This window comes from Lagenorhynchus albirostris, chromosome 1 (assembly GCF_949774975.1).
Source record: "Lagenorhynchus albirostris chromosome 1, mLagAlb1.1, whole genome shotgun sequence".
NCBI lineage: Eukaryota > Metazoa > Chordata > Mammalia > Artiodactyla > Delphinidae > Lagenorhynchus > Lagenorhynchus albirostris.
In genome coordinates, this window is record NC_083095.1 from 362,009 (window position 1) to 502,292 (window position 140,284).

Sequence of the window (140,284 nt, forward strand, 5' to 3'; positions counted from 1 at the left end):
CTTTCTGCTTGTCCCCGAAAGCCCCAGCCCACTGCTGGGGAGAGAGCTTCTGGGATCCCTTGGGGCCATATTATGAGTAGGAGACCCTGAGCAACCCCTTATTTTGACCCTAACTGAGGCTAATGAGAAGAGGGAGCTAGATCCTATCCCTAAGCACATCTCTGCAGATACAGTGACCCCTGAGAAGGCCATCAACGTGCTAGCTGCTGCCCAAGGGGGAATGTGCGCCATGTTAAGGAACAACGCTGGTTTTGGGTAAACCAAACAGGTCAAGTCCAAAAAGGTACTCAGGGCTTCTTATCTGAGGCCTCTCACTCAGGGAGCAGGCAGCCCAGGGGTGGCTCTCACCTGGCCCTTGTTCTCTCGGTTCCTTCCACTCATAGGACCTTGAACCTCTATCTTTCCTCTTCTCCTCTTTGGCCCATGTCTGTTTATCCTCTTAGAAAGATTTGTCTCCTCTAGATTATGGCAATTCCATGTGAAGATGATGGGATGCAGGGATTCCAGCTGCTCCCTGAAACAGATCCTGTCAGGGTGGCAGCGGGACTCAGCCTGGGCCCCGTAACAAGGCAGGCGAGAGTCCTGTGGGCCCAGTAGGCGGGGCCCATGAGCCCAACACCAGCCCCAAGAAGCTACGGAAGAGGGGCCATCGCCCTGCATCCTGCCAATAAAGGCTTCTTGGGCCCACACATCTCAGGGGCGATGTGAGGCAGGAGACAGACGGGCCCAGCACAGGCATCAGTTCAACCTCTGTCTCCTAACTTTTCCTAGTAAAATTCATTAAAGAATCCCTTGCCACCTGAGCACACCTTGGGGAGGTGCCTGTGGTCCCTGGGGAGCAGGAGGTTCCCCACCCCGAGGACGTGGACAAGGGGCCAGAGGGAAGGGGGCAGAGGGCAGCTCTGGGCCCCGAGGACCCAAGTGTCCAGCCAGGCTCCGCCTCAAGAGTCCTTCAATGCCCACTGAGACCCCGGTTCAGGCTCCACCACGCCTGCGCCACTGGCCTCCAGCCCAGACTCACCGCCCCTCCCCACATGAAGGTAAAGGCAACAGTCCCACTCCCCGTGGGCAAACCCTGAGGGGCTCATTCAGTGGTCAGTGCAGGAGGCCGCAGGAACACAGCTGCACAAGCACCAGGGTGGAGGCCGGCATCAGCCTCCTGGGGCCCCAGTCACCACCCAGCCGTCCACCCACTGAGCTCACGCAGACAGGCCAGTCCTCAGGCCCCATCCCGCCAGCCTGCCCAGACGTCCTGATGAACAAGTGATAGCTGTCTGGGGCTGGCCGCCACCGTCCTCGAGAAGAAAGCTGGGAGCCGCGCAGGCAGGAGCCACGGGCACCAGGGAGAGGGCCGGCTGGCCAAGCACAGTGGTGGGCATGGGCTGAGCCTCCTCCTGAGGGTAAAGAGCTGGAGAAGCCCACCCACAAGGGGCTCTGAAGTCCCATGGAAATGGGGCAGAGCACATGAGCACATGTGACACAGGGCAGGACTCCTTCATATACAAAGAGCACTCAGCAACCAATGACAAGAAAGAAATGTGAGCAGTGGGTCCTGCACTGTAAGGAAAAACCGGGTGGCCAGTAACAGGAAGAAAAGGTTTCAATTATTAGGAAAGGTAAAATAAGGAGGAAACTAGGGGCAGTGAGTGACCCTCTTGGCCTCTTTGAGGACCTGTGAGCAGTTAAGACCATTCTTCAGGGCCCGGTGGCCTCCTTCCCAGCATACGAGTGCCCAGACTCTGTTGACAGGAGAGTCCACTTGTGGCAAAGGCCCTTCTGAGAGCCGCCATCTGCGCTGGGAGACCAGGCGTCCCAAAGACTCCGACACGGACCATGCAGCCTGCTGGGGTCGGGCATAGAAAACCCAGGATTGGGCAACTCTGAGGCTTGTCCAGAGAGCCTGAGTGTTTGGTTCCAATAGAACATGACAGGGGCAGTAGAGCACTTCACACAAGGTCAAGGGCGCAGCCCTGCTCTGCTCTGCCCCCTCACACCGACACTCCCTGGGGATCTGCTCCGGAGGCGGGCAGGATGTCCTGGGGATCTGTGCTGGGGGAGGTGGCTGTGGTGCCCATCAGAGTTCAGAGGCCCAGAGGGCTCAGGCGAGGGGCCTATTACCCAGGGTGCTGTGGGCCGAGCAGACATATTCCCTCAGGAGGGTGGAGCCGTGATGGCCGGGGTTCCCACTCTGTCCCCTGGGTCCCTGGGCCCCACTCACCACACCACAAACACCAAAATAATGCATCTCTGCGGCATCTGGACTTCCCCAGGCCCTCTGAGACAGAAAACACCCAAAAGAAAAGGGAACTTCAGGAAGCAAGCCATGCCGCTGGGTTTCAGTCCTGTTCTTAGTGTTTGCAGGGTTGTGGGCAAGGAGTTCACACTTCCAGGAACTGGTTACCAGCCCTAGGAAGCAGGGCTGCAGACACAGAGCACAGCCCTGAAGAGCCACATGTGCCTGGGGCCAGAGCAGGGAGGGGGCGTGGAGCCCTGGGCTGCAGGGGAGCGCGGCCAGCAACCCAAGCCTTGGTGAGTGGGGTCTGAGAGGACCAGGGCAGGCAGTGGAATGGAGCCACGGAGGGAAGACTGGCCTCGGGGACCCACAGAGCGGCGGGAGCAGCCCAGCGGGCACGGGGAAGGCGGGCTGCCCAGGGCTCACGTGCTGCCCAGGGCAGGGACTAGGGAGCCCAGGCAGGGGCGTGTCCACACCAACAGGGCTGGAAACACAGGGGCGGCAGAGCTCGGTGGGGCTGCTTGGCCTTCGAGGACCGTGATGGGCTGGGGGCCGGGAGCCTCAGGGCTTCGCTCGGCCAGACGCGCTGCAGGCATAGGGCTGGGCTGGGGCTGAGGACGAGGCCAGGATGGACAGGTGGGTCTGAGCGAGGACAGAGGGAGGACGCTGGCTAGCACAGGGGCAGGAGAGCCCCCCATGGGGGGCTGAGGGCTGGGGCCGGGACCCAGGACAGCGGGAGCGCCGGAGCACAGCAGGCAGGGCTGGCCTGGGCTCCTGTGTGCCCCGAGCTGGCCGCACAGGGGAGGGGCTGAGCACGCAGCTGCACAGGCTACACAGGGGGCGGGGGGAGCCAGGGCCTGAGGGCCGGGAGCAGGGGCTGGGGGCCGGGAGCGGGGAGGCAGAGGGCAGGTGACCCGGCAACTGGAGGGAGAAACGACCAGAGCAGGATGCCGGGGTGGTGGGAGAAAGAGGGTGAAGCTCGGAAGGCCAGGAGCTCCTCTGGGAGGGGCCCACGGTGCGACAGGGGCTCTGCCAGGGGAGAGGGGTCGGACACAGGGTGGGCACCTAGCGTCTCCAGGGAACAGAGCTCAGCCCTGGGAACGAAAGGAGGCAGGAGGGAAGCTGCACTAGGGTGAGGGCTCGGGGATGGGCCAGAGGGGCAGGGGTGCTGAGCCAGAGCTCCAGGGACAAGTGGCAGGGAGGCAGCAGGTGAGCAGGGGGCTGGGGGGGCAGGGGGCTGCCCGGGAGCTTTGGGGCAGCAGGTAGAGCTTGTGCTGGTGAGCAGGGGGCAGGGAGGGCAGGGGGCTGCCCGGGAGCTTTGGGGGAGCAGGTAGAGCTAGTGTAGGTGACCTGGGGCTGGGAGGGCAGGGGGCTGCCTGGGAGCTTTGGGGGAGCAGGTAGAGCTTGTGTAAGTGACCTGGGACTGGGAGGGCAGGGGGCTGCCCGGGAGCTTTGGGGGAGCAGGTAGAGCTAGTGTAGGTGAGCCTGGGGCTGGAGGGCAGGGCGCCAGGGGCTGCCTCAGGGGTTCTGGGAAGCAGGTAGAGCTAGTGTAGGTGACCTGGGGCTGGGAGGGCAGGGGGCTGCCCGGGAGCTTTGGGGCAGCAGGTAGAGCTTGTGCTGGTGAGCAGGGGGCAGGGAGGGCAGGGGGCTGCCCGGGAGCTTTGGGGGAGCAGGTAGAGCTAGTGTAGGTGACCTGGGGCAGGGAGGACAGGGGGCTGCCCGGGAGTTTTGGGGGAGCAGGTAGAGCTTGTGCAGGTGAGCCTGGGGCTGGGAGGGCAGGGGGCTGCCTGGGAGCTTTGGGGGAGCAGGTAGAGCTTGTGTAAGTGACCTGGGACTGGGAGGGCAGGGGGCTGCCCGGGAGCTTTGGGGGAGCAGGTAGAGCTAGTGTAGGTGAGCCTGGGGCTGGAGGGCAGGGCGCCAGGGGCTGCCTCAGGGGTTCTGGGAAGCAGGTAGAGCTAGTGTAGGTGACCTGGGGCTGGGAGGGCAGGGGGCTGCCCGGGAGCTTTGGGGGAGCAGGTAGAGCTAGTGTAGGTGACCTGGGGCTGGGAGGGCAGGGGGCTGCCTGGGAGCTTTGGGGGAGCAGGTAGAGCTTGTGCTGGTGAGCAGGGGGCAGGGAGGGCAGGGGGCTGCCCGGGAGCTTTGGGGGAGCAGGTAGAGCTACTGTAGGTGACCTGGGGCTGGGAGGGCAGGGGGCTGCCTGGGAGCTTTGGGGGAGCAGGTAGAGCTTGTGCTGGTGAGCAGGGGGCAGGGAGGGCAGGGGGCTGCCCGGGAGCTTTGGGGGAGCAGGTAGAGCTAGTGTAGGTGACCTGGGGCTGGGAGGGCAGGGGGCTGCCCGGGAGCTTTGGGGGAGCAGGTAGAGCTAGTGTAGGTGAGCCTGGGGCTGGAGGGCAGGGCGCCACGGGCTGCCTCCGGGGTTCTGGGGAGCAGGTAGAGCTAGTGTAGGTGACCTGGGGCTGGGAGGGCAGGGGGCTGCCCGGGAGCTTTGGGGGAGCAAGTAGAGCTAGTGTAGGTGAACCGGGGGCAGGGAGGGCAGGGGGCTGCCCGGGAGCTTTGGGGGAGCAGGTAGAGCTAGTGTAGGTGAGCCTGGGGCTGGAGGGCAGGGTGCCAGGGGCTGCCTCAGGGCTTCTGGGGAGCAGGTAGAACTAGTGTAGCTGAGCCTTGGGCTGGGAGCGCAGGGGGCTGCCCTGGAGTCCTGGCGGAACAGGTAAAGCTTCTGCAGGTGAGTACGGGGCTGAGAGGGCAGGGGGCTGCCCGGGAGCTTTGGGGGAGCAGGTAGAGCTAGTGTAGGTGAGCCTGGGGCTAGAGGGCAGGGCGCCAGGGGCTGCCTCAGGGGTTCTGGGGAGCAGGTAGAGCTAGTGTAGGTGACCTGGGGCTGGGAGGGCAGGGGGCTGCCCGGGAGCTTTGGGGGAGCAGGTAGAGCTAGTGTAGGTGACCTGGGGCTGGGAGGGCAGGGGGCTGCCTGGGAGCTTTGGGGGAGCAGGTAGAGCTTGTGCTGGTGAGCAGGGGGCAGGGAGGGCAGGGGGCTGCCCGGGAGCTTTGGGGGAGCAGGTAGAGCTACTGTAGGTGACCTGGGGCTGGGAGGGCAGGGGGCTGCCTGGGAGCTTTGGGGGAGCAGGTAGAGCTTGTGCTGGTGAGCAGGGGGCAGGGAGGGCAGGGGGCTGCCCGGGAGCTTTGGGGGAGCAGGTAGAGCTAGTGTAGGTGAGCCTGGGGCTGGAGGGCAGGGTGCCAGGGGCTGCCTCAGGGCTTCTGGGGAGCAGGTAGAACTAGTGTAGCTGAGCCTTGGGCTGGGAGCGCAGGGGGCTGCCCTGGAGCCCTGGCGGAACAGGTAAAGCTTCTGCAGGTGAGTACGGGGCTGAGAGGGCAGGGGGCTGCCCGGGAGCTTTGGGGGAGCAGGTAGAGCTAGTGTAGGTGAGCCTGGGGCTAGAGGGCAGGGCGCCAGGGGCTGCCTCAGGGGTTCTGGGGAGCAGGTAGAGCTAGTGTAGGTGACCTGGGGCTGGGAGGGCAGGGGGCTGCCCGGGAGCTTTGGGGGAGCAGGTAGAGCTAGTGTAGGTGAACCTGGGGCAGGGAGGGGAGGGGGCTGCCCGGGAGCTTTGGGGGAGCAGGTAGAGCTAGTGTAGGTGACCTGGGGCTGGGAGGGCAGGGGGTTGCCTGGGAGCTTTGGGGGAGCAGGTAGAGCTAGTGTAGGTGAGCCTGGGGCTGGAGTGCAGGGCGCCAGGGGCTGCTTCAGGGCTTCTGGGGAGCATGTAGAGCTAGTGTAGCTGAGCCTTGGGCTGGGAGTGCAGGGGCCTTCCTGGGAGCTTTTGGGGAGCAGGCAGAGCTTCTGCAGGTGAGTACGGGGCTGGGAAGGTAGGGGGCTGCCCGGGAGCTTTGGGGGAGCAAGTAGAGCTAGTGTAGGTGAACCGGGGGCAGGGAGGGCAGGGGGCTGCCCTGGAGCTTTGGCGGAACAGGTAGAGCTAGTGTAGGTGAGCCTGGGGCTGGAGGGCAGGGTGCCAGGGGCTGCCTCAGGGCTTCTGGGGAGCAGGTAGAACTAGTGTAGCTGAGCCTTGGGCTGGGAGCGCAGGGGGCTGCCCTGGAGTCCTGGCGGAACAGGTAAAGCTTCTGCAGGTGAGTACGGGGCTGAGAGGGCAGGGGGCTGCCCGGGAGCTTTGGGGGAGCAGGTAGAGCTAGTGTAGGTGAGCCTGGGGCTAGAGGGCAGGGCGCCAGGGGCTGCCTCAGGGGTTCTGGGGAGCAGGTAGAGCTAGTGTAGGTGACCTGGGGCTGGGAGGGCAGGGGGCTGCCCGGGAGCTTTGGGGGAGCAGGTAGAGCTAGTGTAGGTGACCTGGGGCTGGGAGGGCAGGGGGCTGCCTGGGAGCTTTGGGGGAGCAGGTAGAGCTTGTGCTGGTGAGCAGGGGGCAGGGAGGGCAGGGGGCTGCCCGGGAGCTTTGGGGGAGCAGGTAGAGCTACTGTAGGTGACCTGGGGCTGGGAGGGCAGGGGGCTGCCTGGGAGCTTTGGGGGAGCAGGTAGAGCTTGTGCTGGTGAGCAGGGGGCAGGGAGGGCAGGGGGCTGCCCGGGAGCTTTGGGGGAGCAGGTAGAGCTAGTGTAGGTGAGCCTGGGGCTGGAGGGCAGGGTGCCAGGGGCTGCCTCAGGGCTTCTGGGGAGCAGGTAGAACTAGTGTAGCTGAGCCTTGGGCTGGGAGCGCAGGGGGCTGCCCTGGAGCCCTGGCGGAACAGGTAAAGCTTCTGCAGGTGAGTACGGGGCTGAGAGGGCAGGGGGCTGCCCGGGAGCTTTGGGGGAGCAGGTAGAGCTAGTGTAGGTGAGCCTGGGGCTAGAGGGCAGGGCGCCAGGGGCTGCCTCAGGGGTTCTGGGGAGCAGGTAGAGCTAGTGTAGGTGACCTGGGGCTGGGAGGGCAGGGGGCTGCCCGGGAGCTTTGGGGGAGCAGGTAGAGCTAGTGTAGGTGAACCTGGGGCAGGGAGGGGAGGGGGCTGCCCGGGAGCTTTGGGGGAGCAGGTAGAGCTAGTGTAGGTGACCTGGGGCTGGGAGGGCAGGGGGTTGCCTGGGAGCTTTGGGGGAGCAGGTAGAGCTAGTGTAGGTGAGCCTGGGGCTGGAGTGCAGGGCGCCAGGGGCTGCTTCAGGGCTTCTGGGGAGCATGTAGAGCTAGTGTAGCTGAGCCTTGGGCTGGGAGTGCAGGGGCCTTCCTGGGAGCTTTTGGGGAGCAGGCAGAGCTTCTGCAGGTGAGTACGGGGCTGGGAAGGTAGGGGGCTTCCTAGTAGCATTGGGGGAGCAGGTAGAGCTAGTGTAGGTGAGCCTGGGGCTGGGAGGGCAGGGGGCTGCCCTGGAGCTTTGGCGGAACAGGTAGAGCTTCTGCAGGTGAGCACGGGGCTGGGAGAGCAGGGGGTTGCCTGGGAGCTTTGGGGGAGCAGGTAGAGCTAGTGTAGGTGAACCTGGGGCTGGGAGGGCAGGGGGCTGCCCGGGAGCTTTGGGGGAGCAGGTAGAGCTAGTGTAGGTGACCTGGGGCTGGGAGGGCAGGGGGCTGCCCGGGAGCTTTGGGGGAGCAGGTAGAGCTAGTGTAGGTGACCTGGGGCTGGGGGGGCAGGGGGCTGCCCGGGAGCTTTGGGGGAGCAGGTAGAGCTAGTGTAGGTGACCTGGGGCTGGGGGGGCAGGGGGCTGCCCGGGAGCTTTGGGGAAGCAGGTAGAGCTAGTGTAGGTGAGCCTGGGGCTGGGAGCGCAGGGGCCTTCCTGGGAGCTTTGAGGGAGCACGTAGAGCTAGTGTAGGTGAGCCTGGGGCTGGGAGGGAAGGGACTTCCCTGGAACTTTTGGGGAGCAGGTAGAGCTTCTGCAGGTGAGTATGGGGCTGGGAAGGTAGGGGGCTTCCTAGTAGCACTGGGGGAGCAGTTAGAGCTAATGCACGTGATCCTGGGGCTGGGAGGGCAGGGGGCTGCCCGGGAGATTTGGCGGAACAGGTAAAGCTTCTGCAGGTGAGCACGGGGCTGGGAGAACAGGGGACTGCCTGGGAGCTTTGGGGAGCAGGTAGAGCTAGTGTAGGTGAGCCCGGGGCTGGGAGGGCAGGGCGCTGCCTGGGAGCTTTGGGGGAGCAGGTAGAGCTAGTGTAGGTGAGCCCGGGGCTGGGAGGGCAGGGCGCTGCCTGGGAGCTTTGGGGGAGCAGGTAGAGCTATTGCGGGGGAGTCTGGGGCTGGGAGTGCAGGGGGCTGCCCTGGAGCTTTTGGGGGAGCAGGTAGAGCTTCTGCAGATGAACACGGGGCTGGGAGTGTAGGGGGTTTCCCAGGAGCCTTGGTGGAGCAGGTAGAGCTAATGCAGGTGAGCCAGGGTCTGGGAGGGCAGGGGGTTGCCTGGGAGCTTTGGGGGAGCAGGTCGAGGTAGTGTAGGTGAGCCTGGGGCTGGAGGGCAGGGGGTTGCCTGGGAGCTTTGGGGGAGCAGGTAGAGCTAGTGTAGGTGACCTGGGGCTGGAGGGCAGGGGGCTGCCCGGGAGCTTTGGGGGAGCAGGTAGAGTTTGTGCAGGGGAGCCTGGGTCTGGGAGGGCAGTGGGCTGCCCGGGAGCATGAGGGAGCAGGTAGAGTTTCTGCAGCTAAGCATGGTAGGTGGAAGGGTAAGGGGCTGCCCCAGGAGCTTTGGGGTAGCAGGTACGCCTTGTGCAGGTGAACAGGAGCCTGGGAGGGGATGGGACTGCCCTGGGAGCTTTGGGGAGCAGGGAGAGCTTGTGCAGGTGAGCAGGGGTTTGGGAGGACAGGGACCTGCCCAAGTCCTCAGCAGACCAGGTACTGGGGTGAGCAGGTGAGTAGGCAAGTGTCATAGGGTGCAGGGACCGTTGGTGCTGTGGGCCCAGCGCTCCAGGGACAGTAGGCAGTCCGACGCCAGCTGAGCAGATGACATGAGGGTACAGCATCCCTGAGCTGAGCCCAGAGACCTGAGCCTAGGGCACTGGCAGGGCAGGACGCAGGGCAGCTGGCAGTGGGGGCAGAGCAGGGAGTCCTACAGGAGAGCGGGCTGGGGGCCCCCCTGGGGTGTGCGGAGGGCCCAGGGCAGGAGAGAAGGGACACAAGGGCAGGGACGACTCAGGCCTGAGACGGTGAACCGGAGCTCAGATGGGCAGAGGCTAGACACTCGATGGACAGGAAGCCCGGGCTCAGCTGAGGGGCCAGGATGAGGGGTGGAGGCAGGTGAGGGAGCATCTAGATGAGGGGAACCTGAGTGCCCTGAGAAAGGAGAGCAGCCTTTCCGCTGGAGCTCAGGGGGCTGGTAAGGCCGGGCGCAGGGGGCTACCCCAAGAACTCAGGGGAGCAGGCGGGGTTGTGCAGGGCAGCAGGGGGCTGCGAGGGCAGGGGCTGCCCCAGGTGCCCCAGAGTCAGAGGAAGAAGGGCGGAGGAAAAGGGAGCCCTGATCTGCTGGGAGGGGCTTTGTGGATGGCAAGGCCGGGTGGAGAGGGAACCTGGGAGTGCAGGTCTCTGGGGCTGAAGGGGCACGGGCGACCCTGAGGGGACCCAATGGGCCGCAGTTCTTGTACCCAGGGTCCCAACCCTGTTCCAGGAGACTGTAGGAGCTGGGACAGGAGGGGTGAATGTGCAGAAGCGAGGTGGGGTTGACAGGGCAGTGGACCTGGCAGAGGGGAAACGAGGGGCTCTTTTGGGGCTCAGACGGGTCTGCATACCTGGGCTGCGCAGAGCAGGGTCAGAGGGGACAGGTCCAGCCGGGGAATGGGGCTTGGGATGCTAGCACCCTGCAGGAGGAGAAGGCCAGGGGCAGTGCAAGGCTCCCAGGGATGCCAATGGGCAGAGTGATCCAGAACACACAGGCCCTGGGTGGCAGAGAGCAGGCCAGGACAAGGGGACAGGAGCAGAGCAGGGCAGTGGGCTCAGGGAGCAGTAGCCACTGGTCAGGGCTCAGAGCGAGGGCCTGATCAGGCCAGACACCCACAGGAGGGTAGGGGCCCCGGGGATCTGTTAGACCCTGGGCTGGCCCAGCACTGGCCCCCAGCTGTGTCTGGAGCCCACAGCTGCAGACGCAGGGACCTGGGGTGGGAGACAGCCATGCTGGGCCGCTGGTCTTCAGACACGCTGGAAGCACAAGGTCGCTGGGCTCAGCAATGGCCCAGGCCTGCACGCCTGATGCCCTGCCTGGACCCTCGCAGGGGTGAGGCCCTGGCAGTCACACGGCCTCCTCCCTCACAGTCTCCGTCAAGGCCCCGGCAGTCTACACTCTGGATTCCAGATGTGGGAGCACAACCGGCTCCACAGTGGTCGTGGGCTGCCTGGTCTCGAGCTACATCCCTGAGCCAGTGACCGTGACCTGGAACTCGGGCATCCTACCCAGCAGCGTGCACACCTTCCCATCCGTCCGAGGGTCCTCGGGGCTGTACTCTCTCAGCAGCACTGTGACCGTGCCTGCCAGCACCTCGTCCGGCAAGACCTTCACCTGCAACGTAGCCCACCCGGCCAGCAGCACCAAGGTGGACAAGCACATCGGTGAGAGGACGGGCCGCAGGGAGGGTGTCCACTACGAGACAGGCCCGGGGTCAGCCCTCCCACCTGAACGGACCGCACACCAGGGATGGTGAATCCCACCCAGGGTGTCACGGGAGGCCTGTCTCTCTCCCTCACCTGAAGGCCTCCCAGGCTCAGGGAGGGGGTCCTCTGGGCGTTTCCACCAGGTCCAGGGTGGGCACAGGCTGGACGCCTCCCCCAGCCCCTGGGGCCACAGAGTGGGCACAGGTCTCACCTGCCAAAACCTGCCCCTGCCCTAAGCCCAGCCCCAGGCCGTCCCCAACCCCGGTAACCTCCAGTCTGTTCTCTGCAGAAATCAAGGACTCCACACCTCTCCCAGGCCCCAAGTGTCCTGAATGCCCCAAGTGTCCCAAATGTCCACGTAAGTCAGCCGGCCTCATCCTACGCACCTCGGGGGTGGACCTCACCCAGGCGTGGCCTTGGGGCTTGGGGGAGGGGGATGGATGGGTGCCCAAGAGGAGGTCTACCCAGGGGCTGACTCCCTACCGTGTCTCCCCAACCAGCCCCTGAGCTCCCAGGAGGACCGTCCGTCTTCATCTTCCCCCCGAAACCCAGGGACACCCTCACAATCACCCAAACTCCCGAGGTCACCTGCGTTGTGGTTGACGTGGGCCACGAGGACCCCGATGTCCAGTTCACCTGGTATGTGGACGATGTAGAGGTGCGCACGGCCAAGACGAAGCCAAGGGAGGAGCAATTCAACAGCACCTACCGTGTGGTCAGCGCCCTGCCCATCCAGCACCAGGACTGGCTGAAGGGAAAGGAGTTCAAGTGCAAGGTCAACAACAAAGGCCTCCCGGCCCCCATCGTGAGGACCATCTCCAAGGCCAAAGGTGGGTCAGGTGGACGGGCGCAGGAGGGTCCCTGGGGGCCAAGAGCAGTGACCATCGTGCTAACAGCCATACCTCTCCCCACAGGGCAGCCCCGGGAGCCGCAGGTGTACATACTGGCCCCAGCGCGGGAAGAGCTGGCCAAGAGCTCGGTCAGCGTCAGCATAACCTGCATGGTCACCGACTTCTACCCGAGCGACATCGACGTGGAGTGGCAGAGAAACGGGCAGCCGGAGCAAGAGGAAAACTATGGCACGACCCCACCCCAGCTGGAGGCCGACGGGTCCTTCTTCCTGTACAGCAAGCTCAGGGTGGACAAGAAGAGCTGGCAGCGGGGAGACACCTACACGTGTGTAGTGTTGCACGAGGCTCTACACAATCACAACACGCAGAAGTCCATCACCCAGTCTTCGGGTAAATGAGCCCCACGGCGTTGTTGCCCCAGCGAGCCCTCCCTCCCCTTGGGCTCTCAGGGTCCAGCGAGGACGCCTGAGCCCCAGCCCTGTGTACATGCCTCCCGGGCGCCATGAAATAAAGCGCCCAGCGCCGCCCTGGGACCCGCAACGCTGTCATGGTTCTTTCCGAGCAGAGCCCTGGGGCACGCCGGGCCTGCATGGGGCAGGGGCGGGCCCGGCTCTGGGTCACAGTTTGTCACCACCAGTGCGGGAGAGCTGACCCCCTCAGGGCCGGACCCAAGTGTGCGGGCCTGCGCAGGCCACTTGGGGGCTGCCCGAGGCCGGGGAGGGCCCCTCCAGGAGGGGACAGCTGCTCCGGCCGCCCTCCACCCTGCAGCTGCTGGGGCTGGAGTGTGTGCCCGGAATGGGAGAAGCCCACCAGGGACCCTCAGGAGAATGAGTGCCCACTTCTTCCCACCCCTGTTCCAGCCCAAGCTGTGGGACACTGGCCGTCCTCGTCCCCACATTCCTGTCCCCGGCTCCAGAGTCCGCGTGCCGGCTCTCTGCCCTCACGGGGGCCACACACAGCCCGGGGTCGGGGGACGGCCCTGCTGCACTGTCAGGCACGGGAGATCAGGACCCCCGCCCCTCAGGCCAGGTGGCTCTGCCCTGCTTGTCCCTGCCAGGGCCAGGCCTGTGCACTCGTGGGGACACTCATCCCTGTGCCCACAAGGGGCAGAGGCAAGCAGCCCTGAGTGCCCAGGGAGGGACCCTCCATACGCACCCGTGGACACTGAGCCCAGAGCCATTGAAAACAAGCCCCCACTGAGCCACACCAGCCGGCACACCACCGCCTTCATCCACATGCACTCACCTGCCCGCGTACACACGTGTGCAGTGCACCCACCACAACACCCACATGCGTGCACACACGCGGGCCTTGCACACGGGCCCTCCCACAGGGCAGCCGCACAGACGCACACCCGACCACAGAGCTGGGTCTCATGAGCCCTCACCGTAGACCCCAGGCTGGTCCCCACCCTCCAACGCCCACGGGACAGAGACCAGCACTGTGCTGCCCCTTCCCTGGGCCAGGGCCCACAGCCCACGCGCTCTGCTGACACTCCCGCCCTCCGGGTCTGGCCCCCAGCGGGAGAGGCGGCCGGGGCCTGAGCCACTGTCCTGCGGGGGGTCCGGGCACCCTCCCCGCAAGCGCCCCAGCTCAGCGCACAGCACAGGGGAGGGAGCAGGACCCACTGGCCAGGCCGAGACGGGGGCCCAGGCTGGAGGAATGGGGGGCTGGGGCCGGTGCTCAGCGGCTGTCCTCAGGTGCCTCTGGCCCGGCCCACCGGGGCATCCCGCCACCACCGCGCCACACTGGGAGCCGCGCTGCGAGGCCCCATGAGCCCAGCCCTGCCCCCGGGGGCAGGCACAGCACTGACCCCACCCTCCCTGTGCAGAGCTGCTGCTAGAGGAGGAGACCTGTGCTGATGCCCAAGACGGGGAGCTGGACGGGCTGTGGACGACCATCTCCATCTTCATCACCCTCTTCCTGCTCAGCGTGTGCTACAGCGCCACCGTGACGCTCTTCAAGGTGGGCGGGCCGGCCCCGCGGCGCCCTCGCTGTCCCCACTGTGTCTCCTCCTGGCCCCCGGCCCCTCACTGTCCCTCAAGTCCCCTCACTGTCCCCTCACAGTCCCTCACTGTCCCTCACTGTCCCTCACGGGCCCTCACTGTCCGTCATGGGCCCTCACTGCCTCTCACTGTCCCTCACTGTCCCTCAAGGGCCCTCACTGTCCCTCACTGTCCGTCACGGGCCCTCACTGTCCCTCACTGTCCCTCACGGGCCCTCACTGTCACTCACTGTCCCTCACTGTCCCTCACTGTCCCCTCACCGTCCCTCACGGTGCCTCACTGCCCCTCACGGGCCCTCATTGTCCCTCACTGTCCCTCACTGTCCCCTCACTGTCCCTCACTGTCCCTCACTGTCCCCTCACAGTCCCTCACTGTCCCTCACTGTCCCCTCACAGTCCCTCAATGTCCTTCACTGCCCCTCATGGGCCCTCACTGTCCTTCACGGTCCTTCATGGTCCCTCACTGTCCTGCACTGTCTCTCACTGTCCCTCACTGTCCCCTCACAGTCCCTCACTGTCCCTCACTGTCCCTAATGGACCCTCACTGTCCCCTCACTGTCCCTCACTGTCCCTCACGGGCCCACACTGTCCTTCACGGTCCCTCACTGTCCCGCACTGTCCCGCACTGTCCCTCTTGTCCCTCACTGTCCCCTCACTGTCCCTCACTGTCCCTTACTGTCCCCTCACTGTCCCTCACTGTTCCTCACTGTCCCCTCACTGTCCCTCACTGTCCCTAACGGGCCCTCACTCTCCCTCACTCTCCCTCACGGGCCCTCACTCTCCCTCACTGTCCCCCACTGTCCCCTCACTGTCCCTCACTGTTCTTCACTGTCCCCTCACTGTCCCTCACTATCCCTAACGGGCCCTCACTCTCCCTCACTCTCCCTCACGGGCCCTCACTCTCCCTCACTGTCCCTCACTGTCCCCTCACTGTCCCTCACTGTCCCCTCACAGTCCCTCACTGTCCCTCACTGTCCCTAATGGGCCCTCACTGTCCCCTCACTGTCCCGCACTGTCCCTCACTGTCCCCTCACTGCCCCTCACTGTTCTTCACTGTCCCCTCACTGTCCCTCACTGTCCCCTCACTGTCCCTCACTGTCCATCACTGTCCCCTACTGTCCCTCACTGTCCCTCCCTGTCCCTCACTCTCCCACACTGTCCCCATCATGGCCTCCCGTCCCCCCGGAACTCCTCGCTGTCCGTCGGCCCGGGGAATGGGGACAGGCCCTGGGGGGCGGCCCGGGTGGTGTCCAGCCTGCGCTCACTCCTGCTGCCCCTCAGGTGAAGTGGATCTTCTCGTCGGTGGTGGAGCTGAAGCGGACGATTGTCCCCGACTACAGGAACATGATCGGACAGGGTGCCTAGCGCTTGCTACGGGCTGCGTCCTGGGCTGCCCCTGACCTATAGGACCACGTCTATCCCCCTGTGCCGCTCAGCCTGCGCCAGGCCTCTCCTCCGCCCGCTGACCTCGCCAGCCTCTGAGCTCACGAGCACCCTCACCTGCATCCCCGGCCTCTGGCCTCGTGGCCACCACAACCTGCCCCCCACCCCACTCACAGACCCGAGGGGACCGCAGGTGATGCCCAACCTGAGCTGATGTCCCCGCAGGACACCTCCGGGACCCCAGGGACCACCGGGAACACCCGGGTCGGCGTGGGGGTCCCCCTCGAGCAGGAGGAGGAGGCCGGCATCTGGGCCTGGCCCCTGCATCTTGTCCCGGCCGAGCTCCAGTCGCAGGGTCCCCGGGAGGAGGGCCTGTGCCAGATGCTGGAGGGGGGCCGCCCGCCTCTCCCAGCAGGAGAGCTTCTGCAGGTGCCGCTAACGGTCCCTCAGGTCACCTCCACCGAGGACGCTGCTCAGAGCAAGGCCCGGGCCCGAGGCCGCTGCAGGAGCCCCAGCGCGGGAGGCGGTGAGGTCCAGCCAGACCGGCCTCCCGGGGAGCACGCTGTTGACCTGGTGCCCCGCGGGCTGAGCTGGAGGGGCTCCCGGAAAAGAGGGCAGAAGGCGCGGCCAGCCCATCCTGCAGCCAAAGGCCTGAGGCACGTACAGCAGGAGCTCCGCCTGCACCGGGGTGGGGGTGAGAGACGCGACCCGCGTAGGGCCAGCCTCGGACCCCGGGCCCCCGCCTCAGGGCCCGGTACCAGCTCTCCGGTCTCTGCGGAAAAGCGCAGTCAGCATGCGCGTGTGGTGGAGCTGCTCCCAGACTGGAGAGAAGGGCCCCGTGATCGCAGCTCGGGAGGCCTTTCTCCTTCTGAACGTGGGGCCCGTCGATGCTCTTCGCTGTGTCTTCATTTTGTTACGACAATAAAGCGTTCTTTACAGTCGCCTAGCTCGCTGAGAAGTCTCCCTAGGTTGACACGCCGCCTACCCTCGGGAAATCCACAGCCAGTCTCCCCCATGCCACCACCCAAGCCTGGGGTTCCCACCTGGCCTGTGGGTGCAGGGGCGAGCCAGGGGCCTGGGGGAGCCATGGGGAAGCCGCACGTGTTGGGTGTGTCTGCACAGGCGGCTGTAACAGACACCACAGGGGGCCTTTGACCACAGACGTCACTGTCTGACACCCTGGAGGCTGGAATCCCAGATCCTGGAGGTGCAGGGCTGGCTTCTCCCGAGGCCTGGCTCCGTGCCACGTAGACGCCGTCTTCTCCGTGTCCTCACGTGGTCGTCCCTCTGTGCGTGTCTCTGTCCTAATGTCCTCCTCTTTTAAGGACGCCAGGCAGACTGGATTAGGACCCACCCTAGAGACCCCAGTTTACATCACCACATCTTTACAGACCCCATCTCCAAATACAGTTACATTCTGAGGTCCTGGGAGTCCGGGCTTCAAAGCTGGAATTTGGGGACACAATTCAGCCCAAAACAGCCGAGCTGGGTGCGAGAAAGGAGGACCGGGGGGACGCCAGGATCCCAGGCCAGGAGGGGCAGCGGTGGGGACGGGCTGCCAAAGGGGAGCAGAGCCAGACCCGGCTCACCGCTCAGGACAGACGGCAGTGAGAAGGACCGCAGGAGGGGAGGGGGTCGGGTGGCACTGAGCTCAGCTGGCTGCACAGAGGTGACCAGTGTGTCACAGGAGAAGCAGGAGTGGGGCTCCAGGGGCTCTGGTGAGGGACCAGGAAGGGTGGCCGTGCAGAGGCGATGAGGCCGCTGTGCCCGCCGGCCGGCAAGGATGCAGGGATGGGTCAGGACTCCGCCCTCACGGAGACCAGGGACCCATCCCTCCTGGTGATTCCACCTCAGAGGAGACACACCCCTCCCCAGAGGGCAGAGTCGGGATCCACAGCTGTCAGCCCTTCTCAGTAAAACCTCCAAAAAAGTGGGCCGGGGTCTGGGTCGGGTGCTGGCCGTGCTGGGCTCCCTCAGGCCGGCGTTTCAGGGGGGCTGGCTCATCCCGGGGACGCGGCCTTGGGCTGCCGGAAGCCATGCTTGTGTTTGTTGCAGCCTTTCAGGGCGAGGGGACTAGCAGGACAGCCCCCCAGACCGGCAGCCGGAGTCTGCTCAGCAGGGACGCTGCACCCCAAGGCCGTCCGATGTGCCGGTGCAGCTTCCTGTGGGGGGACAGAGACAGACAGAGGCAGAGACAGAGAGAATGGTATGCAGGGAAGGGACTGCATCGCTCAGCGGTCCCTGCACCAAACGGGGAGGCCGGGAGGGGCGGCAAGCAGGATGGCCGAGGGGTGCACGGCAGTGTCCGGGAGAACACCTGGCCCTCGGGGACCCTGCCAGCACGCTGGGCACGCCGGCACAGGACCCCCTCTGCCTGCTGGGCTCCATGGGGGCTCCCGGTGACGGACCTGGGGGTCAGCCCACACCCTGCGTTTCCCTCCCCCGAAACATGTGACCGAGAAGCTGAAGTTGCCTGAGGGCAGCACCGCCTGCCCAGCCCTGGGCCCTGCCCCTCGCTTCCATCCCCCAGACCAACGAGCAGCCGCTAGCCGGCCCGCCCCGCACGAATGCCAGGGTGGTCACACGAGGGCCGGCCCCACGGCCTCCTAGCTGAACCCCGTCCCTGGCATGGCTGCCTCTGGGCCCCTGGAGAACTGCCCCACACTGGGCCCAGGGCTCCCACCCTCCCCACCAGCAGTGCCACACCACACGGCATCCCTCACCTCTCCACGCCCCCCAAGCACTCCGAAGACAGTGGCCGACGCCTGCCCTTGAGCCCCTCGGGCTGCCCCTGTGTGCGTCTGAGATCAGCCTCCCGCTGCGTCCTGACCCCTAGCGCCCCCCAGACCATGAGCTCCGCACACACCTGTCAGTGCCTCACCTCACCACCACACACCTCCATCTGTGTCTTACACACACACACGGGTGCCGAGAGGCCCCAGCTCAGCCCCAAGGTCGAAGGCAACAGGGGGCCCGCCTATCACAGCCCCACACCACCCCACTTTGGGGCAAGTCCCAGAAGAGCATCTGTTCCCTCCACAGAGAGACCTGGGCTGGGCGTGGGTGCTGACCACCCCAGGCTTCTCCCAGGCCCCTGGGCTCGGGCCCACACCGGTTCTGACTGAACAACCCCTGAAACACAGCGACGGCCTTGAGCCCGTGGCCCAGCCCACGCTGGAGCCCAGAGCCAGATCTAGGACTCAGAGTCCCCACCAGCCCGATCCAGCGTCTGAGTCCAGCCCAGCCGAGCCAAGGGCTCACTCCCCAGGCTCAGTCCCGCCCTCAGTGCCCCCAGGGCCAAGTGCGCTGCCGCCCATGCCCTGCTCCTGTCCCCTGCCCACCCTCCCTGCTGTCCACCCCCAGGCCCCGTTCGTGCAGAATGAGGATGCAGAGAAGACCTTCCGGGGAAGGTCCGGGGGAGTTTCCAGGGCTGCAGGCAGGGCCCTAGGCTGTGAGGCAGGGTCCCACAGCAGAAGGCGCTTCCCGAGGGGTCCGCAGTGTGGCCACATCAGCCCTGCAGCACCCACCCACACCCCCGTGCCCTCGTCCTGACGTAGGAGATAGACGGGCTCCAGGCTGAGCAGAGACCACCTGGAACACCGTCCGCATGTAAGCAACCTAAGCCACCCCTACGGCACATGACTCACTGCAAGGTCCCCGTGTGCTCTTCCCCTCTGACCTTCCTTCTAGTAAACACTGTCTCTATTTCACAATCTTGGTCTCTTTCCTAAATTCTTTCTTCAAAGAAGCAAGACAGAAGTCCATCTTCCAGCTGATCCACTGCCAGAATCAGGTCGACCCCTCCTCTTTACTTTTCCTTTTAAAGTTCCTTAAAGTAAAGAATCCCTTGCCACCTGAGCACACCTTGGGGAGGTGCCTGTGGTCCCTGGGGAGCAGGAGGTTCCCCCACTCCAGAGGATGTGGACAAGGGGCCAGAAGGAAGGGGGCAGAGGGCAGCTCTGGGCCTCGAGGACCCAAGTGTCCAGCCAGGCTCCGCCTCAAGAGTCCTTCAATGCCCACTGAGACCCCGGTTCAGGCTCCACCACGCCTGCACCACTGGCCTCCAGCCCAGACTCACCGCCCCTCCCCACACGAAGGTAAAGGCAACAGTCCCACTCCCCGTGGGCAAACCCTGAGGGGCTCATTCAGTGGTCAGTGCAGGAGGCCGCAGGAACACAGCTGCACAAGCACCAGGGTGGAGGCCGGCATCAGCCTCCTGGGGCCCCAGTCACCACCCAGCCGTCCACCCACTGAGCTCACGCAGACAGGCCAGTCCTCAGGCCCCATCCCGCCAGCCTGCCCGGACGTCCCGATGAACAAGCGATAGCTGTCTGGGGCTGGCCGCCACCGTCCTCGAGAAGAAAGCTGGGAGCCGCGCAGGCAGGAGCCACGGGCACCAGGGAGAGGGCCGGCTGGCCAAGCACAGTGGTGGGCATGGGCTGAGCCTCCTCCTGAGGGTAAAGAGCTGGAGAAGCCCACCCACAAGGGGCTCTGAAGTCCCATGGAAACGGGGCAGAGCACATGAGCACATGTGACACAGGGCAGGACTCCTTCATATACAAAGAGCACTCGGCAACCAATGACAAGAAAGAAATGTGAGCAGTGGGTCCTGCACTGTAAGGAAAAACCGGGTGGCCAGTAACAGGAAGAAAAGGTTTCAATTATTAGGAAAGGTAAAATAAGGAGGAAACTAGGGGCAGTGAGTGACCTTCTTGGCCTCTGAGGGCCTGTGAGCAGTTAAGACCATTCTTCAGGGCCCGGTGGCCTCCTTCCCAGCATACGAGTGCCCAGACTCTGTTGACAGGAGAGTCCACTTGCGGCAAAGGCCCTTCTGAGAGCCGCCATCTGCGCTGGGAGACCAGGCGTCCCATGAACTCCGACACGGACCATGCAGCCTGCTGGGGTCGGGCATAGAAAACCCAGGATTGGGCAACTCTGAGGCTTGTCCAGAGAGCCCGAGTGTTTGGTTCCAATAGAACATGAGAGGGGCAATAGAGCACTTCACACAAGGTCAAGGGCGCAGCCCTGCTCTGCTCTGCCCCCTCACACCGACACTCCCTGGGGATCTGCTCCGGAGGCGGGCAGGATGCCCTGGCGATCTGGGCTGGGAGGGAGGGGAGATGCACTGTAATGTAAGCTGGATGCAGAGAGGTGCACTGGGGATCTGTGCTGGGGCGGGGGAGGGGTGATGCACAGGATAAATCCCAAGGGGGCCTCATGAACTTTCTCATTCACAAGACACTAAGGCCAGGGCTGTGGTGGGATACTCAATTTACACCTGTACCCGGCCAACCATATATAAAGATGGAACTCTGACCCAAGAATGAAGCCAACAGCCCAGGACACCCAGCCACCATCACAGGATCCAGCCCAGGAAGCAGTCTGCTCCCTCCATGCTACCCTAAACCCAACCCTCCACGCTAGACCTGCAGGAAGTCAGACCTCCATCTCTAGTGACAGCCCAGGAAGCCCTACAACCGCCCTGTGACATCCCCCACAATGGCCTGGCTTGATCAATAACCCACAGCGTCCATGGTCTTTGTTCTCGCTTCTGACTGAGGACTAACTGGACAAAACCAGACGTGTCCCAGCCATCGCAGGGGTGCCTGCGTCTTGTTGGCCGTCCAGCTTCCCCAGCCACGCAGCCCCCATCAGGACACCAGAGGCACTCTTTTTCCTATAAAGAAGCCTTCTATAGACAGAAAATATTTTAACATGCTAACACACACATGATATAATAAGTATGTTTTAGGCCCTTACATGGGCATAGTGTTATATGTATATAGCAACAATTAAGCCACATACGCATAAGAAAGCCTCAAAGCCACCCACTCTCCTGCTGCCCGAGTTGTGGCCCAGCCAGCTGGGCACGGCTCCCTGGCTGCAACAGCTCAGATAAACAGCCTCTGCTTTTCCCGTTAAAACGTTTCCAGTGTTTTAGGAGACACAAGGTCTCGTGACAATAGCTCAGGGTCACAGTGACAGCCCCAAATGCATCCCGAGACCTGGACACAACAGGGACAAAGGTGAAGCTGGCGTTCGGGCCTGGGCAGGGAGGTGATCGCCCATGGAAATGAGCAGAGAAGGGGTTGGCAGGACAGCCACGAGGCCAGAGCAGCACCATGGCAGGTAGCGCCGTGCTTGACAGCTGTGCTCGACCACAGTGCTCTACCACGCAGACATGGATGCTGACAGAGGGTCTCGCCCTCCTCTTCCTCACAGGACCGGTCACACAGCCAGGCCTGCCGGCACCCTGAAGGGCACCCAAACCACAACACGAGGAGTGTCGGGGCATTTCTTTTTTTTTTTTTTTTTGAAATATAGCTGATTTACAATGCTGTGTTCGTTTCAGTTGTACAGCAAAGTGATTCAATTATACATATACATGTATCTATTCCAGATTCTTTTCCCTTATAGGTTATTATCTATTCTATATAGAGTAGTGTGTATATGTGAATCCCAAACTCCTAATTTATCCCTCCCCTCCCCTCTCCCCTTTGGTATCCATACGTTTGTTTTCTATGTCTGTGAAGTCTATAACTGTTTTGTATGTAAGTTCATTTGTATCATTTCTTTTAGATTCCACATATGAGTGATACCATATGATATTTGTCTTTCTCTGTCTGACTAACTTCACTTAGTATGGTAACCTGTAGGTCCATCCATGTTGCTGCAAATGGCATTATTTCATTCTTTATTATAGCTGAGTAATATTCCTTTGTATATATGTACCACATCTTCTTTATCCATTCATCTGTCGATCGGCATTTAGGTTGCTTCCGTGTCCTGGCTATTGTAAACAGTGTTGCAATGAAAACTGTGGTGCCTGTATCTTTTTGAATTATGGTTTTCCTGGACATATCCCCAGGAGTGGGATTGCTGGATCATATGGTAGCTCTATTTTTAGGTTTTTCCATACTGTTCTCCATAGTGGCTGTATCAATTTTCATTCCCACCAACAGTGTAGGAGGGTTCCCTTTTCTCCACACCCTCTCTAGCATTATTGTTTGTATAGTTTTTGATGATGGCCATTCTGACCGGTGAGAGGTGGTACCTCATTGTGCTTTGATTTTGCATTTTTCTAATAATTAGGGATGTTGAGCATCTTTTCATGTGCCTTCTGGTCATCTGTATGTCTTCTTTGGATAAATGTCTATTTAGATACTCTGCTCATTTTTCTATTGGGTTGTTTCTTTGTTCTTTATATTGAGCCATATGAGCTGTATATACATCTTGGAGATTAATTTCTTATTGGTTGCATGGTTTGCAAATATTTGCTCCCCATCTGTAGGTTATCTTTTTGTTTTGTTTATGGTTTTCCATTGCTGTGCAAAAGCTTTTCAGTTTAATTAGGTCCCATTTGTTTATTTTTGTTTTTATTTCCATTACTCTAGGAGGTGGGTCAAAAAAATCTTGCTGTGATTTATGTCAAAGAGTGTTCTGCCTATGTTTTCCCCTAGGAGTTTTCTAGTACCCAGCTTCACACTTACGTCTTTAATCCATTTTGAGTTTATTTTTGTCCGTGGTGTTAGAGAATTTTCTAATTTCATTTTTTTACATGTAGCTGTCCAGTTTCCCAGTACCACTTATTGAAGAGACTGTCTTTTCTCCACTGTATATTCTTGCCTCCTTTGTCATAGATTAATTGACCATAGGTGTGTGGGTTTATTTCTGGGCTGTCTATCCTTTTCCATTGAGCTATATTTCTGGTTTTGTGCCAGTACCATACTGTTTTGATGACTGTAGCTTTGTAGTATAGTCTGAAGTCAGAGAGCCCGATTGCTCCAGCTCCATTTTTCTTTCTTAAGATTGCTTTGGCAATTCAGGGTCTTTTCTGTCTCCATACAATTTTTTAAATTTTTGGTTCTAGTTCTATGAAAGATGCCATTGGTAATTTGATAGGGATTGCATTGAATCTGTAGATTACCTTGGGTAGAACAGTCATTTTTACAATGTTGATTTTTCCAATCCAAGAACATGGTATATCTCTCCATCTGTTTGTGTCATCTTTGATTTCTTTCATCAGTGTCTTATAGTTTTCGGAGTACAGGTCTTTTGTCTCCTTAGGTAGGTTTATTCCTAGGTATTTTATTCTTTTTGGTATGATAGTAAATGGGAGTGTTTCTTTAATTTCTCTTTCTGATCTTTCATTGTTAGTGTATAGAAATGCAACAGATTTCTGTGTATTAATTTTGTATCCAGCAACATTACCGAATTCATTGATGAGCTCTAGTAGCTTTCTGGTACTGTCTTGAGGATTTTCTATGCATAGTATCATGTCATCCGCAAATAGTGACAGTTTTACTTCTTCTTTTCCAATTTGGATTCCTTTTATTTCTTTTTCTTCTCTGATTGCTGTGGCTATGACTTCCAAAACTATGTTGAATAAAAGTGGTGAGAGTGGACATCCATGTCTTGTTCCTGATCTTAGAGGAAATGCTTTCAGCTTTTCACCATTGAGAATGATGTTAGCTGTGGGTTTGTCACATGTGGACTTTATCATGTTGAGGGACATTTCTTTGAAACTCTGAGTGAGTGTTCCCGTCCAAGGTCTGAGCAACCTCTTGGGGCAGAAGATCATGAGCTTCCTTGGGCCCCCTGAGCCTCAGCGACCATCTCACCTGATAGCACTTTGCCTGCTCTTGTTACAATTTTATACACGTTTGGTTTCCTGGGTGACATCAATTCCTGCCTGAAAGGCCTCCAGGGGCTTGTGTTTTCTGGATTCAACCTGGACTTGCCCAGCAATAAGTAAAAAGTCCTTCTGGAAGCAGAACTTCAACGGTGGAACGGGAACCGTGTCTCTGCCCTGCAAGTAGCAACCATCACGATCCCGGGACAGTGGGCGTGAGATCCGGGCACATGGAGGCCACACCAGCACCTGGAGAGAAAAGGTGTGGGTGTGTCCTCCGCAACAACAGAAGGAAGTGCCAAATAGAGAGGTGAGCAGGGGTGGGCCCAGGAGACTCAGTTGCAACAGGTCGGGTCAAGTCAGGATTGAGCCAGGTCATGGGCAGGTTTTTTCCAGACTCTTCATTAATGCAGAGTTAAGCAGAGCTTACATAGATCCATGTGTTTTGTGGGCAACACCAGGGAGTTGTGAGTGCAGCTTGCAGAGCCAGTGACTGACTGTCCAGATGGTGACACCGATCCTGTTCCACATCTAATGGCTTCTCCTACAATGTTCACTCCCTCTGGTGTTGTCAGACTTCCTGTTTTAGCCTTTGGGCTGAAATCCATCTCAGCAAGAAGATGCACATGCTTATCAGAGAGGGTCCTAGGACTGGTCAGATGTGGGAAAATAAGCGAGATAATTGGCCAGAGGAGAACAAAGACCTGAAAGGACTGTCCAGTGTAAGTGATTTAAATCACTTTTTACGGCTCTCCTCCTCATTAGGGAGGACGCCCACACCCTTCCTCTCCAGGTGTGTATTTCTGCCTTGCTTCTGTCTTAAATAAATAAACTACTTCTCTATGAGCTCTCCCTCATGTTGTGCTGTGTCTCTGACAATAAACTTTGTACCTCTTTTCATAGCTTTTCCTCCTTGAAACACTCTTGCTTTCAGAGGGTGCAAGAACCAGGGCGACTTTGTTTCTAGCCTCTAGCCCTGCTGGACTAGCAGCTAGGATTCCTGGTTTTCATCCAGGATACCCAGGTACAATTCCTGGGCAGGGAACTAAGATCCTGCCTCAGGACCACTCACTGGTATCTCTCCAAAACCCGGAAGTTCAAGGTAAACTGCGGGTCTCGTCCAAACTGCTGGCTGGAGACTCCTGACTTTCACTGTCTCTCCCATGCTTCTCTGATTTTCTTTCCCACCTTACTTGCACAGCAAGGTTTCTTTTTTACCTAATACTTTAACACCCGCTTCAGGAAGGACTCACTGCACCCTCGCCGCAGGCAAGCCCACTGTTGTCAGTGTCAGATAAAATCCTCAAGTCCTGACCCCCACGGCACTTTCCAGAGTGGCCACCTGCAGTTCCTCCAGGAGTTCCCCCTTCACTCCAGGCCTTGGAAGCCCATACACAGCGATGCTCAGCCTATTAGTCTGGCCACGTTCAAGCAGGCCGCAGTGCTCAGTCTCAAGGATAGACAACAGATCCCCACCCACCACCACCAGAAACATCATGGCAACTGCTCTACACTGGTCCAAATGTCCTCTCCAGGTAATAAAGGAGGACACCTTGTGCAAGGTACCAGGGATGACCAGAGACATCTTGTTAGAAATCAGTGGGGGAAGGAGCAGAGTCAAGATGGAGGTGGGGGAATACGCAGAGTTAGCATCTCCCCACAACAAGGGCTCCTGCCAACAGCTTCTGGGGGACTGTGACCCCCAAGGAGACGGGAGGAACCCCAGAGTGAACCGGTAGGATGGACGTAGGGGGACCGAGGCAGGAGGAGAAGTGGAGGCCAGACAGGCTCTGTGCCCCTGAGGTGGGGGAGATCAGGAGAGGTAGGCAGTAGGTGCTCTCCGGGAAGAGGAAGACGGGAGAGGAGCGGAGGGCGATCGCCTGGCCCACTTGGCCAGGGAGCCTGCTGAGCTCCCAGGTGAGCTCCCCTGCCCTCCACAGCCCCTTCCAGGCCACGTGGGTCCTGGGGGCACAGGAGGGAGGCCGGGGGATCAGGAGAGGCAGGCGGGCGGGGCCATCCAGGAGGAGCAGGACAGGAGAGGAGGGCGATTGCCCTGCCCACTCGGGCCCAGGAAGCCTGCTGGGCTCCCAGGCGAGGCCCCTGCCCTCTGAGACCAGGGGTGGGGAGCACACCTGGGCCCCTTCTGTTCCTTGAGCCTAAGCCCCACCTCCCACAGCCCCCAGGGCGTTTTCCAGCCCTGTGGGTCCTGAGCATTGGCCCCGCCCACTGCCCAAACATCACCCTTGCTTAGGCCCCGCCCTCCACAGCCAAGGTCTCCCCCACCTTCTTTTTTTCCCCTCCTCCTCTTGTTTACTATTGTGGTACTGTTGTACGTTCCAGTTGTTGATTCATCTATATTTTTATTGTTATATTCTTCCCAACATATCTGTTAGTTTCCTAGCCTAATTTTATTTTTTACTTTGTTATTGTTTTTGTTGTTGTTGTTGTTGTTTCATTTTTTGCTGCCCCAGGTGGCTTGCGGGATCTTGGTACACAAGGCTGGGGTCAGGCCAAAGCTCCTGCAGAGGGAGCCCCGTGTCAGAACCACTGGACTAACAGAGAACCTCAGACCCCAGGAAATATTCATCGGAGTGAGGTCTCACGGACTTCCTCATCTCAGCACCAAGACCCAGCTCTACCCAATAGCCTACGAACTCCAGTGTTGGAAGCCTCAGGCCAAACAACCAGTAAGAAAGGAACACAATCCCACTCATTAAAAAAAAAAAGAGAGATGGCAAAAGGATATGTTACAGATGAAGGAGCAAGGTAACAACCTACAAGACCAAATAAATGAAGAGGAAATAGACAGTCTACCTGAAAAAGAATTCAGAGTAATGATAATAAAGATGATCCAGAATCTCAGAAATAGAATGGAGGCACGGATTGAGAAAATACAAGAAGTATTTAACAAAGATCTAGAAGAACTAAAGAACAAACAAACAGAGATGAATAACATAATAACTGAAATGAAAAATACACCAGAAGGAATCAATAACAGAATAACTGAGGCAGAAGAACGAATAAGTGAGCTGGAAGACAAAATGGTGGAAAGAACTGCCAAGGAGCAGAATAAAGAGAAAAGAACGAAAAGGATAGAAGACAGTCTCAGAGACCTCTGGGACAACACTAAACACACCAACATTCAAATCATAGGGGTCCCAGAAGAAGAAGAGAAAAAGAAAGGGTCTGAGAAAATATTTGAAGAGATTATAGTTGAAAAGTTCCCTAACTTGGGAAAGGAAATAGTCACCCAAGTCCAGGAAGCACAGAGAGTCCCATACAGGATAAACCCTAGGAAAACACACCAAGACACATATTAAGCAAACAAACAAAAATTAAATTCAAGGAAAAAATATTAAGGGAAAAACAAAAAATAATATACAAAGGAATCCCCATAAAGTTATCAATTGATTTTTCAGTGGAAACTCTGCAGGCCGGAAAAGAGTAGCAGGATATACTTAAAGTGATGAAAGAGAAAAACCTGCAACCAAGATTACTCTACCCAGCAAGGATCTCATTCAGATTCAATGGAGAAGTCAAAAGCTTTTCAGATAAGCAAAAGTTAAGAGAATTCAGCACCACCAACCAGCTTTACAACAAATGCTAAAGAAACTTCTCTAAGCGGGAAACACAAGAGAAGAAAAAGACGCACAAAAACAAACCCAAGGGCTTCCCTGGTGGTGCAGTGGTTGAGAGTCCACCTGCCGATGCAGGGGACACAGTTCGTGCCCCGGTCTGGGGGGATACCACATGCCGCAGAGCGGCTGCACCCGTGAGCCATGGCCGCTGGGCCTGCGCATCCAGAGCCTGTGCTCTGCAACGGGAGAGGCCTGCGTACCGCAAAAAAAAAAACACAATTAAGAAAATGGTAATAGGAACATACATATTGATAATAACCTTGAATGTAAATGGATTAAATGCCCCAACCAAAAGCCACAGACTGGCTGAATGGATACAAAAACAAGACCCTTATATATGCTGTCTACAAGAGACCCACTTCAGACCTAGGGACACACACAGACTGGAAGTGAAGGGATGGAAAAAAATTCCATGCAAATGCAAATCAAAAGAAAGCTGAGTAGCATACTCATATCAGATAAAATAGACTTTAAAATAAAGACTGTTAAAAGAGATAAGGAGGGACACTACATAATGATCAAAGGATCAATCCAAGAGGAAGAAATAACGATTATAAGTGTTTATGCACCCAGTATAGGAGCACCTCAATACATAAAGCAAATAATAACAACCATGAAAGGAGAAATCGACAGTAACACGATAATAGTAGGGGACTTTAACACCCCACTTACACCAACGGACAGATCATCCAAACAGAAAATAAATAAGAAAACACAAGCTTTAACTGACACAATAGACCAGATCGATCTGTTTCATATTTATAGAACATTCCACCCAAAAGTGGCAGAATACACTTTCTTCTCAAGTGCACACGGAACATTCTCCAGGATAGATCACATCTTGGGTCACAAATCAAGACTCATAACATTTAAGAAAATTGAAATTGTATCAAGCATCTTTTCTGACCACAACACTATGAGATGGGAAATCAATTACAAGAAAAAAACTGTAAAAAAAAAAACCCCATAAATACATGGAAGCTAAACAGTGCACTACTAAATAACCAAGAGATTGCTGAAGAACTCAAAGAAGAAAGTTTTAAAACACATAGAAACAAATGACAATGAAAAGAAGATGACCCAAAACCTATGGGACGCAGCAAAAGCAGTTCTAAGAGGGAGGTTTATAGCAATACAATCTCACCTCAAGAAACAAGAAAAATCTCAAATAAACAATCTAACCCTGCACTTAAAACAACTAGAGAAAGAAGAACAAAGAAAACCCAAAGTCAGTAGAAGGAAAGAAATCATAAAGATCAGAGCAGAAATGAAGAAGACAATAGCAAAGGTCAATAAAACTAAAAGCTGGTTCTTTGAGAAGATAAACAAAATTGATAAACCCTTAGCCAGATTCATCAAGAAAAAAAGGGAGAGGATGCAAATCAATAAAATTAGAAATGAAAAAGGAGAAATCACAACTGACACTGCAGAAGTACAAAGGATTATAAGAGACTACTACAAACAACTATATGCCAATAAAATGGACCACCTCGAAGAAATGGACAAATTCTTGGAAAGTTACAATTTTCCAAGACTGAGCCAGAAAGAATTAGAAAATATAAACAGACCTATCACAAGTAATGAAATTGAAACTGTAATTAAAAATCTTCCAACAGCAACAAAAAAAATCTTCCAACAAAAAAAAGTCCAGGACCAGATGGCTTCACAGGCGAATTCTATCAACATTTAGAGAAGAGCTAACAGCCATCCTTCTCAAACTCTTCCAAAAAATTGCAGAGGGAGAAACACTCCCAAATTCATTCTATGAGGCCACCATCACCCTGATACCAAAACCAGAGAAGGATGTCACAAAGAAAGAAAACTACAGGCCAATATCACTGATGAACATAGATGCAAAAATCCTCAACAAAATACTAGCAAACAGAATCCAACAGCACATTAAAAGGATCATACACCATGATCAAGTGGGGTTTATTCCAGGAATGCAAGGATTCTTCAATGTACGCAAATCGATCAATGTGATACACCATATTAACAAATTAAGGAATAAAAACCACATGATCATCTCATTAGATGCAAAAAAAGCTTTTGACAAAATTCAACACCAATTTATGATAAAAACTCTCAAGAAAATGTGCATAGAGGGAACCTACCTCAACATAATAAAGGCCATATATGACAAACCCACAGCAAACACCAATCTCAATGGTGAAAACCTGAAAGCATTTCCTCTAATATCAGGAAAAAGACAAGGATGTCCACTCTCACCACTCTTATCCAACATAGTTTTAGAAGTCCTAGCCACAGCAATCAGAGAAGAAAAAGAAATAAAAGGAATACAAATTGGAAAAAAAGAAGTAAAACTGTCACTATTTGCAGATGACATGATACTATACATAGAGAATCCTAAAGATGCCACCAGAAAACTACTAGAACTAATCAATGAATTTGTTAAAGTAGCAGGAAACAAAATTAATGCACAGAAATCTCTGGCATTCCTATACACCAACAATGAGAAGTCAGAAAGAGAAATTAAGGAAACACTCCCATTTACCATTGCAACAAAAAGAATAAAATACCTAGGAATAAGCCTGCCTAAGAGACGAAAGACTTGTACTTGGAAAACTATAAAACACTGATGAAATAAATCAAAGGTGACATAAACAGATGGAGAAATATACCACATTCTTGGATCGGAACAATCAACATTGTGAAAATGACTGTACTACTCAAAGCAATCTACAGATTCAATGCAATCCATATCAAACTACCAATGGCGTTCTTCACAGAATTAGAACAAAAAATTTTACAGTTTTTATGGAAACACAAAAGACCCCGAATAGCCAAAGCAATCTTGAGAAGGAAAACCGGAGTTGGAGGAATCAGGCTCCCCAACTTCAAACTATACCACAAAGCTACAGTAATCAAGACAAGTATGGTGCTGACACAAAAACAGAAATATAGATCAATGGCACAGGACAGAATGTCCAGATATAAACCCATGCACATATGGGCACCTAATTTACAACAAAGGAGGCAAGCATATACAGTGGAGAAAAGGCAGCCTCTTCACTAAGTGGGGCTGGAAAACTGGACAGGTACATGCAAAAGAATGAAATTAGAACACTCCCTAATACCGTACACAAACATAAACTCAAAATGGATTAAAGACCTAAATGTAAGACCAGACACTATAAAACTCTTAGAGGAAAACATAGGAAAAACACCCTTTGACATAAATCACAGCAAGATCTTTTTTGACCCACCTCCTAGAGTAATGGAAATAAAAACAAAAATAAACACATGGGACCTAATGAAGCTTAAAAGCTTTTGCACAGCAAAGGAAACCATAAACAAGACAAGACAACACTCAGAATGGGAAAAAATATTTGCAAATGAAACAAAAAAGGATTAATCTCCAAAATATACAAACAGCTCATGGAGCTCAATATCAAAAAATCAAACAATCCAGTTAAAAAATGGGCAGAAGACCTAAATAGACATTTCACCAAGGAAGACATACAGATGGCCAAAAGGCACATGAAAAGATGCTCAACATCACTAATTATTCGAGAAATGCAAATCAAAACTACAATGAGGTGTCACCTGATGCCAATCAGACTGGCCATTATCAAAAAAATCTAGAAACAATAAATGCTGCAGAGGGTGTGGAGAAAAGGGAACCCTCCTGCACTGTTGGTGGGAATGTACATTGATACAACCACTGTGGAAAACAGTATGGAGGTTCCTTAAAAAACTAAAAATAGAACTGCCATATGACCCAGCAATCCCACTACTGAGCATATACCCTGAGAAACCCATAATTCAAAAGAGTCATGTACCACAATGTTCATTGCAGCACTATTTACAATAGCCAGGACACAGGACAACCTAAACGTCCATCGACAGCTGAATGGATAAAGAAGTTGCACATATATACAATGGGATATTACTCAGCCATAAAAAGAAACGAAATTGAGGTATTTATAGTGAGGTGGATGGACCTAGAGTCTGTCATACAGAGTGAAGTAAGTCAGAAAGAGAAAAGCAAATACCATATGCTAACACATATATAGAGAATCTAAAAAAAAAATGGGGAAGATGGACACAGTTTCAGGGCATGAATAAAGAGGTAGATGTAGAGAATGGACTTGATGACATGGGGTGGGAGGGCGAAGCTGGGGCGAAGTGAGAGTAGCATCAACATATATACACTACCGAGTGTAAAACAGTTAGCTGGTGGGAAGCAGAAGCATAGCACACGGAGATGAACTCGGTGCTCTGCGATGACCTAGAGGGGTGGGATAGGGAGGGTGGGAGGGAGGCTTAAGAGGGAGGGGATACGGGGACGTGTGTATGCATATGGCTGATTCACTTTGTTGTGCGACAGAAACTAACACAGTGTTGTGAAGTAATTATACTCCAGTAAAGGTCTATTTAAAAAAAAAAAAACAGAACAGAAATCAGTGGGGGAGTAGAGGACACTTCACATCCCATTAGCACTGAGGTCAAAGGAAATCCAGACACTCTGAGTCCCCTTCCGGCGCCTCCTACTAATGTTTCCAGGATGCTGGACTTCATTTCTAGGAGCACTGTTCTCGGTTGCAGGCTATTCAACATGGGAGGATCCCCTTTCTAAGCCAGATGGGCTGAGAAAGGGGAAGCTTAGGTTCTGCTGTAACACTGCCTGGCCTTTATATAAGTTGGGGGTTGGGAAAATGGCCTAAAATGTGTCTCTTACAGTTAGATCTTTTTGCCACAGGATGGCAAAATGTACTGAGGTTCCCTATGTTCAGGCCTTTATGGCCCTTTATCATAACCCTGCTCAATGTGGCTCCTATAATCGAACGCCTGAGAAATCAAAAAAAAAACAACTCTCCTGACATTCTAAATGATCCTCTTTTAACCACCACCACCCTGCACCCAGCTCTCAGGGGGGAAACCAAGCTTCTCCCACTCATGCAAATTCCCTCCAGATTCTTCGGTCAAACTAAGACCCCCCACCTCCCCAGAGGGACAACCCCTGATGGGACAGTGTATCAGCCAGCCTGCCCCTGTTATTAGGGCCAATTTGAGCAATATTTGGTCTATATTTTAGCTATGAAACTATGACTACAGAAAAAGAAAGACGATTTTTTTGACACTGGATGGACACAATATTCTTTAGACTCCGGAGAAAGTTGGTTAAGGTAAAATTCATTTGAAATTACAAAACTGGTTCTTTTTGCATGTGCAGTTAGAGAAAGCTAGCTTGTTAAAACACTTTTTTTCAGAATTCTGACCCTGAGAGAACAAAAATATGCCTAGGGGAAAACTTGAAATTAACTCTTATGCTGTCCTTGAAATACAGACGTAGCCCACTTTGCCTGAGACTTCGGCCTTGGATTAATTAGTAGAACTTCAAGCCAAGAAAAAGAAAGAGAGAGACAAAGAGGCATTTAAACCTCAAGTGGAAACTATGAGATCTCTGTCTGGATGTATTTATGCCTCAGTTAAGTGTCTTTGTCTTTGGACAATATCGCAGAGGTTAATTTGTAAATGAGCTCTATTTACTTGGCTTTTTTTTTTTTTTTTTTTTTTTTTTTGCGGTACACGGACCCTCACTGCTGTGGCCTCTCCCGTTGCGGAGCACAGGCTCAGTGGCCATGGCTCACAGGCCCAGCCACTCCGCAACATGTGGTATCTTCCCGGACCGGGGCACAAACCCGTGTCCCCTACATCGGCAGGCGGACTCCCAACCACTGCGCCACCAGGGAAGCCCTACTTGGCTTTTTAAAAGTAAGCACTTACAAATCAAGCAATTCTAAATAGAAGAGGTACTAAGCTAAATAAATTTCAGGTTCACATGACCTGGGAAATATTCAGTGTTGAATCTCTTACAACGTTTGTACACTTTGGAAATAATTATGTTTCGGTTTTTCCAGATTTTTGGCAACTTGAAACTTTAGAGCTTTGCTAAATCAGGTCAAATGAGAAGAACTCATTAAAGGTCTAAATCATGTTTAAGATAAAATACTGGAATATTGATTGCTGAACAAATCTAAATTTACCTTTTGTCTTCTTACAAGAGGGGAACTAAAGATGTTTCGCTTTATTAGACACATGCCTTGTACCACACTGAGAAAAGAAATTGTGCTTTGTGAAAGTGCATGTTTTTAGAGGTTATGGAATACGTTCTTAAGGTCGCTAATCAGAAAATGCCAACATGACAAACAGTTCACAATTGCTTTCGTCTTGGTTTTCACTAGAGATTAAGGTTTTTAGGGGTTAAAAATTATAATACATCATTAAAGCTACTAAAAGGATAAGGGAGGGACTTCCCTGGTGGCATGGCGGATGAGACTCTGCGCTCCCAATGCAAGGGGCCTGGGTTCGATCCCTGGTCAGGGAGCTAGATCCCACATGCATGTCACAACTAAGAGTTCAAATGCCACAACTAAGGAGCCTGCCTGCTGCAACCAAGACCCCACACAACCAAATAAACAAATAAATAAATATTCAAAAAAAAAAGGATAAGGGAAACATTTCGGTGTGTGAAGCAAGTAGAATATATGTTGTCAGTGATAGAAGATATGAAGACTGGAATTTGGTTTTCTCTCTCTGTTAAGAGAACAAAGTTTCCTTGGAAAGCTGCCTTTGGTGACAGATTGTATGAATTTATTTGACTTTAAGTGATTTATATTTGCTTTTAAAATCTTTTGTCACTTTGGTTGAGTAAATAAGAATTATTTCACAATGACCTATGATTCTATTTGACTAAGTGTTTTAAAACTTTTTGATATTTTTAACAAACTTCCCAAGAGTCAAATTCTAATTAAAGTTCTTCTGACCTCCAGCTAACTTTGAGGTGCTTCAGAGGGCCCCTGGAGCATCTCCAAAAATATGTATTGAACTAACTGGGATTATTTGACAGATTCAATTACAGGAGAAACATTGTCAAATAAAAGGTAATAATAACAGAATCTGTAAAGATTATGGCACGTGCAGACAAAGTTCATTCCACTTCTACAAAAAGATTAACCCCTCATTGTCAGACTTCTGCCATCCTGATGTCCTTGTAGCATGGCAGTGGTCTACTCCAAAATCAGAGAAATTGAAATGGGTCAACAGTAACTGTAAGTTAAACAGTCAGGGCTATGGGGAATCCAAGATGGCTGGCTGCTTGGCTTTTCCCGGCTCCCTGGCAAGCCTCATTTTTTATTTGATGGGTTAAAGCCTTCGCTGGCTGCAAGGCTGATGCCCTCACAATGAAAAAGGAAATGGTTAGAAAATGTGTTTTCCACTGGGGGTACACTTTCTATAATCTCCGGTGATCAAGGCACCCACTTCACTGGACAAATCATACAAGCCTTAACTAAAAACCTTACAAATTTCTTAAAATTATCACTGTCACTATCACCCTCAACCATCAGGCAAGGTCAATAAAACTAATGGAAAAACTGGACTCAAACAAAACCAAAACTAATTACATGGGATCCAACGAACTGCTAACTAGGATTATAATTTTTATGACTTTTGTCTGACATCTTACTGGCTTCTAATCTTTGTTTTTCAGATATAGAGAAGCCCTTCTCCTCAAGCTACTTATGGTTTACAGCAATTAGGTGATTTACACCTGTGGGGAAAATGAAAACGTTTTTCTTTTCTCTCTGCCTTGTCCCTCCAGAAATTGCAGACACTTGGTTATGAGCAGACTTGTCAGGTAAATTAAAGAAAGACTGTCTCCTGACATGTACAGGAATCTCCAAATATTTGGGGACCTCTAGAAGAGAGAGATCCACCAGGCAAAATGTGACGGCAGGACATTGGCATGGCTTCCTTGGCCTTGAGGAGCCTTTTGTGAATTTAGTCTGGACTCCTTCTGAGGAATTACACCAGAGTCAGTATGGAGGAGCCTATGTGGTCAATGGGCCAGACTTATTTTAAAAACAAATTAGTCTTGAGTTGGCTGTGTTTAGTGGAGATGAGGGTACTTTAGGGGGGGAAGAAAAAGAGGATTATGTTTCACTAAATATTAAATTCTAGATTTGTTAACTAAGGTGTTTACTAAAACCCGCTTCCCAGATGGTCCCTTGATGTTATGTTATATTGCTACAAGATTTAATTAAATTATTAAGAGGACACTCTAAGTTTGTTTCTGAAGCTTAACTTCTGTAATCAGTCTTTGGATAAAGATCTCCACTATCTACAAACAGGAGATTAACACCAGGCTATGGTCATTTAAGTTTAAAGGAACCAGCCTAGTAATACTAGAAAAAACAGACTAAGTGAGGCAACCTGGGGATATACTGGGCTGCACCTAATGAGAGCCCTTGACCTACCTTCTTACTTATGACCTTACTAATAAGTACTGCTAGCTATTTTATTTTTATTGCCTGTTTTACAAAATCATTCTTTCTTACATTACCAAATGTGTGACTGAGCCTCTGATAAGATGATAATATAGAGTCCCATATGAGGTCAATGATTGTAATGGTGTAACTCTAGGTATGGGAAGAAACACAAAGAGGGAAGAGTTTCCTGGACCATAAGAGACTAGGGAGACAGGTGGTCCAGAGACTTTGGGCTACTGTTAATAAGGCCTACTCCAGTGACAGCACATTGAGTGGCCTGTCAAATAAATCTTTGCCAGAACTGGGAATGAGCATTCCTAGCGCTGTAGGACGAAATGGTCATGAAATGCCCCCCAAACCTTGGTCAGATTCATGACCATGAAGGGACCCTGCCAGCTGGAGACTGGCGCTTGTTGCCTGCCTCTGCCAGGATTAAATCATGAGCCATTACGGCTGCCAACCGTCAACAGCCCCTGCATGTAGTTCAAGGTGGAGCTCAGGAAAGAGGCACTCTGTGCTCTGGGAGAAACTGACGGAACGGGCCTTCAGATAGATGTTCCCAGGTAAGGATTTTTAAGAACAAAATTCTTGCATCTTCTCATACTAGAAAAACACTAAAGTCATTAATGGTGACAATTGTTTGGGCTGTTAAGGAAAAAACTACAATTAAAGGTCGAGATGGAAGAACTGTGGTTCAGACATCCAAGGTAATACTAGGTGACACTATGGGTGTGATTTCAGACAGTCCGTGTATTGCTGAGAACTTAAGTTTTATGAGCTGTGTCAGATGTGAGGCCATCAGCTATTCTCAAGACAACACCAGCTGGCAGCTGGTAACTGCAACCTTACGTCTGCAAGGTCTCCTCTCGTACCTGCTACATTTTAGACAATGAAATTGCTTTAGATCAGATGGTAACAAGATGAAAAAACATGTATGATGACAAATTATGTGTTAATACCACACTAAGCTTTAAAACCCACTTAGATAAAACCAGATAAGTGGCCACCTGGCTACAAGTATCTTCGAAATGCCAGGTCCAGACTGGTTTTCAGACTTATTTTCCTGAAAAGAAAGGAGATCGATTTTGTCTATTAACATTCAGGTTGCCCAACTACTTCTAACTGGGTCTGTTACACCTACATCAATCACAATGGGCTAATAAAAAAGACGTTGTGGCCAAAAGACCAAAACAGAAGCAGTATTTTAAGAAATTCAATACAGACTTTAAAAATAGTCCACATCAGAAAAAAAAAAACTTTTATAAAAACGTATATAACCATGCCAAATGCTCCATTCCTTTGGACAGGGTAACCCAAGCGCTGACACTGCCTGGACCACCAGCAAAAACTGCTATGAAACATAACCTGGTTCTTACTCCTACTTGGGCCCCTGGTTACAATAATTCTTTTGCTGATCTTTGACCCCTGCCTTCTTTTAACCAACTTGTTTAGTTTGTTCTCTCTAGAACACAGCAGTCTTCTAGACAAGATGACAATAATGCAAAGATTCCAGCCACTCCTCAGAACAGGTCCTGCCAAAATAACAACAGAAGTCACCCCGGGCCCCTTAACAAAACGGAGCTCTGGGCTTCCCTGCAAAAAAAAAGAAAAAGAATGGAGCAAGAGCTCCATGACCCCCAACTAGGTAGCATCTGCGAGCCCCATGCCAGCCTGAAGAAGCTGCAGAAGACAGACGTTCACCCTTCATCTTCCCAATAAAATATCACGTGGTTCACGTCTCTCAGGGGAGATTTGGGGTAAGAGACAGATGGGCCCCTGGGCTGAGCCGCTGGAGCGTGCCAACAGAGGAAGCTGGAGCTCTGTTTTCCCTGACACTCCAAGGACAAAGTCAGGGGCAGGAGCTGAGCCCTGCTGGAGTAAAGAGATAAGACGACCACGTCCATCGCTCCTGAGGTCAGGGAAAGCTCCCCGACTGCACGTGCGCAGGGAGCCTCCTCGGGGGTCAAACAGGGAGGGCGTGCCAGCCCATAACGTGTTGTCAAACTTCCCGCTAGCCTTTGCGTTGGAATCTTTTTTTTTTTTTGCGGTACGCGGGCCTCTCACTGCTGTGGCCTCTCCCGTCGCGGAGCACAGGCTCCGGACGCGCAGGCTCAGTGGCCATGACTCACGTGTCCAGCCGCTCCGCGGAATGTGGGATCTTCCCAGACCGGGGCACGAACCCGTGTCCCCTGCATCGGCAGGCGGACTCTCAACCACTGCGCCACCAGGGAAGCCCGCGTTGGAATCTTTCTTGTCAAAAAGATATAGACTTGTCAGGAGGGCCCTAGGGCAGGTCAGATGTGGGTAAAGAGGCGAGGTAATGGGCCAGAGGAAGACAGAGATCCGGGAGAGCCGCGCTGTACAGACGAGCCGAGCACCCCTTCACTTCTCATCAGGGAGGACGCCCACACCCTCTCTCTCCAGGTGAGTATTTCTGCCTCCTCCTGTCTTCAATAAGCTACTTCTCTAGCCCACATGTTGTGCTGTGCTTCTAATAAGAAACTTTATACCTGCTTTTTAGTTTTTGCCTCCTTAAAACATTCTTGCTTTCAAACAGGGCAAGAGACAGGGCAACTTACCTTCTAGCCTCCGGCCCCTGGTGGTCTAGCAGCTAGGATTCCTGGCTTTCATCCAGGATACCCGGGTTCGATTCCTGGGCAGGGAACTAAGTTCCCGCCTCAGGACCGCTCACTGCTGTCTCTCCGAGAACAAGACCTCCACCCATGGCACTTCCGGGTTGGGGGCTACAGTGTCTCTCGGGATCCCCAATCCCAGACTAATGCTGAAGGTACGGGACAGCCCAGGGGGCGCCCTCAGGGTATGAGGGTCAGTGTCCCCCAAAGATGGGACGACCAGTCTCAGCCTACACACAGCAGTGGACAGGCTGCACGCTCTCTCTCACCTAGAGGGCCATTTTCGGGCCCCAGTGACCATCGTGAACTCTGTCCCCCGGGGAACAGCTGTGGCCGGAATAACAACTGCCCGCTGACCGTGCACGTTACACTGGCCTTTGGTCAGATATCAAGGCCACGGATGGAGCCACGGAGAGGAGGAGGGAAGAGGTGGAAGACAGAGGTCTGGAAGGGAGGTCACCCCGGCAGGTAGGCAGGACGAGGCAGGGACTGGGCTGCAGGCTGCGCCCAACCACACACTCTCCAGGGTCAGGAGAGGTGCCCACCAGGGTAGGGACACCCAGAGGGCTCAAGCAAGGGCTGCGGTGGGCAAACCAAGCACAATCCCTGCAGAAGGTGGAAAGCCACGACAGCTGGGGTGCGCACCCTGTCCCCTGGGTCCACCACACCCCACACACCCACAAGAGACACCCCGGCTGCATCTGGACTCCCCCAGGCCCTCTGAGACAGAAACCACCCAGAAGAAAAGGGAACTTCAGGAAGCAAGTCGTGCCACACGGTTTCAATCCACTTCTTAATATTTGCAGGGTTGTGGGCAAGGAGTTCACACTTCCAGGAACTGGTTACCAGCCCTAGGAAGCAGGGCTGCAGACACAGAGCACAGCCCTGAAGAGCCACATGTGCCTGGGGCCAGAGCAGGGAGGGGGCGTGGAGCCCTGGGCTGCAGGGGAGCGCGGCCAGCAACCCAAGCCTTGGTGAGTGGGGTCTGAGAGGACCAGGGCAGGCAGTGGAATGGAGCCACGGAGGGAAGACTGGCCTCGGGGACCCACAGAGCGGCGGGAGCAGCCCAGCGGGCACGGGGAAGGCGGGCTGCCCAGGGCTCACGTGCTGCCCAGGGCAGGGACTAGGGAGCCCAGGCAGGGGCGTGTCCACACCAACAGGGCTGGAAACACAGGGGCGGCAGAGCTCGGTGGGGCCGCTTGGCCTTCGAGGACCGTGATGGGCTGGGGGCCGGGAGCCTCAGGGCTTCGCTCGGCCAGACGCGCTGCAGGCATAGGGCTGGGCTGGGGCTGAGGACGAGGCCAGGATGGACAGGTGGGTCTGAGCGAGGACAGAGGGAGGACGCTGGCTAGCACAGGGGCAGGAGAGCCCCCCATGGGGGGCTGAGGGCTGGGGCCGGGACCCAGGACAGCGGGAGCGCCGGAGCACAGCAGGCAGGGCTGGCCTGGGCTCCTGTGTGCCCCGAGCTGTCCGCACAGGGGAGGGGCTGAGCACGCAGCTGCACAGGCTACACAGGGGGCGGGGGGAGCCAGGGCCTGAGGGCCGGGAGCAGGGGCTGGGGGCCGGGAGCGGGGAGGCAGAGGGCAGGTGACCCGGCAACTGGAGGGAGAAACGACCAGAGCAGGATGCCGGGGTGGTGGGAGAAAGAGGGTGAAGCTCGGAAGGCCAGGAGCTCCTCTGGGAGGGGCCCACGGTGCGACAGGGGCTCTGCCAGGGGAGAGGGGTCGGACACAGGGTGGGCACCTAGCGTCTCCAGGGAACAGAGCTCAGCCCTGGGAACGAAAGGAGGCAGGAGGGAAGCTGCACTAGGGTGAGGGCTCGGGGATGGGCCAGAGGGGCAGGGGTGCTGAGCCAGAGCTCCAGGGACAAGTGGCAGGGAGGCAGCAGGTGAGCAGGGGGCTGGGGGGGCAGGGGGCTGCCCGGGAGCTTTGGGGCAGCAGGTAGAGCTTGTGCTGGTGAGCAGGGGGCAGGGAGGGCAGGGGGCTGCCCGGGAGCTTTGGGGGAGCAGGTAGAGCTAGTGTAGGTGACCTGGGGCAGGGAGGACAGGGGGCTGCCCGGGAGTTTTGGGGGAGCAGGTAGAGCTTGTGCAGGTGAGCCTGGGGCTGGGAGGGCAGGGGGCTGCCTGGGAGCTTTGGGGGAGCAGGTAGAGCTTGTGTAAGTGACCTGGGACTGGGAGGGCAGGGGGCTGCCCGGGAGCTTTGGGGGAGCAGGTAGAGCTAGTGTAGGTGAGCCTGGGGCTGGAGGGCAGGGCGCCAGGGGCTGCCTCAGGGGTTCTGGGAAGCAGGTAGAGCTAGTGTAGGTGACCTGGGGCTGGGAGGGCAGGGGGCTGCCCGGGAGCTTTGGGGGAGCAGGTAGAGCTAGTGTAGGTGACCTGGGGCTGGGAGGGCAGGGGGCTGCCTGGGAGCTTTGGGGGAGCAGGTAGAGCTTGTGCTGGTGAGCAGGGGGCAGGGAGGGCAGGGGGCTGCCCGGGAGCTTTGGGGGAGCAGGTAGAGCTACTGTAGGTGACCTGGGGCTGGGAGGGCAGGGGGCTGCCTGGGAGCTTTGGGGGAGCAGGTAGAGCTTGTGCTGGTGAGCAGGGGGCAGGGAGGGCAGGGGGCTGCCCGGGAGCTTTGGGGGAGCAGGTAGAGCTAGTGTAGGTGACCTGGGGCTGGGAGGGCAGGGGGCTGCCTGGGAGCTTTGGGGAACCAGGTAGAGCTAGTGTAGGTGAGCCTGGGGCTGGAGGGCAGGGCGCCAGGGGCTGCCTCAGGGGTTCTGGGGAGCAGGTAGAGCTTGTGCAGGTGAGCCTGGAGCTGGAAGGGCAGGGGGCTGCCAGGGAGTTTTGGGGGAGCAGATAGAGCTTGTGCAGGTGAGCCTGGGGCTGGGAGGGCTGGGGGCTCCCTGGGAACGTTGGGGGAGCAGGTAGAGCTAGTGTAGGTGAACCTGGGACTGGGAGGACAGGGGGCTGCCCGGGAGCTTTGGGGGAGCAGGTAGAGCTTGTGCAGGTGAGCCTGGGGCTGGGAGAGCTGGGGGCTCCCTGGGAACGTTGGGGGAGCAGGTGGAGCTTGTGCAGGTGAGCCTGGGCCTTGGAGCACAGGGGGCTGCCTGGGAGCTTTGGGGAACCAGGTAGAGCTAGTGTAGGTGAGCTTGGGGCTGGAGGGCAGGGCGCCAGGGGCTGCCTCCGGGGTTCTGGGGAGCAGGTAGAGCTTGTGCAGGTGAACACGGGGCTGGGAGTGTAGGGGGCTTCCCAGGAGCCTTGGCGGAGCAGGTAACGCTAATGCAGGTGAGCCTGGGTCTGGGAGGGCAGTGGGCTGCCCGAGAGCATGAGGGAGCAGGTAGAGTTTCTGCAGCTGAGCATGGTGGGTGGAAGGGTAAGGGGCTGCCCCAGGAGCTTTGGGGTAGCAGGTACGCCTTGTGCAGGTGAACAGGAGCCTGGGAGGGGATGGGACTGCCCTGGGAGCTTTGGGGAGCAGGTAGAGCTTGGGCAGGTGAGCAGAGGGCTGTGATGGCAGGGTGCTGCCTGGGAGCTTAGAGGGAGCAGGTGGCACTGTGCAGGTGAGCACAGAGTTGGGAGTGTGGGGGGCTGTCCCGGGACTTTTGGGGGAGCAGCAGAGCTTGTGCAGGTGAGCAGGGGTTTGGGAGGACAGGGACCTGCCCAGGACCTCAGCAGACCGGGTACTGGGGTGAGCAGGTGAGTAGGCAAGTGTCATAGGGTGCAGGGACCGTTGGTGCTGTGGGCCCAGCGCTCCAGGGACAGTAGGCAGTCCGACGCCAGCTGAGCAGATGACATGAGGGTACAGCATCCCTGAGCTGAGCCCAGAGACCTGAGCCTAGGGCACTGGCAGGGCAGGACGCAGGGCAGCTGGCAGTGGGGGCAGAGCAGGGAGTCCTACAGGAGAGCGGGCTGGGGGCCCCCCTGGGGTGTGCGGAGGGCCCAGGGCAGGAGAGAAGGGACACAAGGGCAGGGACGACTCAGGCCTGAGACGGTGAACCGGAGCTCAGATGGGCAGAGGCTAGACACTCGATGGACAGGAAGCCCGGGCTCAGCTGAGGGGCCAGGATGAGGGGTGGAGGCAGGTGAGGGAGCATCTAGATGAGGGGAACCTGAGTGCCCTGAGAAAGGAGAGCAGCCTTTCCGCTGGAGCTCAGGGGGCTGGTAAGGCCGGGCGCAGGGGGCTACCCCAAGAACTCAGGGGAGCAGGCGGGGTTGTGCAGGGCAGCAGGGGGCTGCAAGGGCAGGGGCTGCCCACGAGCCCTGGGGTCAGGGGACGAGGGCCTGAGCTAAAGGTGCTTTGGTCTGGTGGGAGGGGCCAGGCGGACGGCAAGGCCGGGTGGAGAGAGGACCATGGGAGGGAAGGTCTCTGAGGCTGAAGGGGCAGGGGCATGACTGCGGGGACCTGATGGGCTGCAATTCATGGGCCCAAGGTCCCCAGTTTTCCAGGCGCCTGTCGGGGCTTGAGACAGGAGGGTACGACGTGCCAAAGTGAGGTGGGGTTGGCAGGGCAGTGGACCTGGCTGAGGGCGTAGGAAGGGCCCTTCAGGGCTCCGAAGGGGCTGCAGGTCTGGGCTGATCAGACCAGGTGCAGAGGGGACAGGTCCAGCCAGGGAATGCTGCTTGGCGTGCTAGCACCCTGCAGGAGAAAATGGCGAGGGGCAGTGCAAGGCTCCCGGGGATGCCAATGGGCAGAGTGATCCAGAACACACAGGCAGAGAGCAGGCCAGGACAAGGGGACAGGAGCAGAGCAGGGTAGTGGGCTCAGGGAGCAGTAGCCACTGGTCAGGGCTCAGACCGAGGGCCTGATCAGGCCAGACACCCACAGGAGGACTGGGGCTCCTGGGACTTTAATCCAGGTGGTCACCCAGCCCTGACTGGGCTGCTGAGTCCAGGACCCACAGCTGCGAAGGCAGAGAACCGCAGTGGCAGAGACCATGCCAGGCCGCATCTCTTCAGACTCTCTGGAAGCACATAGTCTCTGAGCTCAACGGTGCCCCAGGCCTGGACACCTGATGCCCTGCCTGGACCCTCGCAGGGGTGAGGCCCTGGCAGTCACACGGCCTCCTCTCTCACAGCTTCCGCCACGGCCCCGGAAGTCTACGCTCTGTCTCCCAGCTGTGGGGACACACCTAGTGCCACAGTGGTCGTGGGCTGCCTGGTCTCGCGCTACATCCCTGAGCCAGTGACCGTGACCTGGAACTCGGGCATCCTACCCAGCAGCGTGCACACCTTCCCATCCGTCCGAGGGTCCTCGGGGCTGTACTCTCTCAGCAGCACTGTGACCGTGCCTGCCAGCACCTCGTCCGGCAAGACCTTCACCTGCAACGTAGCCCACCCGGCCAGCAGCACCAAGGTGGACAAGCGCATTGGTGAGAGGACGGGCCGCAGGGAGGGTGTCCACTACGAGACAGGCCCGGGGTCAGCCCTCCCACCTGAACGGACCGCACACCAGGGATGGTGAATCCCACCCAGGGTGTCACGGGAGGCCTGTCTCTCTCCCTCACCTGAAGGCCTCCCAGGCTCAGGGAGGGGGTCCTCTGGGCGTTTCCACCAGGTCCAGGGTGGGCACAGGCTGGACGCCTCCCCCAGCCCCTGGGGCCACAGAGTGGGCACAGGTCTCACCTGCCAAAACCTGCCCCTGCCCTAAGCCCAGCCCCAGGCCGTCCCCAACCCCGGTAACCTCCAGTCTGTTCTCTGCAGAAATCAACGGCCCAAACCCCTGTTCCAGGTGTCCCAAATGTCCACGTAAGTCAGCCGGCCTCACCCTCCACCCCTTGGAGGTGGACCTTGACCAGCCATGGCACTGGGGGGGCGGGATGGATGGGTGCCCAAGAGGAGGTCCACCCAGAGGCTGACCCCCCACCATGTCTCCCCGACCAGCCTGTCAGCTCCCAGGAGGACCGTCCGTCTTCATCTTCCCCCCGAAACCCAGGGACATCCTCACAATGTCCCGAAAACCGGAAGTCTCCTGCATGGTGGTGGATGTGAGCAAGGAGGACACTGATGTCCAGTTCTCCTGGTATGTGGACGATGTAGAGGTGCGCACGGCCAAGACGAAGCCAAGGGAGCAGCAGTTCAACAGCACCTACCGTGTGGTCAGCGCCCTGCCCATCCAGCACCAGGACTGGCTGAAGGGAAAGGAGTTCAAGTGCAAGGTCAACAACAAAGGCCTCCCGGCCCCCATCGTGAGGACCATCTCCAAGGCCAAAGGTGGGTCAGGTGGACGGGCGCAGGAGGGTCCCTGGGGGCCAAGAGCAGTGACCATCGTGCTAACAGCCATACCTCTCCCCACAGGGCAGCCCCGGGAGCCGCAGGTGTACGTACTGGGCCCAGCACAGGAAGAGCTGGCCAAGAGCTCGGTCAGCGTCAGCATAACCTGCATGGTCACCGACTTCTACCCGAGCGACATCGACGTGGAGTGGCAGAGAAACGGGCAGCCGGAGCCAGAGGGCAACTATGGCACGACCCCACCCCAGCTGGAGGCCGACGGGTCCTTCTTCCTGTACAGCAAGCTCAGGGTGGACAAGAAGAGCTGGCAGCGGGGAGACACCTACACGTGTGTAGTGTTGCACGAGGCCCTACGCAATCACAACACGCAGAAGTCCATCACCCAGTCTTCGGGTAAATGAGCCCCACGGCGTTGTTGCCCCAGCGAGCCCTCCCTCCCCTTGGGCTCTCAGGGTCCAGCGAGGACGCCTGAGCCCCAGCCCTGTGTACATGCCTCCCGGGCGCCATGAATAAAGCGCCCAGCGCCGCCCTGGGACCCGCAACGCTGTCATGGTTCTTTCCGAGCAGAGCCCTGGGGCACGCGGGCCTGCGTGGGGCAGGGGGGCCCGGCTCTGGGTCACAGTTTGTCACCACCAGTGCGGGAGAGCTGACCCCCTCAGGGCCGGACCCAAGTGTGCGGGCCTGCGCAGGCCACTTGGGGGCTGCCCGAGGCCGGGGAGGGCCCCTCCAGGAGGGGACAGCTGCTCCGGCCGCCCTCCACCCTGCAGCTGCTGGGGCTGGAGTGTGTGCCCGGAATGGGAGAAGCCCACCAGGGACCCTCAGGAGAATGAGTGCCCACTTCTTCCCGCCCCTGCTCCAGCCCAAGCTGTGGGACACTGGCCGTCCTCGTCCCCACATTCCTGTCCCCGGCTCCAGAGTCCGCGTGCCGGCTCTCTGCCCTCACGGGGGCCACACACAGCCCGGGGTCGGGGGACGGCCCTGCTGCACTGTCAGGCACGGGAGATCAGGACCCCCGCCCCTCAGGCCAGGTGGCTCTGCCCTGCTTGTCCCTGCCAGGGCCAGGCCTGTGCACTCGTGGGGACACTCATCCCTGTGCCCACAAGGGGCAGAGGCAAGCAGCCCTGAGTGCCCAGGGAGGGACCCTCCATACGCGCCCGTGGACACTGAGCCCAGAGCCATTGAAAACAAGCCCCCACTGAGCCACACCAGCCGGCACACCACCGCCTTCATCCACATGCACTCACCTGCCCGCGTACACACGTGTGCAGTGCACCCACCACAACACCCACATGCGTGCACACACGCGGGCCTTGCACACGGGCCCTCCCACAGGGCAGCCGCACAGACGCACACCCGACCACAGAGCTGGGTCTCATGAGCCCTCACCGTAGACCCCAGGCTGGTCCCCACCCTCCAACGCCCACGGGACAGAGACCAGCACTGTGCTGCCCCTTCCCTGGGCCAGGGCCCACAGCCCACGCGCTCTGCTGACACTCCCGCCCTCCGGGTCTGGCCCCCAGCGGGAGAGGCGGCCGGGGCCTGAGCCACTGTCCTGCGGGGGGTCCGGGCACCCTCCCCGCAAGCGCCCCAGCTCAGCGCACAGCACAGGGGAGGGAGCAGGACCCACTGGCCAGGCCGAGACGGGGGCCCAGGCTGGAGGAATGGGGGGCTGGGGCCGGTGCTCAGCGGCTGTCCTCAGGTGCCTCTGGCCCGGCCCACCGGGGCATCCCGCCACCACCGCGCCACACTGGGAGCCGCGCTGCGAGGCCCCATGAGCCCAGCCCTGCCCCCGGGGGCAGGCACAGCACTGACCCCACCCTCCCTGTGCAGAGCTGCTGCTAGAGGAGGAGACCTGTGCTGATGCCCAAGACGGGGAGCTGGACGGGCTGTGGACGACCATCTCCATCTTCATCACCCTCTTCCTGCTCAGCGTGTGCTACAGCGCCACCGTGACGCTCTTCAAGGTGGGCGGGCCGGCCCCGCGGCGCCCTCGCTGCCCCCACTGTGTCTCCTCCTGGCCCCCGGCCCCTCACTGTCCCTCAAGTCCCCTCACTGTCCCCTCACAGTCCCTCACTGTCCCTCACTGTCCCTCATGGCCCCTCACTGCCCCTCACTGTCCCTCACGGTCCCTCACTGTCCCCTCACAGTCCCTCACTGTCCCTCACTGTCCCTCACGGGCCCTCACTGTCCCCTCACAGTCCCTCACTATCCCTCACTGTCCCTCACGGGCCCTCACTGTCCCCTCACAGTCCCTCACTATCCCTCACTGTCCCTCACGGGCCCTCACTGTCCGTCATGGGCCCTCACTGCCTCTCACTGTCCCTCACTGTCCCTCACTGTCCGTCACGGGCCCTCACTGTCCCTCACTGTCCCCTCACAGTCCCTCACAGTCCCTCACTGTCCCTCACTGTCCCTCACGGGCCCTCACTGTCACTCACTGTCCCTCACTGTCCCTCACTGTCCCCTCATAGTCCCTCACGGTGTCTCACTGCCCCTCACGGGCCCTCATTGTCCCTCACTGTCCCTCACTGTCCCACACTGTCCCTCACTGTCCCTCAAGTCCCCTCACTGTCCCCTCACAGACTCTTCACCTTCCCTGACTGTCCCTCACTGTCCCTCACTGTCCCTCATGGCCCCTCACTGTCCCTCACTATCCCTCAAGTCCCCTCACTGTCCTTCACTGTCCCTCACGGTCCCTCACGATCCCTCACTGTCCTTCACTATCCCTCACTGTCCCCTCACTGTCCCTCACTGTCCCCTCACAGACCCTCACTGTCCTTCACTATCCCTCACTGTCCCCTCACTGTCCCTCACTGTCCCCTCACAGACCCTCACTGTCCTTCACTATCCCTCACTGTCCCCTCACTGTCCCTCACTGTCCCTCACGGTCCCTCACTGTCCCTCACAGTCCCTCACTGTCCCCACTGTCCCTCACGGTCCCTCACTGTCCCTCACTGTCCCTCAAGGGCCCTCACTGTCCCTCACTGTCCCTCAAGGGCCCTCACTGTCCCTCACTGTCCCTCACGGGCCCTCACTGTCCCTCACTGTCCCTCACTGTCCCCTCACAGTCCCTCACTGTCCCTCACTGTCCCTCACTGTCCCACACTGTCCCCTCACAGTCCCTCACTGTCCTTCACTGCCCCTCACGGGCCCTCACTGTCCTTCACGGTCCTTCACGGTCCCTCACTGTCCTGCACTGTCCCTCACTGTCCCTCACTGTCCCCTCACAGTCCCTCACTGTCCCTAATGGGCCCTCACTGTCCCCTCACTGTCCCTCACGGGCCCACACTGTCCTTCACGGTCCCTCACTGTCCCGCACTGTCCCGCACTGTCCCTCACTGTCCCTCACTGTCCCCTCACAGTCCCTCACTGTCCCTCACTGTCCCTAATGGGCCCTCACTGTCCCCTCACTGTCCCGCACTGTCCCGCACTGTCCCTCACTGTCCCCTCACTGTCCCTCACTGTTCTTCACTGTCCCCTCACTGTCCCTCACTGTCCCTAACAGGCCCTCACTCTCCCTCACGGGCCCTCACTCTCCCTCACTGTCCCTCACTGTCCATCACTGTCCCCTACTGTCCCTCACTGTCCCTCCCTGTCCCTCACTCTCCCACACTGTCCCCATCATGGCCTCCTGTCCCCCCGGAACTCCTCGCTGTCCGTCGGCCCGGGGAATGGGGACAGGCCCTGGGGGGCGGCCTGGGTGATTTCCAGCCTGCGCTCACTCCCGCTGCCCCTCAGGTGAAGTGGATCTTCTCGTCGGTGGTGGAGCTGAAGCAGACGATTGTCCCCGACTACAGGAACATGGTCGGACAGGGTGCCTAGCGCTTGCTACGGGCTGCGTCCTGGGCTGCCCCTGACCTATAGGACCACGTCTATCCCCCTGTGCCGCTCAGCCTGCGCCAGGCCTCTCCTCCGCCCGCTGACCTCGCCAGCCTCTGAGCTCACGAGCACCCTCACCTGCACCCCCGGCCTCTGGCCTCGTGGCCACCACAACCTGCCCCCCACCCCACTCACAGACCCGAGGGGACCGCAGGTGATGCCCAACCTGAGCTGATGTCCCCGCAGGACACCTCCGGGACCCCAGGGACCACCGGGAACACCCGGGTCGGCGTGGGGGTCCCCCTCGAGCAGGAGGAGGAGGCCGGCATCTGGGCCTGGCCCCTGCATCTTGTCCCGGCCGAGCTCCAGTCGCAGGGTCCCCGGGAGGAGGGCCTGTGCCAGATGCTGGAGGGGGGCCGCCCGCCTCTCCCAGCAGGAGAGCTTCTGCAGGTGCCGCTAACGGTCCCTCAGGTCACCTCCACCGAGGACGCTGCTCAGAGCAAGGCCCGGGCCCGAGGCCGCTGCAGGAGCCCCAGCGCGGGAGGCGGTGAGGTCCAGCCAGACCGGCCTCCCGGGGAGCACGCTGTTGACCTGGTGCCCCGCGGGCTGAGCTGGAGGGGCTCCCGGAAAAGAGGGCAGAAGGCGCGGCCAGCCCATCCTGCAGCCAAAGGCCTGAGGCACGTACAGCAGGAGCTCCGCCTGCACCGGGGTGGGGGTGAGAGACGCGACCCGCGTAGGGCCAGCCTCGGACCCCGGGCCCCCGCCTCAGGGCCCGGTACCAGCTCTCCGGTCTCTGCGGAAAAGCGCAGTCAGCATGCGCGTGTGGTGGAGCTGCTCCCAGACTGGAGAGAAGGGCCCCGTGATCGCAGCTCGGGAGGCCTTTCTCCTTCTGAACGTGGGGCCCGTCGATGCTCTTCGCTGTGTCTTCATTTTGTTACGACAATAAAGCGTTCTTTACAGTCGCCTAGCTCGCTGAGAAGTCTCCCTAGGTTGACACGCCGCCTACCCTCGGGAAATCCACAGCCAGTCTCCCCCATGCCACCACCCAAGCCTGGGGTTCCCACCTGGCCTGTGGGTGCAGGGGCGAGCCAGGGGCCTGGGGGAGCCATGGGGAAGCCGCACGTGTTGGGTGTGTCTGCACAGGCGGCTGTAACAGACACCACAGGGGGCCTTTGACCACAGACGTCACTGTCTGACACCCTGGAGGCTGGAATCCCAGATCCTGGAGGTGCAGGGCTGGCTTCTCCCGAGGCCTGGCTCCGTGCCACGTAGACGCCGTCTTCTCCGTGTCCTCACGTGGTCGTCCCTCTGTGCGTGTCTCTGTCCTAATGTCCTCCTCTTTTAAGGACGCCAGGCAGACTGGATTAGGACCCACCCTAGAGACCCCAGTTTACATCACCACATCTTTACAGACCCCATCTCCAAATACAGTTACATTCTGAGGTCCTGGGAGTCCGGGCTTCAAAGCTGGAATTTGGGGACACAATTCAGCCCAAAACAGCCGAGCTGGGTGCGAGAAAGGAGGACCGGGGGGACGCCAGGACCCCAGGCCAGGAGGGGCAGCGGTGGGGACGGGCTGCCAAAGGGGAGCAGAGCCAGACCCGGCTCACCGCTCAGGACAGACGGCAGTGAGAAGGACCGCAGGAGGGGAGGGGGTCGGGTGGCACTGAGCTCAGCTGGCTGCACAGAGGTGACCAGTGTGTCACAGGAGAAGCAGGAGTGGGGCTCCAGGGGCTCTGGTGAGGGACCAGGAAGGGTGGCCGTGCAGAGGCGATGAGGCCGCTGTGCCCGCCGGCCGGCAAGGATGCAGGGATGGGTCAGGACTCCGCCCTCACGGAGACCAGGGACCCATCCCTCCTGGTGATTCCACCTCAGAGGAGACACACCCCTCCCCAGAGGGCAGAGTCGGGATCCACAGCTGTCAGCCCTTCTCAGTAAAACCTCCAAAAAAGTGGGCCGGGGTCTGGGTCGGGTGCTGGCCGTGCTGGGCTCCCTCAGGCCGGCGTTTCAGGGGGGCTGGCTCATCCCGGGGACGCGGCCTTGGGCTGCCGGAAGCCACGCTTGTGTTTGTTGCAGCCTTTCAGGGCGAGGGGACTAGCAGGACAGCCCCCCAGACCGGCAGCCGGAGTCTGCTCAGCAGGGACGCTGCACCCCAAGGCCGTCCGATGTGCCGGTGCAGCTTCCTGTGGGGGGACAGAGACAGACAGAGGCAGAGACAGAGAGAATGGTATGCAGGGAAGGGACTGCATCGCTCAGCGGTCCCTGCACCAAACGGGGAGGCCGGGAGGGGCGGCAAGCAGGATGGCCGAGGGGTGCACGGCAGTGTCCGGGAGAACACCTGGCCCTCGGGGACCCTGCCAGCACGCTGGGCACGCCGGCACAGGACCCCCTCTGCCTGCTGGGCTCCATGGGGGCTCCCGGTGACGGACCTGGGGGTCAGCCCACACCCTGCGTTTCCCTCCCCCGAAACATGTGACCGAGAAGCTGAAGTTGCCTGAGGGCAGCACCGCCTGCCCAGCCCTGGGCCCTGCCCCTCGCTTCCATCCCCCAGACCAACGAGCAGCCGCTAGCCGGCCCGCCCCGCACGAACGCCAGGGTGGTCACACGAGGGCCGGCCCCACGGCCTCCTAGCTGAACCCCGTCCCTGGCACGGCTGCCTCTGGGCCCCTGGAGAACTGCCCCACACTGGGCCCAGGGCTCCCACCCTCCCCCCCAGCAGTGCCACACCACACGGCATCCCTCACCTCTCCACGCCCCCCAAGCACTCCGAAGACAGTGGCCGACGCCTGCCCTTGAGCCCCTCGGGCTGCCCCTGTGTGCGCCTGAGATCAGCCTCCTGCTGCGTCCTGACCCCTAGCGCCCCCCAGACCATGAGCTCCGCACACACCTGTCAGTGCCTCACCTCACCACCACACACCTCCATCTGTGTCTTACACACACACACACACGCCTGCACCCCTGGGCCACCCCCCGGTCCCAGACTCCTCCCTCACCAAGGGAGACATTGTCAGTCTGAACTCTGAATCCCGTTGTGACATCTGTGGTGTGATGTCCATGGTGTGGTGTCTGTGGGGTCCAAGACAGAATGGTTGGTATGAGTGGAGGAGGGGAAAAGAAGGCGATGCAATGGACTGAATATCTCCCCCAAAATTCATACACTGAAGCCCTAAGCCTCTAATATGATGCCATTAGGAGTGGGCTTTGGGGAGTTGATGAGGTCATCAGGGTGATCCCTTGTGAGTGGGATTAGTGTCCCTGTAGGGACCCTATAGAGCTTCAGTCCTTCTCTATGGTAGGACACAGCACGGAGACGCCATCTGTGAACCAGGAAGCGGCCCTCACAAGACACCGAATCTGCCGGCTCCGTGGCCTTGGACTTCAAGCCCCCAGAGCAGTGAGGGCAAGTGTCTGCCCTCCATACGTGTGTGGTGCCTCATTGGACAGCCGGACGAACTGAGACAGGAAACCCCTGGCCAGGTGCCCCCCACCCCAGGACCCAGGTGGGCTGGCAGAGCAGCGGCAGGGCTGGTGAGATGCGGGAAGTACCCGCCACCGTGGGGCGTAGGCACGTGAGACCCCTGGCGCGCGCGTGCTGCTGAAGCCCCCACATGTTCTCGGCTTGCATGGGGCGGGCCTGGGGGCGGGCCTGGGGACGGGCCAGGCCAGGGCTGGGGGTCGTGTGGAACTCTGCTGGGCTCTGTCCCAGTCCACGGGCTCCTGGCACTGCTGCTGCCACGTCACCAGGCCCGCCCAGAGTCACAGGGAGAGTCAGCCTGTGGGGGAGGGCACGGGGAGAGCAGCCTGGCCTCCCCAAAGAGGCTCTTACGGGCACCCCCAGACGTGGCTGAGTCTCAGCATGAGGGAGGGACCAGCCTGGGCACCCGTCTCGCTGTCATCCCTGTGGATCCGTCAGGCTGCTCTCCAGGCTGGGATCACCATTGCAAAGTCACAGCCAGGGCCTGCCCGGCCCCGGCCCCACCCGGCACGGATGTGGGCAGGGGCTGGGGCCGGGGCTGGGGGCCATAGGTGGAGGAGTTGGTCACAGCATCAGCCTGACTTGGGGCTGGGTGACAACCCCCCACTGCCACCCCTAGGGTCTTTTCAAATGCAGGCTGCAGAGGGCCAGGCCCGGGGAGAGGCCAGTGGGGGCTGTAGAGCTTGCCCACAGCCAGGTGTGGGGAGAGCGAGACCAGGCAAGGGGCCGGCAGCGTCAGTGATACAGACAGACCCAGGAGGGCACAGTGCACAGGACGAGGTGGCGTACCAGCTGTCAGGCAGCTGGCTCTGGGCTCCCCAAGTGTGTCTTCATCCTGGGGGTACGTCGATGACTGTCCCCACCACTCACGGCCCACCCTCTGTGCTTCTGTCCACTGTGCAGACCACCACTGCTCCGTCCCTCTGCCCTGACATTGGCAAGTTCCGAAGGCACCTGCTCCTTTGTCCTGGATTCCGAACAGAGAACCCCAGACAAACTGCAGCCAACATGGCAGCGAGAGAGAAATAGACCCTGACGTCGCAGCCTGTTCACCTGGGGGCTGTGGTCACAGTGCACCCTAGTGAAATCTGGCTGATACAGCCACCCTCAAATGCCACTGAGTGAAGTAAACTCAACAACAAGCACAAATGTAATAACCACATGTGATGCGCACACGGTGTCCTGACTTTTACAGGGTTTTCAGAGACTATTAGTCAGGGTTCTCAAGAGAAACAGAACCAATAGAACATAGATGACAGATAGATATAGATAGATAGATGATAGATAGATGATGGATAGATAGATAGATGATAGATAATACATACAGACATATGATATAGCTATATATGTACATATGTACATCTATAGATAGAGCTAAAATTCAGCTAAAGATAGACATGGATATAGAGGACATACATATAGAGACAACAAGATTTCTTTCAAGGAACTGGCTCTCATGTTTGTGCGGGGCTGCCTGGCACTTCTGGAATCTGTGGGGCAGCCCAGCGCGCTGGAAGCTCAGGCGGGAGTAGGTGCTGCTGTCTTGAGGCAGAATTCCTTCCTCTCCAGGAAGTCTCAGTTTTGTTAAGTCCTTCCCTGGTTGGATGAGGCCCGCCCGCATCATGCAGGGTCATCTCATTTACTTGGAGCCCACTGGCTGTCGATGTTAACCACATCTACAAAATACCTTCACAGCAACGCCCGGACTAATGTCCGAACACACGGCCCAGCTGAGTGGGTCTATGACTCTGACCCTCGCAGAGACCTCCTCTCCTTTCGTGCTCACAATGCCCCAAGAGGCGGGGGTCACTGTCACAATCTTACCATTGAAGCCCCTGTCTGAGAGGACACCCTGCCTCTGGGGAGGATGCCAGGACTTCATCTATGTCTTCTGATGTTCTTTCCACTGCCCACACTACCTCTTAGAGAGACTCAACAACACCCTCCTCATCTGATTTCTGCCCTCGGGGACAGGCTGTCTGACGACATCCCTCCAGCCTGGAGATGTTTGGAGAGACAGAAGCCCTGGAAGTCCTGTGAAGGGGCATCCATTGATCTACCGGACAACTACTCACCCGATGGCAACTCTGTCATCATCGCTGGACACTGAGCACCCCGTGATGAATAACACAGATGTGGCCTCTGGCCTCAAGGACAGTAGGGAGCAGGGCAAAAGCAGGTCTCCAGTAAGTCATCCCACAAACGATGATGTACGGACCATCATGATAAGTGCTATGAATGGAAAGCTGGAGCACGAGGCCCTACAACAGAAGCAACAGCCCAGTCTCGGGGCCAGGGTGAACTCCCCGGGGGGAGCACCCTGAAGCGGAGCCCTGGAGGAGTGGCGTGGCTGCCTCGGGTCTGCTTGTCAACACCTGGTCTCCTGCCCTCCTGGCCACAGAACTTCTGGACCCAGGATACGTGGGGCCAGGTGGGAGCAGATGTCAGTGACATGATAGGTTTCAAAACATGGTCTGATGATGACGCTCACACAGATACATAAAGAACACATCTCACAATTTTATTTAACTCAATTAATGGTTTACACCCACTTCAAAGTAGAATTCAAAGTACTACGTGTATATAGTTGAATCAAGGATACTGAAGTGAGTTTATACATGGGAGGCGGAGAAGAATCAATCGTCGTTCCAAAAAAAGAGAATTTGCATTGCCATCAATTATCCATGGCTTACAGAGTTGTGAAGTAGCTCAAAGATAATGAAAATCATAGAACCCGTAGAATCAGATAACCCTGAAGGGTGTGTAAGACAATGCCTTGCTCTCCACCGAAGACACAAGAAGTAACCCTTTGGTCCATTTCCAAGTCTTTCACAATTTCTCCTATTAACATATACAACTCACAGAAACAGATCCAGAATATATAGCGAACTCCTGCAAATCAATCAGAAAAATCAAACAATTCGGTAGAGAAGTGGTAAAGAGAATTGAACAGATGTTTCACAAAAGATGTCCAAAGAGCCCTCAAACATTTGAAAGGAACCAGACTGGTTACAAGGGAAATGAAAATGAAAAACCACATCAGAGAAAGTAGTTCTGACTCCACCACAGGTGAGGCAGCTTGGGCCAGACTAATCCCTTGCAAATAGCAATTATAAGCCCTGGGGGGTGGGGGGGAGCTGTTTTAAAAGAGGAGTTGAAGGCACTGGGGAATGACCGAAAGCAAGCAGACACTGGAGAAAATGATCCCCTTGAAAGATTTCTCTGAGGATGTACCCCTACCAGGCACCAGGTGCAGCTAGAATATGAACAAGAATAGCAGTCACACTGGCTTGAGGGGTCAGATCATGGGATGCAGGGCTACATTGCAAGGGCAGCTGGAAATTAAGGGGAGATGTCCATAAAAGGAGGGAGCCACAGAAGGGGAACCCCCAAATTCTGTATGTACACTCTGCTCAAATCCTTGACTGTCCCCTTACCTGTGCATGTGTAGGGGAAACTCCAGAGGGCCGGGGAAAAACCACAAGCAGGAGGCTGAAAGAACTGAGGAGATGTTAGCTACTGCCAACCACAGAAATAATACCATGGCAGACAGATTTTGGAATCCAGTCAAGCAGACTGCCTCCTGACAAAAAAATCAATACTTCTCTGAGGAAGAGTACAAAATCCATAGTCTGGATCATACTTCATCCACCACACCCAGCGCACATTCAAAAATTACTAAATGTGCAAAGAAATAAGAAAATGTGACCCATGGTCAAAATACAAAATAGTCAATGGAGAATGATCCAAGGATGACCCAGATACAGACCCAATTATGACAAGGACTTTAAAGCAGCTATTATAAATATGTTCAGAGATCTTAAAGGAAAATATGCTCATAATGAGTGACTAGATAACCTCTACAGAAAATTTTAAACTATCTACAAGAACCAAATAAAAATTCTAGAACTAGAAAGTACAATTCTGAGTTTTTTAAGTCACTTGATGAGCTTAACAGCAGATTGGAGAAGGCATAAGAAAGGTCAGAAAACTACATTTCAATATAGAGACATTCTATATTTATTATAGATATTCTAATGTATTATGTGTGTAAAATATATTTATATATAATATATAGATTATATATAATATCTATATATTTTATATATCAATAAAATGTTCTTTTAATCCAATCCAAAGAACAGAAAGAAAAATATTGAAAAAAAAGAAAAGAGACTCAATGTCCTATGAGACACTATGAAACATTTGAAAATACATAAAATTTTGGAGTCCCAGAAAGGGACAAGAGATAGAATAGGGCAGGAAAAGTCTTTGAAGAGATAAAAAGCAAAATTTCCCAACGTGATGAAAATATCAATTTACAGATTTAAGAAGCTCAGCCAGTTCCTAACCATAAATACAACATGATGTGCCATGCTGAGATACATTGTGCAAACTGATGAAGACCAAAGGTGAAGGAGGTGTCTTGATAGCAGCCAGAGAAAGAACACGGACATACAGGGAACAAACTACATCTGGCTTCTCATCGGGAAAAATGGTGACCAGGAAGCAATAGAAGGGGGGAGTTTCAACCCAGAATTCTACATCCAGAGAAAATGTCGCTCCAAAATGAATATGTAATAGACATTTTTAGATACACAAAAACCGAGGGAGTGCATTTCCAAGAGACCTGCAGTAAAGGAAAAGCTAACAGAGAATCTTTGTGCTGAAAGGAAATGACACCAAATGGAAACTCTGATTTACAGGATAGAAAGGCGAGCATCAGAGATGGCAAATATGCAGTGCAAAAACTAATCTTTTTTCTCTTAGTTTCTTAAAAAGATAATCGATTGTTTAAAGTAAAAATTATTAACAGTGTGTTGTGGGGTTTATAATAGGTACAGATGCAACATATATGACAGTAGCACAAAAGATGAGTTCATAAATGAAACTCTACTTTCTCAAGGCTCTAATGACTTATGTGAGGTAGTCAAATATTGAATCTAAGTTCATTGTGATGACTTCAGGATGCACATTATATTCACTGAATCCATATGCAAAGAGGCTTATCTAAAAAGTCGACAGAGGGGCTTCCCTGGTGGCGCAGTGGTTGAGAATCTGCCTGCCAATGAAGGGGACACGGGTTCGAGACCTGGTCTGGGAAGATCCCACATGCCACGGGGCAATTGGGCCCGTGAGCCACAACTACTGAGCCTGCGCGTCTGGAGACAGTGCTCCACACCAAGACAGGCCACGACAGTGAGAGGCCCATGCACCGCGATGAAGAGTGGCCCCTGCTCGCCACAACTAGAGAAAGCCCTCGCACAGAAACGAAGACCCAACACAGCCAAAAATAAATAAATAAAAATAAATAAATTTATAAAAAGTTGACAGAGAAATTTTTTTTAAAAAGGAAATCCTAGGGCTTCCCAGTGGTTGAGAGTCCGTCTGCTGATGCAGGGGACACAGGTTTGTGCCCTGGTCCGGGAAGATCCCACATGCCATGGAGCAGCTGGGCCCGTGAGCCACGGCCACTGAGCCTGTGCGTCTGGAGCCTGTGCTCCGCGACGGGAGAAGCCACAACAGTGACAGGCCCACGTACCGCAAAAAAAAAAAAAAAAAAACGAAAGAAAAGAAAAAGGAAATCCTAGATCACACGTTGTTTCAGTTGTCATGCCTCTTTCATTTCCTTTATTTTTTTAATACATTTATTTATTTACTTATATTTGGCTGCGTTGGGTCTTCGTTGCTACGCATGGGCCTTCTCTTCATTGCTACGTGTGGGCTTTCTCAAGAAGGGTCTACTCTTCATTGTGGTGCACGGGTGTCTCATTGCGGTGGCTTCTCTTGTTGCGGAGCACAGGCTCTAGGTGAGCAGACTTCAGTAGTTATGGTGCATGGACCCTAGAGTGCAGTCTCAGTAGCTGTGGCACATGGGCTTAGTTGCACTGTGGCATGAGGGATCGTCCCGGACCAGGGATTGAACCCACGTCCCCTGCATTGACAGGCCGATTCTTAACCACTGAGCCACCAGGGAAGTCGCCAGAGAAGTTAGAATGGAATAAGTACTTAAAGTACTTATTAAGTACTAAGTATTAACTAATAAGTACTAAGAAGTACTTATTAACCCAAAAGAATGTAGGAAAGAAGGAATAAAGCTACAGTGAACACACTTGATAGCCAAACTTTAAGAGGTGTTCCCATAAGATTAGGGACACAGCAAGGATGCCTGTCACTTCTGTCACACTATTTTGCAGTGCTTTACAGATATGTGCTTAACTATTTGTGGATTGTGAAATCAAATCAGACAGTTACAGCCAGCTCTTTTTAATAAACAAAGAAAAAAAGTCTATGCATTGTACATAACAAGGGTAAATATTTTCATGAAAATTTTGTTTCAGTTACATAAATAAATATACATAATATATGTTACATATAAATAATGTGTGTATGTGAATTAGATTATAATATAAGACACCTTTTTTACAAGGATTGTGGTCAAAACAGTTTGGAAAATGTTTATTTAATAGATTATTGGGGGTCCTGGCCAATGCTACGTGACAAGAAAAAGAAACAGGGCTGTTAAGATTGAAAGGAAAGATGTGAAGGAGGTATTATTTGTAGATGATGTGATCATTTCCAAGGAAAAGCCAACACAATCAGCAGACAAACTGTTAGAACTAACAAGAAAATCGGGGCAATTTCCATGCAAGACCAACTTACCAAAAGCAGCTGTGTTCCTCTATGTCAGCAAAAACCTACTAGAAAATGTAACAGAAAGCCGGGCACAAATCACAGCAATGGGAGGAATAACCTGGGAAAGAACGCCCAAGACCTCTGAGAAAAAAATTGAACTCTATTCAAGGACATAAAAGAAATCTGAATGGCTGGAGAGATACACTGGTCAAGGAAGGAATGACATGTTAGATTAAAGTGTCATCTATCTCCCAGACAAAGAAATACAGTGTACTCCCAACCAAAATTCCAGCTGGGTTGGTTTTGTTCGTTTCTTTGTTTGTTTGTGAGATCCATTTACAGCTTAGCCCATTTTGAAAAATAAAAGCACAGGATGAGGGGTTTCAGGGGGACTGTCCCCCTGAATGTTAACACATACACAAAACCATCACTGAAAATGACGGTACTCATGCACAGACTACCAGACCCAAGGAATAGGAGAGCACTCAGAAACAGCCTGCAAGTTCCTAGGAACTTGGACTGCAATGAGTGTGGCGCCTTCAGGCAGCGGGAAAGCTTCTGAGATGGGTGGGAAACTGGCTTCTTCTGTGGAGAACTTCAACCTGGGTTTCTACTCCACACCATATGCACGGTGAGTGGTGATGGAGCCTGCTGGGATCAAACACTTACATCTGAAAGGCTAACTTTAAATATAGCTGAAAGGAAATGGACCAGCAAGGCTGGCGGAGCACAGGAACAGCAACAGCCTGGTGGGATGTATGTCCACCCAGAACTTCAGAATGTGACCTTGTCTGGATATAGGGTCTCTGAAAATGTAATTAGGTTAAGGACCTTGGGATTAGATCACACTAGATTTCAGAAGCATTGTAAGTCCAGTGACTTATAATAGGAGAAGATGACACACAGGGCAGATGGCCATGTGAAGATGGAGGAAGGATTGGAGTGATGTCAATAGCCAGCAGGGGCTGGAAGAGGCAGGAAGGACCCTGCCCTGGAGCCTTCAGGGCAGCTTGGCACTGCCAACACCTTGTTTTTGGATTTCTTGCCTTCCAGAATGTGAGAGTCCATTTCTGTGGTTTTAAGCCACTAAGTTTGTGGGCCTTTGTGACTGCAGCCGCAGGAAGCTCACATGGCAGCCTCCAAACATGCAAGCTGCAGGGTAAAGAGCTGATGAACCTGCCACGTGGAAATGAAGAATTTCTGTTAAAGGAGGACTCAACAAGCAGCATTAGCAACCAGGGCATTGACCAGGAGAAGTTTATCCCAAGGTTAAAACTAGCAAGGGGCAAGCCCCTAGAGATGACTGCCTTGCAAATTCCCAGGAAATCGCCAAGAAAATCTTCAGAAAGCAGGATGAGATCAGAGACAGACGTCCAAATGTCTCCCAAGTCTCTGAAGAGATACTCCAGCTCATTAGTAATGGGAGCATTTAAATTAGGAGACAACGCACTGCACACTTCAGAGAGTGTAATGACAGCATCCTTGCTGGAAAGGCAGGCACGGAGCTGGAGAAGCGGGGCCTCCCTGGGGTGGAGGACGTCTGGAGGCCTGGGTGGTGGTGGGCCAGCCCCAAGAGGGAGCGGGCAGCAGTGGAGCCAGGCCTGGCCTGGGGGAAGGAAGCCGGGGAGGGGGGATTGAAGCATCTTTGGGCCCATGTTGGGGCCACAACCAAGGGCAACAAGGGGGTCAGCTGGTCTCACTGTCCAGGAGAACTCTGGGGCCTGGCCCCCACCAGGTACCGAGGGCAGTGAGCCCCTGGTTGAGTCTGAGGGATCTGGAGGCTAGCGCTGCCGCCCATTTAGTGTCCTGGTCAGGAAATGTCAAAGAAACCATCTGCAGCTTGGCCTTCCCTCCAAGCAATCCACTGGCCGGAGCCAGCATTGGCCCCCGGCTACCCCACAGGCCCTTACACGGAGGCCCAGCCTCAGAGGGACCTCACACTGCCTTGGCTGAAGGCCCACCTATCCCAGGCTGTCTGGCCAGGTCCCATCTAACTTCCTGCAGCTGAGCAGGCGCAGGAGCGAGTCTCCTCCAGCACCGAGGGACACACCCCCCTACCCTCCCTGCCCCTGCGCCGGCAGCCCAGTGGCTCCTGGGGTGCTGGGGTAGAGCTGGGGGAGGGGCCGGCTGGGCACGAGGCCTCAGCCTTGAACGCCCACAGCTGGGCAGGAAGCGCAGGGGTGCCGGGCCAAGCCCCCAGCCCCACACACTCACACCGTACAGGCCGCAGGGCCAGGCACCACCTGGCAGAAGGCTCCCCGGTGGGGCTCTGCCTGCCTTGTGGTTTCTCTCAGAACCTTGAGTCCTTCCAGGGAACTCGGCGTTCCCCCTGCACCTGCCATGCAGCATCTGTCCCTGGGGCCAAGGGTGGGGTGGGACAGACCAGGACAATCTGTCCTGGGGGCCTCGGGGCCCTGGCCCTGCACACGGGGCCCCTCCCCAGCCATCCAGCAGCCCCTCTTGGGTCTTCCAAGAGGCCCGGACATTCCTCTGAGTGTGCAGGCCTGACAGCTCATCTCTGCACAGCCTCCCTGCATGCAGACCAGCGGCCCTGGGTGTCCTGGGCCCAGGGGACGTGGTCCTGCTGTCTCCCTCTCCACAAAGACTGCATGTCACCTCCCAGGAGTCCATGCTGATGAGCTAGCTTGCAAGTTCTCGTGGCCTCCCCTGTGTGTGCATCTGGGCCTTTGGGGGGTTCCAGAGACACACCGGCCTGCAGGACACGTCCACAGCATGGAGGCAAGGCCAAGACTCAGCACATCATCTGGCTCAGCACATGTCAGTGGAGCGTCGATGGCAGACTGGCTGTCCCGACAGACCAGAGTCGAATGCTGTGGGCACCTCTACGAAGGCCGCTCTGTGGTCCCCACACCTTGATGGACAGCAGCAGCACAGGGTGGCATGGTACCCCCCAGGGTCCGGTGGCTGCAGAGGTCTTGCCGAGCCACTGGCCAAGCTCACAGCCATGTCCCACCTCCCGACAGGCCCCTGCCAGCCCTTGCCGGCCACGCAGCCCAGTCGCAGCCCCGATGGGAGCCCAGCTGCAGGACAGCGATCAGGAGGCTGGCTCGCAGACAGCGGGTGAGACTGTCGGCCAGCAGGGTGCCCAGGAAGCCACCAGAGGACCAGCACCTGCCTACACCCAGCTGGACCCACAGCCTCGCACACTCGTACCCAGGGCCGCCCCACCAGGCCGGCCCCCAGACCGCTGCTCAGAAAGCCCCGCACTCCACCACAGGCACCTAGGCCACGCGGGCCTCAACTTCTCAAGCACAAAACGGCCAGGACCGTCCCTCGTGGGCTGCCTCGGGGGCAGTGGTGGTGGCGCCTGGTGCCCTCTCCCTTCCCGGGCCATCGTAGTGACCGCAGTGTGTGCCGGCTGCTCACCAAGTCAGCCCGTGGCATCGAGGGAGAGGTCACGAGTCGGGTGGCAGAGGCCGGGGAAGAGGCCACAGAGAGGAGCCTCACCTGAGACCGGCCGTCACTGGGTCGACTTCCCGAGAACAGAGAGAGAGAAGGGAACTTCCAGGGCTGTCGAGGCCCCTGGGGGTTCCCACCCCATTTTTAGCTGAGAGCACTGAGGCAGAGCTCGCCCCCCTGCCCCGCCCTGCCCCAGGCTCTATCGTCTGGGCATAAAAATAACAGCAATGCTTCCTAACGATTCACCTCATCTGGGAGCCTACCCTGGGAGCCTGCAGACGGCCACCACTGGCCAGATGGGCCACACCAGCCACGGGCACCTGACAGAAGACCCCAGCCCCTCAGGCACCCCATCGCTGGAGCTGCCCAGACCACTGCTGGGAGAAGACACCTGGACTGCCCACCCAGCGGGGACCAAGCTTCTGAGTCACTGCTTGCCTTGCAGCTGTCCCTTCCCTGCATGGGGACACAGGGAAGTAAGAGAACGCTCGAAGCCGACCTGGGGAAGACCAAGGAGCCGAGAATCTCAGACAGGTCAGGGCCAGGGCAAGAATCACACACAGGGCATGGATCTCGGGCTGAGCGTGGATGTGCCTACAGCCAGTAAAAACGGTGACGGCCAGCCCAGGGTCGGGGGAAGCAGCGGGTCTCAGTCCCTAGGCCGGCCAACATGGCAGGCAGGCCTGGGCCCACATCGTCTGGCCTGAGCTGGGCTGGCCTGAGCCAGCCTGACTAGGGTAGGCCAGGCAGGGCTGGGCTGGGCCAAGTTTGGCTTGAGTGGATGGAGTTATGTGGAGGCAGATGAGCTATCCCAGCCTCAGCTGGGCCACACTGGCCAGAAGGGCTGTCCCCAGCCATGTGGGACCGTGCACTGAGCTAAAGTGAGCTGGGCTGTCGTGGGCCAGGCTGCTGCGGATAGACAGGGAGGGAGCAGGCTGCCCCAGCTGAGCAGAGCTCAGGACTCAGCCTTCCTAGCCTGGCTCAGCTCGGCTGTCCTCAGGTGAACTAGGCAGGCCTGGACTCTGCTGGACTGAGCTGGGCTGTCAGAAGAAACTGGGCTTAGCTGAGTGGGACCCGACTTGCGTACTTGGGTGGGATAAAAGGGGCAATCTGGGCTCACCTGGGCTGAATGCACTGGGCTGGGCTCTTCTCTGCTGAGCTTGCCTACCCCAGAGGGTTGGGGCAGAGCTAAGGTTGGCTGAGCTGAGCTGGTCTGAACTAGGCTGAGATGGGCTGAGCTGGGTTAAACTGGGCTGAACTGGGCTGAGCTGGTCTGAACTGAGATTAACTGGGATGAGCAGGGATGAACTGGGTTGAACTGGGCTTGGTTGAGCTGGGCTGAACTGGGTGGAACTGGGCTGAGCTGAGCTGAACTGGGCTGAGCTGGGCTGAACTGGGCTGAACTGAGCTGAACTGGGCTGAACTGGGTTAGGCATGGCTGGGCTGAGCCGGGTTGAGCTGGGCTGGGCTGGGCTGAGCTGGGCTGGGCTGAACTGGGCTAAGGTGGGCTGAACTGGACTGAGCTGAGCTGAACTATGCTGAGCTGGGGTGAACTGGGCTGAGCTGAGCTGAACTGGGTGGAGTTGGGCTGAGCTGGGCTGAACTGGGTTAGGCATGGCTGGGCTGAGCTGGGCTGGGCTGAGCTGAGCTGGGCTGGGCTGAGCTGGGCTGGGCTGGGCTGGGCTGGGCTGGGCTGGGCTGAGCTGGGCTGAGCTGGGCTGGGCTGAGCTGGGCTGAGCTGGGCTGTGCTGAGCTGGGCTGAACTGGGTTAGGCATGGCTGGGCTGAGCTGGGCTGAGCTGGGCTGGGCTGAGCTGGGCTGAGCTGGGCTGAGCTGAGCTGGGCTGAGCTGGGCTGAGCTGGGCTGAGCTGGGCTGGGCTGGGCTGAGCTGGGCTGGGCTGAACTGGGTTAGGCATGGCTGGGCTGAGCTGGGCTGAGCTGAGCTGGGCTGAGCTGGGCTGAGCTGGGCTGAGCTGAGCTGGGCTGGGCTGAGCTGAGCTGGGCTGAGCTGAGCTGGGCTGGGCTGGGCTGGGCTGGGCTGAGCTGGGCTGAGCTGGGCTGGGCTGAGCTGGGCTGGGCTGAGCTGGGCTGAGCTGAGGTGAGCTGGGCTGAGCTGGGCTGAGCTGGGCTGAGCTGGGATGGGCTGGGCTGAGCTGGGCTGGGCTGTGCTGAGCTGGGCTGAGCTGGGCGGGGCTGAGCTGAGCTGGGCTGGGCTGAGCTGGGCTGAGCTGGGCTGGGCTGAGCTGAGCTGGGCTGGACTGAGCTGAGTAGGGCTACATTGGGCTGAGCTGGGCTGGACTGGGCTGGGCTGAGCTGGATTAACTGGGTGGAGTGGGCTGTGGGGTCATCCTGGCCAGTTTTGCTCAGTCAGCTAAACTGAACTAAAATGAACCACGTGGACGCAGCTCAGATGAGCTGTTTTGCTTGAGATGGGACGTCAGGGGCTAAAGCAGGCCAGGCTGGATCAAGACAGGCTGCTCTGGGCTGAGCTGGGGTGAACTGGGATGAACTGGGCTGAGCTGACTTGAAATGCGCAGGACTCGTTAGGGGTGCTGGGCTGTACGCGCGAGCTGCTTTGTCTCAGCTGGTCTCAGCTGTCCTGACACACGGTCATCTGGGCTGTGCTCAGCTGGGCTAGCCGGCAGAATAGAGGAAGGTGGAAGAGCCGAGCTGGGATGCAGGGCTGGGATGGGCTGGGGGCTGGAGCTCCAAGGCCAGGGGACGTGCAGACCGGCCTGGCAGCCAGAGGAGCCTGAGAAGGGCTGAGGAGGGGGACTGAGGAGGGCTCTGAGGGGCCTCTGTCCTCTCTCCATGGGGCCTGGAATTGGGCTCCCCTGGGGAGTCAGCAGGGCAGGTAGAGCACCAGCGGGCCTGGGCTGGTCAGCCGAAGGATGGGGTGAAGGGGCAGCCATGGCAAAGCAGCTCAGGGACCTGAAGGCTGACCCACGGCTGCAGGTAGCAGGGGTCCAGTGGGTGGCAGATGGACCCGCCCACAGCAGGCCCACAGGGACTTTGGAGTGGGGCAGGGACACAAGGCGATTCCTGGGAAGTGGGGTCCTGTGGGTCCAGGCCCTTATGAGGTCTTTGGTTTGGAGCAGAAGGGCAAGCTCGATGGTTCCTGGGGTCTCCCTGATCCCCGATGGGGGTCTGAGTTAGGGTCAGGAGTGGGAAAGCAGCTTGGTGATCCTGGGGGTCTCTGTGTCCCAGGCCTGTGTTCCCAGGGCTATGGGTGGGGCAGAGGGGACAGACTGGTGGCTACTGAGGTTCTCAGGGTCCCTGATCTCCAATGGGAGTCTATGAGTGGGGGCAGAAGAGTAGCCTGGTAACTCCTGGGCCTGGGGGGTTTCTCCCTGGGTCCCCGGGTGCCAACAGAGGGCTATGGGCTCTGAACCTCCACTTCAGGGAGTGGGTTAGCGCCTCCACTCAGGAGCCCCGTGTCCACCCACTTGGGGCTGAGGGCAGGAGTCCTGGCCAAGGGCAGTGACAGCCACTGCTCCTGCAGGGGCACAAGGATTCACTGGAGGGCGTCCCTAGTAGAATCAGGAGATGAGGAAAAGACCCAGGAGGAGCCATCTGTCCCCCAAAGCTGGAACACAGTCCCGGTGTTCCCTGCACTGGACCTCCCCACCTCCACCCCACAGCCCACCCTCCAAAGCCAGCAGTTGGCCTGGCACATACAGGTGACAGTCCCGAGGCCAGCATTGACCGCTGTTCTGTCCCCACAGCCTCCATCCACGGCCCATCTGTCTATCCCTTGCGTTCCTGTTGCAAAAGTGCTACCAATGCCACCTCTGTGACGCTGGGCTGCCTGGCCACGGGCTACTTCCCGGGCCCAGTGACCATGACCTGGGACACAGCATCCCTGAACAGGAGCGCGCTGACCTTCCCTGCCATCCAAAACTTGAACTCCAGCCTCTACACCACCAGCAGCCAGGTGACACTCTCGGGCGAGTGGTCCAAGCAGAAGCTCACCTGCAGCGTGGCCCACGTTGCGTCCAACACCACCACCACCAAGGCCGTCACTGGTGAGCCAGGCCTGGGCAGCCCGCGAGACAGCCAGAGGGGGAGGGGAGGCTGGGCGGGAGGGACAGGGAGGAAGGGCTGGGGGCTCAGAGAGGCCAGCCCCACTCCTGCTGCCTCTGCCGCCAGGGTGCACCAAGAGCTTCACCGACCCCACCGTGAAGCTCTTTTACTCCTCCTGCGACCCCCGTGGCGACACCCATACCACCATCCAGCTCCTGTGCCTCATCTCCGGCTACACCCCAGGCAAAATCAAGGTCACCTGGTTGGTGGACGGGCGTGAGGCCACAGACGTGTTCCCACACACCGGCCCCGAAAAGGTGGAGGGCAAACTGGCCTCCACCTACAGCGAGCTCAACATCACGCAGGGCCAGTGGGTGTCCCAACTCACCTACACCTGCCGGGTTACCTATTATGGCTTCAACTACGACAACCACGCCCGCAGGTGCACAGGTATGGCCCTCGCCCACGCCAACACCCAGCCGCTGGGGATTCAGAGAGGAGGGCAGACTCAGCCTCACTCAGCCCCTTCCCACACACAGCCGAGTCCGAGCCCCGTGGCGTGAGCGCCTACCTGAGCCCACCCACGCCCCTCGACCTGTACATCAACAAGTCACCCAAGATCACCTGCCTGGTGGTGGACCTGGCCAGCAAAAAGGACGTTGTACTGACCTGGTCCAGGGAGAACAAAGATCTAGTGCCTTCAGACTCGCTCGTCTTCAAGGATGAGTTCAACGGGACGGTCACCGTCACGTCCACCCTGCTGGTGGACGTCAGTGACTGGCTAAAGGGCGAGACCTACTACTGCAAAGTGACCCACCCACACCTACCCAAGGAGATCCTGCGCTCCATCTCCAAGGGCCCTGGTGAGCCGCAGGCTGAGGGGAGGTGGGCGGCCCCCCAGGTGGAGCCTGGCTGACCGCACACCTGTCTGCAGGCAGGCGCATGGTTCCCGAGGTCTACGTGTTCCCGCCACCCAAGGAGGAGCTCAAGACCAAGGGCGAGGTCACCCTCACCTGCCTGATCCAGAACTTCTTCCCTGCGGACATCTCCGTGCAGTGGCTGCAGAACGACGCCCTGATGCAGGCGGACCAGCACACCGTCACGAGGCCCCGCAAGGTCCGCAGCCCCGCCCCCGACTTCTCCGCCTACTTCACCTACAGCCACCTGGTGGTCAGGCGGGCCGACTGGGAGCAGAAGAGCAAATTCACCTGCCAAGTGGCGCACGAGGCGCTGCCCGGCTCGAGGACGCTCAAGAGATCGACGTCCATCAACCTTGGTAAATGATGCCTGACCTCCCCCCTCTCCTCATCCCAGGGCTCCATCCTGCTGGGGCAGGGGAGGGGGCCAGCCAGACCTCCCGTCCATTGTCAATAAACACTCCAGTGCCTGCTCAGAGCCCTGGGCGTGCCCATCCTTGGGGAGCTGTGGGGCAGGGAGCGGTGTCTTGGCACAGAGGAAAGGGAGGCACGGGGTGGGGGCCGGGGCTGAAGCGCGTCTCCATCCAGCATCGCCGTCTGTGTCAGAGGGCCTCCCCGCCACCCCACTGTGGACTCTACCCAGTCAAAGGAGCTCTAAGAGCCCGAGAGTAGTCCTAGGGGAGGGACCACAGAGACCCCAGCCTCTCCTGGAGCTCCCGGAGGCCTCAGCCTCCACCCCCAGCCTCCTGCCAGCCCCTCTGGACACAGACAAGCCCCCAGGCTCCCAAGTCCAGCTGCACACACAGGCCCTCCAGGTAGAGAAATGGGCCGAGTCAGACCCCCGCACTGGCACCAACACGCAGGTCCCTCCACTGTCACCTCCTGGGCACAGATGGGCCAACCCTGCACAGGGGCCCGTGCGGAGCCCACTCCTCTGACCCCTGCCTTCTGACCCCCAGCCTACCTGTGTGGCCACACGCAGGGTCGGGCCAGGGTCGGCGCCCAGGGTCCCCATCTTGCCGCTCAGGCTCACTCCACCCTGAATCGGTCCAGGGAAGCACCCAGCCCTCGCACGCACCCTCACACTGTCATGCCCACTGGTGCCAGGGCTCCGCACGCACCCAAGTCACACGGCACTGCCAACCGCTGGTAGCATCTCACACACACTCACAGGTGGCCTCCTGAGGCCCGCCCTAGCTCCCAGGCCACTCCCAAACCCTTCGCCGTCATACCTGGGCCCCTGGACCCACCCATCGCCCCACATGGCTTCCTCGTGCAGCCAAGCCCTCCCCGTCACCTGCACCCCACAGATGGACAGTTGGACACGCAGACACACACTGACGCACATGGACACACACACGGACACAGACACATGAGGACAGAGACATGAACACACACAGATACACATGCTGATACAATGAACAGACACACATGGACAGACACACTGACACACATGGACACAGATATACACGAACACATATGGACACAGACACTGATACACATGGACAGACACATGGACACACAGACATGAACACACAGACACACACAGACACATGGACACACGCATGGATACCCACAGACATATGGACACAGGCGCAAAGAGACACATGCGCGTGGACACACACAGACACACGCATGGACACATACTGATACACATGGACAGACACTCTGACACACACAGACATGGATATACACAGACACGTATGGACACAGACACACGGGGACACAGACATGAACCCACACACATGAATACACATACACATACTGACACGTGGACACACACGGACAGACACACTCGTGGACAGCACATAGGCACCCACCACATCCACACAGAAAGCAGCACATGCACAGCCCACACCCTGAACACGAGCCCAGAGCAGAGGCCGTGCTGGGGAAGGAAGGGGCCCAGCCCCAGGACAGGAGGAGCAAGGGGCCAGGGGCAGCTCTGGGCTCCCGCACACTGGGCAAGATCCGTGCAGCCGGGCCCAGCCCTCGGGGCACCGACTGCAATGATCTGATGACCCTAGGGGCCCTCCCGGGTCCAGACCCCCTCCTGAGGGCTCCAGGCAGGGAGGCCAGCCTCTGCTCTTCAAGGGCCCCCCTGGTTGGCGAGAATGGAGCCGAGCAGGAACGGGGCCCAGGGGGCCAGACTGGGCGGCCACAGGCCATGCAGTGGGTGGACGTGGGTGCTCCCCAGGCCGGGGGCCCCTGCCTGCCACGGGGCAGGGAGCGGGGTGGGGCAGAGCTGGAGCTGAGGTGAGGGGCCCGCAGGGCTGAGAGGGGCGACCAGCCGTCAGGAGAAAAGCCGGAGAAACGGTGGCGGAGAAACGGTGGCAGAGATAACACCAGCCACCCGAGAGTGGAGGGACAGCAGAGGGCAGGGGAGCAGTGCCGCCCCACACAGCCGCCGGCCAGCTCGGGGGCTTCCAACCCCCCACCATCCAGGTCCGGCTGGTGGCTCTGGGCAGTCGCAGAGGGGCCAGACGGAGGGACTGCCCAGGACCAGGGCGCCAGGCCCAGTCCCCTCAACTCCCTAAGGCTGGCCAGGCCTGTCCCCCGTCGGACCCCGAGGCCAGGGGGCTGACCGGCTGGCACCCGCAGAGCTGGCCCTGGAGGACCTGTGCACAGAGGAGGCCGAGAGTGACGAGCTGGAGGGGACGCAGACCGGCCTCCTAACCTTCGTGGCGCTCTTCCTGCTTAGCGTGAGCTATGGCGCTGCCGTCACCCTCTGCAAGGTGGGCACGGACGCCCCGTTCCAGGGCGGGACGCCCCGTTCCAGGGCGGGGCGCCCAACAGAGGGAGAGCCTCGGCTGGGCACAGAGTCCCTCACGCACGCCGTCCTCCAGGTGAAGTGGGTCCTGGCTGCTGTCCTGCAGAAGCAGCCGCAGGCTTCCGGCGACTACAGGAACGCCGCACAGCCCTGCCTTTTCCCTCGTGTGAGCGTCCCCGAGGCTGCCAGCTCGACCCTGGGCCAGAGGAAGGAGCAGACCAGCCCCCAAGGGGCCAGAGCCAGGGGCCCAGCGTCCAGCACACGGGCGCCGAGAGGCCCCAGCTCAGCCCCAAGGTCGAAGGCAACAGGGGGCCCGCCTATCACAGCCCCACACCACCCCACTTTGGGGCAAGTCCCAGAAGAGCATCTGTTCCCTCCACAGAGAAACCTGGGCTGGGCGTGGGTGCTGACCACCCCAGGCTTCTCCCAGGCCCCTGGGCTCGGGCCCACACCGGTTCTGACTGAACAACCCCTGAAACACAGCGACGGCCTTGAGCCCGTGGCCCAGCCCACGCTGGAGCCCAGAGCCAGATCTAGGACTCAGAGTCCCCACCAGCCCGATCCAGCGTCTGAGTCCAGCCCAGCCGAGCCAAGGGCTCACTCCCCAGGCTCAGTCCCGCCCTCAGTGCCCCCAGGGCCAAGTGCGCTGCCGCCCATGCCCTGCTCCTGTCCCCTGCCCACCCTCCCTGCTGTCCACCCCCAGGCCCCGTTCGTGCAGAATGAGGATGCAGAGAAGACCTTCCGGGGAAGGTCCGGGGGAGTTTCCAGGGCTGCAGGCAGGGCCCTAGGCTGTGAGGCAGGGTCCCACAGCAGAAGGCGCTTCCCGAGGGGTCCGCAGTGTGGCCACATCAGCCCTGCAGCACCCACCCACACCCCCGTGCCCTCGTCCTGACGTAGGAGATAGACGGGCTCCAGGCTGAGCAGAGACCACCTGGAACACCGTCCGCATGTAAGCAACCTAAGCCACCCCTACGGCACATGACTCACTGCAAGGTCCCCGTGTGCTCTTCCCCTCTGACCTTCCTTCTAGTAAACACTGTCTCTATTTCACAATCTTGGTCTCTTTCCTAAATTCTTTCTTCAAAGAAGCAAGACAGAAGTCCATCTTCCAGCTGATCCACTGCCAGAATCAGGTCGACCCCTCCTCTTTACTTTTCCTTTTAAAGTTCCTTAAAGTAAAGAATCCCTTGCCACCTGAGCACACCTTGGGGAGGTGCCTGTGGTCCCTGGGGAGCAGGAGGTTCCCCCACTCCAGAGGATGTGGACAAGGGGCCAGAAGGAAGGGGGCAGAGGGCAGCTCTGGGCCCCGAGGACCCAAGTGTCCAGCCAGGCTCCGCCTCAAGAGTCCTTCAATGCCCACTGAGACCCCGGTTCAGGCTCCACCACGCCTGCGCCACTGGCCTCCAGCCCAGACTCACCGCCCCTCCCCACACGAAGGTAAAGGCAACAGTCCCACTCCCCATGGGCAAACCCTGAGGGGCTCATTCAGTGGTCAGTGCAGGAGGCCGCAGGAACACAGCTGCACAAGCACCAGGGTGGAGGCCGGCATCAGCCTCCTGGGGCCCCAGTCACCACCCAGCCGTCCACCCACTGAGCTCACGCAGACAGGCCAGTCCTCAGGCCCCATCCCGCCAGCCTGCCCAGACGTCCCGATGAACAAGCGATAGCTGTCTGGGGCTGGCCGCCACCGTCCTCGAGAAGAAAGCTGGGAGCCGCGCAGGCAGGAGCCACGGGCACCAGGGAGAGGGCCGGCTGGCCAAGCACAGTGGTGGGCATGGGCTGAGCCTCCTCCTGAGGGTAAAGAGCTGGAGAAGCCCACCCACAAGGGGCTCTGAAGTCCCATGGAAACGGGCAGAGCACATGAGCACATGTGACACAGGGCAGGACTCCTTCATATACAAAGAGCACTCGGCAACCAATGACAAGAAAGAAATGTGAGCAGTGGGTCCTGCACTGTAAGGAAAAACCGGGTGGCCAGTAACAGGAAGAAAAGGTTTCAATTATTAGGAAAGGTAAAATAAGGAGGAAACTAGGGGCAGTGAGTGACCTTCTTGGCCTCTGAGGGCCTGTGAGCAGTTAAGACCATTCTTCAGGGCCCAGTGGCCTCCTTCCCAGCATACAAGTGCCCAGACTCTGTTGACAGGAGAGTCCACTTGTGGCGAAGGCCCTTCAGAGAGCTTCCATCTGCACTGGGAGACCAGGCATCCCGTGGACTCCGACACGGACCGTGCAGCCTGTGGAGGTTGGGCATAGAAAACCCAGAACTGGGCAATTCTGAGGCTTGTCCAGAGAGCCCAAGTGTTTGGTTCCAATAGAACATGAGAGGGGCAGTAGAGCACTTCACACAAGGTCAAGGGCACAGCCCTGCTCTGCTCTGCCCCCTCACACTGACACTCACACACTCATACCGCACAGACTCGCACACAGTTTCCAGAAACCAGGCCCCAAGACCGGCCCCCACCTGCATGGCTCTCTCAAGCCGAGGTCCAGGGGCCTTCCTCCCATCTCCTGAGCTGGGAGCCCCCGGGGGCAGAGCTGAGTGTCCCCTTTCTCTGACTTGCACCCCCGATCATGAGACCACCCATGGAATCCAGAGCGAGGGCAACAAGGGCTCAGCCCACGCGGGCCCCTGAAAGCTGGGCGTCGTCACACACGGACAACGCGCATCTTCCCCAAGTCGGGAAGAAAGGTGGTGAAGCAGGAGACAGATGGGCCCCTGGGCTGAGCCGCTGGAGCGTGCCAACAGAGGAAGCTGGAGCTCTGTTTTCCCTGACACTCCAAGGACAAAGTCAGGGGCAGGAGCTGAGCCCTGCTGGAGTAAAGAGATAAGACGACCACGTCCATCGCTCCTGAGGTCAGGGAAAGCTCCCCGACTGCACGTGCGCAGGGAGCCTCCTCGGGGGTCAAACAGGGAGGGCGTGCCAGCCCATAACGTGTTGTCAAACTTCCCGCTAGCCTTTGCGTTGGAATCTTTTTTTTTTTTTGCGGTACGCGGGCCTCTCACCGCCGTGGCCGCTCCCGTCGCGGAGCACAGGCTCCGGACGCGCAGGCTCAGCGGCCATGGCTCACGGGCCCAGCCGCTCCGCGGCACGTGGGATCCTCCCGGACCGGGGCACGAACCCGTGTCCCCTGCATCGGCAGGCGGACTCTCAACCACTGCGCCACCAGGGAAGCCCGCGTTGGAATCTTTCTTGTCAAAAAGATACAAACTTGTCAGGAGGGCCCTAGGGCAGGTCAGATGTGGGAAAAGAGGCGAGGTAATGGGCCAGAGGAAGACAGAGATCCGGGAGAGCCGCGCTGTACAGACGAGCCGAGCACCCCTTCACTTCTCATCAGGGAGGACGCCCACACCCTCTCTCTCCAGGTGAGTATTTCTGCCTCCTCCTGTCTTCAGTAAGCTACTTCTCTAGCCCACATGTTGTGCTGTGCTTCTATAGCTAGTGGGAAGCAGCCGCATAGCACAGGGAGATCAGCTCGGTGCTTTGTGACCGCCTGGAGGGGTGGGATACGGAGGGTGGGAGGGAGGGAGACGCAAGAGGGAAGAGATATGGGAACATGTGTATATGTATAATTGATTCACCTTGTTATGCAGCAGAAACTAACACACCATTGTAAAGCAATTATACCCCAATAAAGATGTTAAAAAAAAAAAAGAAACTTTATACCTGCTTTGTAGTTTTTGCCTCCATGAAACATTCTTGCTTTCAAACAGGGCAAGAGCCAGGGCAACTTTCCTTCTAGCCTCCGGCCCCTGGTGGTCTAGCAGCTAGGATTCCTGGCTTTCATCCAGGATACCCGGGTTCGATTCCCGGGCAGGGAACTAAGATCCCGCCTCAGGACCGCTCACTGCTGTCTCTCCGAGAACAGGGGCTGGCACAGTGGGAGCACAGCCCAAGAGCAGGCCCGCAGAGAAAAGCAGGACGCACCCCAGCCAGCCGGCCGGGCTCCCAGCAGCCCTGCCGCATGCGCCCTCCCAGCAGCAGGGCCCCACCTTCTCGGGCTCCCCTCCGCCCCCCTCCTCTTTCTTCTTCATCAACCCACCACAGAGGGCGGAATGGTGCCCCCAGGCCCAGAAGTTATGTCCACGTCCTAAGCCCTGGAACCCGTGAAGGTGATCCTGTTCAGACAAAGGGTCTTTGCATATGCGATTGAAGTTAAGGATCTTAAGATGAGATTGTCCAGGTGGCCCTAAATCCAGTGAGAAGCGTCCTTACAAGGGACAGAGGAGGAGAGATCAGACTCAGGGCAGGAGGTCATATGAGGGCAGAGGCAGAGATTGGGTGATGCCTGGGACACCTGGGGCCACCAGAGGCTGGGGGCAGGAAGGACCCTCCCCTGAAGCTGCTGACGGGAGCAGGGCCCTGGGACACCTGGATCTCGGCCGTCTGGCTACAGAGTGCGAGACTGAATTTCTGTTGGTTCAAGCCCCTCAGTGTGAGGTCCTTCGTCGCGGCCCCAGGACACTCACCACCAGCCAGTCGGCCTTGGCCAAGCCGAGGCCCCTCCTCCTTCCGAAGAAGCCCGGGGAGGACTCGCCCCATCCCGGCTCTTCCCTCCCAACTGGACCCGCGCTCAGCAAGCCACTGACTCCCAGAGGTGCTCATCGGTCTTAACAAGAGTGTCCACTCGGGCTCAGGCCCTTCCCCCAACCGCTGCGACCGTCAGGTCATGCAAGACCCCACATCCGTCCACCTCAAGCCCTAGCTCTTCTTTCTGCCCCACATTCCGCACCCGTCTGTGCCCACAGCAGGGCATTGCTGTCTGCGTGGGGGACACCGGCCTCAGGAGAGAGTGGCCTCCGGCCCCACACCTCCCTCTGCTTCCTCCACTCCCGCCAGGCACTGCCCCAGCACTCACCCCGAGTCCCACGCCTCCAGCTCCCTCGGGGCGGCTCCAGGGGACACCGGGGCTTCAGACCCCCGGAAGGGGCAGGGCCCCGGGACCTCACGGGCCGGCAAGAGGAAGGATCCTCAGGGCCAATCAGCCACGATGCAGGAGCCGCTGGTGCTCGTGAGAGCGGTGGGCGTGGGGTGGCCCGGAGTCCAGCAGCCCAGGAGGAAGTGCCCCTCGTGGCCGATGCTGTGAGTGTGCCAGGGTCTGTGATAAAACCCCAGAAGTCCCTTGACCGGCCAGGTGTGTCTGCCCACCTGGTGCCCTGCCCCAGGCCCCCCTCCTCCCTCCATCTCCCCCTCCCAGCCCACCTGCCCCAACTCCCTTCCTGGGCCCACCCCACCCCCAGGGAAATGCTGATCTCCCCCCTCCACCTGCCTGCAACTCTCCCCGCAATGGTGTCCTTCCCGGGAGGGGACCATAGGTGCCTGTGTGTAGCCCCAGAACCTTCTGGGTGTGAAGAAATGAATGAACGTGTAAAAGCAGGTGCAGGCCCCACGGCCCCTCGTGTGCCCGGGCAGGGACCACCTCCTGAGGGGCACCAGGGAGGGCCGAGCAGCTGGGCAGCCGGCAGGGCCCGTGGGTGGGAGAACCCCGGGCAGGGAATTGGGTGGATGCAGGCGGGGGCAGGCCCTCAGCCACCCCGACCACAGGACTCCAGGCTCCACGCGGGGGGCCCACACCCCTGTCCAGCTTCAGTCGAGGGCCCCACTGCTGCTGAGGCTGGTGGAGGAGGGGTGGCTCCCCCACCCTCACAGCCGCCCTGTGGCCTGAAGGTCTATGGGGCCTGCTCACTGCGGTCACTCTGGCGAGGCTGTCCCTTGGGGCTTCCGCCCTGCCGGCCTGTGAAGCGTCCCCTGCGGCCCTCACTTCACCCGCACCTCGGGGACTATTTCTCCCTCAGGAACCCTAAGCCCCTGACTCTGTCTACTTCGGCCTCTGCTTCTCTGCACCTCGGCCACCAGCCCAGCCCCGTGGGCGCCCCGTGGAGACACACGCCACCACGGCACCCACCTGCACACACAGGGCCTCAGGCCAGGGCCAGGCTCCTGGGGGTCCCACAGCCCAGGCCACACACACCTGGTACCACCACAGCCAGACCACAGACCAGACATGACGTGGAGGCACGCGGCCGCAACTGGCGGGACAGGAAGTGGGTGAGTGACCCCCAGCTGTGGGCCAGACACCGTCACGCAGCCCCTTCCCAGCATCGGCCTCACCTCACAGCGCAAATGGCCCAGAGCGGGGCAGGGGTCGGCTAAGACCATACGGCCATCAGCGGACTGGACGAGGCCTCGTTCTCCCTCCCCACTCCAGCGCCTCTGGGCAGGTGGGCACAGGGACCAGCAGGGCATGGCCACACGGCCAAAAGGCGTGGGCCTCTCCCAGCTGTGTTGGACCCGCCGGCAGCCTTGAGCAGGTGGGTCCCAGAAGCTGATCAGGCCTCATCTCCTCCACAGCCAGGCCATACTACAGACTCCTGGGGCGGGAGGATGGAGGAGAAGTACCAATACAGAGACAAGAAGGAGAAAGGCAGATGGCCATTGACCCAGAAGACACAGATCAGGGTACTGTACACATGGACTGGGCTGGGCTGGGCTGGGCTGAGCTGAGCTCGGCTGTGCTGAGCTGGGCTGGGTAGAATGGGCTGAACTGGGCTGAGCTGCACTGAACTGGGCTGAGCTGGGTTGAACTGGGCTGAGCTGGGTTGAACTGGGCTGAACTGGGCTTAGCTGAGCTGGGCTGAGCTGGGCTGGGCTGAGCTGGGCTGAGCTGGGCTGAGCTGGGCTGGGCTGAGCTGGGATGGGCTGGGCTGAGCTGAGGTGAGCTGGGCTGAGCTGGGCTGAGCTGGGATGGGCTGGGCTGAGCTGGGCTGAGCTGGGATGGGCTGGGCTGAGCTGGGCTGGGCTGTGCTGAGCTGGGCTGAGCTGGGCTGGGCTGGGCTGAGCTGGGCTGGGCTAAGCTGAGCTGGGCTGGGCTGAGCTGGGCTGGGCTGTGCTGAGCTGGGCTGAGCTGGGCTGAGCTGAGCTGAGCTGGGCTGAGCTGGGCTGGGTTGAACTGGGCTGAACTGGGCCGGGCTGGGCTGAGCTGAGCTGAACTGGGCTTAGCTGAGCTGAGCTGGGTTGAACTGGGATGAACTGGGCTGAGCTGGGCTGAACAGGGTTGAACTGGGCTGAACTGGGCCGGGCTGGGCTGAGCTGAGCTGAACTGGGCTTAGCTGAGCTGAGCTGGGTTGAACTGGGATGAACTGGGCTGAGCTGGGCTGAACTGGCCTGAGCTGGGCTGAGCTGGGCTGAGCTGGGCTGGGCTGAGCTGGGCTGGGCTGTGCTGAGCTGGGCTGGGCTGTGCTGAGCTGGGCTGAGCTGGGCTGAGCTGTGCTAAGCTGGGCTGAGGTGAGCTGGGCTGAGCTGGGCTGAGCTGAGCTGGGCTGAGCTGGGCTGGGCTGAGCTGGGCTGGGCTGGGCTGAGCTGAGCTGAGCTGAGCTGGGCTGGACTAGGCTGGGCTGGGCTGGGCTGAGCTGGGCTGGGCTGGGCTGAGCTGAGCTGAGCTGAGCTGGGCTGAGCTGGGCTGAGCTGAGCTGAGCTGGGCTGGACTGGGCTGAGCTGGGCTGGGCTGAGGTGAGCTGGGCTGGGCTGGACTGGGCTGAGCTGGGCTGGGCTGAGGTGAGCTGGGCTGAGCTGGGCTGGACTGGGCTGAGCTGGGCTGGACTGGGCTGAGCTGAGCTGAGCTGGGCTGGACTGGGCTGAGCTGGGCTGGGCTGGGCTGAGGTGAGCTGGGCTGAGCTGGGCTGAGCTGAGCTGAGCTGGGCTGGACTGGGCTGAGCTGGGCTGGGCTGGGCTGGGCTGGGCTGGACTGGGCTGGACTGGGCTGAGCAGGGCTGAGCTGAGCTGGGCTGAACTGGCCTGAGCTGGGCTGAGCTGGGCTGGGCTGAGCTGGGCTGGGCTGTGCTGAGCTGGGCTGAGCTGAGCTGGGCTGAACTGGCCTGAGCTGGGCTGAGCTGGGCTGAGCTGGGCTGGGCTGAGCTGGGCTAGGCTGTGCTGAGCTGGGCTGAGCTGGGCTGAGCTGTGCTAAGCTGGGCTGAGGTGAGCTGGGCTGAGCTGGGCTGAGCTGAGCTGGGCTGGGCTGGGCTGAGCTGGGCTGGACTGGGCTGAGCTGGGCTGGGCTGAGGTGAGCTGGGCTGAGGTGAGCTGTGCTGAGCTGGGCTGGGCTGAGCTGAGCTGGGATGGGCTGGGCTGAACTGGGCTGAGCTGAGCTGGGCTGGGCTGAGCTGGCCTGGACTGGGCTGAGCTGAGCTGGACTGAGCTGGGCTGGGCTGAGCTGAGCTGGGCAGAACTGGCCTGAGCTGGACTGCACTGGGCTGGCCTGGGTTGGGCTGAGCTGGGCTGGGCTGAGCTGAGCTGAGCTGGGCTCTGCTGAGCTGGGCTGAGCTGAGCTGGACTGGACTGGGCTGGGCTGAGGTGAGCTGGGCTGAACTGGGCTGGGCTGGGCTGAGCTGGGCTGAGCTGGGCTGAGCTGAGCTGGGCTGGGCTGAGGTGAGCTGGGCTGAGCTGGGCTGGGCTGAGCTGAGCTGGGCTGAGCTGAGCTGTGCTGGGCTGGGCTGAGCTGAGCTGGGCTGGACTGGGCTGGGCTGAGGTGAGCTGGGCTGAGCTGGGCTGGGCTGAGCTGAGCTGGGCTGAACTGGAATGGGCTGAGCTGGGCTGGGCTGAGCTGAGCTGGGCTGAACTGGAATGGGCTGAGCTGGGCTGGGCTGAGCTGAGCTGGGCTGAACTGGGCTGGGCTGAGCTGGGATGGGCTGGGCTGAGCTGAGCTGGGCTGGGCTGAGCTGGGCTGGACTGGGCTGAGCTGAGCTGGACTGGGCTGGGCTGAGCTGAGCTGGGCTGAGCTGGACTGAGCTGGGCTGGGCTGAGCTGAGCTGGGTTGAACTGGGCTGAGCTGGACTGAACTGGGCTGGCCTGGGCTGGGCTGTGCTGGGCTGAGCTGAGCTGGGCTGTGCTGAGCTGAGCTGAGCTGGGCTGAACTGGGCTGGGCTGGGCTGAGCTGAGCTGGGCTGGGCTGGGCTGAACTGGGCTGGGCTGGGCTGGGCTGTGCTGTGCTGGGCTGAGCTGAGCTGGGCTGTGCTGAGCTGAGCTGAGCTGGGCTGAGCTGAGCTGGGCTGGGCTGAGCTGGGTTGTGTTGAGCTGAGCTGGGCTGAACTGGGCTGGGCTGGGCTGAACTGGGCTGGGCTGGGCTGAGCTGAGCTGAGCTGAGCTGGGCTGGGCTGGGCTGAGCTGAGCTGGGCTGAACTGGGCTGAGCTGGGCTGAGCTGGGCTGGGCTGGGCTGGGCTGAGCTGGGCTGAGGTGAGCTGGCCTGGGCTGAACTGGGCTGGGCTGGGCTGAACTGGGCTGAGCTGGGCTGAGCTGGGCTGGGCTGGGCTGAGCTGAGCTGAGCTGGGCTGAACTGGGCTGAACTGGGCTGGGCTGGGCTGAACTGGGCTGAGCTGGGCTGAGCTGGGCTGAGGTGAGCTGGGCTGGGCTGAACTGGGCTGGGCTGGGCTGAACTGGGCTGAGCTGGGCTGAGCTGGGCTGAGCTGGGCTGGGCTGAGCTGGGCTGGACTGGGCTGAGCTGAGCTGGGCTGAGCTGGGCTGGGCTGAGCTGGGCTGTTCTGGGCTGAGCTGGGCTGGACTGGGTTGAAATGGCTTGAACTGAGTTGAGCTGGGCCGAGCTCAGTTGAACTAGGCTGAGCTTGGTTGAAATGAGCTGGGCTGGGCCAGGCTGGGCTGAACTGTGGTGGACTGGGTTAGTGCCTGAGGTGAACAGGGGACAGTGGGTTGAGCATGGTCACCCCCAGAGCCCTGGTTTCCAACCAGACAGCCCCCTCTGTTTCTCGGGGGCACACAGGGCCATGCAGCCTCAGGGTGCAAATGTGGTGCTCCCCTCTCCCCTCACCAGTTGACCGGAAGGGAACTGTGAAAGGTCAAGGGCAGACCGTGCCCTCTGTAGCCCAGCTGTCCAGGGGGCATCCCAGAAGGACTGATTTGGAACTGGGCCTCCAGCCTAAAGTTCCCCATAGTCCATGGAAGTCAACTGCTAGTTTAGGAGGATGGGGGCAGGGGCGGGGGGTGCTTTTAGGGGGAGATGTTTGGACTGGGACTTTTACCCAGGAAGTGGGAGGGGGGACATAGAATTCTCAGGCCCCCTCTCCTCCCCAGCTTGAGCCCCAGGACAGACAAACTGGCCCCGATGCAGACTCAGCTTCAAGCCCAGGCTTCTCTGTCTTTTCTCTGCCCTCTCTCTGGGCCCATTTCTCATGATACCCCACACCCTGGGGAAGGGCATGACCGTGCCCACTGCACAGAGGGCAGCTGAGGCTCCGACAGTACACACAGACTCAGCTGGTCAGTGGGAGAGCCGTGTGAGCAGCCAGGCCTCACGTCTGAGGAGCGTGTGTGGTCCACATGCTCAGAGTCCCAAGGAGCGCGTTCAGAAATGGCTCAGCTGGACTCAGGTGGCCACTGCCGACCCCGGGTGCGCCGCGTGCAAGCTGCGTGACCTTGGGGCAGTCACTGACTCTCTGTGTGTTAAGGAAACGCAGGCGTCGTCCTGCCCTCATGGGGCCGTGTCAGGCGTCTGGTCAGCGTGAAGGCTGCCATCTCACAACACACCATGTGTTTCAGTGTCTGAAACCAGCCCCAGACTCTTCCCACTGAGCCTAAGGAGAGAAAACTCAGCCGGGCAGGTGGTCATTGGCTGCCTGGTCCAGGGCTTCTTCCCGTCAGCGCCGCCGAAGGTGACCTGGAGCCAGAGCGGCGAGGGCGTGTCCATCAGGAACTTCCCCCCTGCTCAGGCCGGGGGCCTGTACACCATGAGCAGCCAGCTGACCTTGCCAGCCAACCAGTGCCCAGAGGACAAGTCTGTGAAATGCCAAGTGCAGCACCTCTCCAAATCCATCCAGACCGTGGACGTGCCCTGCCCAGTTTTCTGCCCAGATCCCTGCCAAGGTCAGAGGGCAGGCTGGAGCGGGTCCCCCATGGTGTCACCCTGACCCAGCTCCCTGACTGCATCCCTGTGGGCACTCCCCTCAGACGAGAGGTGGCTGAGGCCCGGCGGGTGGCCAAGAGGGGCCTGGGCTGGGGGTGGAGGCCAGGGAGGCGGACGGAGGGGCTCGCTGACCTGCTCTGGCTTCTCTCTCGGTTCTAGCTGTGCAGTGTTCGTGCGGAAAGGCCAGCCTGTCCCTGCACCCACCGGCCCTTGAGGACTTGCTCCTGGGCTCCAATGCCAGCCTCACGTGTACGCTGAGTGGCCTGAGAGACCCCAAGGGCGCCACCTTCACCTGGAACCCGACAGGTGGGAAAAACGCCATCCAGGAGCCGCCCAAGCCTGACTCCTGCGGCTGCTTCAGCGTGTCCAGTGTCCTGCCGGGCTGCGCCGATCCCTGGAAGAACAGACAGTCCTTCTCCTGCACCGCCACCCACCCCGAGTCCAAGGGCTCGCTAACCGCCACCATCACGAAACCCTCAGGTGGGCCATGACCCGCGAGTGGGCGGCTGGGCACTACACAGTGCGCGAGGTGCACTCCTGAGCCCACTCCACCCTCCAGCTCCCGCCCACCCCCCACACGGGTTGCCCAGGGGGCAGGGCGCACTCTCCTCCCTGCCCAGACCCCTGACCCTGCTCTCTGCCCTCCAGTGAACACGTTCCGGCCAGAGGTCCACCTGCTGCCGCCGCCGTCGGAGGAGCTGGCCCTCAATGAGATGGTGACGCTGACGTGCCTGGTGCGAGGTTTCAGCCCCAAGGATGTGCTGGTGCGGTGGCTGCAGGGCAACCAGGAGCTGGCCCGCGAGAAGTACCTGACCTGGAGGTCCCTGCCTGAGCCCAACCAGAGTGTCCCCACCTTCGCCGTGACCAGCGTGCTGCGCGTGGATGCCGAGGCCTGGAAGCAGGGGGAGTCCTTCTCCTGCATGGTGGGCCACGAGGCCCTGCCCCTGGCCTTCACCCAGAAGACCATCGACCGCCTGGCGGGTAAACCCACCCACGTGAACGTGTCCGTGGTCATGTCGGAGGTGGACGGCGTCTGCTACTGAGCCGTGCCCCCGCCCCACCCGCCCCTTGAATAAACTCCATGCTCGCCTGAAGCAGCTCTGCGCTTCCCTCCGGCTGCCTATCTGTCCGTGCTCGGGGTCTGCACACGCCAGGAGGGGGCAGGACCCAGGAGGAGAGAGCAGCTGCTGCCCCGACTTTCTCTAGGCCTTGGTTTCCCCTCAGCCTGACGCCGGACGTGCCTTCATGGCTGTGCGCGAGTGTGAGCACAGGAGTGAGCGTCGAACTGGGGCTGAGATGTGCGAGACAGGCACAGCCTCCTGGGTCCTGAGAAGAGTGGCCCCACGATGGTTCCCAGGGGCAGGTGACTTGGTCACTTGTATTTCAGGAAACTGCCTCTAGGGGCAGCAGGGAGGCGTGAGCGAGGGAGAGGGGAGCCTGGCGGCCAGAGAACGGGCTGGTGCCATCACGCAGAGGGGGGCACAGGAGGAGTGGCGAGGGCAGAGGGCTGGATTCCAGGGGCCCTCTGTGGGCACAGCGCACAGAAGTGCAGGACGGCCCCACTGACCGCACGGAAAGGGGGCCCCCCCCACCTGGGTACAGCCTTCCCCACCCCACATCCCACTGCTCTGCACATGTACACAGGGGTGCACACACACATGCACACGTACTCTCATATGTGTTCGTGGTCATGCACGCGGGCACACGTACACACACACACACACACACACACACACACACACACACACACGTCTGAGCCCTGCAGGTGCAGGAAGTTGACAGCCCAGAACCAGCTCCAGGAAGGCAAGAGGAGTCCTCACCCAAGCTCCCAGAGGGTTTTCCCCAGGCCCAGACCTGCTGCCTCAGGTCCCTCCAGGCCTCAGGCCTCCCTGTGTACCCAGCTGGGCACAGTTCAGGGATCGATTGGAGAGACCCCTCTCAGGCATCACCTGCTCCCCACTTGGTCTGCAAATTCAAGTCTCCCATGCATTCCTGAGCCCCAAACCATAGACAGGGTGGGGGGCTGGGGTGGAGAGGGGTTAGAGACAGCTATCACCCAGGGCCCCTAGACAGCTTCTGCTTGGAGCTCCTGGCAGGAGGGAAGGTCAGGGAGACCGAACCTAGAAGGACAGTCCTGTGACCACCATGGGACACCTGCACAAGGGCTCCCACAAGGGGGCAGCGGGGCCCCTGCTCTTGTTTAGACACCTTCTGGGCCTTCCCAGGGGACCTAGCCTTCTGGCTGCCTCTCTCTGCTTCCAGGGCCAAGGTGGGGTGGACACCCCTGCCCACCCTGGCCACTGCTCCCCTCTTAAGGGTCCAGTCACCAAAGGGCAATGGGGGGAGCAATGGGTTAATTGGGGAAGTGCTGCCACAGAGAAGGTGGTCCAGCCACCAAGGGACAAGGACCTGCCCACAGGAGGAGCTTTCTAAAGAGAGGGGGAGGCGGAAGAGACAGTAGATGAGGGTGGAGCCAGCAGACGGACAGCACAGACAGGTGGATGGGTCACAGGACATATGATGGATGGAAAGATGGACAGACAGGTGGATGGGTGGGTGGATGGATGGATGGATGGACAAATGGGCAAACAGATGGACAGGTGGATGGGTGGATGGATGGATGGACGAATGGATGGACAGGTGGATGGATGGATGGATGGATGGATGGATGAACAGATGGTCGAAGAGACAGATAGATGGATGAACAGATGGACAGATGGAAGGACAGAGAAGTGGATGGATGGACCGAAGGACAGATGGGGGGTGGATGGATGAATGAATGGAAGGATGGGTGAGTGAACAGGTGGATGGATGAATGAGTAGATGGACGGATGGATAGATCGGTAGGTGACTGAATGGTTACATGGATGGATGGATGGATGGACGGATGATTGGATGTGTCAGCATATAACAAGCTGGTCCAAACCCCATTTAACATGGGAGGTCTATGCCCTGGGACCCTGAAGACAGCAAGGTTGCCTGTGTTGGTGGCTCTCACCTGGGCCTTTCTCATGCTCCTTGTAGCTTATCAGCCACTTCCTGGGACAGCAACAGAGCCCCTTGGTCTTGTCCATCTGGCCCTTAGCACAAGGAACCACAGACCCAGACCTATGTCTCGACCTGGAGCACCCTGAGGGTGGGCATGTCTGATCTTCTCTGGTCCCATCCAGGGCCCAGGCCAAGAAGGTCCAAGAGCAAGGGCTTGCTGAGTTCACAAGTAGGGCTGGGATCCAGGAGGCCTTGGGCTTGAGCTCTCCTTGCAGCAGCAGAGACGGTGCCCACCCTCCTGCCCTGCCATGTCCCTCTCTCTCTCTGAGGTGCCCTGAGACCCCCAGAGATAGGAGTCCTGAGGGTGCCTCAAGAGATGCAAAGTCCAGCCCCTTCCCTGGGCACCTGCTCTCTCACCTTCCAGGAGGCAGCCTCAGACCTGAGACAGGGCACCCGCACTGCCAGCGTCCCCACCCCGAGAGCTCCCGGCGGGGAGGGCACCGGCTCGACCCGCACTCACGCAGACCCGAGCCTCGCAGGCCTGCTGTGTCTTACAGATCACCGGGACCCGCTGCCCTGGCTGGTGCTGGACCTGCCGTGGGAGGGCCCCGAGGAGGACGGCCCGGAAGCCAGCCTGTGGCCCGCCACCATCACCCTGCTCGCCCTCTTCCTGTTAAGTCTCTTCTACAGCACGGCACTGACTGTGACTAGCGTCCGGGGCCCGCCTGGCAGCCGAGGGGGTGCCCAGTACTGACCAGGAGCCAGCCGGGCACAGGTGGGAGATGCACAGACGGGGGTGGATGGATGAAGGAGAAGGTCCAGCAGCTGGCTGAGGGGGGCAGGAGGGCCCGGCTCCAACACAGCTCCCCTGTCCCTCCTGATGAGGGTCTGGCCTACAAAGAGGCGGCCCCCCCACAGACCCTGAGGGCTTGGGCAGGCCTGGGGGCAGAGCACGGATGTGTCAGGGCATCAGATTCCCTGGGTGCGGCTGCCACGGGATTCCACCCAGTCTATGGGAGCCAGGCCATGGTGGGGAAGGACCACTGGCAAGGACGCTACCCACCTCTGGAGGCCCCCAGGCCTGACACCTCTCGTGTTTGCAGGGAGGAAACATGAGGAGCCTCCTGAGAGCCCAGCTGGATGCCAGAACTCAGCGCTGCTCAGAAGCCATGCGCGCACCCACAAAGGCCCTCCTGGTGCAATAAATGATCCCAAAGGCAGAAGTTCTCAAACTCTGAATGAGGGGAGGGGGAGGAGAGGGGCAGAGGCTCTGAAGACAAGGATGCCGGCCCCATAGCCCACGGCAGGGTCTCAGGCGTCTGGATGCGGGCCCCTTGCCTAGAACTCATCAGCTGGTCCTGTGGTCTTGCAGGCTCACGGCAAGTGCTGGGTTTCACAAAAGAGAGAGTGAAGCAAGTCCTCTCACTGGGCCCTGGGCCTGACAACTGAGCCCTGGTCCGGACCACTGGGCCCTGGTCCTGATCACGGGGCCCTGGTCCTGATCACTGAGCCCTGGGCCAGACCACTGGGCCCTGGTCCTGATCACGGGGCCCTGGCCCTGCTCACTGGATCCTGGTCCTGACCACTGGGCCCTGGTCCTGACCACTGGGCCCTGGGCCTGATCACGGGGCCCTGGTCCTGACCACTGGGCCCTGGTCCTGACCACTGGGCCCTGGGCCTGACCACTGAGCCCTGGTCCTGATCACGGGGCCCTGGTCCTCACCACTGGGTCCTGGTCTTGATCACAGAGCGCTGGGCCTGACCACTGGGCCCTGGTCCTGACCACTGGGCCCTGGGCCTGACCACTGAGCCCTGGTCCTGACCACGGGGCCCTGGTCCTGATCACAGAGCACTGGTTCTGATCACTGGATCCTGGTCCTGATCACGGGGCCCTGGTCCTCACCACTGGGTCCTGGTCTTGATCACAGAGCGCTGGGCCTGACCACTGGGCCCTGGTCCTGATCACGGGGCCCTGGACCTGACCACTGAGCCCTGGTCCTGATCACTGAGTCCTGGTCCTGATCACTGAGTTCTGGTCCTGATCACTGAGTCCTGGTCCTGATCACTGGGTCCTGGTCCTGACAACTGGGCCCTGGTCCTGATCACTGGGTCCTCGTCCTGACAACTGGGCCCTGGTCTGATCACCGGGTCCTGGTCCTGATCACTGAGTCCTGGTCCTGATCACTGAGTTCTGGTCCTGATCACTGAGTCCTGGTCCTGATCACTGAGTTCTGGTCCTGATCACAGAGCCCTGGTCCTGATCACTGAGTCCTGGTCCTGATCACTGAGTTCTGGTCCTGACCACTGGGTCCTGGTCCTGACAACTGGGCCCTGGTCCTGATCACTGGGTCCTGCTCCTGATCACTGGGTCCTGGTCCTGATCACGGGGCCCTGGTCCTGATCACTGGATCCTGGTCCTGACCACTGAGCCCTGGTCCTGATCACTGGATCCTGGTCCAAATCACTGGGTCCTGGTCCTGATCACTGAGTCCTGGTCCTGACAACTGTGCCTTGGTCCTGATCACTGAGTCCTGGTCCTGATCACTGAGTTCTGGTCCTGATCACTGAGTCCTGGTCCTGATCACTGGGCCCTGATCCTGATCACTGGGCACTGGTTGTGATCACTGGGTCCTGGTCCTGATCACTGGGTCCTGGTCCTGCTCACTGGATCCTGGTCCTGACAACTGGTCCCTGGTCCTGATCACTGAGTCCTGGTCCTGACAACTGGGCCCTGGTCCTGATCACTGGGCCCTGGGCCTGATCACTGAGCCCTGGTCCTGATCACTGGATCCTGGTCCTGATCACTGGGTCCTGGTCCTGACAACTGGGCCCTGGTCCTGATCACTGGGCACTGGTTGTGATCACTGGGTCCTGGTCCTGATCATTGAGTCCTGGTCCTGATCACTGGGTCCTGGTCCTGACCACTGGGTCCTGGTCCTGATCATTGAGTCCTGGTCCTGATCACTGGGCCCTGGTCCTGATCACTGAGTCCTGGTCCTGATCACTGAGTTCTGGTCCTGATCACTGAGTCCTGGTCCTGATCACTGGGCCCTGATCCTGATCACTGGGCACTGGTTGTGATCACTGGGTCCTGGTCCTGATCACTGGGTCCTGGTCCTGATCACTGGATCCTGGTCCTGACAACTGGTCCCTGGTCCTGATCACTGGGTCCTGGTCCTGATCACTGGGTCCTGGTCCTGATCACTGGGCCCTGGTCCTGACCACTGAGCCCTGGTCCTGATCACTGGGCCCTGGTCCTAAAAACTGTGTCCTCTCCTCTCTCAGCCAGGCCCTCATATTCTGCCCATTCATCCTGGAGCCCTCATTCTTTGGCTTCATCACTTTATCCTAGATCCTGAGTCCTGTTCCCACCCCAGTGGTCCTGAGTCCTGACCCTCATAAGAAGTTACACACAGAGGAAGGAGAGCCTCCCAGGGGCCCCAAGACCCTCTTGGTCTTAGCACTGGATGGAGAATGAGGTGATGCCTCATCACCTGGCTTCCTCCCTTCCAGTACCCATAGCTGTTTGTAGATGCCAGGCCAACTTCATGGCAAGAAAATTGGCCCAGGGCCCAGGCTGCATGAGCCAGACCCCAGTACATTGGGGTCACCAGTCACATGGTTACCAGAAGGGGAGGCCTTGGGTGCCGGAGTGTAGGCAGGATGGGGGACGCAATGGTGTTTGTGTTCTCTTGTTTTTCTCTTTCTTCTCAAGCCTCCTGCACCTCGTCACCTGCTGAAACACCCAAAATAGCCCTACGGGAGGCTGAGTCATTGCGAGCACAGGCTAGCCCAGGTGTCCCAGCCAGACTGCTGTTCTGAGAACCATGTCCCAAAACAGAGACCTAGCCACTTGGCCCTGGGGCCTGGCAAGTGGCCAAGGCCCAGGAGAGCCCTTTGGGGGCAGTAAGTTCCCCGAGACCTGCAGAGGGCCCTAGCCCCCACGCCGTACCAGCCCACAGCAGCCTAGGTCAGCCAGGATCTTCCCAAGGTCAGCTGGGATCACCCTGAATAGCCAACGTCAGCCTAGGATCAGCCAGTGTAACTAGCGTCAGTCCAGGGTCATCCAGGATCAGCCAGGGTCAACCAAGGTCAGGCTTTAGAGAGCCCAAGGTCAGCCAGGATTAGGCAAAGTTCAACCTGGCTCTGCCAGGGTGAGCAGTGTCAACAGGGTCAGCTCAGAGTCAGCCAGGGTCAGGCCAGGGTCAGCGTAGGTTCTACCAGGGTCTGCACAGGTTATCCTGGCATCCACCCAGGTTGGGCCAGCAGGGCTCTTGCCAGCTACAGGACCCTTCAGGGTGCTGCTCCCATGTTGGCTGCGCCCGCGACAGAGCCAGGCCCAGGTGGGGAGCTGGCGTCATAGGGTCCAGCAATGACTTCGCATGGCCCTGACCCCATGCACCCTGTCCCTCCTCTTCCCCTATGCCAGGCCCCACAGCCGGGGGCAGGCTGCAGGCTCCGCCCTGGGACCCCAGCAGCTTCCCCCTGGGCCACGGGCCAGGACAGGAACAGCCTAGAGGTCTCACGGCTGGACCCACGTCCCACACACAGGGACACGGAGGGATTAGCAAGGGGAGACAGCACCAGGGTCAGCGACAGGGACAGGGCTGGGAGAGACAGAGACAGGGAGAGATGGGGCAGGGAGAGACAAGGGGAGACATGAGACCTGGACAGAGAGAGAAACACGGAGACACAGAGGTGCAGAGAGGACAGATCAAGGAGATAAAGTGATGCAGAGAGAAAGAAAGGGCCGTGAGCTGGGCACAGGCATCTGTGCAAGCCCCTCACACACTCACACCCTGCTCCCGACAGAGACACGTATACAGGAGAGCCCCTGACCACACAGACCTCCTCACCCCACACTCACACTCACACTCACACCCACACACCTACACCCACACTCACACTCACACCCACACTCACAGTCACATCCACACTCACACTCGCACTCACACCCACACTCACACCCACACACCTACACTCACACCCACACACCTACACACACTCACACCCACTCTCACACACTCACACCCACACTCACACACTCACACCCACACTCCTCCCTCCAGGCCCTTGGGGCTCAGGGAGCCCCACTGAGGCTCTCTCAGGCCCGGCCACTTCCTTTGGGGCCGAGAACCTGCCCAGGTGTCTGCATCCACCGGCCCCACCGCTCACCCGCCATGTGCCCCCGTCCTGCCTCGGGGGTCCCATCTGGGAGGTGGGCACGTGCCCTCCGCTCGGGGAAGGCCCCCCCCCACACGGTGCAGGAGCCCAGGGGCACAGGTCAGCTGGCAGCTGGGAGAGGCCGAGTGAGCCCTGGGTCAGAGCCGGGGGCCTGAGTGCAGGTGGGGGCAGAGCGGCTCGGGGACCCACCTGCGCCTCCGGGCTCTGACCCCCGAGGTCTCTGGGATCCCCTCGGCCCTCCGCCCTGTGTGCTGGTGCCGTGCTTGCCAGAGCAGGCCTCCAGGCCTCGGCGAGAAACCCGCAGGCCTGTCTGGGCCCTGAGCACGGGGCTGGCAGAAGGGCCAGCGCCCAGGGGAGCCGGGAGGTGCTGGGACTCTGGGGCACTGGGACCCCAGCCCCGGGGCTCAGGCCTGGGGCTGGTGCAGGGTCCCCCTCGAGGGGCTGACAGCCAGGGGCTCTGGGCCGGCTGCCCTTGGAGCCGGTGCTCAGAAGCCAGCAGAGCACGGCAGCCAGCACAGCTCAGCCTGAGGACAACGGTGGTGCTGCGAGGCCAACAGGACGGGGGCTGGGGGCAACTTCCAGGTGGCGGGGGTGCCCTGGAGGGGCCTGTGCAGGGCCGGTGTCCGTGGGAGGCTCTGGCCGAGGCTCATCCTGCCCTGGCCCGGGAGCAGCCGGGCGGGATGGGGAATGAGGGCAGAGGAGCAGTGAGGTGGGGGCGACAGGGCCGGGCGGGGGGCTGGGGGGTGATGGTTTGCTCTGACTGAGCCCAGCTGCAGGGTGGCGGCTGTGTGGGGAACAGACCTGGGGTCTGAGTCGGGGCGGGGACACCAGGCTGAAGGCTGCGTGTCCAGGTGGGAGCCTCGGGGGCTCGGGGTGGGGGTCCAGATGGGGGTCCAGGTGGAGGCGGGAGCCCTGGGGTGAGGGGTGGCAGGGCTGGGAGGGAGTTTGTTGGCAGAGAGGAGCACTTCCACCCTGCTGACTAGAGGTATTTCAAACACACACGGCAGCCGGGAGGGCTGTCTCGGCAGGCCTCCCATTGCACGTGTGTCAACATCGCACACGTGCCTGTGTCCCTCCGCCCGCGCCCCGTGTCGCTCAGCACTTTCCAGGGTCCATCTGAAAACGCTTGCTGAGGAAGGCGAGGGGCCTGGGTCGTGGTGCGTTAGGCTTTTCCACCTGAACGCAGGCCCTGACACCCCACGTCTCACCTGTAAACCTCAACCCGAGTCTCCAAGGCCCGGAGGCTCTGGCGGCTCCTAACTGCTCAGTGTCACCCCGGCCACTCAAAATCTCCCACACTGAGTCCTGCATCCTTGGTGGTCCCACTCGGACCCTTGCCACTGCCCTGGGGCTCCGGGCGTCAGGGCCACGCCAGCTCCTCGGACCCTCGGGCCCTCTGGGGGAACGCTCTGGAGCCATGGGTGTGGGCATCAGGACCGTGACGTCCCTGCCCAGCCTGGCCCCAGCCTCACCCACCAGAGCCGCAAACTCCAGAGGGCAGCCCTGTCCGCCACTGGCCTTAGGACTGTGTCTCATTAGGGATCACCGGTGGGGGCTCCCACCCCTTCTTTCCCTTCTTCATGGGTCAGCTGGAACCTTCCAAAAGGAGAAGCTCCCTCATCTACTGCCTGAAGATCATGGAGCACAGATCACTGAGGAGTGGGTGCAGGTTCTCACGTCCTCCCCTTATGCACCAGCTCAAGACAGGGAGAAACGCAGACGGGGAGAAAGAGATGGACAGAGGGGGAGAGACAGAGACAGAGGGATAGGGGACACAGAGATGGAGAGATAGGGGACAAGAGACAGAAACAGAGAGAGAAAGAGACATAGAGACACAGAGAGATAGACAGAGACACAGAGAGATAGACAGACAGAGACACAGGCGGAGAGGGACAGAGAGACACAGAAACATAGAGATAGAGAGAGAACAAGAGACAGGAGAGAAAGAGATAGAGATACAGAAAGACAGAGACACAGAGAGATAGAGAGACACAGAGAGAGAGACAGAGAGGGAGAGACAGAGATGAACAGAGGGGGAGAGAGACAGACATAAAGACATAGAGAGAGAGAGACAAAGAGACACAGAAACAGACACACAGAGAGAGGGAGTGGGAGAGAGAGACACACACACAGAGACAGAGAGACACAGAGACAGAAAGATACAGAGAGACAGAGAGAAAACAAGAGACAGAGACAAAGAGATACACAGAGAGAGACAGAGACAGAGAGGTAGAGATAGACAGACAGACACAGAGAGACAGACAGAGAGAAATAAATAGACATAGGACATAAAAACAGAGAGAGACAGAGACAGAGAGACACACTGAGAGAAAGAGAGAGACAGAAACAAAGAGAAATACAGAGGAACAGAGAGAGAACCAGAGAGAGACAGAGACAGGGAGAGACCTGGGTGTCAGGAGAAGGGGACGGGGGCGAGTCTGAGAGCGGTGGACACAGAGGCTGCAGGGGAGACGCGTGTGGACAGTAGGATGAGGACGGGGCAGGGCAGGGTCACGGGAGGGGCAGGTCGATGGGGCTCGGCGGCTGTGGCCACCCTGGGGTCCCACGGGCTCTCGGGGGGGGGGGCTGCCCGGCCAGGGGGGTGGCCAGCGTCTGGGCCACAGGGCCGCTCTCCTCTGCACGCTCCCGCCCCCAGTGCTGGGGCCTGAGGGTCGCCCCGTGGGGGACCGGGTCACAGAGGTGCAGGCAAGCTGAGAGCAATTGTATTTCACTCGATCGCCGTGCGCAGGGCGGCCACTGGCCCAGGTGGGCCCGGCGGCTCGGCCCCCCGATCCCCGAGGCCTAGGCCAACCCGCCACACCCGGGGAGCTGCAGGTGGGTGGTCGGCAGAAGCTATTTTGGGAAACATCCTCAGAGGCTGAGAAACTTGTTTTTCGGTGTGGAGCAAACAGCCATTTGCATGTGCCCTCCGGGGCCAAGTTTGCCCCAAATGAGTAACCTGGGGAGAAACTGAGCAGGCCTCGCACCTGCCTGTGGGGAGCGAGGGGGTGGGGGGTGGGGAAGCAGGCCCAGGTCACGGCCTGGCCTCGGGGCCCAGAGACCCTGACGAGGCAGCCCCCAGGCCGCCAAGGGCCCTGCCAGCACAGCGCTGAGTGCACGGGCTGGGCCCCCACGGAAGCCCCCAGCAGCCCCCCAGGCAGGTCCCTCCCCAGAGGAAAATGTGAGGCTCAGAGTCCTGCTCGGCCCCTGTGCCCGTGGCCAGCTAGGACGCAGCACCCAGGGGCCCAGGATGGTGGGAGGAAGCACAGACCCCACCACTGGTGTTTGAAGGACAGCGACCAGGGCCCGTGCCTGGGTGGCCACGGCGTCACTGGCCCACTGGAGGGAGGTGCCTGTGGAGGCCTGGGTGACTGCTGCCTTGGCAAGGGTGGCGGGAGCAAGGGGCCTCCTGGCCTTGGCGGCCTGGCTGGCATCTTGGGTGGTGGCCGAGGAGGCCGCCTGGCTGGGGGAGAAGCTGGAGGCCGCGCTCATGTGGGCACACGGACCGCAGCGCAGGCTCCACACGGGACCTCTGGCTCCAGGGACTGACTGGCTGCTCTGAAAACCGGTGAATAACTCAAGGGCGCCTTATGCTCTGCAACAGCCAGACAGCAGCTGAGGGCGCCGCTCCTTCCAGAGCGCTCCCAGCTCTGCAACAGCCAGACAGCAGCTGAGGGCGCCGCTCCTTCCAGAGGGTTCCCAGCTGACACATGACGGGTTGGAGAAGGGGGAGACCTCCTTGAGCTCTCAGTGAAATGAGGACCCCATCCCATGTCCCTGCCTCCGCCTGGACCTGGGTCCCTTCTCCATGCAGCCAGAGGGACAGGGTCCCAGCAGGTCACACCCTGCAGCTGGGCTCAGTCAGAGCAAACCATCACCCCCCAGCCCCCCGCCCGGCCCTGTCGCCCCCACCTCACTGCTCCTCTGCCCTCATTCCCCATCCCGCCCGGCTGCTCCCGGGCCAGGGCAGGATGAGCCTCGGCCAGAGCCTCCCACGGACACCGGCCCTGCACAGGCCCCTCCAGGGCACCCCCGCCACCTGGAAGTTGCCCCCAGCCCCCGTCCTGTTGGCCTCGCAGCACCACCGTTGTCCTCAGGCTGAGCTGTGCTGGCTGCCGTGCTCTGCTGGCTTCTGAGCACCGGCTCCAAGGGCAGCCGGCCCAGAGCCCCTGGCTGTCAGCCCCTCGAGGGGGACCCTGCACCAGCCCCAGGCCTGAGCCCCGGGGCTGGGGTCCCAGTGCCCCAGAGTCCCAGCACCTCCCGGCCCCCCTGGGCGCTGGCCCTTCTGCCAGCCCCGTGCTCAGGGCCCAGACAGGCCTGCGGGTTTCTCGCCGAGGCCTGGAGGCCTGCTCTGGCAAGCACGGCACCAGCACACGGGGCGGAGGGCCGAGGGGATCCCAGAGACCTCGGGGGTCAGAGCCCGGAGGCGCAGGTGGGTCCCCGAGCCGCTCTGCCCCCACCTGCACTCAGGCCCCCGGCTCTGACCCAGGGCTCACTCGGCCTCTCCCAGCTGCCAGCTGACCTGTGCCCCTGGGCTCCTGCACCGTGTGGGGGGGGGCCTTCCCCGAGCGGAGGGCACGTGCCCACCTCCCAGATGGGACCCCCGAGGCAGGACGGGGGCACATGGCGGGTGAGCGGTGGGGCCGGTGGATGCAGACACCTGGGCAGGTTCTCGGCCCCAAAGGAAGTGGCCGGGCCTGAGAGAGCCTCAGTGGGGCTCCCTGAGCCCCAAGGGCCTGGAGGGAGGAGTGTGGGTGTGAGTGGGTGAGAGTGGGTGTGAGTGTGTGTAGGTGTGTGGGTGTGAGTGTGAGAGTGTGGGTGTGAATGTGTGAGTGTGGGTGTAGGTGTGTGGGTGTGAGTGTGTGGGTGTCTATATGTTCATCCTGTGTGTGTGAGTCTGTCCATGTGCTCTGGGTGTGTGGGGAGAGGGAGAGGGAGAGCTTGGGTGTTGTGTGTATTTTGTTTGTGGGTGTGTAGTGGGTGTGGGTGTTGTGTTCAGTGTGTGTGTCTCTCAGTGTGCTTCTCTGTGTGTATGTGAATGGGGTGAGCGTGTATTCACAGGCCACCTGCCCTGAGGCCCCCACTTCCCCCCAAGGCCAAGTCACGGGGCCCCCACCCAGTCCCAGCCAGGCCCTGACCCCGAGGGTCTCCTTGGCCCCCCAATCGCCACCCCTCCCTCCTCGGGTGGGAGCCTCTGTTGGGGTCCGGGAGTCTGGGGGCTCTGCCCAGGCCAGCTTGGAGCTGGGCAATTCCACAAGCCCCAGCCTTCTGACACACATGTGCACAGACACACAGGCCCTAGCACAGGGCTGTGCGCCACACCTGCCCCAGGACACCCCAGCCATTGTTCAGCACGGTGCTCACATCGTAAATGCAAGTCTCCTCTGTGGCACAGGCCACACCCTGCCTGGCCCCCGACCCAGCCCTGTCACTACCCCCAGGGGGCTGAGGGGCACGCAGGGACCCGGAGGAGAGCCAGAGGTCTTGTCCTGGGGGTGACAATGAGCCAGGCCTGGAAGGTGAGGGGAGCTGGCCAGGAGCCTCCACTGCACACCTGTACACAGCTACACACATTTACACACGCCTGTGCACACCCACATACCTGTGCACCCCCACACCCATCTACACACGCCTGTGCACACCCACACCCATCTACACACACCTTGCACACCCACACGCCTGTGCACACCTACATACTACACACCCACACGCCTTGCACACCTACATACTACACACACCTGTGCACACACGCCTTGCACACCCACACGCCTGTGCACACCTACATACTACACAGACCTACACACACCTACACACTACACTTGCAGGTCATGCTCACGCCATGCGCCTTCACACACTTGCGTGCTCACCAACATGTTTACACTCACACGCACACAAGTGGATTGTGGGCCCTGAGGTTTGCACTTGGGGTCAGAGAAAGCTGGCCGAGCGGGCACCTTGGCCTCTCCAGCCTCCCTGGTCAGCACCAAGGTCAGAGGCATGAGGCCGTGGTGAGGGGACTGCACTGCCCCCCGGAGCCCAGGTGAGGACCCCTGGGCAGTCAGTGCCGGGGCCACAGCAGGTGTGTGCGCACATGTGTGTTGGTGTGTGTGGGTGCACACGCGTGGGATGTGAGTGTGCAGCCGGGGCCTGTTGTCACTGAGCTTCACTTTCTATCTGTCCCCTTGGCCCAGGGAGACTGTGGTTCTGGAAGGTTCCCTCTGGCAGAGCCGTGGGCCACACCCAGGTGGGAATACCAGCCACAGAGGCTTCCCCACCAAGGCCTTGACCCATGCCTGGGCTCCACACACTGCCTGGGGTCCTGCCGGGACCCTCACTGCCCCCCTGGGGAGGCTGGATGTGGGCTCCCCTCCCCCAGCCCAGTCTGAGAAACAAGCCCCAAGGGTGCTGGCTGTGCCCCACCCCCGCCCCACACACAGCACAAACACACTTGCAAATGTTTCTAAAAACGGGCCAAGGACAGGCCACAGAGCAGGTGGGGCCCAGGGTGGAAAGCCCCACTGCCCTGAGACTGAAACAGCAGAGCCAGGGCCCCAGGGCATTTGCATTGTGGATGGCGGGGAGGGGGCCCAGCTGGGCCAGCTGGTGGGGAGGGTTCCTGACCATCCTCCCGCCACGTCCTGGGCACCCCTCCCCCCAGGTGGCCAAGCCTGTGCCATGGCCGGGCCAGAGTGACCAGGCACCCAGGCCGCTTCCCAGAGGCCTGCCTGGTGGAGGGGGCCCCATGGACAGGAGGGACCAGGCACAGCCCCACAGGCCCAGCACCTGGGGAAGTAGGCTTTGCAGGCCAGCCAGGGACGAAGCCCCTGGCCCAGGACCTGGTCCCACCCAGCCCACAGCTCCGGCCTCACGGCCCCTCGTGGCCCATCCTGCCACCAAACCTTTGTCCCTGCTGTGCCCAGAACAGGGGCTGCCCACTCCACGGTCAACCTGCACACTCTGCCTCATGGAAGCCCCACGAGACCCCACACACAAGAGGCCTCTGGTCCCATCGTCCTGCAGACTGAGACCCCCTGAGGGCCAGCGAGCGTGTGGTGACCATGGCTAGGAGCACCAGGGGTGCCCACATCTGCCAGGGCCCAGGCCCCCAGGGTGTGGCCTGAGTGACGGGGCCACCTTACACACACAGTCTCCAACAAACAGGGCCATGCAGACTCGGCACACAGACACACAGTGGACACACACAGGGACACAGAGTGACACACACAGGGACACAGAGTGACACACACAGGGACACAGAGTGACACACACAGGGACACAGGGACAAACAGAGACCCACAGAGACACAGAGGCACAGAGAGACACACACAGGGACACAGGGACACACAGAAACGTAAACACACTCAGAAACTCAGACAAACTACAGGGTACACACAGAGGTGTTGACATAGAGATACACCCACAGACCCCATGGGCACACACACAGGCACATGGGGCCTCTCAGGCAAACGTGTGCTCACATGAACAGACAGCCTGACACACAGACACACACACAAAGGCGCCCTGCCAACCACTGGCGCACTCTCAGAGGGTCACACTCAGAGTCACATAGACATATGCACTCACACAACCTCACACACACAGAGGTTTCAGAGAATAAAGGGCTGGAAGAACAGGCTCAGCCCCTCGAGTCAGAAGGCCCACACAGGCCCACACAGGCCCACAGACTGACACAGGAACACGGACTCACACAGACTCACAACTTACACACAGGCTCACACACACTCACACAGGAACATGGACACACAGACTCACAAAAGCTCACAGAGAATTACACAGGCTCACAGGTTCACACAGAATCACAGACTCCCACAGACCTACAGAGACTCACAAGCTCACAGAGATTCACACAGGCAGAGACTCACACAGTCTCAAGGACTAACACAGACTCACACAAGTTCAGATGGGCTCACACAGACACACAGACTCACGCAAACTCACACCGGCACAGGCTCACAGGCTCTCACAGGCTCACACAGGCTCACACAGGCTCACAGACTCACACAGCCTCAAACAGCCTCACAGAGACCCACACAGGCACAGGGACCCACACAGGATCAAGGACTAACAAGACCCACACAGGCTCACAGACTCACACAGACTCACACGGGCACAGAGACTCAGACTCACAAGCACACTGACTTCAACAGGCTCACAGGCTTTCAAAGGCACCTGATTCACACAGACTCACACAGGCTCACACAGACGCACAGCCTGACACAGGCTCACATAGGCTCACAGACTCACCCAGGCTCACAGAATCACACAGGCTCACACAAGTTCACAGACTCACAAGCCCACACAAGCACACTGACTTCAACAGGCTCACAGGCTTTCAAAACACCTGATTCACACAGACTCACACAGGCTCACAGGCTCACACAGTCTGACACAGGCTCACACAGTCTCACAGAGACCCACACAGGATCAAGGGCTAAAAGATTCACACAAGCTCACACAGGCTCACACAGACGCACAGCCTGACACAGGCACAGAGCCTCACACAGGCTCACAGGCTCACACAGGCGGACAGTCTCACACAGTCTCAAGGACTAACGCAGAGTCACACAAGCCCACACAGACTCACACAGGTTAACACAGGCTCACACAGGCTCACAAGCTCACACAGGCTCACACAGGTTAACACAGGCTCACACAGGCTCACAGAGACTCACACAGGCTCACACAGGTTAACACAGGCTCACACAGGCTCACAGAGACTCACACAGGCGCGCTGACCTACACAGGCTCACGGAGTCATAAAGGCTCACACAGGCGCACACTCACACAAGCACACAGGCTGACCCAGGCTGACCCAGGCTCACACAGGTACACAGACTGACACGAAGTCACACAGGCACAGAGCCTCACACAGGCTCACAAGGCCACACAGGCTCACAGGTGTGAAAAGTCTCACGGGTTCTCAAAGACACACTGATTCACACAGATTCACACAGGCTCACAGGCTCACACAGGCTCAGATGGACACAGTCAGTCATCATGGCCACAGGTGAGGGGGCTGGGAGGCCGTGTGAGCCCTGATCAGCCCGGAGACCCCAGGCCTGTCTCAGGCACTGCCCTTTGCGCCGGGGCTGCATTCAGGGAACTCGGGACCCGGGCTTGCACAGTGACGTCCATTCAGAAGGGGACACACCTCGTCGTGACTGAGCGCGGGGCTGGGGTCCCTGACACACGTGGTGTGCACACAGCCCACCCAGAGCCCCTCAGACACCCGGCATGTGCCACCAACACAGGAGACAGGCATGCACACGCGTGTGGTCAGGACCAGGGTGTGGCGGTAGCTCAGGCGTGAGCACACACTCACTCTCTCACACACAAACAGGAAGCTGGCTGGCAGTCCCCTGGGGGGCCGCACCTTGCCTGTCGCGTCTGAGCACCCAGGGTTCGTGGTCCAGCTGACCTGGCCTTGTCCCCTTGGACCCTGAACCTTCGTCCACCCACCACTAGGCCCTGCACCCCTCGGTGGCCCTGCACCGACCCTCGTACCATCTGCACCTTGGAGATTGTTCTAGAAACCACGGCTGCCCATGGCCCCAGCGCTCTCGGGGTGAATCCTGGCCAGGCACTGCCCTCCTCCGTGGCCACCCTCCCTCCAGCTACCCTCAGCACCCTGGCTCCCACACCCGCTGTGGAGGGCGTCTCAGGGCAGGGTCTGCGCGTGGAGCCGTGGCCCAGGCCGAGCCCAGCGGGTGCAGACGTGGTCACCACCCTCCTCACGCAGAGCCCACGGTCCAGCCTGGACGCTCCTCCAGGAAGCCTGCTGGTCACCCAGTGCCCCTGCCTGCTGCCGCAGCTAGGGCGGTCCTGACCCCCCAGGGCCCCAGGACAGCGTGCCCCCCAGGTGGCTAGGCCCAGGCCGTGGCTGAGCTGGCCGCACTGGGACCCTGAGCCCCCGAGCCCCCATGCTCCGCGGGACTCAACAGGACCACGAGTCCTCACGGGAATGTGACGCCTACAAGGCTGGGGTGCCCTTGGGAGGAAGGGGCCTTCAGGGCGGGCACCCCTGCTGCCTGGGGTGGGAGCACGGGGGGCTGGCAGTGGCCCTAGGGCGTTTCTTGGTTTGGGGCAATCTTCTGTCCGAATACCACATTTCACAATAAAAATGTTTTTTTCTTTAAAAGAAAAGGAAGAGCAGAGGGGAGTGGGAAAGGCAGGCCGTGTGGGCACCCTTCAGCGAGTTTGGTGCCCAGAGAAGGGAAGGACAGGGGCTCTGGGGGCCGGGGAGGGACCACGGAGAGGGAGGGGCGGGAGAGCAAGCCGGAGGGTCTGGGGTGGGGAAGCCGAGGCCACCTCTTAGGAGGGTCCCCCGGGGGCAGTGGGTGACAGGCTCTCCCTCCTCCCAGGCTCCCCCATGCCCATGGCAGAAGGCCCCTCGGGGCTCCCCTCCCCTCCATTGCCCCAAGCCCCATGGATCCCGAGGCTGGGCATATCATGGCTGGAAAGGAGGTTTCAGTCATCGTGGGGGTGCTCACTTCCTGGGACCTCCCCCCGGCCCTCAGGCGCTGCCACTTTCCCCCCAGAGAGTCTGGGGCGGGGGTCTGGTCAGGAGGGACCAGGGGATGCTGGAACCGCGGGGCACCCCCAAGGACTGGCTGGGGAGGGACCAGGTCCTGTAATTAAACTAGGGTCCCTCACCTGGCCTCACCCCAGACTCTCCTGCATGGTTTCGGACAATTATGTTACTTTGTGTTTTTCTCTCAGTGGTAAAAATGTTAATTTTTCTCTCAGTGGTAAAAATGTTAATACCGCTCTGATAAAACTTGGAAACCACACCATATGCTGCAAACACACTGCCCACGTTGGTGACACAGTCTCACTGAAGTGAAGGGGACAAGGCCCGGGGGGCTCTGGAGGGTCCCGGCTGGGGAGGGGCGCTCAGGCACAGAGCAGCCCCCTCCATGTTCTGCGCGAGTCCCACGTCACCTTCTGGAACACGATGAGCCGCCCCCGCGGAGGTCTCGGGCACCGCCCCACCTCACTCCCAAATCCGGCGGGCTAGGGGGCTGGGGGGGGGCAGCGGGGGAGGCGACGGGGCCCAGAGGCGTCCCGAAGGGGACGCGGGGAGCTGGGCGGGACCGGAGGGGGGTGCGCGCGGGGAGAGCAGGGGGGTCACGGGAGAGGGGTGTCTCAGAGAAGGGGCGCCGGCGGGCGGCAGGGCTGGGAGGCGCCGCGACCCCGAGCCTCTGCCACTGCAGGGCCTCTGCCCGCCGGCGGGGCCGCGACCTCGGGACCCTGCAGGGCCGGCCTCTCCACGGGCCCACTTGCCTGCTTTTAGGATTAACGGGGAGCCCTGCTCCCGAAGCAGGTGTGCAAGTCTCCCCAGAAAGACGTTCACAAAGCCGGGCCCGGACAACGGCCCTCTGCAGGCTCCGCCGCCAGGGCTGCTTGGACCTGGGCTGCTGGCCGCCCACGCCGGCCCTCTGCGGAGCCCCTGGTCCTGCCGCCTGTGGACCAGGTCCGCGTGGGCCTGGGATGGGACCGCCTGCCGCCCCCTCCCCCCACCAGCCCTCTCCTCTGGCCAGGTCACCTTGCTTTAGAAAAGTGAGCATTTTAGGTTTCTTAAGTCCAGCATTTTAGTGGTTTTCACCAGCAAGCTCGTTCAGGGGGTCGCTGTGCCCTGCTGATGGAAACAGTCCCCACCGTGGCTTTTCCCTTTGGTGTTTCACTTCCTGGGCTTACAGGGCACCTTCCCTCAGCATTGGTGGTGGCCAGCCCGGAGGACGGGCAGCAAACGGGCAAAACCTAGACAAAGAGTGACTCTCCCCATCAAGCTGTAACCCACGGGGAGGCTGGGGTCTCTGAGGTGCATAGAACCGGGGTGCCTTGCGCAGGGCAGGGCTTGGGGTGGACGCACCTGCAGAGACACACAACACACACAGACCAAGGCCACAGCCCCACGTGTGTGCAGGTGCGAAAGCTTGAGAAATGGCTCCAGGAGGTCGCCCAGCGCATCCACCTCCAATATGGGTCCCTCACAGCCCCTCCCCACAAACCCAGCCCCGCCGCCACCATCCCGGAGACCCGAGCGGCCCCCCGCGGGCCCCGGCTCCCTCCCCTGGCAGGCAACAGGCGCCCCCTCCTGCCAGAACCCCCAGGACCCCCACCACAGAGGTGCAAGAACAGGGGGCCAGGAGGGGGCGCCCTCGTCCTGTCCCCCAAGCACCAGTCTCACTGTCCAGGGTCCAGCGTCCCCTGAGGTCTCCAAACGCTGCACTCGGCGGGGACACTCACCACAGGTGCAGCCGCCTCAGCCCCGATGACCCAGGACCAAGGGCTGACCTACTGCCAGTAAGCTCGGCCCGCTGGGGACAGGGTCCAGGCTGAACCTGGGGCTGGGGTCAGGGGACCTAGGGCAGGGCTCGGGTGAGCCTGGGGCTGGCCTCCGTGCAGGCGTCCCCTCTGGCCACTCCCGGCCTCAGGGCCCAGGGCGGCCCCGTGAGCTGGACATCCGGTCCCGGAACACGCTGAGCTCTGCTGCCCCTGTGTGGCCGCCAGCAGCATCGCATGCGCTCGGCCAGCAGGAGGCTCTGCCCAGACCTGGGGCCCCTGGGCGGGCAGGGGCAGAGGGCAGGGGGCAGAGGGCATGGCCAGCAACACCTGGAGGAGGGTGTCGGGGTTCACCCTGGGGCCCAGAGAGCGTGTGCATCCTGGACCCCATCCTCGCCCCACGTCCTTGCGGCGCAGGTGAGCTTTGGGGTCCTTGGAACAACCATACAGGAAGGGTCACACCGGGCGCCAGGCACACCTGGGGGCCCTGCGCTGTGGGGAGCCGGGCCCTGTGCCTGGGCACCTGTGTGGCAGGTGTGGACACGGCAGGTGTGTCGAGGGCAAGGCCTGAGGATCCCACGCTGCTCCCTGCTCAGCTGGGGCTGCTGTATTATCACTGCAGGTTGTGAGGACACTTCCCACGTGCCCCACGGGTGACCTCCCAGGCCCCATTCTGCAGCCTGTCCCAAGGTCACGTGCAGCAGGTCCCAGGCAGGCGTTCACTCCCAGGTGTCCCCTAGGAGGACATCTGGACATACCGGCTGTGAGGCCCTGTCTCCTCCCAGACCAGGGTTGTCCCCACAGGGACCACAGAGCGAGGCTGGGCACCCCCTGGCAGCCTGCACCTCTGCAGTTCTGCCATTGCTGGGTCACCAGACCCCTCCCCACAACCTCGGGGCTCTGAGCGGTGGCTCTGTGGGCAACACGTGGGCAGCCTGGGACAGGGTCAGGGGTCCCCCTGGAGCTTCACCAGGGCTGGGGCTCAGGGTTGCACTTGGGGCCGGGCCAGGACTCGGTTCTGGGCCAAGTGAGCAGGTTCCTCAAACTGCTCAGAGACTCACCAGTTCTTCTGCCTGGGTGGCGGGAAGCTCCCACCCCCGCCCCAAGGCATTGCCCCAGCACCACTCCGGGGGTCGTTACCCAGACCCAGGCCCAGTGCCCATCTGCGACAGGGCAGGACCAAGCCTGGGCCTGGGTCTGGGACCTGGGTGGGGGGATTTCTGAATGGATGGCTGAGATGGCCAGAGAGAAGGGGGTGGGCGCGGAGGAGGGCACTGCCCCGTGGCCAGGGTTAGTGTAGGGGGTCTGCATGGATCAGGGAGAGGAGCCAGGCCAGGGCCCATCAGTCTGGGGAGTCAAGGCAGACAGACACCCCTGCAAGCCAGGCCCCCGGGGGTGAACTGGGAAACCCACACCCAGAGGGAGGCAACAAGGTAACAGTCGGTCCAGCTCTGCCAGGGCTCTGGTGAGGGAAAGGCCCCTCCCAGCTCCCCACAGCCCCAGGCTGGTAGGAGCCGGGACTCAAGGTCCAGGGACCCTAAACGTCCTGACAGCCATCGACATGGCTGGTCCTGCTGGGGGATCCGCCAGGGGCCTGGCAGATGCACACGTTGCTCCCACGGGGACTGGGGCACTGAGCCTTCAGCCTCAGAGAAGGCTCAAGATAGAGATCTGGGAACGGAAGCCCACTAACAGAGCAAATCATAATGAAGCAAAAACAAGAAGCCACCTCAAACGAGAATCGGCGAAACAAGGACCCACAGAGTGAGACCCCAGGAAGTGCAGTTATCAGAACCATCAGACTCAGAACACGCAGGGTGTGGGTTGAAGGGGCTTTTTTAAAATTGAAGAATGTATTCAAGTCTGACGAATTAAGATGAAAGTGTTCAAGAAACCAATAGATTTGAAAAGAGGTCCTAGAACTGAAAAAGGTGGCGTTTGACAGTGGAATCAAAACAGCTGGAGCGAGAATTTGTGATGGAGGAAAAGTTAGACACACGTAAGGCAGCACAGAGAGGCTGAGAGAGAGCACACGGACAGCAACGCCAAGTGCCCTGGACACACCACGGACTCATCTTCCAAAGAAGAAGTGGGCGCACGGAGAGGCAAGGGCCCAGAATCGTCCAAAAGAGCTGAGAGAGCGGGCCCAGCACGCTGGAGAACCCCAGCAGACCCCACACAGGGACACGTTCTCGTCCGCTCGGGCTGCTGTCGTCAGCACCACACACTGAGCACAGAAACCACAGGTTCTCCATCCCTGTCCTGAGGCCAGAGGTCCAAGAGCAAGGTGTCAGCACTCGGCCTCTCCTGAGGCCTCCCTCCGCGGCGTGTAGACGCCGTCTTCTCCCGTGTCCTCACGTGGGCACCCTCTGTGCGTGTCTGTGTCCTAATGCCGTCTTCTTATGAGGCCACCAGCCAGACTGGATCAGGGCCCACCCCAGTAACCCCACTTCTAAAGGCCCCGTCTCCGAGTGCAGTCACGTTCTGAGGTCCTGGAGGGGAGGGCTTCAACATCTGAACTGGGTGGGGGGACACAGTTCAGTGCATAACGTTACATGAAAGCAAAATGCAATTCCTGACACACTGAGGTGAACACTCAGTGGAAAAGAGACGATTTTAGAAGGAGGCAGCCAAGCACACCGGGCAGGGCAGGCTCAGCCATGGCTGCTGGTCAGGACTCAGTAGTTCGGATCACACCGGCAGATCCGCCTGAGCAGCTGCGGCACCTACACACCATCCAGGCCCCGCAGCGACCACACGGCGAGGCTCGGGTGCCCCCTGGTGGCCACCCTGCGCCATCGCACACGCCCCTGACCAGGCGGTTTCCCAGACCCGGGAGAGAGGTCACAGGGCAGCGCCTCCTGGCACCCCGCCTACCGTCTGGGTATTGCATTAGACCCCAAAGTGTAAAATAAATACCCGTGAGTCCACACTGATATAAGTACATAATGAATTCACTGATAGAAGTGAAAAATTGATGAAAAATAAAAATGGGGGAGAAGAGACAGCTCTCCCTGAAGAAGAACCCCAACAATTTACGGAGATGTTCCCCCCTCACGCGGGCGGAGGGTTCCGCCCCCTGGAGTGTGGGGTTCGTGGCCTCTCCAGGTTGGTTCCTGCTAGAACCAACTGTCTTTATAGATCCTGCAGAGCTGATTTGGGGGCAGGGAGCTGCCACTCACTGGCCTCTGCTTCTCGGCAGGACTGGAGCCCCTCGTGTTCTATATCTCAGGCTGCCCTGTAGGTACCTGTGCGTTCTCTTCACTACCACGCCCTGCATCGTGTGTGTGCATAACATTCCATACACCTTCGCGTGTTACGCCCATCATATGATTTCCCTAGAACACAGCCCCTTGTGGCCGTGCTGAGTCATTGCACGCCCCGCCGGACCCTGGCTCCAGAGACTTGGTCCCGCCAAGGCAGGGGGGCGTCTCGGGCAGACCAAGAGGCACAGGCTTGGACGTGAACACGTCTGTGGAGTGTGTGTGTGTAAGTGTGCGTGTGCTCACACACATACATGTCCTAGCTCCACCCACCGAGAGGCCCTAGGAACAATGATAAGGACATATGGGGGGGAGGGAGGGTCCCCATGTGCGGTCAAATGGCTCCGCGTGTGGAAACTAAAGAAGGAGAGTAGGAGCGAGGTGATGCTCCTGCAGAGTTTCTGTAGGACTGAAGTGATCTCAGTGTGGACCAACGTGCCCTGTCTTCCTCGGGTCCGTCCTTGCAGCTGGGATTTTCCACAAAAGCATCGAGACTTGGACGGAACCCTTTGCGGAGGGTTCAAGGCGGCCAGATGGCGGGGAGGGGATGTGGGGGTCATCGTGCCCCTTGCAGGGACCAGGCTGGCTGTGACTGCCGTCCACAGCGGAGAACAGCCAGAGGACGCTGTGCCGGCCTGGCCGTCCAGGGACAGTGGGAGAGGTCAGCAACGAGGGACAGGGAAAGTGGCCTGGGTCCCTGCCCTTCGTTCCATAACCAGTGAAACATCCACAACTAACAGACGTGCCTCTGCCCGACACACGGGGGCACGACAGAATGCCACACCCCTGCACGTCTAGGATGGTGGGCGGGAACACAGAGGGGAGGCCGACCCGGGGCAACAGGGGAGGCGGTGCCTGAATCGCGGCCTCGGCCCAGGGAACCGGGGCCGCAGGGGAGGCGGAGCACAAGTCTCTGCATCCCAGCTGCAGCGGCACCTGCGGCCACAGGTAACCGGGCAGCAACAGCAATGGGGCCTGCGACCCCGTCCCTGCAGCCCCCGCCTCACCGCAGCAGCAGAGCCTGTGAACCTCACAACACCAGACGCGGAAGAGGTGCCAGCTCTAGCCGGACCCCCACCATCTCCCTCCCCCGCGGCTGGGGGCCCGGGACTCAGCGGACCCCGGACACGAAGGCAAAGCTCATCTTCCCCGGGGAGCCAGGTGGTGACGCCAGCGACACTGGTAGCATCAGGGCACCAGCGACTCCGGAGGCACAAGAAGCAATGACGGGGGCTCGGGCGACACCCCCTGACAGAGGCGGCGGAGGGCGGAAGGTGAAGATTCCCAAGTATAGCCGGAGGAGCGCAGGTGGAGAAGCCGAAAACCTGTGTGATGGCGCCACCTGCTGGAAGACAAAGGAAAGGCCTCTAATTTCGAACCTGTCACCACTTCAAAGGTGCCGGGGGAGGAATCCCCCACTCAGCGCCGGGGAGAAGCCAGGACCCTGGACCACAAAGAGAAGTGGCAGTTCTCCAGAAACCAAACTTAAAGTCACGCAGTATTGCGGGCTAAATGACAGCCAATGCACATAGTTGTCACGCACTCGACAAGCTGTAGGAAAATCAGAGGGGCACTCCAGTCAGCTCTGACGTGAATTTAATGAACAGAAGAAATACTTTACCAAAGAGATTGAAATTCTAAAAAAGAAACAAACCGAAATTCTGCAGCTTAAGAAGTCAATCAATGAGATGAGAAACGCATTAGAAAGCATTGGAAATAGAGCAGACCATGTGGAAGAGAGAATTAGTGAACTGAAAGGTAGAAATCTAGAAATGACACAAGTAGAAAAGGAAAGAGAATTAAAATATTAAAAATGAAGAAATTCCATGAGCTCTATCTGACTCAGATAGGAAGGGCAATGTTAGGGTGATGGGTGTTCCAGAGGGACAAGAGATAGTTTATTTAAAGAAATAATAGTTGGGAATTCCCTGCTGGTCCAGTGGTTAAGACTCAGTGCTTTCAGTGCCATGGGCCTGTGTTCAATCCCTGGTCGGGGAACTAAGATCTCGCAAGCCACGCCACATGGCCAAAAGAAAAAAAGAAAAGAAATAGAAAAAGAAAGAAAGAAATGATAGCTGAGAACTGCCCAAACCTGGGGAGGAACTGGATATGCAAGTCCATGAAGCTAAGAGAACACCGAATCACCTCAATGCGAAAAGACCTTCTCCAAGACACCTTGTATTAAAATTGTCAAAAGCCCATGACCAAGAACTTGAAAGGCAGCCAGGAAAAATAGATGGCCACCTACCAGGAACCCCCCTTAGGCTACCAGCAGATTTCTCAGCAGAAACCCTGCCAGCCAGGAGAGAGTGCAATGACATTCTCAAAAGACTGAAAGATAAAAACTGTCACCCAACTCTCCTCTACCCAGCAAAGTTACCATTCAGATATGAGGGAGAAATAAAGGCTTTCCCAGACAAACAGACCTGAGAGAGTCCTTCACCGCTAGACCTGCCTTACAAGAGGTGTTGGAAGGAGCTCTTCTACCAGAAACAAAAAGGCAAAAGCACACGAAACTGAATAAAGTGAAGAATAGACAGAATTGGAAATGCAGCTCTTTAGCAGAATAAGCTTGCTTTATTTATTCATTTATTCATTTATTTATTTAAGTTTTGGCTGCATTGGATCTTCGTTGCTGTGCACGGGCTTTCTGTAGTTGTGGCGAGCGGGGACTTCTCTTCTTGCCAAGCACAGGCTCTAGGCACGCAGGCTTCAGTAGTTGTGGCTCATGGGCCCAGTAGTTGTGGCTCGTGGGCTCTAGAGCTCAGGCTCAGTAGTTGCACATGGGCTTAGTTGCTCCGCGGCATGTGGGATCCTCCCGGACCAGGGCTTGAATCCGTGTCCCCTGCATTGGCAGGTGGATTCTCAACCACTGTACCAGCAGGGAAGTCCCAGAATAGGCTTTTAAACATTTTATTATAACAAAGTGAATCAGCTATACGTATACATATATCCCAATAAAGATGTTAAAAACAATTAAGTAAACATTTTATTATAGCATAAAGTTTAAAGGGAGGAAGCAAAAACATAACTATAGCCACTTCAACTTCGTAACAAACTCATAATATTTAAAAGGGGTAATTTGAGGCAACAAAAATACACGGGGAAGAGGATAGAACCTGTCTAGGCAAATGAAGATAGACGTTGTCAGCAGAAAGAGGACTATTTTATCTATGAGACGCTTTATACAAATTTATGGTGGCCACAAAACATACATCTAGAGCAGAGGCAAGAAACACAAAAAAGAAGAAAATGAGAAAAGTATCCTAGAAAAACCCAAACAAAAATGGCAGAGAGAAACACAAGGGAAGAAAGGAATGGAGGTATTGAGCAACTAGAAAACAAAAGATGAAATGGCAGCCCTGTGTTCTCATCTATCAATAATCACCCTAAATATAAATGGACTGACATCACCAATCAAAAGACAGAGAGAACCTGGATGGGTTAGAAACCAAGACCCAGTTCCATGCTGCCTCCAGGACACCCCGCTCAGCTCCACAGACACACAGAGGCTCAAAGAGAAGGGATGGAAGATGAAACCCCAAGAAAGTGGCAGCCAGAGGAAAGCGGATAGAGCTACACTCATATCAGACAGAAGAGACCTCAAGCCAAAAGGGAACAAGGGACAACGATGGACTCTAATGATAAAGGGGAGAGTTGATCAAGAAGACATAAAGTTAATAATATATATGCCCCTAACATAGAAGCATCAATATACATAAGCAATTATTAACAGACCTAAAGGGAGGAATTGACAGCAACACAATAATAGTAGGGGACTTTCACACCCCACTTACATCCGTGGACAGATCTTCCAGACAGAAAGTCAACAAGGAGACTGTGGCTTTAATGAAACATTAGACCAGATGGATTTGATAGATTTGGACAGAACGTTCCATCCAAATGCAGCAGAACACACATTCTTCTCAAGCACACATGGTATATTCTCAAGGATAGATCATGTGTTAGGACACAAAACAAGTCTCAATAAATTTAACAAAACTGAAATCCTATCAAGCATCTTTTCCAATCACACTAGTATGAAATTAGAAATATACTACAGGACTTCCCTAGTGACGCGGTGGTTAAGAATCTGCCTGCCATGGGCTTCCCTGGTGGCGCAGTGGTTGAGAGTCCACCTGCCGATGCCGGGGACGTGGGCTCGTGCCCCGGTCCGGGAAGATCCCACATGCCGCGGAGCGGCTGGGACCGTGAGCCATGGCCGCTGAGCCTGCATGTCTGGAGCCTGTGCTCCGCAACGGGAGAGGCCACAACAGTGAGAGGCCTGCGTAAAAAAAAAAAAAAAAAAAAAGACTAAGAATCCTCCTGCCAATGCAGGGGACACGGGTTCGAACCCTGGTCCGGGAAGATCCCACATGCCGCGGAGCAGCTAAGCCGGTGCGTCACAACTACTGAGCCTGCGCTCTAGAGCCCACGCGCCACAGCTACTAAAGCCCACGCACTTAGAGCCCGTGCTCTGCAACAAGAGAAGCCACCGCAATGAGAAGCCCACGCATCACAACAAAGAGTAGCCCCTGCTCACTGCAACTAGAGAAAGGCCACACGCAGCAACAAAGACCCAACACAGCCAAAAATAAATAAATAATTTTTCTAAAAAAAAGAAAAGAAATACATTACAAGAAGAAAGCTGGAAAACTCACAAATACGTGGAGACTGAAGAGCATGCTATGAGCACCCATTGGGTCAGTAAGCAGAGCAGTGGTTACCAGAGCGGGAGGGGCGGGGAGGGCAAAATGGGTAAAGGGCGCTAACTGTACGGTGATGGGTGGAAACTAAATTTTTGGTGGTGAGCACGCTGCAGGGTGTACAGAAGTAGAAATATGTTGTACATATGAAACATATAATATTATAAACTAATGTTACCTCAAGAAAAATAAATCTTAAACAAATAAAATAAAAAGGGACAGTTGGAGGCCTGAGCCTCCGAGTGAGAGGTCCAGCTCCCAACTGGAAAGACCATTTGGGGTGGGGGGGACACTGAGACCCGGCCCAGGTTTGGGAGCAGCCCGGACACCAGCTACCACCTTCAAGTGACCCTTCAATGTCCCAAGGAGACAAGAATGCCAGCTGAGCGTGAACCCCTGACCACACCCCTGGAAGGACCAGCAGTGCTGGGCGGTCAGTCGGGCCCCGGCTGGGCTGTCTGTGACTCAGCCCGTGAGCCAGCACGCGTCCCAGACCTCAGCTAGAACCTCCACGGAGGTGGGAAGGATCCTCCTTTCCATGGATGCAAATCTAGCCTGAGTGTCATGTTAGCAGCCGTATCAGCACTAAAGGTATCACTCACTGCTGCTGTCCCAAAACCACCGGCAAAGTTTCACCTCAAATTGTTGGCCCTCGCGAGGGACAAACCCCCCACCCGTGTGTGGAGATGTGAAAGCTTGAGAAATGGCTCCAGGAGGTCGCCCAGCGCATCCACCTCCAATATGGGTCCCTCACAGCCCCTCCCCACAAACCCAGCCCCGCCGCCACCATCCCGGAGACCCGAGCGGCCCCCCGCGGGCCCCGGCTCCCTCCCCTGGCAGGCAACAGGCGCCCCCTCCTGCCAGAACCCCCAGGACCCCCACCACAGAGGTGCAAGAACAGGGGGCCAGGAGGGGGCGCCCTCGTCCTGTCCCCCAAGCACCAGTCTCACTGTCCAGGGCCCAGCGTCCCCTGAGGTCTCCAAACGCTGCACTCGGCGGGGACACTCACCACAGGTGCAGCCGCCTCAGCCCCGATGACCCAGGACCAAGGGCTGACCTACTGCCAGTAAGCTCGGCCCGCTGGGGACAGGGTCCAGGCTGAACCTGGGGCTGGGGTCAGGGGACCTAGGGCAGGGCTCGGGTGAGCCTGGGGCTGGCCTCCGTGCAGGCGTCCCCTCTGGCCACTCCCGGCCTCAGGGCCCAGGGCGGCCCCGTGAGCTGGACATCCGGTCCCTGAACACGCTGAGCTCTGCTGCCCCTGTGTGGCCGCCAGCAGCATCGCATGCGCTCGGCCAGCAGGAGGCTCTGCCCAGACCTGGGGCCCCTGGGCGGGCAGGGGCAGAGGGCAGGGGGCAGAGGGCATGGCCAGCAACACCTGGAGGAGGGTGTCGGGGTTCACCCTGGGGCCCAGAGAGCGTGTGCATCCTGGACCCCATCCTCGCCCCACGTCCTTGCGGCGCAGGTGAGCTTTGGGGTCCTTGGAACAACCATACAGGAAGGGTCACACCGGGCGCCAGGCACACCTGGGGGCCCTGCGCTGTGGGGAGCCGGGCCCTGTGCCTGGGCACCTGTGTTGGCATGTGTGGACACGGCAGGTGTGTCAGCTGTCCTAACACATTAAACTTAAAACTGTGATCACCTGGATCAATCCCAAAGCTGGTCCCTCTTCAGACCTCTCTCTCAGAAGCTGGGTTCAGTGAGCAGTTTGACGCCTAAACCTCATAGAGCTAATCCCACAATATCACTTTGAGACTGAAACGTGCCCTTACAGAGTTCCTCCATGCTGGACGCACGCGTTAGAATTCCTTGAAATCTTTTCGGTGCTAAGTGATGTTGTGATGCGTTCCTGCAGAGGCCAGCGGGCGTCCCTCCACCTGGACACACACCTTCTGGCGGGGCCCTCCGTGCGAGCGGGAGGGGCCGCCGGGCAGGGCTGGGGCTCGGGCTCCCCCTGGTGGCCATCCTGCGCCACTGCACGACCTGCCAGCCCCACCCCAGCCAGGTGGGCTCTGGGGCAGGTGAGCTTTGGGGGCATCCCACCTGCCAGGATAAACGTCCCTCCTCTCCCCACAGCCAATCCTGCTCATGATCAAGTCCTAGCGTGACGTCACTTGCTGGGGAGGCCCTGACACAGCCCCACCCGCCCTGCTCTCCCCTGCACCCACGCTGCCATCCATAGGCGTGACACCCGTCTCCCCGCAGGTGCACAGCCTCTCCTCCTAGGAAGTGAAAGTCGGCCCATCCTCAGCGCCACAGACACAGGGACCCGCGATGCACCCGCGCGCGCAGCCGAGCCCTCACGCCCCGCGCTGCAGAGTGTCTCCTGCAGGCCACAGCCCAGTGCAGGTGTGCGACCCCTCGGGTGGGGAACCAGCAGTCTCCTGCAACAACCTGCAGTCGGCCTGCAAGGCATTCGGGAGCCTTCAGCACCGTGTGAGCACCGAGGCCCATCAACCCCCAGGAAGAACACGTTTCCTGGGGCGAACAGCCGTGAGGTGGGTGGAAAGTCCCCGAGCTCCGCTGTGGGCAAACCATTCCCGAGGTCCTCCGTTTTCTGCCTCATTTCATAAAAAGTGAATAAAGAATCTTTTCCACATAAATTTTACAGTGAAGGCTTGATTCGCGGGCCAAGGTTCAACTGGATGAAACATCACCACTGTGTCTTCTGTCACTGAGTGTCCTTTCCCGGCCATGATGATTGTCAAGAACAACTTTCCCTAGTGAAATCCTGCAGAACCAAATTTCGGCAAGAGATCTGGTTTCTCCACCCAGGTTTAGCCAAAGCAAGTGTTATCACGTACACTTCTATGCTCCGTCCCGTCCACAGTGTATTTATTATTTCAGCTGCAATATTTCTTTTCAATTTAATGAAAGGTGGAACTTTTTTTTGAGACTTCCAAGTGAAACATAAAGGATTGATCCTGTGCACTTACAAACGTACTCTCCCAAAATCCCATTAGAATAAGAATACGGACAAGGAAGGCAAACACCTACCCGGCTGCTTCCACGCGCCAGGCCCTCTCCTGGGTGGGTTACAGGGTCACCCGGTTTGATCCTCACAGGACCCCAGCTTACAGACCAGGAAACAGAAGTCAGGTGCCCAGGTCGCCCGGCTTGGAGCGCCACAGCCAAGATCTGAAACGGCGGAGACCCGGTGATCCAGTCAAAGCTGAAATCTAAGTCAGCAACAGGGGAAACACACAGCAGCCCACCTTCCACTGCAGCACCAGAAACACTCAGTACCTGGGGGCGGCAGGATGGGGGGCACGTCCAAGAGCAGAGGACCAGGGGACAGACAGCAGAGGATATCTGGCCCAGATGTGCAAGGTCAAGAAACCACTTTGAGTCACTTCTGAACTTGGGAAGCGACATCCACCTTCATCCTTTTGGCCAGAACTGTCACACGGCTAAGCGGGTGGGGCTTGGAGACGTCCATTTCCAGCCTGTTAGTACAGGAAGGCCAGGGACACGGGACCCGGCAGACTTAACTGCCACGAAGTGTCACTTAAATGGAGCAAGAAGACACATGTCCAGACACACGAGGGCTAAGAGAACTTCCGCTCCAAACCCGTTTCGGGTCCACTATGACAAAATTCAGCTGTGTGACCACAAGGAAAAGTCACTGGCATGGCTCACGTGAGCAGAGCCCATGGCGAGCAGAGTTCACACCGCCCTCCACCGACCAAGTCAGACATGTGGCGGGTGGGCGGGTGGGTGCAGGTGACCCCACGGCTCTCCAACCCGCCACAACGTGCACATTCCAGCAGGAGAAGAAGTGTGAAGAAGGGGCCTTCTTTCCAGCAGGGACGCTCGGCCGGCGTGGGGATGTGGCCCCAGGATGGCTGGCAGCCCGGGGAGGAACCTCAGAATGTTCTTCCTCAGGAGGCCAGGTGGACCCGGTGGATAAAATTAATTAGCAACTCACAGTGAAAGAACACGGCATTTTGCATTTTAAAAGTAAACCCAGGGCTTCCCTGGTGGCGCAGTGGTTGGGAGTCCGCCTGCCGATGCAGGGGACACAGGTTCGTGCCCCGGTCCGGGAGGATCCCATATGCCGCAGAGCGGCTGGGCCTGTGAGCCATGGCCGCTGAGCCTGCACGTCCGGAGCCTGTGCTCCGCGACGGGAGAGGCCACAACAGTGAGAGGCCCGTGTACTGCAGAAGGAAAAAAAAAAAAAAAAAAGTAAACCCAAAGTCTAGACAACAAGTAGTCAAGGGGAGAGGGGTCCAAGGGGAATTAGAGGCTAACATCTTGATGCTCCACAGGGAAGGACGGAGACACTTACTGTAAACCTGTTAGGACAAGTTCAAGTTAAGTGCACAGAAGATGCAATAGTGCTCAGTCTGTTCATACGATGGAGTATCACACAGCCATAAAAAAGAGCAAAACAGTGCCATTTGCAGCAACATGGATGGACCTGGAGATGATCATACTGAGTGAAGTAAGTCAGACAGAGAAACAGAAATATCAAATGACAGCGCTTACATGTAGAATCTAATAAAAATGAACTTATTTACAAAACAGAAACAGACTCACAGACCTCAAAATCAAACTACGGTTACCAAAGGGGAAACGTGGGGGAAGTGATAAATTAGGAGATTGGGATGGACATATACACACTCCTCTGTATAAAATAGATAACTAATAAGGACCTACTGTATAGCACGGGGAACTCTACTCAATATTCTGTAATAACCTAGATGGGAAAAGAATCTGAAAAAGAATGGAGATATATACATATATAAATCACCTTGCTGTACACCTGAAACTAACACAACATTGTAAATCAACTATACTCCAGTAACATATTTTTAAAAAAAGAAAGAAAAATTTCAAGTTAAGTGCACAGAACGTTCTATAGTGCAATGTCCATTAATAAGATGGAATATTACTCAGCCTTAAAAAGGATGGAAATCCTGACACAGGCCTCAACGTGGATGAACCTGGAGGGCATTGAATGAAACAAACCAGTCACAAAAGGACAAATCCCGTGTGATTCCACTCCTAAGAGTTCCCTAGAAGGGTCAAATTCACAGAAACAGCAAGGATGGTGGGAGCCCGGGGCTGGGGGAGGGGGTGGGAGGGACTGTTTAATGGGGACAGGGTTTCAGTTTTACAAGATGAGAACAGTTCTGGGGATGGAAGGTGTTGATGGTCTCACAACCATACGAGTGTACTTAATGCCACCAAGTTGTTCACCTAAAAAAGGTTAACAATGGTCAATTTTATGTTATGTATATTTTACCACAATTTTAAAGTCAGTGAATAAAATGTATTACCCCTAAAAAACATTCAATGGTGAATTACAAAAGCATTTTTTTAAATTCTACTTGCCAAACCTGCAGAGGATAAAAAGTATGGTGGAAAATGTGACTGATCTAAAAGACCAGGGATGGAGAGGAGAGAGGGTTTAAAAAAAAAAAAAGATGACAAACACATAAAATGAGATGGTAGAAAGAGGTCCAAATAGAACAGAATTCACAGTAAATGGATATGGATTAAGCTCATCTTTTCAAGCAGAGATTTCCACACAGCACGTAAACAACAAAGTCCACTTTTGAAACAAAACTGTGCCGAGTGTCTTAGTCAGCTCGGGGTCACTATGACAAAGCAGCACAGACTGGGGGCTTCACACAGCAGACATTTACGTCTCCCCGTCCTGGAGGCTGCAAGTCCCAGATCACGATGCCAGCGGCCAGGTCCTGACGAGGACCCTCTTCCTGGCTTGCAGACGGCCGCTGTGTCCTCACGTGGTGGGGAGAGCCATGGCCCCTCCCTCTTATCAGGGCACTAATCCCATCGTAGGACGCCACCCTCATGACCTCTTCTAACCTTAATCAACTCCCAACGGCCCCACCTCCAAATACAATCCCACTGGGGCAGGGCTTCAACAAGTGGATTTGGGCGGTTGCTGCGGGGGGGGGGGGGGCACAGACATTCAGTCCACAGCAGAGGGTTTGAGAATAAAGGGTGGGAAAACATACACCATAAAAACACAAACCAAAGCAAAGCTGGTGGCACAATTCTATCAGGCAGAATGGAACTAAGTCAAAAAGGATGACTAGTGATAAAGAGAAACACGGTAACAAAGGAACCAGGAAAACCAAACCTGTTAGCATGAAAATGTGCACGGCAAAGGTGACGGAAGTGCAGGAAAGTGACACAATTGCCTGTGAGGTTCCAACAAACCATCTACGCCCAAAACCAATAGATGGTTCAGCCAGCAGAGTCAGTGGCAATGGCTTTCCCAAACCTGACACCTCCCCTCGGTTCCCAGGACTTAGGAACATGAGGGTGAGATGCGGGACTCCACACTTGGACACGTCGCAGGGGATTCAAGACTATCAAAGACCAACTCTACAAACTTGCAGAGAAAAAGCAAAGATCGCAGACAAAGAAGCAGGGATCAGGCTGATGTGAAAACGTGAACAGCCACGCTGGATGCAAAAGCACCAAGCGTGGGAGATGCTGCAGGGCTCACTCGACTCAGCCCCGTCGGAAAACCGTGTGGCATCACCTGGAGAAGGTTTACAGCCCCTTGCCTGTGTCCCAGCAGTTTTATTCCTTAGTACATACCCCAGGGAAACTCCTTGGCACATATGAGAGATGCACACACAGGAGCAGTCACAGCAGCACGGCTCACGGTGGCAGTAACCTGGAAAATCCAAATATCCATCGATGGGGACGCGATGGGGCAGCATGGAACATTCACATAAGGGTCCTTCAGTGGCACACAGAACGAATTAGCAGACACGCAAAAGTATGGATAAATCTTAGTAAAACATGGAGGGAAACGTATCTCCAAAGAAGAATATATATAGCATGACACCCTTTCCGTAACAGTAAAAACAACTGAAACCAAAACATGCATTCAGAAATGCATATCGATTTGATAAAACTGCACAAAATGGAAACAAAGGAAAGGCGCTCCCAGGTCTCAGGGTGAAGGTGCCTCCCGTGAACGCGGCAGGGACAGGTGGGGGCCCTCGGTGAAATGCAGTCATTGTCGAGATTTCACCTTTGGTTTGCGTGGGGGGTTTGCAGGTGCCTCCATGATTTAAAGTAACAAATTAAAGAACTGACTGTAAATAACGACATCCAGCGTGGACCAGTGAAGGGAGCATATCATGAACCAAAGGTGATGATCCCTCCCGTTCTCTGCACTTGTTGTCCATTTAAGAAGAAGACTGTGGGTCTTCCCTGGTAGTCCATTGGTTAAGACTCTGCGCTTCCAGGGTTCGATCTCTGGTCAGAGAAGATCCCACAGGCCACACGGGGTGGCCAAAAAAAGAAGACTGTGACCAGAATCTACACAGGATGCCTCCGAACTACTAAGAGAAAGACAATCGGATAGAAAAACAGAATATGCAAAATTCACGGAAGAGGGACCGCGAATGTTCCACGGAGATGTGAGAAGATGATCAACCTCGTGAATAATCAAGGAAACGTGAAGGTAACTCGCTATCCCAGCCCCATCACGTGGGCGAGACTAACGCTACCACGTGCGTCAGGGGTGGAGAAGCCGCAACGCTCATGTTCTGCTAGTGAGAACGTGAGTGAGGACAGATACCTTAGAGGGAAAAAAATACTGAAAAAACCTAGTGAAGTTCAAAGGTGCTGCTCTTTTGGAGATATAAGTGGCCCCCGTTCCTTCACAGCAGAAGAATTTCATCTGGACACCCGGGCACCCCTTCCCTGTGGACCCACATGTCCAAATTCAGGACAGTGGGGTGTGAGCCAGGTGTCTTGTGCCAGCTTCTGAGAACCACGCAGAGATCCTCCAAGCGCCCCCTTTCGAGGTCTTCAGCGCCCTGTCTGTGCCTCGGCTGAGAACCTGGACGGAGCATCAGAGCTCACAGAGGAGGCGGGAGATGGGAGGGACGTGGGTCCCCAATGGGCTGGGATGGACCAGCAGCCTGGACAACCTTCCAGACTCACGTGGGAGTGACACGAACATCCATGCCATCTAATCACCCTCCTCTCCAGTTTCGTGCCTCCCTCGGGGGACATAGACGAGTCCACAGTCAGGTCAGCAGGCCTTCCTCCGTGACCCAGCACCAGTGAGGAAGGAGTCGATTCCACGATGACCACTGGGATAATAGGCACAGGGCGACCCCCAAGCAAATTCTGGTCTGGTCACCATGAAGGAGTGGCCACGGGGCAGCCACGGGGCAGCCACTGGGCGTCCACGGCAATGCCCTGCCTGCAAACCCAGCAGGCATCTTCCTCACCTGTCTTGACCTCCCTCCCCATCCCCCCAGCCCCCTCTCTGCCATTCCTCCCACCCCTCGGCTGTCCAAGCCTCGCCCCCACCTGTGACACTTAATTTGACGTGTCGAGCCGGCTGGGCCACAAGAGCCCAGGCAGCATGTGAGGCTATTTCTGGGTGTGTCGGTGAGGGTGTAAGCAGATGGCCTTCCCCGTGCAGCGGTCCTCACCCAATCCTGGAGGCCTGGAGAGAGGAGCGGGGAGGGGGGACGGGAGGTGGGTTCGCCCCTGCCTGAGCTGGGACGTCCATCCTCTCCTGCCCTCAGACATCCACGCTCCTGCTCCGCGGCCCTTCGGACTCAGACTGAACGACAGCGCCGTCCTCCTGGCCCCCAGCCCGCAGCTGGCAGGTCATGGGCCCGCTCAGCCTCCACGGTTGCGTGAGCCAACCCCTCATAAAGGGTCTCTTCTGTTCCGTATCTCTCCCACTGGCTCTGTCTCTCCACAGAACCCTGACCAACACACTCGCTCCGAACCGCTGCCGTTCTGCTCTCAGCCCCCTGGGGCGACCCCACCTCCAGCTGTCTCCCTGGGAGAAGTCCGCCCCGGGCGCCCTGCATACTGACGCAGCTGACACACGTGAGTGCCCACCGCCAGTCTGAAGCCCTCGGGCAGCGCCCAGCCTCAGACCCTCTGACTGACGGGTCTTCTCCTTGGTCTTTCTCCGGTGAACTGGCAGTTACCTTGTTTTTGCCACAGATTAAGCCACTCACGCTTCAGCCATGAGAGGCCGTGCAACACTGCAGTGTCCCATCCCTCCTCCACCTGGGCCATCGGCAAAAGGGTCCCCAGAGAGCAGATGACGTGGCGGCCATCCTAACAGGGGCGATGACGGTGGTGGCTTCTGTTCTGGGCTTATCACTAACTGGGTCTCCACCACGTTACTGGACAACATGAATCGGATAGGGCTTCCCTGGTGGTGCAGTGGTTGGGAGTCCACCTGCCGATGCAGGGGACACGGGTTCGTGCCCCGGTCTGGGAAGATCCCACATGCCACAGAGCGGCTGGGCCCGTGAGCCGTGGCCGCTGAGCCTGCGCGTCCGGAGCCTGTGCTCCGCAACGGGAGAGGCCCCAGCAGTGAGAGGCCCGCGTACCGCAAAAAAAAAAAAAAAAAAAAATGAATCGGATAATGTGAAGTTTAGCTATTACTTAACATGAGGGAGTTCGATTTTGCCAAGTTGGGTTTTTACTATGATGAAGCTATTTTCCTACAGAAAAAGTGAACGTGCTTTGGAACGGAAGAAGACGGGTCAGGAGTTCGAATGTGTTTTCGTCTTGAGGGGCCGAGCTGCGTCGTGCAGGGCAGACTCTGCCTGGTGCCACCACAGCAGGTGAGGTGCGTCTGAGCCCCACTCCAGGAGGAGCAAGGGGGACGCGGAGGCCCCTCACTCCGGGGAAGAGGGCAAGGCCCTCGGCCTCAAACCCAGGGGCCTCGTCTTCCACTGGCATCCCGGGCTGTCAGACCCCAGACCCAGCGAGGCAAGTACCCCACCCCCGAGGCTGGCCCTCAGAACATGGCCGTCATGGAACCAGTTCTGGCCCAGGGCCCCTGAGGGGCCCACGCGGGGGGCTTCTGAGAGGGACTTCCCTACCAACAGGGGAAGCCGCAAGGAGGAGTCCCCACCCTCTCCTTCCCGAATTGGGAAGCTGTTTTTGAGATGACAGGATCTGTGAGCTGATGAGTGAGGCGATGACAGACAGGGAGCAGCTGGGTGGCGCTGCTGTCACTTCTGGCCATCACAGACCACCTCAGGAAGCCAGGGAAGGGCAGGCTGGGACGTCCCCATCTTGTTCCCAAGGCAAACCCAGAGGGCAGACACCTCGGGCCACGAGCCAGACAACAGCCCCGGTCATGAAAACGGTGGGTGCCGGCCTGGGCCTCATTCGGAGACCCTCAAAGTCGGGGGGCAGGGCACATGGCCCATTAAACCAAGTCAGGACCAGTGTGCCTGGCGCCGCAGGGCCATGGAGGCCAGTGGAGGCAGAGGTAGGAGGCGCGGACCAGCGCTGACGCCCAGGAGGACGGGTGAGCCTGGGGCTCCGTGAGCCCAGAGCCGTCTTCTCTGCCCTGGGAGTGCGCCAAGTTCCCGCCTCTGACACCGGGACACGGGGCCTCACAGCCAAGGCAACCCCACAGCAACGGCCCCATCGCTAGGCGGAGACCCAAGGGCCAGCAAGGGGCTCCTCCCGGAAGAGGCAGGAACCCAAAACAGACCGTCGGGGGAGGGGGCGGGACCCTAGGGCCCCTCAGACCCACTCTCCCACGGGTCCTCCCTGCCGTCCCCGTCTGACTGCCCAGAGAGACCGGGACAGGACAGAAGTGGACCGGCCCAGCCGCCCACCGTCACTCGCTCACACCCCGCCCCTCAGGCGCCCCTCCGCAGCTATCAAGAGACTGGACACATCAAACAGGCAGAGCAGTGCCACGTTCCATACAAAACTGTAAACAAGAGTCTTTAAAATGACAGAGGCCTCCTTAGTCCCAAACTCTGAGCCAGAGGCCCCCACCCAGGGACCCCAGGGGAACAGACCTCCGCCCACTCTGTCCTCCCTTCCCACCCAGGCCCCCAGCAGGCGGAGGTGGGACCCTTCCCGCTCTGGCTCAGGCCGTACACACGGGCGCCCACGCTGGGCGGACTGGCCGAGCAGGGGCTGAGGTCCGTGGTCCGAAGGATTCCTGAGATGAAGAAGCGGCCGGGGGTCGCCCCCCACCCCCCTGGGTTCGGGCACTCTCCGCACCTAGTCCCGTCGGGAGCCCGCCCCCACCCCATCCCATGCAAACCGTGCGCCTGCAGCCACGCGTCTCAGCGCCCTCGGGCGGCCCCTGTCACGTGTCCAGGGCGTCTCGCGTGGGTGAGGGCCCGTGGGGGCGGCCCGGCTGGCCGTGCAGCGGCGCGTGCGGCGGCACCGAGTTGCGCTGGGGGGCTGGGGGCTGCAGCTCCAGAGCCAGCGCGGGTGGTGGGAAGTCGCGCACCTGGCGGCGGTACTCCAGAAAGGTGCAGGCCTTGGTGGCGAGCGCCACCACGTTCTTGCCCACGAAGATGGCCGAGACGCGGCTGTCGCGGAAGAGAGCCATGTTGGCGGCGCGCGCCAGCACAGCCACCACGTTGACGGTGGCGAGGCTGAGCACCGGATAGAGCATCATCTTCTGCGGCGCGATGTGCTCGCCCTGCATGCTGACCTCACTGAGCGCCACGCACGGCAGAACCAGCAGCAGCATGTAGCAGTAGAAGAAGGTGAGGCCCTCGGCCCAGAGCGGCAGCGCGGTGCGCGGCGGCTCCCACAGGTTGGCCTGCATGTCCAACAGGTCCAGCAGGTCCAGCGCCACCCAGAAGAGGCGGCCGCGCAGGTCCTCGCGCTTCCGGAAGGTGCGCACGTACTCCATGCGGTCGAGCGCCACGAGCAGCAGGAAGAGGCCGGGCACGCACACCGACAGCAGCAGCGTCAACGCCTTGCGCGCCAGCGGGTCGGCCGCGCCGCGCCGCGCCGCCTTGTAGTTCTGGAAGATGAAGTAGAGCTTGATCTCCAGCACGAAGATGTAGAGGAACCAGAGAATCATGGCGTAGCCGCGCTTGGCCGTGCGCACCTCGGCGCCTACCCACACGGCCACGTAGCGCAACACCAGCAGGAAGCACACGTCGCCCACCAACACGATGATGCACACGCCGATCTTGCGCGGGCCCTGGTTCTGCTCCACCAGGTACGCGTCCATGACCGCCATGCTGCCCATGATCACCAGCGTGGTCAGGCACACGTGGCGCCGGTCCGGGGGCGGCAGCACCATGGTCGGCCGCCGGGGCCCCGACCTGGGCGCGCGCAGCCCCACGCTAGGCGGGACGAGGCCCGGCGGCGGCGGCGTTGGCGGCGTTGGCGGCGGCGGCGGCGGCGGCGGCGGCGGCGGCGGCGGCGGCGGCGGCGGCGGCGCTCAGCCCTCGGGCATGGCGCGGGGCCTGTCCAGCCGCCCCGAGGGCGCCGCTGCTCCCGGCTGGCGAGCTCAGAATCTGAGGAGATCAGAGCAGACAGAGTCAGGATGCGGAGGGGGCGGCCTCTCCCACCCCGGCGACGTGCTTCCCGCGAGGGGCGCTGTCCCCACTCGGGGCCCCGGGCCTCGGCCGCACGGACGCGCCGATGTGCGTACGGGGGGCCGCGAGCCAGAGCGGGGCCTCCAGGGGGCGCCGCAGCCCCACCTGAGACCCGAGACCTCGTTCCCGCCACCGCCGGGGAGGAAATGGAACGGAAGTGGCTTCTCCCCGCCGCGCGCGCGTCCCCGGGGACCCGGAGGTTTGTCCCTGCTGGGCCCACGCCGCAGGCCCGGGGTTCCGTCCCGTGGCCGTTCCCGCGGGAGCTCGGGCGTCCTCGCTCCCGGCGCCGCGCTGGGCGGGAGGCGGGCCTGCGCTCTCCGCTCTGCGCGCTCAGGGAAGGCCGGAGGAGCCGGAGCTCTGGACAGGTTTCCCGATCCAGGACTGAGAGTCATCCAGGGCCTGCGGATTCCATCCCAAAAGCCTCTCCGTGCTTCCCAACCCCTGCCTCGCAGCCCCTGCATCTTCCCTCCCTGCCTCGGCAGACTCAGTCTCCCCTCCGGTCCACCGTTCACAGGGCATGTGGACCAGTCTCTGCCCTGCTCCCATCGTGGCTCCCTACTGCGCTGGCTGCGTCTCCTGCCGTGTAGATTCCCCCAGCCCCGGCGCCAGCTCACCCACGCCGCCCTGCTCACCACGAAGGGGTGGTCCCCCTGCCACTCCCTCCCCCCTGCCCTTGGGGGCAATCTCAGGAAGCCTTCCCTCCGCTAACGCCCACCTGGGCCTGCTTTGGCTTCCACGGCCCCCTGCACCCCTCTCACACCCCTGGCACTGGTTGTCATGGCTGTGCTGGTCAGAGTTCCGCCGCAGGCTGCGGGTCCCCACACCTGTGCCCGTTCACACCTGGGGGACGATGGAGGCCCTGCGCCCTCACCCACCCGAAAGTCACTTGCAGGCTCACTCCCAGCCAGTCTCCCCATCCCTCCTGTCCCTCCCACAGCACCCCTGGCCCCAGGGCTCTGTTTACTGCCCTGTCCAGACAAGGACATAAAATTGAATGTCACGTGTGACTGTGGAGCCAGTGCCCAGCCTGCCCCTGGTGATACCGCAGCCCCCACTGCCTGGGGAAGGAGGTCCCCTTCCAAGTCGGCACCTCCACCCCTGCCCTCACTGCAGCGCTGCCCCACCCAGCACCCACCTCCCAGGAGCCCCTGCCGCCACATCCAGGGCCCCCAACCACTCTGAGCTCGGCCGCGTCGAGTGGTAGGTGCCTCGGGAGGGTCATCGGCCTATTCTGCCCCCGCCTCCACACCTCCGTGAGCTGCTGCTCCCCCTCGCACACACACCCCGTGTCCGCCGCCACTGGGTGGACACGCTTGACCCACGAAGCCCCCCGCCCCCCGCCCCGCCACACACACACCTGGGCCTCCTGTGGCTGCAGCAGCGGCCTGGGAATTTCCTTCATCCCAGCCCTTGGCCAACAGCCAGACAGCCGCTGCCCCACTAACCCCTCCCTCCCCGCCCATACACGCTCACTCACTCATCGAACATGCGCGGAGGGCTGAGGGTGCCGGGACAGACCCCGTCACAGAGGGAGCCCCGGGCCCTGCCCCAGGCAGCCAGCGCCAGGGCCTGGCCGCCCCTCCCCCACACCCTGCCGGGCCTCTCCCTGGGGACTGGCCCCGCTGCCCTGGCCGGCCCGGGCCCGGCCCGGTGCCTCCCGCACGCCCCACTGCCCGGACCTCACAGACTCCGGAGCCTCCGGGCCCTTCACTGCCCGCCTCCTCCCCGGCGCCTCACACGCCCTCCAGCCCCAACCGTCCCTCAGTGCCCACAAGCGGTGGCAGGGGGAGAGAAAAGGGCCGCCCTCCCCCGGCCCCAGCCCGATCGGACAGAGGGCGGTGAAGGGGTTGGGCCGCTCCCGCAGCTGCGTCTCCGCTCCTCTGACCCCACCGCCCGCTCCCCCGCCAGGCCTCACCCCTGCAGCGCCGCCCCTGCATCCCGCCGCCCTTGCGGCCGGAGAGTCGGGGTTCACCGGGAGCCCCAGCCCGCGCGCCCTGCCCGCGCGCCCTGCCCTCACTTACCCGCCGCCGGCCAGATGCTGCGCCGCGCCCGGGCCGGCTCCGCGGAGCCCGTAGGTGCGCGGGGCCGAGGCCGCGCTCTTCTGCGCTCAGCTGCGCCCCCAGCCCGCGCGCGCGCCCCACCCCCGGCCTGAGGCCCCGCCCCGCGCTCCCAGCCGCCGGCGCCCGCCTGACGGCGATGGGGGTCCCCGCGACCCCGCCCCCGCCGCAGCGCCGGTTGCCAGGGCGACGGCACTGCGCAGCAACGGCCCCCGGGACCTATGACACTGGGCAGCCTGACGCCCCCCAGGGTCCACGCGCAAGCCCGGGAAGTTTCCTGTCCACCGTCCTCACCCAACAGCCGGAGAATCGCCCCGCGGGCGCCTAAGTTCCGCTCACACCCTGAAATTCCAACGGCAGCCCGTACCCGGGCCACCCACCAGTGTGACCCCAATCGCCTGCGACAGGCGGAGCCCCGACGTGGGGGCCGGGCTGCCCGCCGACTATCTGCAGGTGGCCCCCCGGGACCTCGTTTGGGGACACGGCGCCGCGTCCCAGAGAAGCCCTGCATCCTGGGTTTCTCCAGCCTTCCCGGTTCTTATCTGAGGGCGCAGAGCAGGGCCACTGGGCAGCCCTCATCCTCTTCTCCAGCCATCCAGGGAGCACGCTAGGGTTTGGAGGCTCGGGCTTCCTTCCCCCCACCGGAGTCCCCACCCTGTCCTCACTGAGCACCGCCCCCAACATGCCAGCCATGCCCACCCCAGGATGGAGGAGGGGACCGCACCGGCTGCCGGCCTGCTGCCTCTGACAGGAGGAGACCAGGTCAGAGGGTGAAGGGACACCCCAGATCCCTCGCACCTGGTCGGCTTGCACCGAGGCCCCACATGTGCCTGGTTCCACACGGGTGGCTGAGTCTGTGCAGGTGACGGGATCTGCCGCCCTCCACCAGCACTGGGGGCCGGCCAGGGGTGCACCGGGGCCAGCAGGGAGTGAGGATAGCAGGCCCGCCGCCCTGGGCCGTCCATGAGAGAGAGGCACACGTGAGGTGCTGCGATGCTCTTGGGCTGAGCCCTCAGGAAGGCTGACTGGGGGAGACCAGCCCCCATAGCCACTCACACACTTGCTCTCACGGGAAGAAGTGTAGTCAGGACCCTAAAGCTGCCTCACTGCCCAGGGAGGGGCCCCAGACCCAGGGGTGGTTTACCTTCCCCAGGAGGTCTCCAGGGACAAAGGGCCTGGGGAGCAAGGCCACTTCCTGCAGCATGGAGGGAGGAGGCCCAGGGAGCACAGGTTCCGTCTGGCCAGCGGGCACCACCAGCAACCACCTGGCACAACCACCCTAGCAGGCCCAGGAGGCAGAGGAGGGCCGGAAGCACCTCCAGGGCCCCCTGAACCCACACCACAGCCCACACGGCCTGCTCCCTCCCTCCACCCTCCGCTCTCAGGGAGGGGCTGCCCCCCAGGACACCCTGCCCATCTCCTCTCTCCCTCTGCCCTCCCCACCTCACCTAAGGGCTGCTGGGAAGGCCCGATCTTTAACCCCCGTCCTGCTTGCCTGGGTCAGTGTTCCAAACACCACACACCCCATCGCCACCCCGGCACCCAGTTCTTGCCTCTCAATCCCCTTATCTCTGTGTCCACCGGCTAGCGCCAGGCCCAGAGCCCTTGGGACGTGGGCCGGCTCCCTCTGGAGGATGTCATTAAATTAAGGGCCTCGAGATCTGGGATCATCCAGATTATCAGGTGGGCCACTGTCATCACAAGTGTCCTATCGGGAGGGAGGCAGGGGTGCAAACGCGCGCTGAGGGACCGCCGAGGGGGTCTCTGTGTGAGGACCGCGCCCAGGAGACCGTCCTCTGGGGCCACGTGTGATGAAGCGACCAGGTGAGTTGTCAGGGCACCTGTAGTTTACCCTAAGTGGCCCACGATACAACGCACATTTATTTCTACACACACACTCACTTCAATAAAGAGAAACCAAATGTGACAGGACAGTAAGAGGTGCCCAGTCGAGACCAAGGATTTATATATATATACGCATACACACACACACACATATATTTTTTGGGGGGGGCGGGCCACACGGCTTGTGGGATCTTAGTTCCCTGACCAGGGATTGAACCCAGGCCCGTGGCAGTGGGAGCGCCCAATCTTAACCACTGGATCGCCAGGGAAGTCCCTGTTGTCTTTTTCTTTTATGTCTCCTGGGTTCCGTTTGCGGTGAGATGGGATAAACCCTGTCTCGTTCGCTGAGTGCAGCTATAAGAAGAAGGTAATGCATGAGGTACTGAGGGCTCTGAAGCCTGAGCAGACTGGGGGGAGAACGAGAATGTGAAGCACCACCAACCTGGCGGTGAGTTTCTGGATCTTCCCCCCAAATCCCCAGGCTGGACTCCGCCTGGTCCAGAAGCCAGACATGGGGACACGACAGGGACAGAGAGCTCCAGGAGGGGCCCCCTAGTTCTGGCTCAGGGAGGGAAAGAAGAGAGACTGGGAGAAGAGAGATTGGGAGGGGGGGTTCCGTTTGCTGCTTCGGGGCACCTGGGCAATCCTACCTCCACCCAGGCTGCAGTCAAGGCATCAGGGTTCACAGGCACCTTTTTAGGGAGAAGACCCTCCTCTCCAGTCAGAGGAGACGTGGTCCCAGAGGGTGGGACCCAGTTGCCTCGAGCAGACGGGGAGAGCCAGGCCCTTCTCTCTTTCCCAAGATGCAGGCACAGTCAGGGGGAGTGTGCAGGAGGGTGGGGTGACTAAAGCCCCCAACTTCTGCCAGAGGGCTGGAAAGGGGAGCCCCGGGGAGCCCGAAAGTAACGGAGGCATGCCGGAGGAGGGGCTCCGGAAGGCAACCCGCGAAGCTGTTCATGACTTTTGGGCTCAACCCCGAGCCACGTGTGCCCGGGTCCAGTCCCAAGTGTCACCCTGAGTCCGAGGACTGAACCACAGGACGCAGCACTGCACGAGTCCCACACGGGCCACTGGGCAGTGCCCACACAGGACGGATTCAAATAACACTGCAAAGGCTTTGAAAACAGAACTGACGTTGAAACCACTACCCACAGAAGGCTATTTGGAATTTTCTGCCTGAACCCAACTGGGTTGATTGCGTGCTAAAACAAAAATATCACCATTCTCAATAGGATTTAAACAAGACCAGATATTCATAACATACCGTTCGAATGTGCAGAATACAATCCAAAATTACTCTGCATATGAAGAGCCAGGAAAATCCAACCCACAAGGGAAAAGAAAGTCCAACGCCATCATGTCACAAATATTCTCAACAAAATACTAGCAGATAGAAGCAAGCAACGTAAAAAATAAAAACAAAGAAACACCACAACCAAAGGGAGGTTATCTCAGGAAAGCAAATAAATCAGTGTGATCCACCGTATCAACAATCTAAGGAAGAGACCATGTGACCATATCAACTCATGCATAGAAAGCATTCAACAGAGTTCAATATCCATCCATGATAAATACTCAGCAAACCAGAAATAGGAGAAATTTTACTAAATTTAATACAGGGTATCTAAAAAGAAAAAAAAAGAGACAAAACAAAACTACAACTAACATGATAGTTAATAATGAAGGACTGGGTGTTTTGCCCTAAGATCAGAAACAAGGCAAAGATGTCCACTCTATCCATTACTATCTGCTATTGTACCAGCAGTCCTAGCCAATGCAATAAAATAAGAAAACTAAATAAATGACATACAGAATAGAAGGGAAGAAATAAGACTCACTCTATTCGTAGAGGGCATGAAAGTCTATGTAGAAAATCCCAAAAGTTCTACCAAAAAAAAAAAATCTGAGTACTAATAAGTGAGGTTAGCAAGGTTGCAGGATACAAGGTCAAAACAACTTCAATCCTGCTTCTACTGGAAGCAAACAACTGAAAACCAAAATTTTTAAAGCAATAACATTTACTTTAGCTCCCCCCAAAATTAAATACTTGGGTATAAATCTAACAAAACACATACAGGATTTATATGCGGAAAATGTCTGTTCAAATTCTTTACACATTTTTCCATTGCGTTATGGTCCTTTTATTGTTGAGTTGTAAGAAGGAATTCTTTTTATGTTTTGTATACAAGTCTCTTACCAGATATGTAATTTGAAAATATTTTCTCCAATTCTGTGGGCTGTCTTTTCAAGTTTTTTGATGGTGTCCTCTGGAGCTTAAAAACTTTTGATGACACATGCCGCAACGAAGATCCCACGTACCGCAACTAAGACCCAGCGCAGCCAAAGTAAATAAATAAATAAATATTAAAAAAAAAAAACCCTTTTGATGAAGTTGTTTATCTATCTCATCTTTTGTTGCTTGTGCTTTCGGTATCATATCTAAGAAGGTTTTGCCTAACCCTAGTCATAAAGATTTTCCCCCATGTTTTCTTCTAAGAATTTTATAGGTTTAGGTTTTACATTTAGGTCTATGATCCATTTTTAGTTAAATTTTATGTATGCTGTAAGAAAGGGATCTGTTATGGGTTAAATTATGGTGCCCCAAAAGATATGCTGAAGTCCCAGTACCTGTGAGTGGGACCTTATTTGGAAATAGAGTCTTTGCAGATGTAATCAACTTAAATTGAGGTCATATCGGAGTAGGGTGGGCCCTAAATCCAATGCCTAGTGTCCTTATAAGGAAAGAGAGATTTGAAGACACAGACACATACACAGAGGAAAGAAGACCATGCGATGACAGAGGCAGCTCTTGGAGCGATGCAGCTGCAAACCAAGGGATGCCAAGGCTTGCTGGCCACCACCGGAAGCTGGAGCAAATTCTCACTCAGAGCGCCCAGAAGGAACCACCCCCGCCAGCACCTTGATGTCAGACCTCTAGCCTGCAGAACTGTGAGAGAACAAATTTCTATTATAAGCCGTCCAGTTTGTGGTCATTTATTACAGCAGCCCTAAGAAACTAATACAGGATCCAGTTTACTTCCTTTGCATATAAAAATTTCATTCTTTTGCATATCCAGTTGTCCCAGTACCATTTGTTGAAAAGACTTTCCTTTCCCACTGAATTGTCTTAGCACCCTTTCAAAAATCAATTGACCACAAATGCAAGGGTTTATTTCTGGATTCTCAATTCTGTTCCATTGGTCTATATGTCTACTCTTATTACAGTACCACACTGTCTTTTCTTTTTTTATATTTATTTATTTATTTTGGCTGTGCCGGGTCTTAGTTGCGGCACACAGGATCTTTAGTTGCGGCATGCAAACTCTTAGTTTTGGCATGTGGGGTCTAGTTCCCTGACCAGGGATTGAACCCGGGCCCCCTGCATTGGGAGCGCGGAGTCCCAGCCACTGGACTACCAGGGAAGTCCCGCACACTGTCTTTTTTTTTTCAAATAAACAATAATTTTATAGATAACTTTAGGATGTATGAATGTGATAAAGAATGCTTCGGGTGGGGTGTGCTACTTTATTATTTTTTTAATATAAATTTATTTACTTATTTTTTTTTTTTTGGCTGTGTTGGGTGTTTGTTGCTGAGCGTGGGCTTTCTCTAGTTGCGGCGAGCGGGGGCTACTCTTGGTTGCGGTGCGTGGGCTTCTCATTGCGGTGGCTTCTCTTGTTGCGGAGCACGGGCTCCAGGCACGCGGGCTTCAGTAGTTGTGGCACGTGGGCTCAGTAGTTGTGGCTCGTGGGCTCTAGAGCGCAGGCTCAGTAGCTGTGGCGCACGGGCTTAGTTGCTCTGCAGCATGTGGGATCTTCCCGGACCAGGGCTCGAACCCGTGTCCCCTGCATTGGCAGGTGGATTCTTTTTTTTTAACATCTTTATTGGCGTATAATTGCCTTACGATGGTGTGCTAGTTTCTGCTGTATAACTGCACACTGTCTTGATTACTGTGGCTTGTGGTGAGCTCTGAGATTGGGAGGTGAGGCTCCTCCAACTACGTTCTTCTTTTTTGAGATTGTTTTGGCTATTCTGTATCCCTTGCACTTCCATGTGATTTTAGGGTCAGTTCGTCACTTTTGAAAAAAGCCGTCTGAGGTTTTGATAGGGACTGCACTGAATCTATAGATCAATCTGGTGATAAACGTAAGATGTCTTTTCCATTTATTTAGACCTTCTTTAATTTCCTTCACCTGTGTTTTGTAGTATTTAGAGCACAAATTTTACCCAACATTTGGTTAAATTTATTCCTAGTCTATTCTTTTTGATGCTGTTGTAAGTGAAATTGTTTTTCTTAACTTCATTTTTGGATTATTCACTGCTAGTGCATAGAAATACAATGGACTTTTGCATATTGATCTTGTATCCTGCAGCCCTGCTGAACTCATTTATTAATCCTAATATTTCTTTGTGGATTCCTCAGGATTTTCTATATACAAGTTCTTGTAATATCATCTGCAAATATAGTTTTACTTCTTCATTTCCAACCTGGATGCCTTTTTTTTTTTTTACTTGCTTAATTGCCCTGGCTGGAACCTCCAATATAATGTTGAATAGAAGAGACAAGAGTAAACATCCTTGCCTTGTTCCTGATCTTGGGGGAAAGCTTTCAATATTTCACCATTAAGTATTGTGTCAACTGTGGAGTTTGGGTAGATTCCTTTCATCAGGTTGAGGAAGTTCCTTTCTATTCCTTGTTTGTTGAATGTGACCAATTAGCTCTAACTAAGGTGTGAAGGTGATTCAACAGAGAAGGGATAGTACTTTCACTAAATTGGACATCCATATGCAAACAAAAACAAAAACCCTCAACCTAAACCTCAAATCTCATACAAAAATTAACTCAAAATGGATCATACACCTAAATGTAAAACTATAAAACTTTTAGAAGGTAATGTAAAAGGAAATCTTCACGACCTGGTGCTGGTCAAAAACAAACAAACATGACACCAAAAGCACAGTCCATAAACAATAAATTGACAAACTGGACTTCATCAAAATCAAAAACTTTGCTCTGTAAAATTCAAGTTTCAAGGAACAGTTAATTCCTAACTTAACAAGTTTTTCCAGAAAATAGGTGGCAAAGGCTGTGATGAGGCCAATGTAATCTTGATTCCAAAACATAATAAGGAACATATGAAGAAAAAAAAGAAAATTATAGACCTATTTCACTTCAAGCATAGATATGAATGTTCTAAATAAAATTTTAGCTAACCAAAACCAACTGTATATTTAAAAGTTATAGTATGATCAAATGGGACTTCTCACGGGAATGCAAGGATGGTTTGACTTGGGAAAGGGTGTTGATGTGTTAATATAATGTAATTCATTACAATAAAGTAAAGGAGAAAATCATATGATTGTCTTGATTAATAAAGACAAAGCACTTAATAGTTATGATTCTAAAAAAGCTCCTAGGAAAATAAGAGTGGAAGGAAACTTTCTAAAACCTATAAAGAGTTGGGACTTCCCTGGTGATCCAGTGGTAAAGAATCCGCCCTACAATGCAGGGGACGTGAGTTCAATCCCTGGTCAGGGAACTAGGATCCCACATGCCGCGAGGCAACTAAGCCCGCGCGTCACAACTACTGAGCTCGTGCGCCTCAACTAGAGCCCGCGTGCCACAAACTACAGAGCCCATGCGCCCTGGAGCCTGCGCGCCACAACTAGAGAAGAGAAAACCCGCACACCACAACTAGAGAGAAACCCGCACACGGCAACAAAGATCCTGCACGCCACAACGAAAGATCCTGCACGCCGCAACTAAGACCCAACAAGCCAAAAGTAAAAATAAGATAAATAAATAATAAATAAATCTTTAAAAAAAAAAGGTATAATAAGTTATGTACCAAAAGCGCACAGCAAGCACCATACTTAATGGAGAACCTTAGCTACATGCCCTTGAAGACTGAGAATAAGCGTTAGCAAGACGGCCAAAATGAAACTACCATCATCACAGTATCTTCCTACACCAGCAACAGTAGGCAATAAATCTCTTCATATAGAACCCCTACTGGTTCTGCTCCTCTGGTTGGACCCTGATGAAACACACGGTGATAAAAGCAGCGTAGTGTTAGTACATGAACTGACCAGTGGAACAGAAGGGAGGTCAGGATAGATGGGAGCTGAATATGGAGAAGGCCCAGATCAACGAGGACAGGATACGTCTGTGTGTAGACGGTGTTGGAAACTGGCTCACCACATGGAAGAGACCTGGATTCCTGCCTGACACCACACACAGAGGTGGACTCTGAATGGAGTGAAGACCTAAACGTTGAAGAAAAAACTGACAGAAGGAAATGTAGGAGAATATGACACAAGAGACGGAAGCATGTCTTCAAATGTTAATTGTAAAAAGCAAGAGGCAAAAACATGATGAATCAATTAAAACAAACTTTAAATTTTCTATTCAACAAAGGGAAACCATGAGCAAACTTTTAGACAGATGACAGAATGCAGATGATATTTATAATGTGTAAAACCAATGAAGGGGGCTTCCCTGGTGGCGCAGTGGTTGAGAGTCCGCCTGCCGATGCAGGGGACAGGGGTTCATGCCCTGGTCCGGGAGGATCCCACATGCCGCGGATAGGCTGGGCCCGTGGGCCATGGCCGCTGAGCCTGCGCGTCCGTAGCCTGTGCTCCGCAACGGGAGAGGCCGTAGCAGTGAGAGGCCCGCATACCACACACAAAAAAAAACCAATGAAGGATTCATATCTCCAATTTTCAAGGAATTTCTGCAAAGCAATTTTTGAAAGTCAGCCGCCCCCAAACACCAACAATTAAAGGATATGACCAGCCAGTTACAGAAGAGGAAGGCCCCAAAACTAAGCAAGTGCATGAAAAGATGGTCAATTCAATGATTAGAGAAATGTCAAGTAAACCTGCAGAAGCTAGGACATGCTGAGGGAGGGTCACAGGGACCGAGGATGTAGGAACTGGTGGGACCATGGACTGGAACATCCAACCGACCACCCGGAGAACTCACTGGTCTGCTCCAGGTGTGCACCCCAAAGCCCTGCTCCCACAGGTCCACCCAAGAGCAGGGGCTTTTGTGAGGCAGCCAGGGTGTCCACGTGTAGGAAACGGTAAATGTAGTGAATCTGGGACCTTATCCGCTGGGCAGAAGCAGCAAAGAGCTGTACACAGAGCTTCGAGGATGCAGCTTTAAACACACAATACAGGGAATTCCCTGGCGGCCCAGTGGTTAGGACTCTGGACTTCCACTCCTGAGGGCATGGGTTCAATGCCTGGCCAGGGAACTAAGATCCCACAAGCCACTCGACAAAAAAAAATAAAGTAAAATAAATAAAATACAATAAAACACAATACAAAGTGGAAAGAAACAGAATAGGGAAACACAAAGACTTGAGTTGATTAGGGCCACAGTTCCCAAACTGTGTGCCGAGGCACCCCAGGGTGCTGCAGTGAATTCTCAGGGGCACTACAGGGTATTTTCCATTTTTGAGGGCAACACGGGATACAGAGCATGCCAGACACATTGTGAATAATTCGACTGAGCTCAGAGCTTCCATACTGGATTGCACTGCTTTCCTTTCTAAGATCTCTTTGCAAAGCTGGTTTAACAGCAGTTGCTGAAATAAAAAAGCAAACACCAGGCAAAAATCCACATGGATCAGGTAATGCAGGTGGCAGTGTCCAATGTGATTAAGGTTTGAAAAAGTGTGTAGGGTCTAACAGTTTCAGATGTCCTGTTGATAAGTAATTGCAGTTTCTAAGAATTAAGGGTTTTTTCAATTCATGTGTTGTTGGTTTGTTTGGGGTTTGGGGTTTGTTTTCTAAACTGCTACTAAGTTGTTAGTACCTAAATACTTATTAAGCTCTTTGGCCACAATACACAGAAGTGTTAGGTATTTCTTTGGACCAAGAGGTGCTGTGAAAAATATTACTGAGCCACTCACTGCAAGCGCCGTGAGCTGAGCAAGGGCAGGAGCCCTGAGTTAGGGCGATGCTGGCTGCCAAGACAGTCAGACCCAAGAAACAACTTCGGGGGAGCTAACAGTCACCGCTACCTTCCTCCCAAGGGAGACGAGCCAGGGCGCCCCATCTGGTCCCTGCCCCGGGCTCACCTCCCAGGGGCTCTGCAGACTGCACAGCTGTCTCCATCAAGCCATGCCTGGCTCTCGATGACCCAGAGATCCTCTAAAACTAAAGTAAAAACAGGAATGCCTGCACACCCACATTCATCACAGCATGTTCTTCACAACAGCCAAGAGCTGCAAGCAACCCAAACGTCCACTGAAAGATGGGGGGGTAAGCCTATCGAGGTCTATTACTCAGCCTTAAAGAGGCAGGAAATCCCGACGCCTGCTACAACATGGATGAACCTCGAGGACTTTCTCTCAGTGAAATAAGGCAGTCCCAAAAGGACAGATCCTGTGTGAGTCCACTCATATGAGGTCCCTAGAAGAGTCAGATTCACAGAAACAGAAAGGATGGTGGGGGCCCGGGGCTGGGGGAGGGGGAATTAGTGTTTAGTGGGGACAGAGTTTCTGTGCTGCAAGATGTAAGAAGTTCTGGAGATCTGTAGCACAGCTGTGTGAATATTTTAACACTGTTGAACTGTACACTTAAAAATGGTTAAGATGGCAGAAGGAAGAATGAAATCATGCCATTTTCAGGAACGTGGATGCAATTAGAGATCATCACACTAAGTGACATAAGTCAGACAAAGAGAAATATTACATGATGTCATTTATATGTGGAAACTAAAAAATAATACAGATGAATTTATTTACAAAACAGAAACACACTCACAGACATAGGAAACAAACTTACGGTTACCAAAGGGGAAAGGGGGTGGGGAAGGATATAGGAGCCTGGGATTCATAGATACAGTCCTACTATACATAAAATAGGGAACAAGGATTTTTTTTTTTTTGCGCTTTGACAAATTTATTTAACCATGAAATGACCACCCCAATCTAGATAAAAGGCAACAAGGATTTACTGTACAGCACAGGGCACTATATTCAATATGTTGTAATAACCTATAATGGAAAAGAATCAGAAAAAAATATACATATAATATATATATATATGTGTGTGTGTGTGTGTGTGAATCACTTTGCTGTATACCCAAAACTAACACAGTATTGTAAATCAACTGTATTTCAATTTTTAAAAAATGCTTAAGATGGCAAACTTAATGTTATGTGTTTTTTTTACCACAATTTAAAAAAATTGTCCCTAAAAGGGAAGGAAAAAACTTGGGAATTGTAAATGAAGACGGTAAGAAGAGAAACAACTTAAAAGAGGGGCCACCAGCTCACAAGCCCCACGGCCAAGACAGCAACAGATCCCAGGCCCCAAGTCCACCAGAGCCCACCAAGGCCCGGCCCAACACCCCTCACCGCCTTCTCACTGAACCCCAGAAGCTCTCCCGCCAGGGGCAGACGGGGCCTTTTGGAGCGAAGACAGGACCTGGCCCTGAACGGTGCCCCGACCCCGCTCAGAAGAAACTCCGAAATCCTGACCTGGGGCACAAAAGCCTGCAGCCCCTGCCCCTCTGCGACCCCACCTCTGAGCTCATGTCCTACCCCCTCCCAGACGCCCCCCATGCAGCCCCCGCATAAGCATAAGCACGCCATTTCCTTTGCCTGGACCACCCTCCTGGGCGGGACACTCAGCTCCCTCTCCTCCCCTCCTTTACTGTCTGGGCAGGCCTCCTCTGACCAACCCACTCTGTCACCTCGCGCCCTGACCCCGCACGGCCAGGGCCATCGCCCCCTGATGCATATTCGTTTATGGTGTTTGCTCTCCCCTAGACCCTGCACCCAGCCCCGGGGCTGACACACGTTGGGCACCTCGGGAATCCTGGCTGATGGAAGAGAGGAGCAACAGCCCAGCTCAGCGAAGGACAGAGAGGCCGGCGCCCAGCTGCACTCAGCACCCAGGACCCAGCTGGGGGCCCCGGAGCTCGAGAGGCACAACTTCATGGCCACCAGCCACACCCACAGGCGAGGACACGGGTGCCGGGGCCTACGGGACCAAGGTCGTCGACTGTGCCCGCCAACAGGGATTGTCTCCTAAATGCCACTGAGAGATGCTCCTGTCCACCCAAACCTGAACTTCAGCAGGCCACGGGGAATACCCCTCAGGCTGCAGGTGGGCCCCGGGGGTCCTCAGTCCTGACCAGCCAGCCACGCCCCCCAAGCCAAGGTCAAGCCAAGGTCAACCAATGCAGATAAGGACAAGGGAGAGGGAGGCCGGCCAGTGGGTAGTGGGGTAGGGCACCAAAAGGACCGTGGAGGTGGGGGTGACGCGGGAAGGCACCTGGACCGGCTCCTCGGTTTCTGACATCGTGGTTGACACACCCAAAGGACAGGTGCCCTGGGAGCGAGTGGGAACCGTTGGTAAACCCACGACCACAAGGCCCCGCAAGGCAGCCCCGCTGTCCTGAGCTTCCCCGCAGATAAGAATCCCTTCCCTACCCCAGTCATGGCTGTTTTAAGACCTCCCTGTGTGTGGTCTTCTGCGACATGCCTGTGTTTTCTAGAAGACTCTGAGGGTTTTTGACTCCGGATCCCAGGAGGCCGCTGCAGTGTGGCCAGCCGGCTGTCCCCGTCACCCCCTCACCCACCCCCCTTGGCGGACGGCAGGGACCGCCCACATCCGCTCCTGCCCCAGCGACTCCGAGGGGGTTGGGGGCCTCTCACAAGACGCGCCCGTGTGCTTCCCGGGGGTAGTTCGAATCCAGCCCCACCCCTTCCCGGTGCCCCGCCCACCTGCGGCCGCACAGCGCGCCTGCACGTTCCTGGTTACAGTTTGACTTATCTGAGTTCCCGTTTCCTCTTCTCCGCGGTGTCTGCCCCTGGGCTGACGGCCCCATCTGCTCCACACCAGTTCTTCACGGGCTACAGGTGTTGCGATAAACTCCCGCTTGCTCAGAGTGGCCTTTCCGCTGTCTTTACAGTGTCTCTTAATGAACAGGTTCCTAGTCTTGACGTGTGGTCTTAGGAAGCCACTCCAGAGGGGAGCGTGGCATCCTCACCTCCTGCAGGGCTGTGTCTGTGGGTCGGTGGGGAACCCTGCAGCCCCAGTGTGCAGTCCTCACACATGCAGCCAGGCCAGACTCCAGTGCACGCGTGGGCCCACGCTGCCCCACACCCCGTCTGTCCCGTGGGTCTGGGGTTGGTGGGCAGGGTCTGAGCCTATGAACCTGTCCTGGTACGTGCAGAGGGGACTGCAGTGGCCGCGGGGCTGCGGGGCTGGGGAGTGTTGGAGATGACAGCCCGCGTGAGGCCACTGTGGAAGTGGATTCTCCCCGGGGCCTCCTGCCTGCCCACCAGACCTCAGCCCCACAGAAGGCAGGGTCAGGGCCGTGAGCCACTAACTTACAAGCGCTAACTTATCACGGCAACAGTAGGAGCCAAACCCCAGGGCCCACGCCTGACCCCTGCAGCCTTGGAAAGCTCCTGGCTCGCGGGGTCACCGCGGACGGCTCCACTCACCCCCAGCTTGGCCTCTCGGGCCGGTTCCACCTCGTGTTTCAGAATCACCAGCCCAGGTCCCACAGACACACAGACACGCTTGTGGTTTTGATTGAATTGTACTGAATCTACAGATCAGTCTGAGAAGTGACAGCTCCGTGACACAGAGTTTGCAAACGTCAATTCCCGAGGGCCAGTGGCCATCCCGGCTTCAGGGAATCCTCAGTGGACCTGCCCCGTGGGGCAGTCAGAAGGATGGCAGCAGGGGTCCAGAAGGGCCTTTAAACACTCGAGGGCCGCAGGCAGGGGCCTGAGTCCCGTGTGCCCTGGACCCGACTGGAGCAAGCAGGGAGCCCATAAGAGGGGCTAGGAGAGGGGGGCCAGGCCTTGGAGGGAGGGGCTCGGGCCAGAGGCTCTCTGGGGCCAGCCTGTGAGGAGAGGGTCAGGGGGCACTCCGGAAGGGGCGCCGGCTCGACCCCGGTCTGGTCAGTGCTCCCGAGGCCAGTGCAGAGGCGCCACAGGTGTGCCCCAACCCGGGACGAAGGAGGCCCAGAATGGCCCAGAGGGGCCAGTGCCCCTGGGCGTGAGCCAGCACTCCCCAAGCGGACAGCAAAGGCCAGTGAGAAGGCGTTGTGGCTGGGCCCTGGGGCCTAAGCTGGCGGCACCAGGTCCGGGTGGAGCGCCCTGGGGGAGAGGGGAGGCCAGGCTGAGGCCATGTCCACTGGTGGAAGGGAGGCGGGGCAGGTGCCAAGCCAAGCCTCCTGGAAGGAGAGGAGCCTGTCCTGGCAGCTGGGGGCGCATCCTCCCGACACAGATGGCTCTTTGTCAGGGCGGAGCCCAGCTCCCCGAGCAGTGTTGGGAACAAAGCCCCCTCTGTCCACAGTGGCCTCCCCCTCCCCCCCCGGGCACCACCCCCAGAAACGGAGCAGAGTCCCCCCACTACCCAAGGTTCCCATCAGGCGTCCCTGCCCAACACAGACACAGACACACACACGCACACGCACACGCACACCAGGCATAGGCGTGGGCCAGGTGGGGTGTACAAAGGGAGCCCAGGATGAGGGTGCTCCAAGGGTACATCCAGGACCCTGCATCCCCGGGGCCCTCACGCCCACCCTGTGCTGCAGGCCATGCCTGTCCGTCCAGCACCTGGGCAGCCCTAGACCAGACCAGCCTCAGCCACCACCGCCCAGGGACCCCTCGCCCTGGACCTGAGGGGAGCATCCCCTCCCCAGACAGAGACCCGGAAGGGTGGCAGAGGGACAGCTGGGGCCTCACCCCTGCAAGGAGGCCTCCGCAATTTATTTCCGGGTCTTCTCCAGATCCTGACTGCCCACGGCCACCACAATGGGCCTGCCCCCAGCCCTGCAGGCCGCGGGGCTGGGTACTGCCCGAAGTGGGGACCCGGGGCCCAGGGCCCACTGTGCCGGCACCACCGGGGCTGCGTCTGTGTCGCCCCTGCAGTTACCTGGCCTGGAATCTGCCCCTCCAAGGCCCAGCCAGGCTGAGGGAGGTGCCCCCGGGAGCAGGGAACGTCAGCGTCCAGGTGGCAGGATCCAGACGGGGCCGGGCGGGGCTCCCACCAGCCTGGCCAGCTCCTGCCGACACTGGCCCTGGAGCTGGCGCAGCACCACCTCCAGGCGGGCCTCCTGGCTCCTCAGCGCCTCAATCACTTCAGGGGCCCGCAGGCCTGGGCCCCCGGGCGCCCCAGCCTCAGTCCTCACCAGCCGGTGGGGCCCGTGGGGCTGGGCCAGGCTGCAGCCGCCGCCTCGCTCGCAGGCCTGCCGCAGAGCGGCCAGGTCCTGTCCCACGGCCTCCCGCAAGGCCGTCCTCGCGGCGCTCCACTGGGGCCCACGGCCTCCGACCTGCACAGGGGACGTGGCAAGTGAGCAGAGGGTGACCAGTCTCACCAGGACCCTGGCTCAGGGCCTCGGCTCTCCCTGAGCCCTGCCCCAGCCGCCAGCAGTCCTGCGGCCCCTCCCAGTGCCCAAAGAGGAGCAGCTCCAGCGCCAGCTCTAAGGCCCGGCTCCTCCAGGCTCTGTCACCCGCACCGAGCATCTGAGCCCTAAGCCAGAGGCCGTGGGGCCCCGGGAAAAGGGCCAGCAGCTCGATCACCCCCGACAGCCCTGCAGGGCCTGAGCCCTCAGGACCACCCAGCTGCAGGCCCAGCTCTTGCACCGCAGTATTGCAGGGGGAGTGGGCCTGGCTGCCCCCAGCAGGCCAAGTCCTGCAGGGTCTGCTCAGAGCCCAGAGTGCAGACCCTCGGGGCACCCACCCCCAACCCCACCCACCACTCCAGGCGGGGTCAGCATGTCCTCTGCTCTATCGGCTTCCCACTTTCCCACCGCCCTCGCAGAGGGGTGGCATGGGGTGGCCCTGACCCAAGGGGACGCCAGGCTAAGGGGACGCCAGGCCGAGGACACGACCTGGTGAGGACACCTCTGGCCCCCAGGGCAGGCCCATCCCAGAGACCCTGCAGGCAGCAGGGAGCGCAAAGAGGCTGTGCCCTCGGTGTCCTCAGGGAACTGCCCTGACCCTGACCCTGACCCCGACCCTCAGTGGGCACTGCTCCGTGGTTCGCAACAAGGAAGCGTGAAGAGCCCTGAGCCCAGACAAGCACCGGCCCCCCTTCTTGTGAGAAACCGCCTGCAAACATCACCGTTGCTCCAGCTGTCACTGCCCAAGAGGGCAGAGGGCTCCAGCTTGGCCCGGCCGGAGGAGACATGGCCGTGCAGGGCCTGAACGAGCCACGCTGCAGGCCCCCAGGAAACACCCATGCTCCCCAGGGGTATCTGAGGGGAAAACCACGCCTGCAGTTTACTCTAAGATGCTTCAGAAAAAGGAAATCAATGCAGCGCACGTGGCGCACTGCTCACAGCCACAAACCCGGTGCTCGCCCGGTCCAGCTCACGGAGAGAGGAGGGTGGCGCCCAGGTGGGGCTGGGGGACACACATGTCCACCAGCAGGTCCAAAAGGCCACATGGTGTGAGCGGAAGCCAGCAGGGACGACACCAGAACTGCCCTGGGATAACGAACAGACCTCCATCAGGGTGGCCAGGGTGGGGCGGCAGCCGAGTCTGGCAGGTGAGCCCACCCCCCTTGCAAACAGACCAAATGGTGCAAGTCCCACCGTGGGAGCCCCCCACCGAGCATAACCCGGGCCAGGGCCCCAAGTCCTCACCCCGGCCTCCCAGGCCGCCCGCCGGGCCTCCACCGCCTCTCGCAGCTCTCCCTGCAGGGCCTGCAGCTCCCGCACCAGGGGCTCCAACGCTCCAGTCCCTGGTGTGGGGATCCTGGGCAGAAACGTGGGCTGTGAGGCCTCAGGGGGGCAGGCGCCCAGGACCGTGTCCTGCAGAGAGGGACCCCAAGTGAGAGGGTGGGCGGCAGGCCCGGGCCTCACAACCAGAGGCCCAGCTCCCCAGCCGGCAGGGACAGAGGCCCAGGGTCACTTCCCGCCCCCGGGTCGCAGACCAAGCTGGACAGTGACCGTCACCCTGGTGGGCCTGGAGGCCAGGGAGGCACAAAGGCCAGGCTTCCGGAAGGCCAAGACCCCTGAGAAGTCTGGGCTTCCCCAGGAGCTGGGAAGGGTGGTGATGGGACAGACAGACATCTGGAAAGAGCCACACACACAAAACCCACAGGCCTGGGTGTGAAACCAGCTTCAGGGCTGGGTGTGGGGGGCTTCCCTGAGACTTCTCTTCCTGTGTGGAAAATGAGAAGACCCCACCACCACCCCAGGGCCGCTGTGGTCAGACCAGGGGAGGGGAGGGGAGGGGAGGGACAGGAGGTGGGTGGAAC

The 140,284-nt window shown here is 58.2% G+C and overlaps 3 protein-coding genes and 4 gene segments (V, D, J or C); 5 read left to right on the forward strand and 2 right to left on the reverse strand.

Annotated features, from left to right (window-relative positions):
- The first annotated feature begins 10,775 nt into the window (after window positions 1–10,775).
- Window positions 10,776–11,981, forward strand: LOC132515379 (immunoglobulin heavy constant gamma 3-like). The segment is given in 4 exon segments: window positions 10,776–10,806; window positions 11,022–11,090; window positions 11,233–11,562; window positions 11,647–11,981. Coding segments are annotated over 4 exon segments (765 nt in total).
- Window positions 11,982–15,184: 3,203 nt separating this feature from the next.
- On the forward strand, window positions 15,185–44,901 carry LOC132515482 (Ig gamma chain C region-like). The segment is given in 7 exon segments: window positions 15,185–15,665; window positions 38,554–38,636; window positions 39,329–39,482; window positions 43,215–43,508; window positions 43,840–43,884; window positions 44,020–44,349; window positions 44,434–44,901. Coding segments are annotated over 7 exon segments (1,722 nt in total).
- A 1,312-nt stretch (window positions 44,902–46,213) lies between these two features.
- Window positions 46,214–49,362, forward strand: LOC132515581 (uncharacterized). The gene is made up of 2 exons (XM_060141981.1): window positions 46,214–46,331; window positions 48,106–49,362. The coding sequence occupies exon 2, from the start codon at window positions 48,421–48,423 to the stop codon at window positions 49,360–49,362; it is 942 nt and encodes a 313-aa protein (XP_059997964.1). The 5' UTR covers window positions 46,214–46,331; window positions 48,106–48,420.
- Window positions 49,363–61,326: 11,964 nt separating this feature from the next.
- Window positions 61,327–74,512, forward strand: LOC132515681 (immunoglobulin heavy constant epsilon-like). The segment is given in 8 exon segments: window positions 61,327–61,378; window positions 65,359–65,742; window positions 65,867–66,190; window positions 66,280–66,603; window positions 66,675–67,016; window positions 69,259–69,392; window positions 69,504–70,177; window positions 74,266–74,512. Coding segments are annotated over 8 exon segments (2,481 nt in total).
- A 5,272-nt stretch (window positions 74,513–79,784) lies between these two features.
- LOC132515776 (immunoglobulin alpha-2 heavy chain-like) lies at window positions 79,785–81,379 on the forward strand. The segment is given in 4 exon segments: window positions 79,785–79,803; window positions 79,973–80,296; window positions 80,496–80,816; window positions 80,985–81,379. Coding segments are annotated over 4 exon segments (1,059 nt in total).
- A 38,051-nt stretch (window positions 81,380–119,430) lies between these two features.
- Window positions 119,431–120,898, reverse strand: TMEM121 (transmembrane protein 121). The gene has a single exon (XM_060165084.1). It carries the CDS (start codon window positions 120,833–120,835, stop codon window positions 119,879–119,881), a length of 957 nt encoding a protein of 318 aa, XP_060021067.1. The 5' UTR covers window positions 120,836–120,898; the 3' UTR covers window positions 119,431–119,878.
- Window positions 120,899–136,585: 15,687 nt separating this feature from the next.
- Window positions 136,586–140,284, reverse strand: part of TEDC1 (tubulin epsilon and delta complex 1) — a 9,190-nt gene continuing 5,491 nt past the window's right edge. Inside the window, exons 7-8 of one of the 3 annotated variants that reach the window (XM_060143461.1) lie at window positions 139,668–139,835; window positions 136,586–138,350 (exon numbers count right to left, since the gene is read on the reverse strand). In XM_060143461.1, the coding sequence (XP_059999444.1) occupies window positions 138,021–138,350; window positions 139,668–139,835 (498 nt within the window). In that variant the 3' untranslated portion in view covers window positions 136,586–138,020. The remainder of the gene's footprint in view (window positions 138,351–139,667; window positions 139,836–140,284) is intronic. The other 2 variants (XM_060143634.1, XM_060143542.1) reach the window with 2 other exon arrangements.

Bases quoted from the DNA above. Each gene is read 5' to 3' on its own strand.
- TMEM121 (XM_060165084.1), bottom strand. From the start codon at position 120,835: ATGGTGCTGCCGCCCCCGGACCGGCGCCACGTGTGCCTGACCACGCTG.
- LOC132515581 (XM_060141981.1), top strand. From the start codon at position 48,421: ATGTCCCCGCAGGACACCTCCGGGACCCCAGGGACCACCGGGAACACC.